The sequence below is a fragment of the Osmerus eperlanus genome, chromosome 8 (genome assembly GCF_963692335.1).
Source record: "Osmerus eperlanus chromosome 8, fOsmEpe2.1, whole genome shotgun sequence".
Classification (NCBI taxonomy): Eukaryota; Metazoa; Chordata; class Actinopteri; order Osmeriformes; family Osmeridae; genus Osmerus; species Osmerus eperlanus.
The window spans coordinates 16,877,999-17,022,177 of NC_085025.1; the positions used below are offsets into that span (position 1 = coordinate 16,877,999).

Consider the following 144,179-nt stretch of genomic DNA (forward strand, 5'->3'; position numbering starts at 1 on the left):
CAGGGAGCAAAGTGAAGGTGACATGGGGGGAGGGGCACAAAAATTTGAAACATTCTTCTCAAGTCACCCATAAACAGTTCAGAAGATGAGGAAGAGGGTGTGTGTCAAATATTTCCCATGAAATTAGTCATCAAATGGCGTTCAGAGTGTTCCCTGTCCAAGACCATTGTCCCTGACCGTTGTTGAGATGCCTTTGGTCCACCCCATGAGAAATATCCCCAGGCAGTTAGGAGAAACACAACAAGGGAATTACAGGCCTCAAAACCACTACCATATTAACTCTCCTTGCTAGTCTAGCCATTAACAAAGGCCCCCAAGGTGTCCTCACTTATGCCTGTATAAGACACACACACATTTGTATACAGTATACAGTATATTGTGTATTTCATTGTGTATTTGATGCAATATTTCACTTTCTATCATATACACATGCAAGGAATTCCTCTGGTTGGATGTTACAAAAGACAAGACACAGATAGTTGTTTATCTGCCTTTCTGTGGCTTTCGTCTTTATGTCAGTCTAAGAATGTCGAAACACAAACCTATGTTATGCAAATAGGATGCTGAACCACCCACCCACCCTGTCTCTCTCTCTCACACACACACACACACAGACACACACACATATTAGCATGTCTCACAAAAACACACATGTACACATTATTGTGTAATTAGAGCCTTAAACTGTTGCCTCACAGCAAGAAGGTCAATTCCACAAAGCTTCAATTCCTGCTTGGGGCAATGTTCAGTGCTCAGATGAGCTATCTCCAGGCCTTTTCTATGTGGAGTTTACATGTTCTCTTCATGCTCAAATGGGAGAAACACAAAATAGATTGCTCTCCTGCGGTGAGTACTTGGACTTGGCCCTCGGTCACCTCGGTTGATCACTGCTCTTGGATTCCCTTGGAGGAAGGACAGCAGGATGGATGAAAAGCAGAGAGGGATTTTCATCAATGGACACTCAAGCGTGTGTATTCGTGTGTGTGAATGTGTCTTGGTGTTGCCAATCCCTGCACGTGTGTGTGTCACATTGTGCAATCAATAAATGTTTTTTCTTCTATTTATGGGAAGTGTGCAGACAGCACCTTCCTGGACAATGACAAATATTTGTGGCTGTGGTAGATCTCACCCCATGGACAGAGAAATTACAGCTGTTCAGACTTAACCCTTAGTGTATATTGCTGTTCACTGTTGTGTGTGCGTGTGTGAGGCATGACAGGTCGATGACTGTCATGTTCTTGTGCAGAGTGAATGGCAATGGGGGGAGCTCAGCAGAATGTGATGAATGAGTCGTCTGGGGAGGAGAGAGGAAAAAAGTGGACACTAAATTATACAGCGCTTCTTGCTTGTCGACGGCCATAATTAGTACCCTGCTCACGTGTGGTGAGTAGAGCAGGATACGGGAAAGGAACAGCCAAGAGTTAAAAACAACAAATGAGAGAGAGTGTTGTCGATGGGTAGATATCATATAGTACTTGCTGGGCAGTGGTGAAAGTAAACATGGACACATTCTAAATGTAAAGGTAAAGTGTTGTTTTCACATGTGGGAAGCACGTGTAGCACTAGTCTTCTCATTTCATAGGTGCTGTCTAGCAGCGTTCCATGTTAAAAAGTGATTGGCCACACTCCTCACATGGGTGGGAGTGTGGCAAAGACTAACAAAACAGGTTAAAACATTTTACAGTGGGAATAAAATAATTTTAAAACTTGTTTAAGAATACATTTCATTCACATCTAATCATTGACTCAATAATAAAATAAAAACAACTAGAAGGGTACATTTTCTGGGGAAATTGTAGGGTGTGCTTGCTTGCAGATGGGTCCGTTTATTAACTGCTATTTTTACAACTGATATTTCTGTATATTTTATATAAAAATGCCTACTTATTATTTATGAAGATCGCATAGATTTAAAAGCATAGCCTACATTTGTTGCTGCTCATGTACAATTCAAAATACAAAAAGTGAAGTGTAGCATGTCCCTGTACTTACTGTAAGTCACTCTGGATACGGGCGTCTGCTAAAATGACTAAATGTACTGTAAATGTAGAATGAACTTAACCCATATGACTAAAATGACACCTTAAGTTTTTCCCTTCTACAGTAGTGATATTTTCAAGCATTTAGCCCACTCATATTGCATTCGTTCGTACACCACGGCACGATACGGTACTCGCTGTGCAACAGCACATCTATGCACGTTGTATTCTTGCGTCGTTGCTAACGTGTGCTGACGTTATGATGTAGGCTAGCACTGAGTACCCTTTGTTGACAAAAGGCACTTTTTGCCACAAAAACTTAATTTCAACTCAAACCATGCAACGGAACGTTCGCGCGAATACAAGCAACTCAATCGGGACCAAGACGAACATTTTGACACCGACGTTGTCTATTTAGTGCAAATATTCAAGTTTTTTTAGGGGTGGGAAAATAATAAAAATAATAAATATATATGTGAGAGAACAAAGGTTGTGCCCTTGCCGAAGGCAAAGCACACCCAATAAAATACATCTTTTTGCAAGTTGCAGTTGTCACATATCACATTTCTACAAATGAACAAAAAGTTATTTTATGCTGAAAACGGATCGTGCATTCGTTTCATGTACCAGATTTAAGGGTTATTAAATTGGGGGGGGGGGGATTTATTTGTTAAAAGTTACACTCATATTTAATTTTGCATACAGGTAACATCAAACTCCCATGGAGACAAATGCATAAACAAAACAAAAAAAACACACAGAAGAGTTTCAGAACCAAACCTCCAAACCCACAATGTTATCATTTCCTTTCTAACCATCCCCCACCCGTACCGTGGAAAAGAGACAAAGTTAACCCCCTGTCCCCATTCTTCATGAACTTTGACACACACACACGCACCTTAGATTTGCATTCACACCCAGGAAATATGGGGGGGGAGGGGCTGTCAGAGAAAATTGAGATACATTTGTCTGAACCGGACATATCTGTGTGACAGGGCGTAATGCCTCCTGGAGAAAGCTCTGTTTTTGTTCTTATCAGAGTCATTGCCCCTAGGGCACAGGACGGATGGGTGATGAACAGCTCACTGCTCTGAGGAGGAGTCACCAAGGGAGGGAGGGAGGACGAAAGGGCAGGCTTCCACACCCACGCTCCTCCTCTGTGACTGTGGAGAGAGAGACATTGATCTTCTTCACACATGTAGGTCTGTCATTCTTTTGCACCGGTACTCACAGAACAAACGGGTCATCTGTGTGTGTGTGTGAGAGTGTGTGTGTGAGAGTGTGTGTGTGAGAGTGTGTGTGTGTGAGAGAGAGAGAGAGAGAGAGAGAGAGAGAGAGAGAGAGAGAGAGAGAGAGAGAGAGAGAGAGAGAGAGAGAGAGAGAGAGAGAGAGAGAGAGAGAGAGAGAGAGAGAGAGAGAGAGAGAGAGAGAGAGAGAGAAAAAGTAAAAGAGGAAGAGAGACAAGGTCAGGTAGCACTAGTTGTGTGCAGGAACCCAGAAACTCGAGGAGAGCATAGCTAACCTCCCTTATGTGTGGTTCTTCTAAAGGCTTCACAGTAAGTTCTTCAACATTGCTTATATCAATAAGTGTTTGTAATAATAATAATAGATTTTATTTTTAACACACTTCACGTTTGAAACAAATCTCAAAGTTCTACAGTTAAGATTATAAAACAAGTTTGTAGTGATATTTCTTTCAAAGTTTCAGGCATTTCTACTTTGTGTTGGAGTGTGTTGTTGTGTGGTTTTCATAGTCTTTTTCAGTTGTGTCAGAGTTTCATGTTTTCAGAGTAACTTTTCTCCGTTGTGCTGTAACAGTCATTCAGAGCCACCGGCTGTGGTGACACACACGAAAGATGCCCTGTGAATGCTTGTGAATCTTAAATCTAGAAGCGAGTACTTTTCTACAGTTCTCAAGAGCATTGCCTCTATATTCTGGTGTATGACTAAGGCCACCGTTCAAATTTTGTTTTTATCCATACTTTCAATTCACATTGACAGTTTTAATTAAAGCCTACAGTTTGAGATAATTTGCTGAAAACAGAAAACATGTTTTCAGTCATTGGATTTCAGTGTGAAAAAATATGAAATGATTAGAATTTGTGCAAGGGGAAAGATATAAGGAGTAAGGTATTGCAGGACAGAGACCTCCGTTCTCAGAAGGGATGTGTCTTGAAACAAAGTCTCGCTGCTACCCAATGGTGATTTACAAAACCTGCACTAATACACTCACACGTTAACCACAATTGTACACAAGACCAGGCAATATTTTTGACAGCTCAGGTTCCAGGACCACAGAACAACTTAACCCTAATCTTCTAATCGTTTGTCTTCAGTCCAGGAAATGAAATTGGTGGCCAAGCTGCGAAGTGGCGAAGCCACCTTAAGTGTTTCTACCTTTTCTTCTTATTGGTGGCCAAGCCGCGAAGCGGTGAAGCCACCTTAAGTGTTTCTACGTATTATTCTTATTATTGGGTGTGCTTTGCCTTCGGCAAGGGCACAACCATTGTTCTGTCACATATATATTATTATTTCTTTTTGCCCCCTTAAGTGTTCGTCAATATTTGGCCTACATAGACATCGTCAATGTCAAAAGTTTCGTCTTGGATTGAGTTGCTTGTATTTGTATTTACGTTCCGTTGCACGGTTTAAGTAGAAATTACATTTTTGTGTCGAAAGGTGAAGCTAACGGTGGCTAACTTGCTAGCCACAGTCAATGACGCTACTTATGTCACTAATGTCACGAAAACTCGCGTGACTACCTCTAGCAGAACATTAGTTTAGCAGCTCGTTAACTTCTGGGTGATAGCTAAGCTAACTGCTTTACTGCAAGGCAGCTGCAGAAACGCCACAAGCAAAGAGGCCAGGTGATAACTATTTACTAATTTTACTTTGTGATATGACACACAATTGTGATGTGTAATGTACAATATAAGCTGATATTATTAAGGAAGTACATATACTTTCGGAAACAGTAGTCTACTATTTCACTGAAGTATTAGCATCATGACATTAGCCTCTGTTGCCCGGGAAACACATACTACATTGGTCTATGATGCATCTGTTTTCAATCGTTAAAATAAACATTCCTCACAAATACATTTTCGTTGTAGGATTTATTATGACATTAGATTACAAGTAAACGATTTGTGGGTGAAATTATCATTGCCTGTGGTTTCAAACCAGTGTAGCTCACTGCAACACTGTAGCCTACGCGAGACTATGGTGGCCCTGAAGTGCAAAACACAACGGCAAACAGGAAAACACAACAGCAAATAGGAAAACACAACGGCAAATAGGAAAACACAATGGCAAAAAGGAAAACACAACAACATTAGCTTCTAACGGAAAAGGTAGGGCCTATCTAGCAGAAGACGGACCCTCCTGATTGGACAGACGGACTGTCTGTCTTTTAACAGGAAGGAGCGGTGAAAAACACGAACAGCACCTGTTTGAATGGTTTTCGACGGGACAGACAGCAGCACCATCTCGATTTACTGACATTTTCGGTATACTAACACATGATATCAATTGGTTACTGGTGTGTTGCATCATGTATATGTCTCATTTAAGCAATATAGTACTCGTGTTGTTTGCCGTAGAACACCACCTGCTTTTATAAAACAATTTTATAGTCAACCAATTAACATTTAAACACGAAGTTATTGATTAAAAACATGTTTATTTCGCCATTGTTCCTCCGCAACGAAAAAAATAGTTCCATTGTCAACGTCAGCTGAGCTATTAGCCCGAAAGCTAATTGCTAGCAAGATTCAAAGGAAATAACATTGTGTACGGTTGACAAACAGTAAATATAATTTTACAGTATGTTTGACAAGAAGATTTGCTAGGTAACCAGCCATGTCACTGTTCCAAAATCAATATCTAGATTTTCAGGAACAAAGTATCGGCCATATAGTTAGCTAGGCTACTAGTACAGTACTAGGCTAGTACGGCTGCAACCTGTGGAGCGAGTTGAATACAGTACAGCAAATGGATGTGAGATGACCGCATCAAAGTTGTAATTATAATTTGACAGTATGTTTAACAACAAGACTAGCCAGCTATCGAGCCATGTCATTGTCCCCAAAGAGTTGCTGCTACTGTCGGGTTGTCCGCAGCCTGTCTGAAGTAGCTAGATTGACTTGCGAGGTGAATAGCGAATAGGATGTGAGATGAGCGGTTACGTGACACTGACACAGTACATTCTTAAAAGAAACATTTTTCAAATAGGTTAAAATAAATATTGAAGTCACTCATTGTTGTAAATACAAGTTAGCTTGTTAAAGTCTTTCAAAGTTTTGACTCGTCCCTGTTGTTATGGTTACTTATCTATATCAACGCGAATGTTTAATCGCGGAGTGATTTATTATTAGCTGTGAAAAGTCAGAGTTGGGATGTCCTGGGATATTTCAACTCATGGAACGTCTCTCGTCCAATCAGAAACAGCTAAATAAGTCTATAGAACCCAATAGTTTTATAAACTTTATTAACATTCATGTATTACATGATTAACCTATAACAATAGGCAGCCATATTGTGAAGCAGAGCTAGAAATGGCTATGCTAGCTGCGTAGGCTACTGTAGCCTAATGATTGAGGACTATTGTTCTACTGAACATTTAACTTTCGACTGTTGAAGTAAATGGGACTTGTTAAACACGTTTTTTTATTCATCAGCCCACTTACAATTTACCAGTTAACAACATGTGTTATGTTCTGTGTACTTGTATGTTATGCCAGGTTGCTTTGCTTCTTGTCCTAAGAATTTCCGTGCCCAGTCGGACCCTGTGTTGTTCTGTGCACCTGACAATAAAAGACTTGAACATTTATATTTGTAGTAGCCTGCAAATTGAATCTAATCTAGATAGCAATCACACCAGCAACTGCTCAATTTAAGACAAGAAAGGAGTTTGGTAAATAGAACAGAATATACAAGGCAACCAATTGCATTCATTAAAACATTTTATTATACAATATGTCCAGTGAGAGGGTCGTTGTTTTTAGTGAGTGGACCTGAAATTTCTGCCGAGCGTTGAGAGCTGGCTGGACGATAGGAACCCTTAATCTGCAATTCATTGTTGCTAGCTCTAATCACTAACTACGCTAATAAGAGAAGACTAACTTTGTATGCCAACGAACACCAATAACTAGAACTAATTTGACAAACGTGACTTCAAGTGCTTATACTCATCCTGATGTTGTGATTGGTTGACAACATATCAACTATCACGTCGTATGTATGCCTTGCATCAAAATCATTCTTAAAAATAGCGAAAGTATCTTCGAGGGATTCATGTTTTCAAAATAGGCGTTCTCCTTCCTGTTAAAAGACAGACAGTCCATCTGTCCAATCAGGAGGGTCCGTCCTCTGCTAGATAGGCCCTACCTTTTCCGTCAGAAGTCGTTGTGCTTTTTGATTTTGCGTTGTGTTTTCCTATTTGGCGTTGTGTTTTCGGATTTGGCGTTGTGTTTTCCTATTTGGCGTTGTGTTTTCCGATTTGGCGTTGTGTTTTCCGATTTGGCGTTGTGCTTTTGATTTGTTGTTGTGTTTTCCTATTTGGCGTTGTGTGTTCCTATTTGGCGTTGTGTTTTATGAATTGCTGTTGTGATTTGCACTTCAGGGCCACCGTACGAGACACTACAAAAACATCTACACAGCTGTTTAGGAAGTCAAACGGCGACAGAACATGTTCGGCACTCACCTTACTTAAATCAAAAGTCTATCTAACTACTAACCTGAACTTCATTGCCACAGCCTAAACTTTGTCAATCTGTTCATGAAAATTATTAATTTCAGCCTAAACCGTACAACGGAACGTTAAATCCAATTCAACCAACGCAATCGCTACCAAGACGAACACAGCAGTAGTCTAGTACTGTACCGTAGTAGTACAATTTACCGGGGCAGCTTCTCCACACAGGGCTATATCGCATTTTGCGTTGTTACTGACAATGATCGCTACCAGCGAGCTTTTTATGAATGAGCGATTTTCCACTAAATAAATGTCAAGCTTATTTACGTTTTGGGGGGCATATTTTCAGTTAGCAGATGGTACTGTTTGAATCGCGATTCCATCTTTTACCTGCCGGTAACGTCGTAGAATAATCTTCAAAGGGGGTTCTTTGTTAATGACTGAATGCAACGAGTAGGCTAAATGCTTGAAAATATCACGAGAAGGGAAAAACTTAAAAGGACGTTTAAGTCATAGAGATTAGGTCAATTTTTACACGCCAAATTTATTCGTTTTGATTCAACTATGAGGCTGCCTCTTGCAGGGGAAATGAGAATACATCTATTTCATTCTACACTTCACTCGTATTTTGAGTTGTAAACGAGCAGCAAAAAAAACATGCTTTTAAATCTATGTAATCTTTATAAATAATAAGTATGCATTTTTATGTAAAATATACAGAAATATCAGTTGTAAAAATGTCATTCAAAAACGGACCCCTGTGCAACCGACGCAAGCAAGCACACCCTACAATTTCCCCAGAAATTGTACCCTCTCTAGTTGGGTGTGCTTTGCCTTCGGCAAGGGCACAACCTTTGTTCTCTCACATATATATTTATTTATTGTTGGAATGCTGCTTCAGCATTCCAAGTATTGTTCTTTGAATCTTTATTGTTGGAATGCTGCTTCAGCATTCCAAGTATTGTTCTTTGAATCTTTATTCAACTTATTGTTGGAATGCTGCTTCAGCATTCCAAGTATTGTTCTTTGAATCTTTATTGTTGGAATGCTGCTTCAGCATTCCAAGTATTGTTCTTTGAATCTTTATTCAACTTATTATCTTTATTGTTGGAATGCTGAAGCAGCATTCCAAGTATTGTTCTTTGAATCTTTATTCAACTTATTGTTGGAATGCTGCTTCAGCATTCCAAGTATTGTTCTTTGAATCTTTATTCAACTTATTATTATTTATCTTCTATTTCTTCCATGGCACCTTTCAGCGCCTTCAAATCTTCAGCTATTAAAACCGTTCAGCTATCTAAAAATTCAGCAGTTTCAGGCCATGGGTGCTATGACTTTTCAGCTTTGTACCTCTTATGCTTGAATTAATATAAATCAATATTCATAATATTTTTAACATGGGTTTCCAATGGAGTTTTCTTTAAAATCCTCTCAAACTTCTTTAAACTTCTTCAACTTCCAAATCCTTCTTCTTCCTCAATCTTTCAGCTAGAGCCACCATTTAAACTTTAAAATGTTGACAAAACCCTAAACTATTTTTAAATAATTCAGCTTTTTGATATCTATTCAACCTTTTTCAATATCACTGATTATGTTTCATGACTTTTTCAAGCCGTTTCTGAGATTTACATGGGTGTGTACGTGAAACCGCTAGAGTGCAGACTGAAACGCTTACAGTGCGTTCACACTGCAGCGGAGCGGGCGGCGCGTGGCGTCGGCTTCCAATTCATTTTCAATGAAACCAGGCGTTGACGCTCGCGTAGGGCATTGTGGGAAGGCGAGCGGAGCGGAGCGGAGCGTTGCAAGTTGGATTTTCTCAACTTTATGTAAATGAGGAGCGTGAAAACGCTAGCGTTGGCCAATCGGATTGGTTTCTTGTTTCTTGTAACGTAGCAACTGTTCGTCATGGTAAACATTTCTAGGTTTGACAATTTCAAGATGGAGGAGAAACTTTTCGTATGTGTCTGCACACCCAGTTCTGTTCAGAACAAAGTTACAAATGTGACGAGCCTGAATTTAAAGATTACATTAAACTAATAATGCATGGTGCATGGTTGCCGATGTCGTCATTGTTCCTAGTGTGTTTTTATAGCCTACTTTTAAATGTAGTCGTCACATTACGTGACTGTTCTGTGCCACTGCTAGCTCGCTACTGAGCCCAGCCTACAAACGACTGGTTGAGTGACCGGTGGCGTAACATGTATTCTACTGTAATCTTGCACTAGTAAAATCTTGCACTTACATAAATGTTGTGTAAAAGTGGTATTTTGATCGATATTGTGAGTACATGAACCCAAATCTGCACGCTTGGCCATGACTACAACAGTGACCTTAGAGAACTACAACTCTGTATTAACTTGTCTAACACGCCCCCGAGCGTGGTGTACTGTGGGAAGGCAAGCGATGCAGAGCGTTATAAAACGCTGCAGTGTGAACGCACTGTTAGAGTGGAGGGCAGCTTCGGATGTCGTTGAAAAAATATTTCTAGTTTGCCAGCATTGCCACAATTTTCGCTCTTCATGCTTCATTTTTGGATCAATAGATAGCTAATTGTGTGCTGGTCGTAGACAGTTGTCTGTTGAATCCAACAGACGTACACATTTGTTCAGAGCCCCACGAAAGCGAGACAAAGTCCAACTCTCGCCCCATAGAGACCAATGCAAATCTGGTGACAAAATCGTCAGAGAAAGCAAAAAGATTTTGAAACTGCCGGTAGAGTCGTATTTCTGACCGCACAGAAATATAAAGGACATCTCTGGTTTCGGCAGAGTCTTGGGTCTCGGAAAATATCCTTATTTTTTGGATTGGACGTATAGTTTTGCGTCTAGGTCAACTTGTTTGAGGTGTGGATGCTAGGTAAATGTTCGTTTTTCTCTCTGCCTAGCTCGTTAGCCGTCACAGCTGCGCCATCACCGTGACAACCAAACAAACACGCACCAGGAAAGCAAAAGGGACACGTTTTCGAAACTGCAGGTAGAGTCGTATTTCTGACTGCACAGACATATAAAGAATATCTCTGGTTTAGGCAGAGTCTTGGGTCTCGGAAAATATCCTTATTTTTTGGATTGGACGTATAGTTTTGCGTCTAGGTTAACTTGTTTGAGGTGTGGATTCTAGCTACATTAGTTATTCTCTCTGCCCAGCTCGTTAGCCATCACAGCTGCGCCATCACCGTGGCACCCAAACAAACACGCACCAGGAAAGCAAAAGGAACACGTTTTCGAAACTGCAGGTAGAGTCGTATTTCTGACTGCACAGACATATAAAGAATATCTCTGGTTTCGGCAGAGTCTTGGGTCTCGGAAAATATCCTTAGATTTTGGATTGGACGTACAGTTTTGCGTCTAGGTTATCATGTTTGAGGTGTGGATTCTAGCTACATTTCTCTTATTCTCTGCCCTCAGCGCGTTAGCAATCATAGCTGCACCATCACTGTAACGACAGACACGCTCCACTCAGTCTCTCAAATAGGTGATTGGTACGTTTACTTGACCATGAGAAACCCGATTACTAGCAATTGTCGGTTAATGCCAATAATACGATTACTCCGTTTACATGTGTAATTAGTTATGCGGTTACTCAATAAACGCGTCTACATGATTCTTTTTTATTAATCGTTGTATGCTCCACAGACAAAACTTGCACCATCATCCTTCTGCAACAAAGTGTCGCCGTGTCTTCCTGTATCGGCCCTACTGCTGTATGTTTCATTCCATCAACACATTGAATCCTACTAAGAAAGCAGAGTAAACGCACTCAATGCACACATCTGCTACTGCTATTACTATCCCAACTATAATTTCAGCTGATAAGACAATAATATTCTTTTTATGACTAGCTAGCCTAGGCCTACTTCTTCTTCTGTTTAACAGTTCAGCTTTCAGCTTCTCCCGCATTGTATTTCAGCTCTTAGCGTTGTTAGATGATGCAGTTCAGTTTCCACACTGCCTCTTTTGTGTGACTCACACATTTCTTGACATTCATTTCAGCTTGCGGGTATTTTCTCATTTCTGTATTTTCAGCCATTTAAAAAAAATAATTTCAGATTTCAGCATTCCAACGCATTTTCAGCAGGAAATGCCTTTTCTAGTTATTGGAATGCTGCTTCAGCATTACAAGTATTGTTCTTTGAATCTTTATTCAACTTATTATTGTTGGAATGCTGCTTCAGCATTCCAAGTATTGTTCTTTGAATCTTTATTGTTGGAATGCTGCTTCAGCATTCCAAGTATTGTTCTTTGAATCTTTATTCAACTTATTATTATTTATCTTCTATTTCTTCCGTGGCACCTTTCAGCGCCTTCAAATCTTCAGCTATTAAAACCGTTCAGCTATCAAAAAATTCAGCAGTTTCAGGCCATGGGTGCTTTGACTTTTCAGCTTTGTACCTCTTATGCTTGAATTAATATAAATCAATATTCATAATATTTTTAACATGGGTTTCCAATGGAGTTTTCTTTCAAATCCTCTCAAACGTCTTTAAACTTCTTCAACTTCCAAATCCTTCTTCTTCCTCAATATTTCAGCTAGAGCCACCATTTAAACTTTAAAATGTTGACAAAACCCTAAACTATTTTTTAATAATTCAGCTTTTTGATATCTATTCAACTTTTTTCAATATCACTGATTATGTTTCATGACTTTTTCAAGCCGTTTCTGAGATTTACATGGGTTTCTATGTAGAGAGCTAGAGTGAGGCATTGGAATGTTGCGCGAATTCAGAGTGACAGCAGAGTCTGAAACTGTTTTTTTTTTAAATGGCACTTTTACCCTCACGGCCACAATATTAACTTTTCAAGCTTCATTTTGGAACAAAACGATGCCGTGCTTGTGCTGGTCGGACTCATATGGGTATGGAAACCCACAGTTATTTTCTTTTTGCGTGAGGAGCCCGAGAGTGAGACAAAGTCTGTCTCAAGCCCCATAGAGACTAATGCAAATGTTGGGACAAATTCGTCAGAGAAAGCAAAAAGAACAAGATATTGAAACTGCCGGTAGAGTCGTATTTCTGACCGCACAGACATATAAAATACATCTCTGGTTTCGGCAGAGTCTTTGGTCTCGGAAAATATCCTTTTTTGGATTGGACGTATAGTTTTGCGTCTAGGTTAACTTGTTTGAGGTGTGGATTCTAGCAACATTTCTGTTATTCTCTGCCCCCGTTAGCAATCATAGCTGCACCATCACCGTGGCAACGACAGACACGCACCACTCAGTCTCTCACACAGGTGATTTGTATTAGCTGATTAGTGGAGTCAAAAGACAGAGCTATTCAGTCACCTCGTCTCATTAATAGACTAAGAGAACTATAATTTCAGCTACTAAAACGAATATACTACTTCTACTACTTCTACAGTTTAACAGTTCAGCTTTCAGCTTCTCCCGCATTGTAGGCTATTTAAGCTCTTAGCTTTGTTAGATGATGCAGTTCAGCTTCCACACTGCCTCTTGAAATTCTACTATTTCTTCGATTGCTTCACAACGTTCAAACTTATTCTCCCGCATTGTATTTAATCACTTAGCTTTGTTAGATGATGCAGTTTAGCTTCCACACTGCCTCTTTTGTGTGACTCACACATTTTTGAAATTCATTTCAGCTTTCAGCTTGCGGGTATTTTCTAATTCTGTAGCCTATTTTCAGCAATCAGAAACAAATAATTCATATTTCAGCATTCCAACGCATTTTCTGCAAGAAATGCACTTTCTAGTTGTTTATTTTCGCCCCCCTAAGGATCAGTCAATATTTGGACTACATACACAACGGCGGTGTCAAAAGGTTCGTCTTGGTAGCAATTGCGTTGGTTGTATTTTTATTTACGTTCCGTTGCATGGTTTAAGTAGAAATTGCGTTTTTGTGGTGAAAAGTGAAGCTAACGGTGGCTAATTTGCTAGCCACAGTCACTGACGTTACTAACATCACTACGTCACTAACGTCACGAAAACACGCGTGACTACCTGTAGCAGAACATTCGTTTCGCATCTGTTAACTTGGGGGATAGCTAGGCTAACCATAGCTTTACTGCAAGGCAGCTGCAGAAACGCCACAAGCAAAGAGGCCAGGGTGATAACTATTTACTCATTTTACTTTGTGATGTGAAACACAATTGTGAAATGTAATGTACAATATTAGCTGATATTATTAAGGAAGTAGGCCCACATCTACTTTCGGAAACGGTAGTCTACTATTTCACTGAAGCATTAGCATGACATTAGCCTCTGTTGCCCGGGCAACACATAGCTACTACAGTGGTCTATGATGCATCTGTTTTCAATCGTTAAAATAAACATTCCTCACAAATACATTTTCGTTGTAGGATTTATTATGACATTACATTACAAGTAAACGATTTGTTGGTGAAATTATCATTACCTGTGGTTTCAAACCAGTGTTGCTCACTGCAACGCTGTAGCTTACGCGAGACACACTACAAAAACATCTACACAGCTGTTTAGGAAGTCAAACGGCGACAGAACATGTTCGGCACTCCCATTACTGAAATCAAAAGTCTTTCAATAGGTGAAACTATCTGACTACTAACCTGAACTTCATTGCCACAGCCTAAACTTTGTCAATCTGTTCATGAAAACAATTAATTTCAGCCTAAACCGTACAACGGAACGTTCAATCGAATTAAACCAACGCAATCGCTACCAAGACGAACACAGCAGTAGTCTAATACTGTACTGTAGTAGAATTTACCGGGGCAGCTTCTCCACACAGGGCTATATCGCATTTTGCGTTGTTACTGACAATGATCGCTACCAGTGAGCTTTTTATGAATGAGCGATTTTCCACTAAATAAATGTCAAGCTTATTTACGTTTTTGGGGGCATTTTTTCGGTTAGCAGATGGTAATGTTTGAATCGCGATTCCATCTTCTACTGCCGGTAACGTCGTAGAATAATCTTCAAAGGGGGTTCTTTATTAATGAATGAATGCAATGAGTAGGCTAAATGCCTGAAAATATCACGAGAAGGGAAAACTTAAAAGGATGTTTAACCCTTGTGTTATCTTCGGGTCATTCTGACCCATCAGTCATTGTGACCCACCGTCGTATTGCGACAACTTTACCGCATACAAAAACAAAGTGAAGCATTTTCTTTTAACCGTTGGGCTGTCTCAGACCCCCCACATTGCGAAGGTTAAAAGAAAATTATTTTTATTTGTTTTTGTATTGGGTAAAATTGGGTAAACACAACGATGGTTCGTTATGAACCTTTGGGTCATGTGACCCGAAGGCAGCACGAGGGTTAAGTCATAGAGATTAGGTCAATTTGTACACCGGTCTGCCAAATTTATTCGTTTTGATTCAGCTATGAGGCTGCCTCTTGCAGGGGAAATGAGAAGACATCATATTTCATTCTACACTTAACTCGTATTTTGAGTTGTAAATGAGCAGCAAAAAAAATATGCTTTTAAATCTATGTAATCTTTATAAATAATAAGTATGCATTTTTATATAAAATACAGAAATATCAGTTGTAAAAATGTCATAAAAAAACGGACCCGTGCAACCGACGCAAGCAAGCACACCCTACAAAGAAATTGTACCCTCTCTAGTTATTATTACACATCTTCTTCTGCCATGGGAGTCTATGGCAGCCCCTAGAACCGTATTGTCAGAAGTTGTGAAACTTGGCACACACTTTGGGACCAGTCCCCTCATCAATTTCACCAAGTTTCATGTCTCCCATTCCAACCATATAGCGCCACCAATGGGTCAAAGTTGAAGGTGTGTTTACACACGTTACTTTTGAACCATATGCCGCATTTTCCAAAATGAGGTATCATTGGATTCCCTGGATCAAGACAAGTTCAACGCACTCTATAACGTCATACCCAGTCATATAGATTCTCCGCCATTTTGAATGTTAAGGAGAAACGTTTTTTCGCTACTCCTCCTACAATTCTTGTCGAATCTTCTTCAAAATTGCCACAGATGATCTTCAGACCAAGCGTCACAAAATTTATCCCCTGGAGCTTTGATTTTCGCAACCGTTTGTTAGTTACAGCCAATCAAATTCAGCAACTGATCCGGAAAAAGGGAAGTGAGGTCATATCTTAGTGAATCTTTGATGCATTGACTCCAAACTTGGTGTATGGATTCATGACCCTGTTATTAAGAGGTCTGAAAAAGGTAGGGTCATTTGAGCTCTAGGGGGCGCTACAATAGGCAAAACTGTGTTTTGACCAATAACTGTTGATTTGTTTGTCGTATTTAAGTGATTCCTATGTCTCGTGATATCTTAGGAGATCCCGTGTCTGACGCATGTTAACGCATGATACCAGACCAATTGATGAGGCCGCCATTTTGAATGAATGAATGAAACTTTTTTCCCTACTCCTACACAATGTATCCAATATTCACCAGATTTGGCACAGATTATCTTCAGACCACAATCACCTTGACATGTCAAAATAGGACTGAATTACAGCTGTTGGGGCAACAATTTGGGCCAAATCTGACCACGCGTGCCACAGGAGAAACAGCTTACTTTTTGTATACAGTAACTGTACACAGCAATTCCCAGCGCTGAAAATGGCTCACTGGGATAAGACGGGCTCCTTTGAAGTGCAAGGTCGTAGGTTCGAATCCAGCCAAAGTCTCAAGCATGTCATGATACTGGTTTATCTGTTTAGTGATGCCAGGTATGCGACAGTAGCTGTCGAGCAGTATAATCATAATGGTCACGATAATGTTTCATTCTCAGGGGATTTATACTCAGAGTCAGATATATTGTGCTTTGTCGATATAGTGATGCTACATCTAGCCAGTGCATCGGATTTCTTGCATCATAACTTCTGAACAGATTTGTCATAAATCACAAGATTGGTCTCTTCTGATTCTAAGTGGCATACTAAGTCGAAATATATCACACTGTCCCGTGTCTGCCATTTTGGGCGTCGGCCATTTGGAATTTTCATAAAAACAAACTCCTCGTTCGCCGTTGCTCCTATTTTCATGGACATGTAATCAAATCATTTTCAGACCACAATCACCTTGACATGTCAAAATAGGACTGAATTACAGCTTTTTATACTTGGGTCAAATCTGACAACGCTTCCCACAGGAGAAACTGCTTACTTTTTTTTATACAGTAACTGAACACAGCATTTCCCTGCAGTGAGAATAGCTCACTGGGATAAGACGGGTTCCTCTGAAGTGCAAGGTCATCGGTTCGAACCCAGCCACAGTCATCAAGCATGTCATGATACTGGTTTATCTGTTTAGTGAAGCCAGGTATGCCACAGTAGCTGTCTAACAGTACAATGGTAATGATAATGTTTCATTCTTGGGATTTATACTTAAGAAGAGTCAGATTTATTGTGCTTTGTAGATATGTGTCCTCTAACCTCTAGGGGGTCGATCCCGTGTCTGACACATGTTAACTTGTGATACCAACCGAATTGATGCCGCCATTTTGAATGAATTAATAAAAAGTTTTTGTCCTACTCCTCCTACAAAATGTATCACCAAATTTGGGACAGATTATCTTCAGACCACAATCACCTTGATATGTCAAAATAGGACTGAATTACAGGTGTTTAAACTTGGGCCAAATCGGACAACCGCTTGCCACAGGAAAAAATGCTTATATTTTTACCCAGTAACTGAACTGTGATTTGCAGCACTGAGAATCGCTCACTAGGATAAGTTGGTGTCCTGGCAACAGCAACGTCAGAGGTTTGAATCCAGCCAAAGCCGACGAGCTTGTCATGTCTCTGATTCTCTGTTTAGCGAGACTGTAAGCCACTGCAAAGGAAGCCAGGTACACCGCAGTCGCTAGTTACCTGTAGTCAAGCTACAAGCTATAGTCAATGCAATCCTCACACAAACTATCAAAATGATTTTAGATTTTCGAAACCGTTTGTCCGGTACAGCCAATCGAAATCGTCAGCAGAGCCGCCAAACAGAAAGTTGTGTCGTATCTCAGCAAATCTTTGATGGATTCACGCCAAACTTGCTGCGTGTACTCGGAACACTCTTCTGAGGATGTCGAAAGTTTCTTCTGGGTCATCTGACCTGCTTGGCCATCCCATTGCTGCTTGCAGCTATATTTGTAATTGAATCTGTAAATGCATTTAAGTCCCTTGAAAATCCCTTGAACATAGTAAAGGTTAACCTTCTTGCTTATTACAAGGTTATTTTATCGACTGTTCGTTCGTTCATTATCTGCCGCTTGTCCGGGTCGCGGGGGCAGCAACCTAAGCAGGGAGGCCCAGACTTCCTTCTCCCTGGTCACTTCCACCAGCTCTTCCTGGGGGACCCCGAGGCGTTCCCAGGCCAGCCGAGAGACATAGTCCCTCCAGCATGTCCTGGGTCTTCCTCGGGGCCTCTTCCCAGTGGGACGTGCCCAGAACACCTCACCAGGGAGGCGTCCAGGAGGCATCCTTATCAGATGCCCGAGCCACCTCAACTGGCTCCTCTCGACGCGGAGGAGCAGCAGTTCTACTCTGAGCCCCTCCCGGATGACCAAGCTTCTCACCCTATCTCTAAGGGAGAGCCCGGACACCCTGCGGAGAAAGCTCATTTCGGCCGCTTGTATTTGCGATCTCGTTCTTTCGGTCACTACCCACAGTTTGTGACCATAGGTGAGGGTAGGAACGTAGATCGACTGGTAAATAGCTCCATTCTTCCCTCACTCGTGAACAAGACCCCGAGATACTTGAACTCCTCCGCTTGGGTCAAGATCTCCTCCCCGACCCGGAGATTGCACTCCACCCTTTTCCGGTTGACAACCATGGCCTCAGATTTGGAGGTGCTGATTCGCATCCCAGCCGCTTCGCATTCGGTTGCGAACCGCTCCAGTTAGAGCTCAATGTCGCGGCCCAATGAAGCCAACAGGACCACATCATCTGCAAAAAGCAGCGACCCAATCCTGAGGTCACCAAACCGGACCCCCTCAACGCCCTGGCTACGCCTAGAAATTCTGTACATATATATTACGAACAGAATCGGTGACAAAGGGCAGCCCTGGCGGAGTCCAACCCTCACCGGGAACAAGTTTGACTTACTACCGGCAATGCGGACCAAACTCTGGCACCGGTCGTACAGGGACCGGACAGCCTTTTCCAAATCCACAAAACATGTGTATACTGGTTGGGCGAACTCCCATGTACCCTCCAGGACTCTGCCGAGGGTATAGAGCTGGTCCACTGTTCCACGGCCAGGACGAAAACCACATTGCTCCTCCTAAATCCGAGGTTCGACAATCCGACGGACCCTCCTCTCCAGGACCCCTGAATAGACTTTCCCAGGGAGGCTGAGGAGTGTGATCCCCTAAAGTTGGAGCACACCCTCTGGTCCCCCTTTTTAAAGAGGGGAACCACCAACCCGGTCTGCCAGTCCAGAGGCACTGTCCCCGATGTCCACGCGATATTGCAGAGTCGTGTCAACCAAGACAGCCCTACAACATCCAGAGCCTTAAGGAACTCCGGGCAGACCTCATCCACCCCAGGGGCCCTGCCACCGCGGAGCTTTTCAACCACCTCGGCGACCTCAGCCCCAGAGATAAAAGGCCCCCCCCCGATGTCCCCAGACTCTGCCTCCACGTCGGAAAGCATGTTGGTGGAATTAAGGAGGTCTTCGAAGTATTCCTTCCACCGATCCAGGACGTCCCCCGTCGAGGACATCAGCGCACCATCCCCACCATATACAGTGTTGACAGTGCACTGCTTCCCCCTCCTGAGTCGCCGGATGGTGGTCCAGAACCTTTTCGAAGTCGTTCGGAAGTCATTCTCCATGGCCTCCCGAACTCCTCCCAATGCCCGGGTTTTTGCCTCCCAATAAAGTCCGATAGGCCTCCTTCTTCAGCTTGACGGCATCCCATGCAACGGAACGTAAATAAAAATACAAGCAACTCAATCGCTAGCAAGACGGAACTTTTGACATCAACGTTGTCTATGTAGTCTAAATATTGACAGATCCTTAGGGGTGGGAAAATAAATAATAATAATAATAATATATATGTGAGAGAACAATGGTTGTGCTCGCCGAAGGCGTGAGCACCCCCAATAAAGAACGAGAGATGGAGAAAGAGCAAGGGAGGGAGTAACAGAGAGGATGACTGGAACAGGGTGCCAGGTCCCAGTTCAGCTCAGAGGAAGTCTGGCTTCACTGGAAGCCCTAGTTTCCTTGTGAAAGTGCGACTGCTCCTGGTTGCGTGACAGGAACCTCCATCTCCAGACGGGGGTCGCCTCCTGGGCACCCTCAGGATGTTTGGGCCCCGTGAAATGGAAGTGGTGTGGGGGGTGGTTGTTTGAACGGGGAGAAGGGACGATGGGTCAGGGCGACTGGCTTTGAAGTTTGTTTGTCCGGTTGTGGGAAAGTTAGGAAGGACTCCCCCACCCCACCCTCCTCACCCCAAACCTCCCGCACCTTTCTTCAGTCTTACACCTGGCATTTCCATATTTAGCTCATTTTCAAGACAAAGCTTTCTCTCTTTGCTTCATCTGGTTATTTGTGATGCTTGAGGATTGTGTTTCTGTCTTTTCTGCTACAATGTTGATAAGGCATGGTGGGGAGGGGGTATTGGGGGTAGATATGAGATAAAGACAGGGGCCGAAATAGGTAATGAGACTAAATGGAACAGGAGAACTAAACTACAACAGAGACAACTACACGATGGTTTCTCTATGTTCCTCAGCCCTGATGCACACCTAAGTAATATTTTACATTCTTATCTTCCACTCTCTCTGTCTTTGCCTGTGTCTCTGTCTCTCTCTCTCTTTGCAGGCCTCTGCCTCCCAGCACGACACAGCCATGCTCATCTCAGAGGGGTCGCCCAGCACCCTAGGGGTCGTCCTCGCCACCGCGGCAACGACAGTCGAGTGGGACGTGGATATGACGGCATGGAGCGAGGCCAAGTTCGAGGAGAGGTGCACGTACACGGTGAAGGACCAGCTGTTGGACAGTGACCCCGAGGGGGACAAGGACAGGACCCAAGCAGAGAGGTCTCTACCGAGGAACTTGGCCTTCAAGCGATGTCCCGAGTCCACAGAAGTACGTATGACACAAACCACGCCCTATCCTGAAGATGGCTGTTCCTGTGACTAAAGTCCAGAGCATGTTTGTATTTGAGACTGTGTGGCTGTGTGTATGTTTATGTGAGAATGTGCATGTGTGTATTTTAATGTGGATCTGTGTGTATATGTGTGCATGCCTTATGTACAAGTGTGTGTGTTTGTGCCTTCTGTACTTGTGTGTGTGTGTTTGTGCCTTCTATACTGTAGGTGTGTGTGTTCATGCCTTACATACATGCGTCGTTGCACTCCCCAACACCGCGTACGTCTCTCTTCTTGTTTTCATGCCAGGATGGCAGGACATGCAGGAGGGGTGTTTGTGTCCAAATCAGCGTCCGTCATTCCCTCACTCCCCCCCCCCCCCCATCCTTCCTCTGGAGGAGGAAACGGTCGACAAGTTGTTGTCTAAACTCAGCCTTTCCTCTCCTCTCTCTGCTGAGCGCGTCTTGGAGACGGGCCGGACAATGGCCTGGGCCCTCAGAACACAGCCTGAGGTCACATGATTAGTAGCTGCCCAGGATTCCTGGCCCCCATTGTCCACAGCACGCCATTAAAACCGTGAAAACTGAGACACGTGGATGCACCTCAGGGTTTGTGGTCGTAAATAACCCTCCGTTTGTTACAGTAGGAGTGTAGGTCGGAGCAGGGCGGGGGGGGTCGACGTGAAAGTACTAGGTGGTTGATGTTTAACAGAGGAGGATGTGGGGGAGGGGGGAGGGCGGACTGAGATAGGGAAGTATCAAAGTATGTTTGGGTTGAGGGCCTTGGGAGACTCTTTGTTCCTGTCAATATAAGAAGACGATTGCCATTAGTTACAGTCGAAGACTGGGCCTTTGTGTGTGTGTGTGTGTGTGTGTGTGTGTGTGTGGGTGTGTGGGTGTGTGTGCGTTTGTTAATCTGTGTCTGAGTCTCTTAGTGCCGGCGCTTGTGTGATGTGTGTGATATTTTTTGCTCCTAAAGAAACAATAACAATGCATTTCATCACAGTCTAGCGACTAAAGTCTACGGCACAGGATGATACAAAGTGTTGCAAATACAGTCAAATGCTTGTTGCGCTCGCAAAGAATCTTTTCCAGTAGAAAGCACTGGAAAGCAAATCAAAACACAGAACTATTTTGACAACCTTTCGAGCAATGGATGTATTTACCCAGTTCTGTTGCAAATTGTAGCATACGGTATATCCCTACAGTACAGTACCAGGTCTGATATACACTCTACCATTTGGTTGCAGTACATCCCTACTGTACAGTATCGGCCATTTCAAAGGCGAGACAACATAGCATTACAATGACTTGGATTTCCTTTGACAGACCTGAAGGTGCTGTTGATGGCTCAGGGTGTGTCTGACACCGTATCCTCCCTCCTCCCCTGTTTCGGAAGCCTAAGACAGGGGCTAAGTTTCACGCCTGCAGGTGCGAGAACAAGAGTCACGGTAAAACTTTAATAGCGCTCTGTGCTTGAGGGACAACCCGTTGGATTAGTTTATGAAATATTCATTATGAGAGCAAGGCTACCTAGCTAAATCCGTTTTGGAGACATCGAAAGGTTGTCATGTGCCAGAGGTTTTTCCATACTTCTGATGCAACTACACCACTCTCTTATTCAGTTGTATGTGTCAAGATAAGGGTGATTGATCTATTTTCTTGAATTCCACTGACATACAGTATGGTTTCCCTGTGACCATGCAGTTGTTTTTTAATTAGTTTGTGGCTTGTTCACGTAAACCAATTTTGATCTTAATCTAACTCCTTGAAACGTACGACTGGTTACTACAGAATCACATCAATCTAATCTGAGGTTTGCACATGGCTGTCCTCATTTATGCCAGATTCTCTGAATGACTCCATGGTTTTGTGTCTGAGACATCTCTTTCTGTGTGTTGGACAGGTGCTTGGAGTGACCAGCATTGAGCTTATTCCAAAGGGGACACGATTCGGCCCCCTGGTTGGGCAGAGCTACACCAATGAAACGGTCCCCAAGAATGCAAACAGGAAGTACTTTTGGAGGGTAAGTCAATGGGAGCATGTAGCCACATTCTATCTTTAACTGGGTGTCGAGGGAGGGGCGGGCGGACAGTTGTGTTCTGACATCCTGTATGATGTCTGTGAGAGCAAAGGCATTTGTTGGTTAATTTTGGTTGGTGTACTTTCCATGTGTGTTGCCTTTATACCCACATACACACTCACACAAACACACGGATGTTTGGTTTCATTGTTGCGGCAGCTCCTTTTCTCTGCTTCTCCCGGTGGTGCCATTGTCTCGCTGCCGGTAAACACACACGGGCAAACAAACACACACACATCAACACATGCACACACATACACACACTCCCGTGTGCACTGTCTCTCATACTGACTAAGCAAGGAAGTGGCTTTGAGCCAGCAGGTGACAACTTGATCTTGCAAACATAAGTGATGACACGATATTGTAGAGAGTCTTTCATTGGTCATTTGCACAGATCAAACAAGGACACACTGGGCATTGAAATTCTTGTGGTAGGCGCTGATACATATAACATAACTTATAACATTGAAACAAAAATGGCATGGACCCAAGACCAGGGATTTGGTGGGGGCTAAAGGCACGTAAACGCCGTTTACGCACCTCCCGAAATTCGGAAATAGCGTTTATCCACCTCTAAATTGCAGAAATTGCGTTTATCCACCTCTAAATAGCGTTTATGCGCGTTTACGCACATCTAAGTTCCCTGCTCCTCGTATTCTGCCGTTGGAATAATCCGAAATAAATTTGGTGTAATTTTAAAACACCAAAGACTAAATTTCATATTGTTTAACATATAAACGCTGTAGTCTGAATCATTTCATCTGCGCTGTAGGGTCTGTGACCCTCCAATCAATGCGTTGCGGCTGCGGCGGCGACACCAATCAGGATCCACGAAGTAGGCTATGTACACACACGTTGTGGATTAGTTTACCTGTTCGGAATGGATTAATTAGCCATGGATATCAGGCGATTTTTGAAGAGACCATCGAGTGCTCCCACTCCCACAGTTGCCCGTAAAAGGCCTCAAGTACAGAGTGATCAATTCACGTTTGTAAACGTTGTTTTGGTTTGCACAACATCGCATTAAGACAGGGACAAACGGCTAGCCTACTATTATTAACGTTCTTTTAATTACGATGATGCAGATACAAGCCAACCTTACTGGTTCCATCCAAATAGGCCTAATGAAACGTAAAAATGAATAAATAAACAGGGTTGTCAAGCCTCTGTGAAGGGGCTGAAATGCGTGTGTCTCACGGTCCGGTCAATGCGTGGGGGGGGGGGCTTGACGACCCTGTAAATAAATAAATTATAAAATTCATAGTTTACCCACCTCAATTGTTACCACTACAGCACTGCCCAAGACCAAACTGTGACTAAAGGGCTTGAGTCATTGTGGCATCGCTCAAGTGCTGGCATGTGTCTAAACAACCTATGGCCCTTTAGTCATGACTGAACCTACTCATGATTACGATATCTCCAAGGGAGACAGGAAAGAATTTAAAAGAAAAACTAAATGATCTAAGGAAATACATTTATTATATGACCTATGAAAGGCTCTCATTAAGTTTATTGACATCAATTTAGTCAGTAGACATCAATTGAGCCTCTAGTTTGTTGTTCTAGAAGGTTAATTGTCACCACTCTGATTCATGTACCAACTACAGTAAGGCAATGAGGTGGATGTAGAAAGTTCTATCAGGAATCAGAGTGCTGTCAGCATGCTCAGTTGTGAATTATCACTGGGCAAGCTGCAATGTCCTCTTTCCAGGAGACAATCGCACCCAAAAAAACCTGCACCGTTTCAGGAAAATCACAAAAAACAAACATTGTGAATAGAAAAGTATGTCTTACGTTAAGAGTAAAAAGGGATGAACAGGGAGTGAGTGTAGTCATTGAAACTTCCTTTCCAATTCTCGCCCTCCAGGTTTTCTCCGAAGGCCGATTGCATCACATCCTGGACGGCTTGGATGAGGACAGGAGCAACTGGATGCGGTATGTCAACCCAGCGTGTCGTCCGGAAGAGCAGAACCTGGCAGCATGCCAGACTGGCATGGCCATCTACTTCTACACCGTACAGCCCGTGTGCCCAGGCCAGGAGCTGCTGGTGTGGTACTGCCCAGAGTTTGCACAACGCCTCAACTGCCTTCCACCCCCAGGACGGCTGGTGACGGAGAGGATGGGTAAGAAGAATGTGTGTGTGTGAGTGTATATGTTTGTGTGGGACGTTGTAGTTTGGATCCAGTCCGAACAAATCCAATCCCATATTTTTGAGTCAAACCCTCAATGAGTCTCTTCTGTATGGTGTCTGTATTACAGGGGAGAACCCAAGCAATCCAATTATGTGATACTCTTTACTGTTTTTTATATATCATAAATTCCACGCCCCTTTGATTTGATAATGATCCCAGGTGTGATCCCTCGGGTTTGTGTGGATCTGAGGAATGGAATATTTGGTCAAAGCGCATGCCGTCTGACACACTCTTTGCGTGGGAGTTTTACAAATAAAAAGTAATGCCCACAGGGTCTTGGCAGGGACAAAGAAAAAGCAAAGAATAGAAAAGAGAGGGGATCTACAGTACCAGTCAAAGCAAACATTTTGCTTTTTCTTCAGGTGTAGTGTTCATGTACAGTGAAACCAATTATAGTTGTTCTGTTTCTACTTTTCAGAAGCTATATTCATGCCAGTCCATCTTCATCAAATCAAATCAAATTTATTTGTATAGCCCTTTTTACACGCAAGCATGTCACAGAGGGCTTCACATACGCCCATAGAACTGCCCCTCAACCAACCTTAACCCTCAAGGAAGACAAGGAAAAACTCCCAGAAAAACTCTCAACAGGAGAAAAAATGAAAGAAACCTTGGGAGGAGCAATTCAGAGAGGGATGCCCTCCTCCAGAGACGGTTGGTGAGAGAGAGGAGAAGAACACAGGCTAAAAATAGTCATACAGTGTCGATGGGTTTTGAAACACCAAAATTCATTACAATACTTTGCATGGCTGTGAAAAATACATTTACATGAATGCTTACCTACAAACTATAAAAACACACTAAGGGCCCTACTCTAACGATCTTAAACGCAAGTATCAAACGCGAAACGCAAGTAACTTTGTGGGCGGAACTGGGGCGCTGTTGCTATTATACCGGCGGGTTGAATCTAAAAGGGGTTGTTTTGGAGTAGCTACATTACTCATAGGTGTGGTTTGGTTGTAACATGCAATAAACCAATCAGAGCATCATCTCACATTCCCTTTAAAATCAGGCGCGCTTGTTCCATGCTATTATAATGGAGGATTTGCCAGGCGCACGCCAGGAGCGGTTCACAGCCGAGGAGACCGACGTTCTCGTCAGGGCCGTAAAAGACAGAGAAGTGACAGTGTATGGGGAAGGGAGAAGAAACCCACCCAAATTAGCTTCGGTTAAACAGGTGTGGGAGGAAATTGCCACAATTGTTACAAATCAAGTTCACATACATAGAGATTTCTCATGAAAATCTTTTTAATCATTGACATGAAAGAAATGTAACACAGCCATACAATAAATCAAAACAATGTAACACAGCTTCGCAGGAAGAAGACCCTGGCCTTGCCAGCAGTGCGCACGGGCCAAGCATTCGCCCTTAAAATAGCATCTGAATAAAGCGCCACTGACTTTAAACTACATTTTTCCTGGTCTGTGGCGGATATCTTTTCTGAAACTGCAAAATAGCACCACGTTTGCGCCGGAACACGCCTCCTCTTTTCGCTGAACCGCCCCCGGGAGCGCAAGTCCATTCCCTAAATTACCAACGTGCGTCTGTGGAAGGAAAAGTCCGCTGTGCGTCGGGTGCAAAATAGGAATGAGACATGTGTCGGTGTAACTAGTCAATTGCGCTGGGTGCAAGATAGGGCCCTAAGAGTGAAGCAACTCAGCTTGGTTGACGTGATGACAGCTCTCTGGCACAACTCCTATATTTGTGTCTTGAAGAGGAAGAGGGGGAGGATGTGCTCCAGTGACTACTTGAACTTCCTGAAGAGACGACCCGCTGACAGATTAATATCTCTTTGAGTGTCGGCTGTTTGTTTGCCGAGAGCTCACTTCTTAGGATATCAGGATAGGGGGTAGTGGTGGGGTAGGGAGGCACATGTGGCACACACCACAAACAAGGGTGTGTCTGTATGTATATATTTATGTGTGTCTGTGTCTGTGTATATCTGTGCCCCAGTCCTACACGTATGCACAGTGCTTTTGACGGATGTCGCAAACCCCCATTAGCTTGCTGGTTGGTCTGCTTTCTGTAACTTGCAGGCCTCTCTTGCAGCCTCAGTCTTATCTTGTCTCTTGATCTGGACCCTATTGTTTTACCCGGAGTGTCAGCTTTCACAGGGCCCAGCCAGTGACTCTTTATGAGACCATCTGCAAATGTGGATGTGCACTGACACAGATATAGTAGACAGACATACATTCTTAGTTGTCCTTTTCATCTCACTGACACAATTACTGGTTATACTGGAGTTCTCCCTTGAGTGTGTGTGTGTGTGTGTGTGTCTGTATGTGTGGTGAAAGCCACAGGGGTAATGTCAGACTAACAGCAGTGCAGTGTATGTGTGTAGCAGTGTGTGATCGTAGACTGATATGAGTGTCTGATGTTTCTGTGGTACTAGATTGCACAGGAATGGCATATACCTATAAATGTGTCACTTGTACTGGTATGACACCGATGACTAAGCGAGAGTAGATACGACCAGGTAATCCTACACAGCAAGTTCAGTTGATACTCAGTTTGTGTATGAAGACCAGAATGTTTCCTTTCCCAGGAGAACTATTGACTTGAGAGTTGAATATACGTGTCTGTCTTGTGATTTGTTCTGCAGGGCAGAGTGGGAGTCAGGAAAAGACCTCAGAGAAGAGAGGATACAGTGTGTCGGAAATCCTCAGGAAGGAGCCCACCAAGCATCATCCCACCTCCAGCCCCCTAAGGCCCACCAGCCCCCCATCCCGGCACCCTGTCTTCCCTCTGTGTCCTCAGGTGGTCTACCCCATCCACCCCTGCGTCGACCTCCTCGATCATCCCAGCTACAAACCTGTCAGATACTGTGGCCCTTCAACCCCCAGTAGACCAGCAAGTGGTCCTGTAGCACCCCATATCCACTTCCCTGTCAAGCATAACCTGGGTTCTCTTGCCATGGGCAAACATTACCCAGAGTCCTCTCTGTCTGGTCAATCAAACACAGGTCTACGGCATGCACCCTACCTCATTCCTCCCTACCCACAAAGCCTCAACAACATCCTACCTCAACCATACTCCTTCTTCAGTGATAGACTTCAATCCCATCTTCCACATCCCTTACTTTCTTTTGAAGGTTATCTGCATTTCCCCCCTCCCCCAGCCAGTGAGCATACACCCCTGGCACTTCCTGTAGCATTGACCACTAGCAACAAAGGCAGCACTTGCACTCTGACAAATAGAGGCAAAGATTTCGAAGACTTCACAACTTCAACTAATATCTACCTCAGAAACCCACTTGTTAGGATAGAGGACAGCTACAGGGACCTGAAGCATTCCCCATCCTTCCCTTACGAGGATCTCTCTCCTCCAACTACCTCCGGTGCCTCATCCGTGGCCACCTCCCTCAGGGATGTATCGTCCCCTCTCACACCCAGCGGAGGTTCACCTGCGATGGGCTTGGCTGTCTCAGTCCGCCTGCCCTCCAAGTCCACCTCTGCTATTCTGAGGTCCGGCCATCTAGCTGGGGGGGCAGTAGATCTCCGCAAGGTCAAGCGAGGGCGGGTCATCGGATACAAGACCCTCCCCTATCCCCTCAGCAGGCAGAATGGAAAGATCCGGTACGAGTGCAACATCTGTGGCAAGATCTTCGGGCAGCTGTCAAACCTCAAGGTCAGCTCACCATATTCCCGGTGCCTTCCATCAGGGTTTCCGTACGACGACAACTTATGTTGATGGCAGATAGAAAACGCAACTAGGGGTAACCATGTCCCTCTTCATCTCTATTTCCCCTCATCTCTCTCCATCTTTTCCTTCTTGTTACCATCTCCAGGTGCACCTGCGCGTGCATAGTGGCGAGCGCCCCTTCCGATGTCAGACCTGCAGTAAGGACTTCACTCAGCTGGCTCACCTGCAGAAACATTTCCTGGTTCACACTGGAGAGAAGCCACATGAGTGCCAGGTAAAGGGACACTACTGATCCATGCTTTGCATGTCCATTAGCATATCCATTTACTGGACCAGTATCCTTTGTTGTTCCCTAAGAGATCACTTCAGTAGAGAAGTTGGTCTACTCTAATACTGCATCAGTGCATTAATGCATTTAGAATTTTTTCGCAAGGAGTGGGTGTTATGTAGCTTGGGTGCCAGCCAAACTTAGCCCACCCACAAAAAAATTTGGCCGGGAGGTTGGGTCTGGGGTCGCTCGGTTGGGAAAAAACTATGTCCGAACAAGAGCTGTTCCGACCAATCAAATTGTCAGGGCGGGCTTTATACGATGATGGACAGATGATCAACAGTAACGTAACCAACCAACATACTACGTTGCTCTGATTGGATGTAGGTCTATCCAATTGAGTGAAGAGGCATTTTTTTCCGGGTTCAGTTGAAACACGCCCCATACTCACAGCCCAACACAGTGGTATCAGACTCATATTCTGACTAGAATTATGAGTATGACAACGTCAGGCTAGGTGTTATGTGTGTAATGGGCCTAAAAAAAGGAATACATGTATTTGATCTGGCTAGGGTTAGTCTTGCTTTACCCTTGTAAACCCTCAACTCCTAAAAAGCAGCTCAAGATGCATATTTCTGACATAATCCGATTCGCGTTGAAGGGAGTTGCAACCAACCCTGACAGTCATTAGATTTTTATGTCCAAACCCAAATCGAACCTGATGCAGTTAATTGGGGCTGAAACACTGAGTTTGACACACAGACAGAAGGTCCAGAATTTTTACATAATTTTTACACAATATTTTCACTAAACACGTGACCAAACCATACAACATAAGTTCTCAATTTTATCCAAACCTGGCCCACACATTGCGTTCCAACAGGTCCCATTGCTCTTTAGGTCGGATAGCCACCAGCTCTACTGTACACCTCACCAATACCAAGAAAAAACACAATGGTGTTTTTTCGCCTCACCCTGAATCCCTCCATCTTCAGGTGTGCCACAAGCGTTTCAGCAGCACCAGCAATCTCAAGACCCACCAGCGACTCCACTCTGGGGAGAGGCCCTACCTGTGCAAGCTGTGTCCGGCACGCTTCACCCAGTTTGTCCATCTGAAGCTCCACAAACGCCTCCACAGTGGGGAGCGCCCTCACCACTGCCAGCACTGCTACCGCTCCTACCTCCACCGCTGCAGTCTCCAGGTACATCTCCAGGGCTTCTGTCCAGCCCCGGCCCCCTCCTCAAACCTTCCCCATGGCCTCTTGCAGGAAGAGCTCCACCGCGTCAATGCAGAGATCGACAGGTTCGACCTGAGCGAGGCCGCGGAGCGCCTGGAGACTATGGCGGTCGAAGCAGAGATTGAGAAGGGGAGCATCGGCACTCTGATTCGGGAAACGGAGCTGGTGACCTCCAGCCACCAGGGCTGCACTGGCGAGACGCTGTCTTTAGAACATAACGGCTACGAAGTAGCGAGGAAATCGTTGGTCCTCAGGCTGCATCACAGCGGCACTCTACCTCATGATCCGACCAACATCAAACAAGAGAAAGGCTGTAGCTCAGAGGTGTGAAATACTGCTCATGTCACCCATCATCTGTAATCTCTGGGAGTTAGCTGACCTATTTGAAGAACACCTCCTTTAGAGCCCTCTCATCTCTGGACAATGTTAAGGAGTGGGCCTTTGCAACAAGAACCCGAACCCAATAACATAAATGTGTCTATGCATATTAATCATACATATCCCTTACCCTAATTTATTATGCCATTTTGTTGTAATTTAAGGAATCCACAGCAGGTGAACTGTGGACTGGGAGGTCCAATATTTTGAACAGGGTTTACTAAGTTTCCTAATATCTATTTGTATTTAATTCCCATGTGGAGTAACTGGAGAGATGTGATTTTAGTGCATAAAAAATTATGTGCCTTACTTTATATTTATCTTTGCGAATGTGTTACAGTTTTTCTCCATTGCTTTGGCTCAATTCTTGAAACAGAAATGACATTCTCAAAGCTCTAAGTGCATCTGGTAAAATAGCCAATATGGTTCAGCACAAATACATAGATCACCTTCAAAAGGTCATATCTCACCCAAAACAGTTAACTCATGCTTCAAAACCAAATCATTTTCTCATATAAATAGTCAGTGCCCCCAAAATGAAAAGTTCCTTCTCGATTGCTTTGGCCCATCTCTCGAGAAAAAAGAGGACATTCTCAAAGCTTTAAATACATTTGCCAAAATAACCTAGATGGTTCAGCAAAACACCATGGCACACCTGCAAAGGGTCATCTTTCTCCTAAAACAGACAACTCATCAGTCAAAACTAAATCCTTTTCTCATAGAAATAGTCAGTGCCCCCAAAATGAAAAGTCCCTTTGGCATTGTGTAAACACTGCAGGTCAAAATGATTAGATGTTTTGTCAGTATGGCAGTGGACCTTAAAAATATCCCTCATGTGCACTGTGCTACAGTTACTGTAGTAGATGTTTTCTTTCCAGAATACTATGTGTCTTCAATCTACCCAGACGCTTCCATGTTACCCCGCTCCTCATCTCCCTCCACTGGCTTCCAATCACGGCCGGTATCAGATTCAAGACCCTGGTACTGACCTTCCGAGTGGTGAACGGGATTGCACCCGACTACATCAAGTCTCTCCTCCAGCCTTGCACCCCCACCCGCCACCTACGGTCTTTTTCTGACAACCGTCTGGTGGTCCCACCTCTCAAGAGCGCCCGCTCCCAACCCAAGCTCTTCTCCTGTCTGGCCGCCCAATGGTGGAATCACCTCCCCACCTCCACCTTCAAGAACTATGTTTCTTCCCATTGGCACATATTTGCTTTTCACAATGTATGCTTCATGTTTTGGCTACCCACAATGTTTTTGGGGCTACCTCATTGTTTATGATCATTGACCTTATGCACTTTTGTAAAGTTCTCTCTTGGAAGTCGCTTTGGATAAAAGCATCTGCTAAATGAATAAATATAAAATGTAAATGTGTATCAAACAGAAAAAATATTACAGTAATTCAAGAGTAGCCTACAAGGTTTCACATCACATATTGCACTCACACTGCTTTGGAAATTGTTACAGTAATTGCCATACATTGTGGTTACTGTAAAATGAAATGTTTACAGCACAATATAATGTCATACAATAAGCACATCAAAACTAACATTATGTATAACCTACACTACCAACACATACAGTAAGAAAGTAAAGCAAAGCTGGAGTTTCACTAGTTGTCGTCCTCACTTTCCTGCTCATCCTCACGCTCCTGTCTGTCTGGCCACAGATTTCATCGACATCACATCTGATGTTCTCCCTTGCGATGCAACAGGGGTAGAATCATTGTGCATGCCGCAACCATCCCCTACACTGATCTGCTGTGACATGATCACAAGCAGCATCCATTGCCTGGAGCAGGGACCTCTGGTTTTGAGCCCAATGCTCATAGACCCACCCACCTACATGAGGAATGGGGAGTAAGGTGATGAGCACCATAAGCATTCTTGGATGGGCAGTGAACCCTGATGAGTGGGCCACGGTGGAAGCTTACATTGTCCCACACAATGACAAATGAAAGCAAGTGAGGCCCTACCAAACCCCTCTCATGTAGAGGGATAAGATCGGAGTGCAGGTGGTCCAAGAACACCAGGTGCTTCTGGGTATTGTATGGGCCAAGACTGGGAATGTGGGTGACTACACTATTCTCTGAAATGGCAGCACACATGGTGATGTTGACCCCGAGCTGGCCTGGGACAAGCTCTATATATTTGATGGAAGCATTTATACTCCTGGATAGCTCCTGTCAGCAAACTAAACTTACTGTGTGATTGGTGATCGGATGTGTCCCCTTGTTTAGTAAAGTTCTAGTTGCACCTGACAATGACTGTAACCAGTTGATCCAAGAGATCCATATTACAGTATATACCATGATGTTTTTCATGGTATTATGTGCCTGAAAGATTTTGACAGTGGAGTGAACTATTGTGCAGGTGACGATGTACACAAGGATATTATGCCAATATGTTTTGCAGCGAATAACCACTTGACTGAGAAACAACAGTCAGTTTAGACCAGCAAGATATATTTAATTGGTAATTGGCCTAACTGAAGGCAATTGTACTTAACCATTTCAAAGATGTGCTAAATCATTTGAAATTTGTGCAAACTGTAGGCAATTACACTTGTCATTTACGAGGATGTGCTAATACAATTGCAATTTAATTAAAGGAATGAAAAATTCCAATCGTTTGTGAACAAGTGCCCAGTGGTTTGGAAGTTTGCACGTGTTGTTTTGAGAATGTCATTTCTGTTTCGTGAAATGAGCCAAAGCAATGGGGAAAAACTGTAATATAATGTTTTTGTGCTGATGTGAGACTGCGTTGTCCTGTGGTCTCCAGGGTTGTGTATCAGACTGCATTTGGCACTGTGGGAGCTTTCACCTTTTTGGGGAATGTCAACACACACACATGGACGCACACACCCACACACAGTATTATTATTAAAACATTCTAGGAAATTCACTTTTGATAAAGACTACTTAGCAATGTGAGTTATTTGTATTAATCATTATCCTGAGGATGTGCAGGGAAAAAAGTTTGGATGTCATTCATACTCACGTAACTATGTATTCAATAGTGGTGTGGGGCTTCCATGAAATGTGTCACCAACAAATGAATAGAATGACACACAATTATGAGGGTAATACACCCATTTTCATAAACAGACACACACATACACTCATAGACCAATAGAACAGAGTGCTGCATAACAATGGGCAACACAATTTCAATGTAACGAAGAGAAGGGCTTCTCAATAATAGGGAAGGCTAATCCTCCAATCCTACTCCTTCATCCTCCCTCCTTTCATCCCTCCATCTTTCAGAACAAAGGAAACAAGATAGGATTCAAAGCTGTGACCAAATACAGTAGTTGGGGTGATAAGTCTTTAGGTCACAGTACCTTCCATGTCATTATCCTCTCTCTTCATACACATGTGGACGCTGTAGTTTATTTTTTTCTGTTTAATAAGACAAAGACCTTTGGTCAGCAAAGGTCCCTCCTACAGGTTCAAGAAAGAAATACTATTTTTGTCAAAAGGTACCTGCAAAACTATGGGCTATGGTAAAACCAGTTTATTATTACATAGCCAACACAACATTAAAACAACAGAAGTGATATTCAGGAAAGTTTGGATCGTGATGAAGAAATCGATGGTGCGAAAGCCAAGGTGACCATCAGGATAGTACAGTACACTTTCAACTGGAACGCTACCGCTTTAAAACCGTACAGTGACGTCAGATATTTTGACAGGAGGCAGGCAGAAGCCAAAAGAAGGTAGCTAACGGATCTGCCAGGGTCAAGGATGGCAATAAAAATGATCCCGGTTGAATTTGACTTACACATCAGCGTATCTTGATAGCCGCTGGGCCGCTCGCCCGTACGATGCCCTCGGCAGCTCGGACCGGGTGTTGGATAGCGTGGTGCCAGGCAATCCTCTTTGGTGCGTCGGCGCTGGTTATCGTTGCCGAAAGAAGCGCGCGTAAGTGGATCTGAATGAATGCTAGGCTAGCTAACGTTAACGTAGTGAGATTACATTAACTCATTCCACCCAACACTGAATTGCACAGTATTGCTTTTGTGTCCGATTGTAATGCATCTACTTTCGGGTTTGGCGAGCTAGCTAGACTGGCTTCTGTGACAGATCGTGGTGCGCTTCTATCATCTACTCTAGTACTAACCTTGTGCATCCCTTATGCCATACTTTGATGTATATTGCCTGCAAATGATCCAGACATAGAGCCAAATACGGTTATGTGATATATTGTGGACATACACTGTTACTGTAGATATTAGAAGTAGCTAGGATGTAAATGACACTCCAAACAGTCCTCCAAAACTGTTTGTCATATGGTCTACCCAAGCATTGTCTTGAGCATCTGTCATTCAGCGCTCGATGGGGCACCCATCCCTCTGCCGTTGTCCTGGAAACGGACGTGCAGTGCGTTCAGGGGTGCTCGTGAGATTCATGAGTAAGCAGATCAATGACACGGGCAGGACACGAGAGACGAGGTGAATGGGTGCGGGTGAAGCCACTTTTGTCCTCGACACGGATGCCTTTCAACAGGATAAAAATACCCTACCGCAAAGGCTCCACTGATGGAGTCGGTAATAGGGATCACGACAAAGGAAACGAACCAGTATGTCCAATAGCTAGTGTAGGCTACTCTCCTGTGAATGTTCTCCACAAACCATATAAATGTTGTCAATTCTTAAATACAAAATCCAATTAAAATAATAATGTATTTCCTATTTTAGAAATTACTACAACACACCATTGCCTACTTTTTTCAAATGATGCAAAGAATTTTCAGATATGAGGATAATGAAAGTGTGTGTGTTTGTGCATGTGTGTGGGTTACCACAGTGATGTACTGTATAGGCTTTTACCTATGGAACGAGGACATGCAGTGGGCAGGCCTCACCCTAGGACTGCTGTTGCCAGGGACCGCCGCCCAGTTGCTAAGCTTGAAGTGGTACCACGACGACGGTGATGAGAGGACATGCTTCCTGTCAGTCATGCATATACTGCACTTGGGAATCTTCAAAAGGTGACACCCGGATGGATCTCAACCGGCCAGACTTTATGTGTTGTTAAAGGGGTGATTGACTGTTTTTTGGGGGTATTTCACACTGTTCCTTAAGGTCTCCAAATAGGGTATGTAACATTGGTTGGGCTGAAAATGGCCCGGGTGCTGTTCTATGCCCCCTGATACATCCAGTGAAATTTTCCCATTTGAATGAAACACAGTCAGGAACATGAAATAACGTTAGCCCCATTGCCAATAAACTAGGCTAAATCATCACACATTCTACCTATGCTCTTGCGTTAGCAAACTAAACTAGTTTACATGCCTACAATCTAGGTGTTTTCGCTATATAGCTGTTCTTGAATTCCTTGCAAATCAAAACATCTAGTGTCTTGTTCTTTGGGAAGATGGTGAAAAGTGTCAGGATTCCCGATACAGCCTACACCATATCTTGAAAACGTATTAACTTTCTTATTTGTAATTCCTGTGGAAGTACAGAGCAGGCGCAGCTAGCTAAAAAAGTGTCTGAGATCTATGCGACCTCCGTTTATGTTCCTGGACCAGAAAACCAGAGTGCGGGTAAATGTAAATTTTGGGGTGTGACAAAGTTGATGCTGCAACTTGTGACGTCACAAGTTGCACTGTTTCAAAAGCTAGCGTTTGCAAGTTGCAGTTTCAAAATAGTAGTGAGAAGTGAAATTTTGATATGAAAGAGGTTTAAATGGACTTTGAGGTTCACTGTATGTCTATTTTACACACCAATTATAATTTTTCAACTATGACAAGGTAAAATCGGTTTTGCAATCAATCATCCCTTTAAAGCTTTATATCTCAGTCTTCTGGTGTTTGTCTCTCTCTTGTGGCAGGTTATGGGACTGTATGTTGTCAGTGTGGTACATGCAGGGCTCGGCTGGGGAACTTGGCGCCGCAGTGATGCAGCAGGCTGATGTTTCTGCCCTCCGCTTGTTGGAGGCGCTCTTGCTCACCCTCCCGCAGACCCTGCTACAGATGTATATCCTGGTGGCCACAGATGTTGGCTTCATGTCTCCAGGTAAGACAGCCGCTAGGTAAGGCTGGGGAGGGTGGGAGAAAGTTTGGACTATATATGATCATATGGAACTCAATAGAATAGAATGGAAATATGACTAGGGTTGGGTCCATACTCTTTAAAGGGGTTTTCTTTCTATGGTCTCTCCCACTCTCTCTCTTTCTCTCCTGCTCTGTCTCTCCCTCTCTTTATATCCCTCTCTCTATCTATCTATCGCTCTCTCTCCGTCTCTCTCTTCTTCCTCCCCTCAGTGGCCATGTGCTGTGGACTGTGCCTGCTGTCTCTGTCCTGGGCCGTGGTGCTGTACAGCCGGGCGTGCTGTCTGATCCGACCGGGCCACCTGGCCATGCCCCCTGCCGCCCTGCTGTGCCAGCTGCTGTGGAGGGGCGGCATGCTCGGCGCCAGGGTGGCCAGCCTCATGTTCTTTGCCCGGGTCTTCAACTGGTGGGTCCTTGGCGTGGCAGGTGAGAGAGAGCTTCCAATTATGCCAAGTTTGGGAGGATTAAGTAAAAAATCATTGGAATTTGAGCAACAGTCCTAGTCAATTGGGTCTAATGAGCAGTGCCGGTCATAGCACATTTGGCGCCCTAGGCAAGGTTTGTCTCGACACACTCGTTTGAAAATTGTATGCACTCGGGAAGCCGCCCCCTTTTTCATGCCGCCCTATGCTGCCTATGTCATTTACATTTACATTTAGTCATTTAGCAGACGCTCTTATCCAGAGCGACTTACAGTAAGTACAGGGACATTCCCCCCGAGGCAAGTAGGGTGAAGTGCCTTGCCCAAGGACACAACGTCATTTGGCACGGCCAGGAATCGAACCAGCAACCTTCGGATTACTAGCCCAATTCCCTAACGGCTCAGCCACCTGACTCCACCTATGTCGCCTGTAGGAAGGACCGGCACTGCTAATGAGGCAATGGGTTTTTCCAGGCAGCTTCTCTTGGCATAGATAAATAGATGTTCTTTATCGTCCACAAAGGAACATTTGTTTTGCTCAGGTCAGTACCATAAACACAAACAATAAATAAATTAAATAAACACAGCAGTACAAAACAGTGTGTGGCATGTTCATCACAATTAACTCTACAAGGAGACAGCTGTCTTCTCCTTCATGTCCCACAAACTGATGTAACTCAGATCTCTAATCTGTCCTTCAGGCTTCCACTGGCTCACCGCCTCCTTCTGGCTGGTCTCCCAGCAACCAGACATCTGTACAGGCCCTTGGTGCTGGCGTCTGTTCAACAGTGCCCTGGGGTTGGTCCACATCTTCCTCTTTCTCAACGTCAAAGACGGACCCTCGCGGTTCCGCATGGCCGGATTCTATGTGGTGCGTTTGTGGTCCGCTGGAACAAGGCCCACAAGAGCTTGTTTTAGCGTGATTAATGTCTCCGTGTCCATCATTATCCCATTTTTTCCCCCTCTGTGTTTGTTGCTGCATTTTTCTGTGACCTACAATTCACGTACACAGCAGTGTCCCCCAGTTGTCTCCTGACTCTGCAGTCGCTGACTTCATCCACTGTGTCAGTCCCTGTTCTGTGTACGTAATGCTGTGACCTCTGTCCCTCCTAGGTCATGCTGCTGGAGAACGCCACTCTTCTGCTGGCTGCCTCTGACTTCCTCAGTGAGGCATCGTGGGATAGCTTGACCCTCCCCACAGCTGTGCTGTGCAGCTTCCTGTTGGGTAAGTGTGAGTCACAGTGCATCTGGGCTCTGTGATACTACCAGCCAAAAGCCCCAGGTTATGCTGAAGCAGTGTTTCCCACAGATTAGAAAGCAATTTGTGGGGGTCGGTCGGCCCGTGTCTGGCAGGGGGGGTCAAAATCATTCCTTTGTTAATAATTTGTTACACAAAACTTTATTATATTAAATATTAATCAAAAATGATTCACACCTTCACAAAATTCCCACGCCCAACCCAAAATCCATACATTTAACATCCTATACAAAATTCACACCCCATTCAAGTCCTATCTGCCAGAAAGCAAAGAATAGAAATGAGTTCCCTTGTCCTGAGACCTGCTTCCTTACCTGTCTGTTTCTTCATATGTTTGTCCACCTCCCCTGTTGCTTCAGCTGGCTCTTTCACAGCAGCATGTTGGATGCTGTCCTCCTCTCCTACTCTTTCTTCAATGCCTAATGAATCTATCTCTTTCTCTCTCTGACCCTGTCTTTCTGCTTGAGCAGCACTGGTTGAAGTCTGAAAATATTGTAAACAATTTCTGCATATATGCAGGTTGCAACGCTAGTGCTAAATAACTATTTAGCTGGTCGGCTCCATGACGCCGGGTAAGTAGGGCTTGTGAGACTGCTCACCAAAAGAAGGAAGGGAAACCCACTTGTCTAGCAGATTAAGACATGTTCGTAGATAGGCTACCTAGTGAAAAGTAGCCTCAACTTTCCTAGACCTTTAGCTACGGTACTAATACTGAAGGCTCGCTGTTATCGCTGTCTGTCTAGAACGGCGGATCTGTGCGTTGTTGCTAACGTGTGCTGACGTTGTGTGTGTGTGTGTGTGTGAGAGACGCGTGAGTGACAGAGAGACGGAGGGAGAGCAGGGAAAGGAAATGTAGCTGAACGAATATGCTGCATGTTTTAAATGGCATTTAAGAAAAAAAAAGATTTATAACAAAACGCAATATGTGGCGGCCGGTGTTGATTCTGTGGCGCACCGCTACAAATTAGTCTGTGTGGGAAACACTGGCTGGAGGCTTGGTAATAGATTACAGAAGAGGAAGATCAAAGAGTGTACTCAGAGCTATTAGAGAGCCAAAAGAAATAGGCTGTTGCCTTTGTATGCATTTTGTGAACTGTTCATGATCAGTTCATGGCTGTGGAATAACTGCTTTGTGGCCCCTAAGGCATTTCTTCTCTTGCACCCAACACGCTACTCTGTATAACAAGCTCTCTGTATGTGCTATGCTTTGTGAATGTACTTAGTCTGCATTTGTATTGGCTGCATACCGTACGATATCTGCGCATCTTTTGTCCAAATTCACTAAGATAAAGCTCACTTTTCACTGTCACCCATATTTATCTTCTGAAACCGTAGTCAGTTAGATATGCAAGTCTCACTTCCTTTTATGCCTTCGTTCCAGGCACCACTTCTCTGGTACTGTACTACCGCTTCCTCCACCCGAAGTCCACCGAGATCTCCCAGGGCCTCGACCACAGCCACATGGGCAGCACCTGTCTGGAGAGGGACGAGTCCTCGCTATCCCTAGGGGACAAGAGTCTCCCCGCCGCCTCCCTGCACAACCACGGCAGCTTCTCCCTGTCCGGGGTGGCCGGCTCGCTGGTGGAGCACCCTGGGAGTTGCGGTGCCAGGCCCAATGACTCGTGCCCGTGCTACCACCACCACTGGCTCCTGATCCGGCTGGCGCTGAAAACAGGAGACGTGGGGAAGATCAACCGGGTGTACGGTGCTGGCGGGGTGGATGCCATGTTGGACATAGAGGAGTATAACCCAGAGCTGAAGAGCAAAGATGGGGGGGCAACCACTGTGGCCGGGGGCAGTTGCGACGGGGTTTCCACCTCCGAGTCGATGGGGAAGGGCCTGGCACCCATCTCCGACTGCAAGGAGGAATTCCAGAGCATCAGCGAGCCCACGTCCAATGAGGCCCAGGAGGAAGAGGATGACAGCCTGGAGATGGAAAGCCCACTGGAGTCGCCCGTGTCCGACTTCAAACGCAGCTCTCCCGAGGGGAAGTCGGTGTTTGGAGACAGCCCAGAGCCCTACTTCTGCCCCACCGAGTCCAGCTCCACGTTATACTTCAGTGCCGACCCCCAGTCCCCAAGCAGCGCCAGTAACCCCCGCCTGGACAGAGAGCCAGGCGGCCTGGGGGAGCATTCCTCCTCAGGCCTCAACTCTGTCCCCAGCGACCCTGCATTGCACAGGAATGTCCGGGGGTTGATGGGGAGGGTGGGGCCTCGCTACACCTCCACCCCCAAACTGGACTCTGGAACGCAGGATTCCAGCGTGCCCCACCTCACAGGCCCCAGGAGGCAGCTGATACTGTCACGCCGTAATGAAGAAGACAATTTTTAGTCATCCATGACTAGATTAATTGTGGTCCACATCTTAAATGGAGGATGAGCAAGGAAGGGGGACTACAGCTGCAATCCATCTGCATTGACATTTAAGCTCAAGCCAGAGTTTGTTGGCTTCTTAAAAGCACAAGTATCTAATGTAACATTTCCTAGTGTGTTTTTTTTTATTCTCATTTAAGAATACCTCCCTAACCCCAAAGAAGAACATTCTCACTGGCAGGCATTGCTTTGAAACAGGGCTGCTGGTTCAAGCTGACAAAACTGTTTGATGTTGAAGTGTTACTGGTGTCTCATTTTATATGACACATTTTGCCTTTGGGAAGTTGATTATATGACTCAGTAAATATTCAACACTAAGAGCTAATTCATTTTTTTTAAGTTACTTATGTTGCAAAAAAATGTTTTTTATTCTTTGTCGGAACATTTACAAAAAATACTGTTTTTCATTATAATTCTGTAAAAAAGAAGAAACATCTCAGGCACTTGTTTTGTCTTCAAATATGTTCACATGTGAGTGTGAGTTAAATTAACCCTTGTGTTATCTTCGGGTCATTCTGACCCATCAGTCATTGTGACCCACCGTCGTATTGCGACAACTTTACCGCATACCAAAACAAAGTGAAGCATTTTCTTTTAACCGTTGGGCTGTCTCAGACCCCCCACATTGCGATGGTTAAAAGAAAATTATTTTTATTTGTTTTTGTATTGGGTAAAATTGGGTAAACACAACGATGGTTCGTTATGAACCTTTGGGTCATGTGACCCGAAGGCAGCACAAGGGTTAAGGAGTTGGTTCTCTAACATTTGGTGACAATGTTATGTGTTTTTATCTCTGTTCAGGGTCCTGTTACATTTGATTGAGAAAATGTGTGAACGACAATAACATCCACACAAAGAAAACATTGAAATGATGCTGGTTTTCATAGTTTCCCCTCAGGTGCTTGCCTATTTTACCATGTATCTGTAGGTAATAGCCACGGGTGGCTTAATGAGCAATAAATGTCTTATTGGTGTGTTTTAAATCAAACATATTTTCTAGTTTAATTAACTATAAATGTATCCTCAATGTGAAACAGGTGAACTAAACTTTTGTCTCTTACTCAGTAAACACACACATTTTGTCAAAATATAATTCTTTGCTTAACCCTTGTGTTATCTTCGGGTCATTCTGACCCATCAGTCATTGTGACCCACCGTCGTATTGCGACAACTTTACCGCATACAAAAACAAAGTGAGGAATTTTCTTTTAACTGTCGGGCTGTCTCCCCCCACATTGCGAAGGTTAAAAGAAAATTCTATTTATTTGTTTTTGTATTGGGTAAAATTGGGTAAACACAACGATGGTTCCTTGAACCTTTGGGTCATGTGGCCCGAAGGCAGCACAAAGGTTAAATGCTATCTCATTGTTCGTTCAAACTGAGATACAGTAATTGCCTCAAACTGCCGCAGAATTGCCTCAAACTGCCGGAGAATAAGGACAAAATATAGGCCTAGTCTTAAGGTGATGCTTAGAAGACAACATAATGAACAATAAATAATGAATAATGTGAGAGACTTAAAAGATTAATCGTTTTAAAAATAGGCTACGGATAGAAGCAAAATTAAAGGAATATTAATTGGCCAAAATACTGAATTAAAAAACGGAACGAGCTTGTAAATATAATCACAATAATAATAATAATAATAAGACTTTATTTATATAGCATATTTCATACAAGAATTGCAGCTCAAGGTGCTTTACATAAAATCAATAAAACCAATAATACAAGTAATAAAACCCTTCTGAACACAGGCCGCAGTCTTTGCGGTATCTCGAGCCACAGTCTTTGTGGTTTCCCAATATAAATAAGAATGTAACTCAACAAAACACAAGCCGCAGTCTTTGCGAGAATCCAAAGCACACAAGCCGCAGTCTTTGCGGTATCTCGAGCCACAGTCTTCGCGGTATCTCGAGCCAGTCTTTGTGGTTTCCCAATATAAATAAAAATGTAACTCAACAAAACACAAGCCGCAGTCTTTGCGGGAATCCAAAATACACAAGCCGCAGTCTTTGCGGTATCTCGAGCCACAGTCTTTGTGGTTTCCCAATATAAATACAAATTTAACTCAACAAAACACAAGCCGCAGTCTTTGCGGGAATGAAAATCAATAGAAACAATAATGTTAATAGTGTTTAGCAGCTGGTCAATGGTGAAGAAAAGAACTCTGGAATTTCTGGCATTTTCTGTAATAATGTTGGAAAAATATTCTTTCCTTGCTCGACGGATGGTTTTGTTATAGGTGGTTATTGCATCTTTATAGATATTGTAGTATGTAGTGGATAGTGATTTTTGTTTTAATATATTAAATATTATTAATATATTAAATGTATTAAATCAAAATGAAGGAATACGTTTATAAATTGAAACATACACAATGAAATATTTAGGCTGTACATAAAACTAGCTGTATTTTTTTCAGTATTTTCTCGCTGATACTTTTTTTAAGTGTATTTAAGTGAACCGTCTCGGATAGTGGAATTTGTGAAACGCTCCCTTTAAGAGATTGCACATGCGCAGATCTATGAGAAAGTTAACTCAGTGAGAACATTTTCGGATTTCGAAAAAAGTAGGAAAAACTCATTCTGCTGAAATGGCATTTCGAAGAAGAAACAAGAGTTATCCTTTCTTCAGCCAGGAATTCCTCATTCAGAACCATGCCGACATCGTCTTTAGTTTGGTGATTTTTATCTTGATCGGATTGATGTTTGAGGTGAGATTAATTTTGGAATCTCAGTTTTTCCTCGTCTCACTCAGCTGTTTTTTTTTACTGGCAGGTCCGCCACTGATCCAAATTTAGATGAGCCTTGGGTACACGTTACATTGCCCAAAACGAAACAGTTGGGAACAGTCTAGCTTGAATGATACTCCTGGTTATATTCTTTAGGCTATCATCATATTGTCATTTGCAGACATATAAAAAGTTGTCCGATTAATAGGCTACATGTGAAGAGATCCACTGTTTCCTACGGTTCAGTGTGTATAGGCTAGTCGTTGTTGTATCATGGAGAGATAGACACTTTTACTGTAGCCTTCAACTTCCTCAAGTATTCTTCGTCTCAGTACGATTAGCTCATTTATCTTCACGTTTTCTCAATGATCGTAATGGGACACTAACTACAGCGGCTTTTAAATTTGCAATAGAGATGGTTTGTGGTTAGATCATAGCCCATCAACAAAATAGCCCGCTGTAGTCATTGTGTGGTAGAAATGTGCATTAAGCCTATTTAAAGAAGACTAAGCTTAAGTTATTGAGCCAACGTCTGATGGCATGGAAAATTTGAATGTCTTAGCTGAACTCTCCCCAAATACTTATTGTAAATGTTTTCGTATCTCTTCATAAAAGAGATTTGTGCATCTGAGGCAGTCTGCTGCCCCAATTTGATCTCCGGGTTACTGCCACGTCTCAATCTTTGAGCGGGGCAGTAGCGGTCGCAAGCTGTTTCAACATGAAAGAGTTGACTGAATTCGTGTTCGATGATTCGATTAATCGTGTTATTAACTCCCAACAGTAGGCTGTAAATAATTTACGATGTCACTGAAACATTTGACTTGGCCGTCTGTAAGATTTTCAATTCAATAGACAAAGGTGTCCCTTACTGTCGCATAATTGTGAAATCCACTAAAACGAGATGCTTTCATTGCGTCTAGTATGGGAAACCATTGCAGCTTTTAGCCTACTTTTATTCTAGGTTTCTATCCGGAATCGGATATTCGTTTAGGGCTCTGTTGTGCTATTAGGGAATGAGTCAAGGGGGTTTTCGAGTTTCTGAAAGAAAGTGTAGTGCACTGTCAGGACAAACTTTTGTGAACAACAGATATTCAAAGGAGTTTGTGGCTTTGCCTTTGACAGGGCACCTGTGGCTGGGCGCGCATGGAATTCTGGTGATTTACGGGTGCACCCCAGTGCGAGATGAGGGGTTATCCTGGTCAATTCAAGCCTTGTCATGCCGATCAGTTTTTTTTAAACCGCACCGTCATCCCATGGAATTTACTTCCGAAGTACAACGTCAAATTACCCGAAGTGGGAGGTGTTAAAATTCACTTGGGCTGTCTGTAGGCTAATGCATAAATGAGAGAGACATTTACTTTGGCCAGTTCAAGGCTGTCCACGAGACATTTTATATCTAACAAGTTACTAAATGCACTTATTTTTCCAGGCAACAGCAAAGACTGCCATTCAGTTTATTCAACCTCAGTACAACATCAGCACTCTATCACCAGGTTTGTCCCGAAGTGGCCTAATCCCAGCTCAAGCTGTGTGTGTGCTTTTAATTAAACACTTTTACAAACAACACAATCACTTACTGCGGCACATGAATAGCATTCCACGAAAAGGTTTTTGTACATTTAAATCATAGTGAAGTACAGTAGTCAGCCTAGTTTATCCAATACAAAAATAATATACACACTATAAACACATTGTTTTGTATACACAAATTTACACTGTGTATGTTTACTCACTCTGCTGTGTGTGCTTGCGCGTGCACGTGTTTGTGTGTGTGTAGAGAGCGAGGTGACACTCTATCAGTATGGGTGGAGAGATTGCGCCACCATCCTCTTCTACTTCTTTATCACCATCATCCTACACGCTGTGGTGCAGGAGTACATCCTGGATGTGAGTATAAGTCCACCCCCCCTTCCACTGCATCGTGGGAGTTTGTCTTTTGAAACCTAAATGACATATGGCTGCATTCTAAATTGTCCATCCTGCACCCTTCAACGTACAAGTACTTTGTTATGCAAGTGTTAAATCTTTTAATTGGTGTCAATGGGCCTAAGTTTAAACCATTTATGTGTTTTTCATATTGCTGAAGGAGAGTTAGGACAAATGGTTGACCTTAGTGTAAAATGTTACTGACCATGACCGTGTCTGCTCAAGATCCCTGTAAGTTAGCCAACCTAAGACTCACATATGCGTTGGACAGTATCTTTTCAGGGTAAACACTGACACGGATAATCATTCTCAGAAGTACATAAGACATATATGTAGATGGCACAAATGTTTGGCCAAGGTATTTTGTTTCAGTACACTTCTTTCTGTATGATGACAGTTTTTTTTTTTTTTTTTTTTGGGGGGGGGGGGGGGTTAACCAGGACGCACAACCGGAACTTGGTGTTAACTCTTGCCTGAAAAAATATTGTAGGCCACCTACGTTGGAGAAAACCCATGCTAATTACACATTCTGTGATGATTCTTCCAGAAAGTTAACAGGCGACTACACCTCTCAAAGAGCAAGAACACCAAGTTTAACGAGTCAGGCCAGCTGTGTGTGTTTCACCTGGTGTCCAGTGTGTGGAGTCTTTATATCCTCATAACAGTAAGACACTCACACACAGGTTGCAGAATGTGTACATTTCATTATTTTTTAAGTAAATGCAAAATAATAAAGTTCTTAAATAATGTACATGTTTGGTTTATGTTTTGGAATCAGTTGATTGAGCTTTTTAACTAGTGTTTATTCTAAATAATCCCCACTCTTATGCACCTTTTCTTCCTCCCACAACAGGAAGGATACCTCCTGCATCCCAGCAGCCTTTGGGAGAACTATCCTCATGTTCACCTCAGGTAGGCCTCAGCTCGGGTCTGAGAACACTGATGAAACACTGAAAGTCTTATAAAACAAACCACTAATCCACTACTGTCGCATGTGTGTATGTGTGTGTGCGCCTGCACGTCTGCACTGCAGGTTTCAGGTGAAGCTCTTCTACCTCACTCAGCTAGCCTACTGGCTCCATGCCCTGCCAGAGCTCTATTTCCAGAAAGTGCGCAAGGTCAGTTTGGAGGACTATGGGAACCAGGAAGAATGTCATGGGAGAATGTGTGTGTGTGTGGAAGAAAGCAAATGATAGACAGAGAATGTGTGTAGGGAAGTCAGATGGCTGAGCGGTTAGGGAATCGGGCTATTAATCAGATGGTTGTTGGTTCGATTCCTGGCCGCGTAAAATGACGTTGTGTCCTTGGGCAAGGCACTTCACCCTATTTTCCTCGGGGGGAATGTCCCTGTACTTACTGTAAGTCGCTCTGGATAAGAGGGTCTGCTAAATGACTAAATGTAAATGTGTGCTTTTTTGTTGAAAGATTGGTGTGTACTGTAACTTTAAGCGTGTGTTTTGCTCTCTACAGGAGGAAATTCCACGTCAGCTTCAGTACATCTCTTTGTATCTGCTGCACATCTCAGCAGCCTATCTGTTAAAGTAAGAACTTTTCTGGTGAAACTGTGTTCTCCACCCTTCCTGAATGGCCTTTTCAGATTTTGTAACACATTCCCACAAAATGTTAGGTTTATATTTAAGTTTATATATTCAGCACCAAAACTGAGTTCAAATGGTGGAAGCCAGCAGATAGTCAAGGACTAGAAGTGCATAGTTTTAACCTGAACTGTGTATTTTACAAGATGTTGAATACCGAAAGGTGACTCAGGAGCATCTACTAAATTAATACATGAAAATGTAAATAGAAAGTAAGATGCACCTGAAGTGTAGAGCTCCTTCCTGGGTTGCATAATGAACTATTACACAATTTAGGATGGCTAAATAAAGTGGCTTCATCTATCTTGTTACGCCTGGGACACAGTGGCTGCGAAGCACCTGGACGCGCCGCGCAGCGCCACGATCGGATACGACTGAGCAAAAGCTGTTCACACCAGACGCGCATTTCTCCGCACCAAGCCTTTCTGCTACTCTGAGCTTTCCTTTACGCTGACATGGTACATAAACATGGCATTGGCTATATCCCAGCATTGATCCATATCTACGTTGTCCTTGTAAAATTGTTGCAGGGGGTCATTCAGCTCCCTGTGCTTTGCAACTTCGAGAATTCATTTGATGCTGATTTTAGAAATCGACTTGGGGGTTCTCTCTCGATAGGCTATATGTGTGCACACGTGTGTGTTGTGTGCAACGTGTGACAACTCGTTTCTCTCAAGCAAACAAAACAACTACGGGCATGCTAGCTCAACAGATCAATCAGGTTATTTTCATTCGTTTTCATCAGGGTAACCACATGTAAAGGCCGTTCGTTACCAACATTGTGTAATTATAAAGTCTACAACTTTACAAATGTGCACCGTAGTCTACAATTAATGGAGTAAAATCTTAATAACATGTTTTTTTATTCAAATACATCAACTAATATGGTGTATTTCATCATCCTGCAGCCGATTGCGCAAGCGTCTCGCGAAACGATCGCTGCAGATCGCAGGCGATAGCAGGCAGTCGCGGCGCTTCGCAGCCAGTGTGGTCGGTCCCATTTGATAACATGGGTGCCGAATGAAAAAAGGCGGTGCTTCCAGGCGCGTCGCAGCAGCTCGCAGGCAGTGTGTCGCAGGCAGTGTGTCGCAGGCAGTGTGTCGCAGGCAGTGTGTCGCAGGCAGTGTGTCGCAGGCAGTGTGTCGCAGGCAGTGTGTCGCAGGCAGTGTGTCGCAGGTGTTACCCTCTGATTTTGAACAGGGACATCGTTTTACCCTTTTTTAACCTCAATGTAGGGAAAGTCAAAGAGTAAGGTAAAAGAGAGTATTGGGGAACAATTGATAAGCCCGTGTGTAGATTTAATAAGTTACAGCACTGTGCAAAAGTCTTAGGCACAATTACAATTTTCTAAAAATTAAAACAAAAATACTTTAAGAAATAATTCAATGAAAGGACTAAACACCTTTTTATACTGCCGCACAAATACAGAACACAAAAAATAAATATATAAGACAATATTCATTCATGACTAAGACTTCTGCACAGTACTGTGTATTTGAATTCCCACACGTCCATGTTGTGTGTGTTGTTGCAGTTTAAGCCGTGTGGGACTGGTGCTCCTGTTCTTGCAGTACTTGTCCGAACTGGGCTTCCACATCGCCAGGCTCTTCTACTTCACAGACGAGAGCCACCACAAGATGTGAGTCCGGCACCCAATTTAACACTTTCCTTCAGGACATTACAAAATACAGAATCACACTTCTTACATTTACATTACATTCATGCATTTAGCAGATGCTTTTATTCAAAGCGACTTCCAAGAGAGAGCTTTACAAAAGAGCATAGGTCACTGATCATAACAACGAAATAGCCCCAAACATTGCGAGCAGCCCAAACATGAAGCATACATTGTGAAAAACCAAATAAGTGCCAAAGGGAAGAACCATAAGAGCATGCAGTTCAACAAGTTACGATTAAACGACATGAAACTCAAAAAGTGCAAGAGTGTACCTATAGAAAAACATCTACAGTCAACAGTAAAATATTTCACAGCGAGTACAAGAAATTAAAACCATTACAACTAACCAACAAGAGCAACAAGTCTCTCAATACGAGTCATTGGGATCCTGGAGGAAACTAACATCAGGTCCAGCCAAGCATTCTTGTCTTTGAGATTTTTAGAGGCATTACTGGCACCCACAGAATTGCATTTCTGACACAGCTTCAGGCTCAGAATGATTACAAATGACAAATACTGTTATTTGGTTTAGTTTACACAGCACAATTAACTCAATGGCTGGTCTTAGAAAGACAGACAGAAACACAAATCAAATGCACCTTGAAATGGGTTTTGAGTCGAGGCACTTGATCAATCTCATTGAAAATGAGTCACCTGGGTGCTCATTGTGTGCTGTGTGTAGGTTTGACCTGTGGGCGGTGAGTTTTGCATTGACGAGGATGGTGACCCTGACCGTCATGTTCCTGGCTGTGGGCTTCGGGTTGGCTCGGGCAGAGAACCAGGGGCTGGACTGGGAGACGGGCAACTTCAACACAGCGCTGTTAAGGTATTACAAGACCTGAAACTGTCGGTAGATGGGTTTTTGTATACTCTTGTACACACACACTAATAATACATCAGTTGAAAACTCATTTGTGGTATTCTTTCCACAACACACTTTACACTAACATTGACAATGTATTGTCAATAAAACCCAGCCTTCCCTGATGTGTGTGCATACGTGTGTTTGCACGTGTGTGTGCACATGTGTTTGCACGTGTGTGTGTGTGCGTGCGTGGTGTACCTGTAGGATGACTGTACTGCTGCTGGTGTGTCTGACCCAGTCCTGGCTGCTGTGGAAGTTCATCCGTTTCCAGCTGCGACGGTGGCGAGAGTTCAGACACGAACAGGCGGCACGCAAGAGGGCTGCCACCAAACAACCCGCTCGGCCGCTGAAGAGAGACTCCCGTAAGCACACACACACACAGGGTTTATGACACCTCTTTTTAAATTGGGTCGCTTAAAATCTCCTCTCTTTCTGTATCCCTTTTTCCAGTTGGACACCATGAAAACGGCGTAATCAAAGCTGAAAACGGAGCATCACCCCGGACCAAGAAAATCAAGGCCCCCTAAGTTTCACCCAATATGTCCGTTGTTTAAACGGCGGCCCTGGCTATGGCTTATTTACCGGAACAGAAAAATGGGGGCCGTTGGTCACCCACATCTTGTAAGCGTCTCTGGAGCTGACACAGGGTCTCTGTCGCCAGGGACACAGGCTTTAATGCTGGAAAAGAAAAATCCAAAACAATCCCTTGAGTCCAAACAGACATTTACTCTTTTTCATATCAGTATTTTTTTATTTTTTTTATACACCCTCACTGCCTGCATTTTTTTTTATTTTTTTTAGCTCCTTTGTATTCTAAAGTGACTTCTATGTATATGTGTGATGCACGGTGTACCTAAGCATCATATTGAATGTTTCTCTTTATGCATATGTACTGTACCAGTCTAGCATTTGTCCTTAGTTTCCTGCTGTGCTGTGTTCTGTTGATGAGCTGGCTTTGCTTTCACGGTCATTTTGCACAGGAAGGATGTAGCTGATGCTACAGTTGCCTGGAGGGACATAATGACAGGGCTGGCTTTGACAATATACTGTTTATTTTGAGGGTAATACCTGGTTGAGATTGGACCAATCTTAAGGAATGTCAAGTCTTTGGAATCTGCCCTGGGTAGTGTCAGTGTAAAATAATGCATTTATGCCATGGTCACTTAGAGAGAAGCATCATGTATGTTGATAATACCGCATGCTATTTCATGTTTTTTGTTTGTTAAATTGTTTATTACTTTATTAAATATAGCAGTTTTCTGAAATGGTGAGGACAGATGTGTATGTACATTGCACAATGTTACTGTAGAAAGAAACAACAGGAAACAAGAGCTGAAATGATTTAAATATGCCATTTATTAACACTAGATAGATACTGCATGGGTATGATGATGCCATGGATTGTAGGATCTGTTGAAGGGGTCAAAGATGAGGAAGGGAAAGACACTTGTTTAGAATGGAAGGAAGCTTCTGGCATCATGAAGACTGCTCTGCTTCTTTTATCTCATCTGAGGAAGTAGAACAAAGGGGATAAACAGGCAATTTATTAGAAGTGGTAGATTCCCATACAAAATAATCTAGACAATCAGCAATCTCATGATGCAAAAGCCCTGATGAGGTGGCAGTTTTAGACCGTTCTGTGATCATGCTCTTCATAAGATTTTATATTTTGAATGTTATAGACCATAACAATCAGATTTAAAAACAGTTCTATCTCGAACCAGAAGCCAGAAAAAAGGCTGTGTTACCTGAGCTGTGACCCAACCCAGGAGAGGTGCTGGTTTGGTCGTCTCCCTGTTCCAGGCCCCGGCCAAGCCCTAGCTTCTGCCTAAGGGACACCAGTGTCTGAGTGGGGATCTGGTCCGAGATGGACTCCAGGTATTTGAGCACATAGTGGTCAGCATCGGTCAATATGAATCTGTGTCTGAAAACTAAGGGAGAGACAACAGGTTGAAGAACATTAGATACTAAATAAATTAATCGAGAAGAGTATATTTACATAGACAAGATTTCCATCTTTGGTAGGAGGGGGAGTTGCATCACTGATGCCTCACCCTCTAAGGTAGCTCCAATGGCAAAGTCGGCAGGCCCATAGAATTCGGGGTTGTCCACGCAGCAGCCTGGCTTTGGAATGCGAGTCTTCTCCAGGAACTTGCCGCCGATTATCCCAGAATTGCGTGTGGACGTCTCGAAAATACTGATCATGTCGTCGGACAGGAAGTAGGAGAGGATGAAGCGCCGGCCCTCATCATGAGCATTCTGAGAGTCCTGTGATTGTCATAAAGGATTGATGGAATTTATATTGTATAAATACATATGTATACCCATTTTCATGATTTACTCTCATATTGTTTCATTTTCAAATTTTTCTCACATATTGTAGTACCTCGGCGACCCCATTTGAGAAACACTGGATTAGACCAAAAAATATGACATTGGGATATGACAACCCCCAGTTTACTTCATACAGTTATACTGTATGAAGCCCTAGGTATGTCATCCCCCTACACCTTCTCTCTGTCTCTCCCTCTTTTTCTCCCTATCTCTCTCCCTCTCTTTGGTCTCTCACCATCCTAGCAGCATAGCGCAGCTCTTTGTGGTCGTTCTCCAGCATCTTCATCAGGTCCTTCTTGGGGGGCTCAGGCACCAGAGAGAAGCAGTTCTGGAGTGAATCCTCCAAGGATCCGTAACCGTTGTAAGGTGGAAAGCTCTGAAGGTGTGCATTCAAAGCATCAGACACAATGCACAAGACCACAGTACACAAGACACACAGTAGAAGCATGTACACATACACATGAGCATGCATGCACTCACACTCTCCGCACACCTACTTTTTTCTGGTCCTGTTCCATCTTCCTGGCCACTTCCCTGGGCTTAATGTCGATGTCGGGGTGGTTCTGCTTGTAGAAGTTCTTGGTGAACTCATCACAGTCATACAGCAGAAAACGTCTCCCCATCAGCATGAGCGTCTCCCCTACCCGGAAGTCCTTCGGGGTGTAGTACTGTTGCACTTCCTGTGATGACACCTCCAGCACACATCTGGGAAAGGGCTCTGATGAAAACATTAGAATGAAAACGTTAAAGAAACAAAGTACGACCTAAAGTCATTCAGATTTATTGGCAGCCCTATACCTTCGGTATCAAAGAGAATAATATCTCAATAAACATGTAATAAATTGCACCTGTTGATATGTTTCCATTGGAACATAAAGTTGTATTGTAGCGTCTTACCACAGGTTGGCTTGGTGGTCTTGGGCAGCCTCTGTCTGCGAAGCAGCACTGGGAAGGGGTCTCGCCCACTGTTGGGCTTGTGGACCTCTCGGATCTCCACAGAGTCATCCACCAGGTAGTACTGGATGGTGACGGGTCGGGTCTCACCGTACAGGGAGTCAGTGTGGTCCCACAGCGCATAGAATCGCAGCACCTGCATACAAGAGCGACACAAAGCTAGAGATCAGGAGTCTGGGCGATAAGGACATAAGAGCCAGGTACTATAATAAAGTTCATCACCAAGTCGTCCACGTCCCCCCGCCCTACACACAAAAACACAGATTATTTGGATGTAGAGGCGAGACAGATTTGGACACCTTGCGGTCCATGGTCACAAACTGCTTCAGACGGTCAAAGTCATAGGGGGTGACGTAAGAGCGCTGGGCCGGGGTACGCCGTGTGAGGTAGGGGTCGACCGGGGTCGGCTCCGGGTCGTTCAGGACCAGGCCCTCACTCTCCATGAAGTCCTGAGAGATCCAAAAGAGAGATGTTTGTTTACTTCTTTGTCAGGCTCACACACAGCACTTTGAATAGCCTCAATGAATTACCTGGTGGAAACTGAGCCAACAAAAACGACCAAGCTACCTGTTTGCTGCTTGCTTTCATTGGTTGTTTCAACCAGGAGGTTTGGGGCTCACAATGCATGTGTTTGGTTTTTTACCATATGTCAGCAAATGGTGGCAACTCTCATAACCTACACAAATATGTGTTTGTGTTCCTGTGAGACTGCATCCTATGTGTATGCAGTCTTATGAGAGTTGCCACCATTTGCTGACATATGGTAAAGAACCAAACACCCGCCCTCTTCAGAGGATTCAGAACGCAGCAGCCCGACTGGTCTACAATCTACCCAGACGCTCCCATGTTACCCCGCTCCTCATCTCTCTCCACTGGCTACCTGTCATGGCCCGTATCAGATTCAAGACCCTGGTACTGAACTTCCGAGCAGTGAACGGGGCTGCACCCGTCTACATCAAGTCTCTCCTGCAGCCTTACACCCCCACCCGTCACCTACGGTCTTCTTCAGACAACTGCCTGGTGGTCCCACCGCTCAAGACCGCCCGGTCCCAACACAAGCTCTTCTCCTGTCTGGCCCCCCAGTGGTGGAATCAACTCCCCACCTCCATCAGAGACACTGACTGTCTCTCCACCTTCAAGAAAAGGTTCAAGACGCACTTGTTCCGGGAGTACAACGGTACTTAGGAATGGTTCGCTTGACCCGATGTTAGTTTCCTCAAGGATCACAATGACTCTTGCTTAGAGACTTGTTGCTCTTGTGGTTAGTGGTAGTGATTTTAAAAAAAATTACTCGCTGTGATATATTGTTTTTATTATTGTTGCTTGTTTTTTCCACAGGTACACTTGCACTTATAGCGGTTCATGTTGTTTAATTGTAACTTGTTTAACTACATGCTCTTATGGTTCTTCCCTTTGGCACTTACTTTGGTTGTTCACAATGTGTGTTTCATGTTTTGGCTACTCGCAATGTTTTTGTGGCTATCTTGTTGTTATGATCAGTGACCTATGCACTTTGTAAAGCTCTCTCTTGGAAGTCGCTTTGGATAAAAGCGTCTGCTAAATGAATAAATGTAAATGTAATGTATGCATCGAAATCCACGGGGTGTGTGTTTCCTCACATACAGCATCCCAGAGTGTCATGGGCTCGCTTACCTGTGTGAAGGCATCACAGTGTGTGATGCGATAGCATGTACCGTACACACACAGGTCCATGCCTTGGTTCAGGTCCTTCCAGTGGTAGGGGTCACCGCGGTCGTTCTTGGGCAAACGATGGCGCTTGATCAGCTTGCCCTGGGGTATCCCAGAATTTTCCACCGTAGGCTCAGAGATGAGCATGCTGTCGTCCTCCAGGTAGTAGTAGATGACCACAGGACGAACGCGGTACTCCTCATCCGGAGAGTGCTGCACTTTCTGTTGAAAGTATGCATAGAAATGCAGCACCTAGAGCAGACAAGAGACATGAGAGGATGAAAAAGAATTAAACTCACTGTATGCTATAACGTTTAGCAATTTATCTAATGCATTTACTGAACTTTTGTGTTTGGATAATGGTGCCTGGATGAGGATATTTATCAAAACCCCTCAAAAAAAGTTCGGAAACGTTATTTCGGTCGATTATTCCTCCCCTTCAATAATACCAATTGGTATGGTATTTTAAATTGTTGGAAAGCCTGATTAGTCACCTTTACAACGAGGTACAACTTTTAAGGATCGTGCATTCATGGAATGAACAACACAACTAACTGTGTGGGTAGCGGCCCCCTAAAAATTGCCAAAATCCCTTGCAATATTCTTCTGTTGGTATTCACTCTCGTTTTGAGTTGCTTGGTGGATTGGATAATTGCACTCTCCCACAGTAATAAGGCAAAAACAATACATATTGGCCATTTTTACACTTTATTCATTTTACACTGTCAGGGACCTCAGTAGCGTGTGGAATATCCATACGCACACTGTAAAAAAAAAAAAAAACATTGTAAAAAAACAGGAACAATCTGGCAGCTGTGACGCCAGATTAAACCCATTAAATTACAGTAAAAAAAAAATTTCAATAACATTAATCAACCGTAAAATAATTTTAATTTTCCTGTACCAAATTTACGAATTTTATAAGATATATCTGTAATATTACATTACAGGCTGTTCTTTGCTGGTAAATATGACTTTTATTAATTGAACTTCTTTGTAAAAAACTGAATTTTCAATAAAAAAAAATATTCAATAAACCAAAACAAGATATAACTATTTAACATGTTCATTCAAAACAAGTCACGTGCACGACATACAGCATCCAGATACTACAGATGTTGCCGATGCTTCAGATATTAACTGTAGCGCTGGCTAGCTGTGCGAATTGGAGAGGAATATTGCTAGTCACACATAAGGCTTATTCAATAGGTTAGATCGCCATCAAACTGGACAACATTGACACTCAGGGTGTACACTTAATGTATCCAAACTACAGACCATCACATTACACATATCAAAACAGAACGAACACAACAACAAAACTCCAAACAATGCTTATCTAACTAAACTTAAACCTTTAACTCTGTAGCTTTTCAGCTTGCTGCGGGGCATTCTGGGTTACAGGAGCGTTGCCACTACACAACTATCTAATCAACTTTCCTTCGTCCTACTCTGGAGTCTTTACATTTATTCATTTAGCAGCCGCTTTTATCCAAAGCGACTTCCAAGAGAGAGCTTTACTAAAAGTGCATTGGTCAATGATAAACATAAACAATCATAAACAACCAGTGGCCCGTTCTCCGTACGTCGCTTATTATCAAATGACACATCCAAGATGACATCATCTTGCTTATCATGATCTGGCTAATTCGGTTCTTCGAACACACTTGTTGTTTATGATTAGTATAGCTGGATTGAGTTATACGTTGGTCTAAAAGGGGGTATGTATAGATAGTAGAAACCTTGATCAGCAACGCTGCTATTGGCTGCTCACATAAGTCTATGGCTGCTCACCGTGGCCAAAATGAGCGCCCTTTTTTTTCCGCAACAGAGCCAACAGAGCAACAGCTTGCTCGAAGGTTACTCCGAATTTGAAGATTTTATCAGAACGCCAGGGAACACCTCAAAGTCTGCAAAATCCAAGAAAGAGGGCTGGCAAAAAGTAGCAGACCAAATTAAATGTAGAGGAGTGACGCGTTTTATCGCTTATTACAGTAAGCTATAGGCCTATGTTTTTTTTATTTTCATACTTTCATATTTTCATTTATCATCTTTAATGTCATATGATGTGGTTTCAACAAATGTATTATATAAATGACACCCTCACAAAAAAAAGATAGGCTATCCTCTCAAAAAGTATAGGCTAGCATATCGCGCTGTGCTTAAGGAGCCTCACGTAATGAGCAATTAATTCGGTTTCATGTTAAATTCTGCTAATTATTCTTGCACCTTCTGCAACAGGTTCCTGTAGTAAAAACGGACAAGACATGTCTGTGACAGACTTCCTGTATCACCTCTGCTTGTAAAGCCTCAATCTAATCGTGTTTACATAAAATAAACCTGCTCCCGAGCAGGTTTAATCTTAACGAACGGGCCCCGTTCGTCGTAAGGGTTGAAGCTAAGTTAATCAATAAAAAATAAATACATAAATATATATATATGAAATAACACTTTAGCAACTCTTAAGGATGGCGATGAACACATAAGAGCCAGCCTACCATCCTTTGTAGAAAGTAATAGAAAGGAGAGTAGTAGACTATAATAGTAGATATAATAATAGACTGCAGTCTATGTAGGTAGGCCTAGACCATGTAGTCTGCTGGAATCACACACAAGGAAGCAAACTCACTGTAGCCAAGCCTTGACACTGTTCAGTTTGTCTGCATCTCTGTGTGTCTTTGCATGTGGGACATTCTTGAATGGGCAACTATGCCAGGAAATATGAAGGTTATACCTTGCTCCAAAGCAGTACCTGAATATTATCATCGGTTTTGTCAGGTCATCTTTAAACACAAAGAATCAAGGAGACTTTTTATTCAATTGTAAAGTATTTTCATTGTTTAAAGTAGCCTATATGTTGACAAGCCTCTATATTACCTCTCCTTCTGGCTTCCCCAATATTTTAGGTGCAATATACTGTCCCCATGGGTGTATCCAGGCCCACTGGAAGACTCAGGGGGTGACTGCCTGGTGCCCCCATGGTTGAAAAAGTGTTTCTAAAATGCCCTCTAGAGTTGCAAAAATTAGACCAAGTGCCCTACTGTCTGCCATTCACATTGTGAAATATGCTTGAGTGCACAGGATGCCCCATGCAATAAATGACAGTGTGCCCTCTATAAATGTAAAAACATGTCTTCATGAGTTCCTTTATAGTAGTGAAAATGTGATGCAGTACCCTATAAGGTGCCGTGTTTTTTTCTGTATTTCTTAATGACAGGAAATACAGATTGAAAGACAATGGCAAACTGTACATTTATAATTTTACATAAACATTACAGCCAAATGTTGTTACTTAAAAACACACTAAAATGTCTGTTTTTTTAAACAAATATTAATAACATTTTCACCAAAATGTTCTGTTAAAACACTTAATTTCACTTTATACGTTATTTTTTGGTCCCATGGACAACGTTGCCGCGACGTTGTACATTGGTCGGCTAATTACCTTATTTTTAGACCCGTGGACAACGTTGCCGCGACGTCGTACCTTGGTCGGCTGGTTACGTTATTTTTTGGTCCCGTGGACAACGTTGCCGAGACGTTGTACCTTGGTCGGCTGGATACATTAATTTTGGTACCATGGGTTAAGTTGCGGCTAAGTCGCTCTTTGGTCGCAGGACAACGGATCTCGAGTGCATATAGTGGTTTATCCAGAGATGGAGAGATCACACTGGACTGCTCTCAGTTCTGACACTTTTGCAATGTACCCATAGTCTACATGAATTTCAATCACACACAATATTAAATGTTGCACCCAGCACGTATAAATGTAGACAATGCATGTAATTCATGTGCAGCTCAGCCCCAGCATGTCATTGGTCATCAATTTTCTCATATGCAGAAACATAGCTTTAATAAATAAGACTGAATCTGGAATATAATTTAGTCCTTCATTCTTTACTATAAACATGTACAAAAGCAATCAATGTGTGATGTGTAACATGATTAAGCAAACATTCTTGGTGTAGCACACCAAAGCTGTATGACACACAATGCAAATTTGTGCTCCAATAATTTTTGTGATACAAAATTGTTAAATGTGACCAAAAGGTAAGCGACTCTTAAGAGTTTCATTTCCAAAGACAAGTCATCACAGAATATTACAATTCTTCCTTAGCAAACCTGCCCCTCAGTCTGCCCCTGAGCAACAACTTTGCGCATGCCCATTTCAACGCATCGCTCAAATTGGGGTTTCAGAAAAGATTTTGCAGGGGTTCAACACCGTCTTGTACGCAATGGATTTCAACTGGAAATTAGCTACTTCAAAGGTGAGTTTCTTTACAGAAATATATAAACATATTTTAAGAAATTTGATGGGGCATACTTATACGTATATGTTTGAAATGTAGGCCATTTAGCCTGTTTATGTGCTATCAGATTCACATTGTTTACGTTAGGATTTCGATAGCTACAGTACAGTAGAGGTTAAACCCTCCATAAAGTTATGTTGAAATACTGAAAATGCATAGGCCTACATGTTTTCAAAGTTTAGCTTCTCACAAATCACCCACAAAAGAATCAGTGAAAATAAACGTTCAGAACTGTTAAAAAACCTTGTCCCAATATAGTTTATTTAGCCCGGAATTTTCAAAGACTGTGGAGCTAGCGTGGCTGATCACGTTTTAATCACAGCAATGGCGTCTATAAAAGTATCATGTCACTAATTTTTCCAATTTGTACATGACATCTTTTTTTGGATAAGTTTATTCGTTTTAACCTTTTAGATGCGTGAGTTTTAAATATTTCCGACGCTTCCACCAGTTATTTTTCCAAAACGGCAGCTAGGTTGCTTTAATTAGCTTCCGTTACCTAGCAACCTAGCATAATACTCGTAGCAATGCTACTACCTGCTAGTGTTACTTGTTAGCCTACTAATTGTAAATTTTGAAGCCATACTATAGCGTTTGTCATATAGTTTTTGTCTATCGGAAAACAGTCGGTTGGAATGTTCAGAATCACACATGTGCGACGCTACGATGTGGGGCCCTGCTTTCGAACGATCACATATGTGCAATGCTACTCCTTTTATATCAATATGCTATAACTATGTACATAAACTACATTCCATTTTCATTTCTGTACAGATTATCCTACCACCGTCACACGGCCTAGCACTGTGTCCCTGGGAAATGATGGTAAAGTAATGAATGACCGTTTAAAACAGTGACAATAATTGTATGAGCCATGGCAACCTAAAGGCTATGTTTTGAAGCAAAAGCATGACTTAAAACTTTTGCATCACCAGATTCCATACCCCTAGATGTCAACTCTGGTCTGGTGGAGGTGAACCAATTGGGGGCCCAGGAAAACAGCTGGCAGCCAGGCAAGTGCAAATATAAGACACTCAAAAAAATATATGCTTTGTATACAACCATTCAAGGTAACATTTGTTATTTACATACATGTTACAGCTAATCTAGAAGAACCACAGTGTATGCCAATCATGCTAACTCTTGTAAACTTGTTTTACTTGTCTTTAATGACAGACACATTACAGGTTATGCTCCGGAAGATGGAGACATTGGAGGAGAACCAGCGAGAGGCTCTCCTATTCAGGCGACTACAGGGCAGACACACTGCCAGTGCCAGTGATGGACCTACAGGTGGCCCAAACACAGGCTGAACTCCAAGACGCCTTAAGCGAGGAGCGCCTTAAGGTGCTGGAGTTGCGAAAGAGAGTGGTAAGTGTTTGGAGATGCCATGAACTATGGCTTACACGCAGCGTTCAACGTTCACATTGGTGCTGACAATAAGTTCATGACTTCTAATTCCAGACGCTGTGATGAAGTGGAAGACGGGACTGGGAGAGAAAGCTGTGGAGCTCCTCATAGAGGAGACACTCAAACACAACCCGGCAGCCCGTTCAAAACAAGCCAGGTGAATGAATCATGATTGCAGCTTCCATATCCAACCTTTCACATGGCTATGTGACACAAATCTAGAATCACATGTTTTTTTGATGATGTATATTATTTTAGATGTGATTTTTTTATGACTTGTATAGCGCCTTTTTACACGTGCAATTATGTTGATAGAACACTAACTTATTTTGTGCTTCATTGTCAGGGCCAACAGACAGGACCTGTAGCGGGGGCTGGCAGAAGATTTTAATTCACTGTTTGGCACTTTGTTTGAAATAAAATGACAATGTTACATGGAAATGCTGCCTTGTTTATGATTAGCTGGAGTTAGGCTACACATCACACAAACCTCCTAAAGTTGGCTACCATGTAGCCTATTATACAAGAACAAGTAGCATTTTGGCCAAATGAGGTCTGCATATGAACCGCCCCAATATAAGCAGTAGAATTGAGAAATATAGGTTACTTAGTTAACGTTGCAGTTACGGACTGGCAACGTCACAAAATTACGTTGCTAGGAGGTCGCGGTTACGGACTGGCAACGTCGGAAAATGACGTTGCTAGGAGGTCGCGGTTACAGACTGGCAACGTCGGAAAATGACGTTGCTAGGAGGTCGCGGTTACAGACTGGCAACGTCGGAAAATGACGTTGCTAGGAGGTCGCGGTTACGGACTGGCAACGTCGGAAAATGACGTTGCTAGGAGGTCGCGGTTACGGACTGGCAACGTCAGAAAATTACGTTGCTAGGAGGTCGCGGTTACAGACTGGCAACGTCGGAAAAATAACGTTGCCACGACGTCGCGGTTACGGACTGGCAACGTCACAAGATTACGTTGCGGTTACGTTCTGGCGTCCCACAGATGCACGGTCCCGCAACGTCGCCAAAGACGTTGCGGCAACGTATGTTTGGTCATCGAGTGACGTTGCGGCAACGTAAGGGCAACGTAACTGTGTTAGCTGGGGAAGAGGAAGTGATGTAGCTTGTTTCATGACAAGATGGAGGAGAATCAGAGTGTAAGTAGCTAATTTGAATCATGTGTGGTTATGTATAAAACAATTCTGGTGTATTGAATTGGACAATAAAGTTAACGTTAGCTAGCTAACTTCAACTTTGCTGTCGAAATCATTTCAAGACACCGGAGTGGTTTCATACATAACCACACGTGATTCACATGAGCTACTTTTACCTATGAGCTACACTGATTGCCAAACATACAACTGTTAACAACCAAGTTGAAGACAGAAATTACTGTTTGTGGGGAATACTGCTTTGGTCGCACGCTTTTTGGTATTTTGGTGGTCGCGAAAATCTAGAAATCCTTCAAAATGTTGCTAGTTGATGGGGTGGAGGGAATTATGAAGAGTTGGATGGAGCGATGCAGGTGTATGGGGTGGATGTGATACTTCGATTGTTATTGTTTATTATTGTATATATATTTTAAATATATCCATATCTGAATAATTAATCAAATTCCCCAGTTTTCCTTGTTTCTTGCCTCTCTCAAACCATTCAAATAGCCTATCTTGTTGTCAGGGATGTAGTGGGGGCTAAACGCACGTAAACGCCGTTTACGCACCTCCCGAAATTCGGAAATAGCGTTTATCCACCTCTAAATTGCAGAAATTGCGTTTATCCATCTCTAAATAGCGTTTGTGCGCGTTTACGCACATCTAAGTCCCTGCGCCTCGTATTCTGCCTTTGGAATAATCCGAAATAAATTTGGTGTAATTTTGGTGTAAACACCAAAGAATAAATTTCATATTGTTTAACATATAAACGCTGTAGTCTGAATCATTTCATCTGCGCTGTAGGGTCTGTGACCCTCCAATCAATGCGTTGCGACACCAATCAGGATCCACGAAGTAGGCTATGTACACACACGTTGTGGATTAGTTTACCTGTTCGGAATGGATTAATTAGCCATGGATATCAGGCGATTTTTGAAGAGACCATCGAGTGCTCCCACTCCCACAGATGCCCGCAAAAGGCCTCAAGTACAGAGAGATCATTTCACGTTTGTAAACGTTGTTTTGGTTTGCACAACATCGCATTAAGACAGGGACAAACGGCTAGCCTACTATTATTAACGTTCTTAACGTTCGAATGATGCAGATACAAGCCAACCTTACCGGTTCCATCCATAAACTAGGGTTGTCAAGCCTCTGTGAAGGGGCTGAAATGCGTGTGTCTCACGGTCCGGTCAATGCGTGTGGGGGGGGGGAGGGGGGGTGTTGAAACAGACGTGAAAGCTCGGGGGGGGGGTTGCCTTAACGACCCTGTAAATAAATAAATAATAAAATTCATAGTTTACCCACCTCAATTTTTACCACTACACCACTGCTTGTTGTGATCTAGTGACACATACTCAACAGTATATTTCGTCATCCAATTCGCTAGGTGGCGCTGTCAGTTAAAACGAGGGTCCTAGAACTGCGGTCCTGAAACTACAGCTCTCCGGGTCTCCGGCTCTGCAGGTTCATACTATTGCATTCCACGAATGCACCGCACCTTACAAGATCCTTACAAGTTGTACCTCGTTGTAAAGGTGACTAATCAGGCTTTCCAATGATATAAAATACAATACCAATTGGTATTATTGAAGGGGATGAATAATCGACCGAAATAACGTTTCCGAACTTTTTTTGAAGAGTTTATATCATTACATTTATCTGCATGCTAGCTGTCACTGCAAGCTTTCCCTGTCTGTCTCATATGTGCATAATGTCTCCTACCTTCTTGTCATAGGCCACATGAGCAGGGATGAAGTCCAGTGCAGGTTTACGGTGGGTGGTGCCGTACGTCAAAAGAGAGGTCTCTTCGGACAGCTTGTTGAACTCATTCTGGGTCAGCTGCTCTGATAAGAGGGGGGTTTGTCCGATGCCCACCGTAGGCCGACGTGGAAGGGCATACCCATTCTTGTATGCCAATGTTTGGGACAGGTTGAAAGCTGACTTCTACATTATAAATATTTACAAATTTCAAGAAAGCGGAAATTACATTCTTATTTGGTCACAACGTTGATGTGTTGAACTGTATGCTATGCTTGGTTTAAATTAAAACAGTCAGGAAAACTTTTTTCAATAAATCCTTCTATTATCTCGGATTCCATAATAACATTATTACACTACACTACTGTATCCGAAACATAATCCTGTGTGAGTCTGTTGCGCATAGGATTACGCTTCTAGCATTGTTAAATCTAATTAAAGGTTACTGCTGTACTGAAACTGCCAATTTTACTAGCATGGAGGTTTTACAGATCTACAAAAATAAGGACAGCGCCAATTTGTTTGAATAAAACTAGGACTAACTTAAGGCACTATACATGTCGTAAATTAAGCAATTTATATCGTAAAAACAATTACAATTATAAACCGACTAGCCTACCGTAATGTCCCGAAAAGAATTTCCTGGCAAAAAAGGTAAACCACGGCCAGTGTTTACAGACATTCTCTAACCCTCCGGCTGAATCTTCCACGAAAAAGGTGCCTTTAATGTATTTAGAGTTGATTACGTTAGTGCGGTGTTATACAATGTTTGCTGTAACGTGCTACTATTCACAATAGTAGCTCTAGCACTACCACCACCTCTACAATGAATAATTTACGCCGGTGTGTTAGGAAACCATACACTGGCAGCAGTTGCTATGGCAAATCAAAACAAACCAAAATATATAATCGAGCGACGAGATCGAGGGATAGCCTATGAAAAATAATCATTATACAATTAATAAATTGATTATCAGTAGCTTATAATACATATCACTTTTATAAACTTATAACACAGCTAAGATCTTAAAGTTATTGACAATTTATTTTAAAATGTGGATTTTTATATATACCTACTGTAGGCTAGATGTAGGTTACTAAAACCATAGATATGTCTTACGGCGGAGTCTAGAACGTCCGCACATGGCGGCCATCTTGCTACAGTCGACTCGCTCACCCATAACATTGTGTTGATGCTACATGTACTTTCTATAATACTTCTATTGCATACTTTTATTCTATGTAAAAAAAAACAATTAGTAGGCCTATGCAGTGGCATAACAACATCTCTGACGTTGATAACAAACCAAACCGTTTAAAAATCGGTTGAAAATTGAGCAGATCTACGTTCTGTGTCCACAGTTGATGATGAGTAAAGTGAGATAAATGATATTAATAATAAATGATCATTTGGCTACAATTTCATGTCGATGGTACATATTTGTTTTGTCAAACATTCTCACTGTACTCACCCTTACAAAAAAAGTATATTAAAGTATACTATAAGTGTACCAAAAAATGGATAGTACACTTTTAGTTCACTTTTGATATACTTTTAAGAAGTATGCTTAGAAAATAGTTCACTTTTGATATACTTTTAAGAAGTATGCTTAGAAAATAGTTCACTTTTGATATACTTTTAAGTATGCTTTGAAAATAGTTCACTTTTGATATACTTATAAGAAGTATACTTAAGTTAAATGTGCCTAAAAACGCCTAAACAGCATACCCAAAGTAAATTGAAAGCTGTTCTTGAACCATTTGGAGTACATGCATGTAAATGGTCTCTTTTGAAAGCTGACCCTCTGAAGTTATTTGCCCTGTTGTCAGGGCCCCTGTCAGTCCTACTGTTGTTGAGTAATAGAAGCTTGAACACAAGGAAAGTGAAAGTTTCTGTTTCCGCCTAGATTTTGTTTTGAAAACAGAGGCCTGAAGTCATACATAATACCACAATATATTCATATTTGACACATGTTTTATAAGAGTACATCCAGGCGTTTTCTAAAAGGGCCTTTTGGAGACTCCAAAATGACCCTTTGTAACCAAGGTCAAATGCTTAGGATAAAAAGGTATTATTTTTCATAATTGTTATCTCTAATGAAAGGTGGTACTTAGAACTATCATATATAATAGCTAAATCCCTAATTAGTATTACCGAAACACAAAAACTGAAGCATGAACACATTGGAGTGCTTTATCTGATTCCCAGGATTGGCACACAAAGAACACTGATTCTGTCAACCATATTGCGCAATCGACTTTTATTTTGAAGGCTCCACAGATACATAGCATATGAGGTATTAGCATTTACAGCTAGCTCTCAGCTACAAGGCTAACAAGATAATTTCAGAGCCCGTCAAAGCCAGTTAGAGAAAATTTGTTAGAACGAGTGGTCTTTAAAAAGACCACTTTTATATATATATATTTTTTTTTAACAAGTTGTTTCTTCCATCGGCTAACTTGTATAATGAAACAAAGGATAATGCTATTTATGAATCTAAAACATTGTATTTGGACAAACTACTTTACATGGTTAGATACTTTGGACCCTTGGGAATGTATGCAGATCAAGTTTTGATGGGTTGTTTGCATACTGTACCTGGACGACACTGAACCTTTGAGGGTAAGTAGAGACGTTTGGCTTCGGCGTTGTTTACAAAGTGGTGACAAAGACGTTGACTATACTTGTTGTTGTCACTCGATCTTGAAATGGTTTACATATCTACAAGCACAAGAATCGTAGTGGGCAAGTTTTCCAATGACAGGGTATCTGCGGGGTCTTAAAAAGTATTAAAAGTTGATAAATCCATTTTGGGAAATTTAAGGCCCTTGAAAGGTATTAAAAAATGTCTTAACCCTTGTGTTATCTTCGGGTCATTCTGATCCATCAGTCATTGTGACCCACCGTCGTATTGCGACAAATTTACCGCATACAAAAACAAAGTGAAGCATTTTCTTTTAACCGTTGGGCTGTCTCAGACCCCCCACATTGCAAAGGTTAAAAGAAAATTATTTTTATTTGTTTTTGTATTGGGTAAAATTGGGTAAACACATTAATGGTTTGTTATGAACCTTTGGGTCATGTGACCCGAAGGCAGCACAAGGGTTAAAAAAAAAGACTTTTTGACCTTGACATCAAATGATCAACCTCCCCCTCCCAATTTGACCTACTTGACCTGGTCCTTGTGTACAATCCAGTGTGTAATCTAGGGGAACAACATTCCACTGCTACATTCACCCCCACTGTTTTACACTAGATTACAGACACAAAACACATAAATTACTACTACATAAAAAAAATAAAAAATTCCAAAGAGAGAAAAGGTAGGCAACGCCCTACCATTACCGAGAAACCAAGAACCGTTTTATTTCCTGTGTTGACATAGTTTGGATTAGTCTATTCACTGGCTTAATAATTCTACCTAGTCTAGTCACCCTATTCTAGTCTAGTCACTCTATTCACACCTTCACCCAAAAACCTAGCAGAAATGTCACGGACAGCACTAACTGTACTCAAAGGTCCAACCCTAGGATGATCAGTACTACAGATCGGCAACTCCGGAGCCAGCATCCTTTCAGGTATAGACACAACACTTGTATTGTCAGATGACTGATCAAAATCCTGGTATATTGTCACAGACCCCACTGACAAAGCATCCCCAACCAGATCAACATCATCTGACACAGCCTCATCCACATCGAACAAAGCTTCACTAGCAGAACTCTCGTAGGCTTCGTGGCCATCTCTCTGGTCCACTTCTGCTGAGCACACCTCTCCCAAGGGGACTACACACGGCTGTTCCACTACACTTCCATCAGATGGAACTACACCCTCCTCTGGGAGTACTCTCCCAGAGGACTCAGGGAGGCCTGCTACCCAGTGGACAGTCCTGGCATCACTCCCCTCACCATGGCTAGACTAGATAGAGATCCGTGACCCCCAGGTTCCTCCCAAGAAGGCAAAGGCAGAAAGTTGACTGGCATAATCAAGTTCCTATGCACAGTTTTGATGCGCCCAGTGGCAGGGTGTTGGATACGATATGTGTTCAATGAGCTGTTCTTTGCAACAACTATGTACACCACACTGTCCCAGCGATCGGCCAGTTTCTTCTTGCCCCTCTCTCCCTTATTAGCAAGTAGAACCCTGTCACCCTTCCCTACCGAGTGACCCTTAGCCCGTCTGTTATAGACCTCAGCTTGCCTCTTTTGTTGCTTACTGGCATGCTGCTGGGCCAAGGTCATGGCCTCTCTCAGATCCTCACCCAGAGCCTGGACATACTTATCCACATCTACAGTGTTCCCATCCAACAGCACACTTTCAAACATGACATCCACTGGCAACCTAGGGGTGCGTCCAAACATCTAGAAGAAGCGTGGAAACCCAGTAGTCTCATGAACAGTACAGTTATAGGAGAATGTCAAGGTGTTCAACATCAGAGGCCATTTAGCCTTGGACCTAGCAGGCAGAGCTCTAATCATCCCACCCAGTGTGCGATTCAGACGTTCCGCTTGACCGTTACCCATGGGATGATACGGTGTGGTATGGGACTTTTCAACACCAGATAACTGAAGCAACTCTGCAATAAGTGCACTCTCAAAGTTAGCACCCCTGTCAGAATGGATACAGTCGGCGAACCCATAAATACAGAAGAAGTTATTCCAGAGAACACAAACAACAGTCTTAGCAGACTGGTTTGGGCATGGATACGCACAGGCCAGCTTAGTAAAGTGATCAGTCACCACTAATACATCAATAGACTTGTTGTTTGAATCTTCTGCGGACCAGAAATCAATACACACAAGCTCCAAAGGTGCCGTTGTCACAATGGAGACAAGTGGAGCTCTAGCTTCAGGCTCAGGTGCTTTACTCAACACACATCTCTTACAGTGGGCCACGTATTCCTTGACATCCTTATCCATCGAGTCCCAGTAAAACCGCTGCCTCGTGAGCCACAATGTGCGCTGCTGACCCTGGTGACCAGCATCATCATGAACTCCCTTCAACACAAGGCCTCTCAAAGACACAGGTACGACATACTGATATACTTTCTTCTTACTCGCAGGGTGTTTCGAGACACGATACAGGATCCCTAACCGCTTGGTGAGTTTCCCCCACTGTCTTAGAGTACACACTGTTTCTCTAGCCTCAAAGGCTTGTTCTCTAGCCTCAAAGGCTTGTTCCCTCCTAGATGGGCGTTGGCCTCTATCTACAAAGAAGCTAACTCTGCTGATGACAGAGTCCCGCAACTGGTTATCATACTGCTGCTTGTGCGTCAAGACAGATAATGGGCTCTGACCCGTGGACATCAGCTTCTCAAGATGCTGCACATGTGAAACAGCCCTCGCTGTAGCACCATCATCCCACCGACTGTGGGCATGAAGGACAGCAGACACCTCTTCACCGGAGATCAACCCATTGACATTGTCTCCGTCTCTACTCAACTCACTCCCAGGAGCCATGAATGTTCTATAGCCAGCCTCAGGCTGCTCACAGGAGAGGCGGAACATGTCCTGCACATCATCCACTCGAAGACCTCTGGCTTCTTCCAGCAGAACATCATATGGAACTCTTGTCAGTCTGTGCAGAACTCTGGAGCGGACAAATGGCTCTCTACTCAACGCATCAGCGACGACATTCTTGGGCCCTGGTATGTACTAGATGTCAAAATCAAAGGGTGCCAGCTTCGCAACCCATCTCTGCTCACATGCATCGAGTCTCGGCTTTGTAAGGATATACTTGAGGGGATTGTTGTCAGTCCACACAGTAAACCTATGCCCTCGCAGCCGATGGCTGAACTTATCATGAATGGCCCATTTCATGGCCAGAAACTCCAGCCTGTGAGCAGGATACTTTGTGCATGATTGAGTGATTTACTGGCAAAAGCTATTGGCCTGGCTATGGCCCCCCCAGTTTGCACTTGGGATAGTACAGCTCCCAAACCACTAGTAGAGGCATCAACAGAAAGCAAAAACGTCTGAGAAAAGTCTGGATGAGCCAGCAGTGCCTGGTCAACTAGTGCTGCCTTCAAAGCTTCAAATGCGAGTTGACTTTCAGCAGACCAGTCTGCAGCAGTGAGCTTGCGAAAGGGACCAGGCCTCTTCCTGCCCTTGCCTGTCCTAGGCTTCTTCTGACCTGTAGTCAGCTGAAACAATGGCCTAGCAACCAGGGAACAATTCTCGATGTAATGTTGATAGTATATGACCATACCGAGGAAAGAACGGATTTTGCTAGGAGATGGAGTGACACCATCAGCTTCCATCATCTCACTTTCAGTCACATTCAAAATGGTTTGAACCTTAGCAGGGTCAGTGGCTACACCTTCCTGAGAAATGATGTGGCCCAAAAACTTAACAGACCTCCTCAAAAACGTACACTTAGAAGGAGACAGTTTAAGATTGTGCTCCTGCAACCGTTTAAAAAACATCTGAAGTCTCTGCAGACTCTCCTCCTCCGTCTTAGCAAAAACCATCAGATCATCCAAATAACAAAGGAGACTGAGAAAGTTTTGGTCACCACCAACACATCAGCCTGGTGAGGCAGGGGATGAGCGTCCTTCACTGTGCGGGCATTAAGCCACCTGAAGTCAGTACATAGATGCAAGTCCCCGTTCTTTTTCCATACCAGCACCAACGGTGAGGCATACTCACTGCTGGATTTTCTTACAATTTCCTTTTCCTCCATATCATCCAGTGTTTCCCTGAGTTTTTGGTAATGAGCTGGAGAAAGCCTACGATAAGGTAACCAAAATGGGCGATCATCAGTCAGCCGTATGCGATGGCAGAACTCTTTTGCCTCGCCACAATCTAGACTATGTCTAGAGAACACTGTGTCATACCTCTCAATTAAACTGACAAGTTTATCTTTCCAGAACTGAGAAACTGGACACTCCTCAACAGACAGGCCTTGAAGTCCAAGATTGCTCAGTGCTGTTGCCATTAACCACACTGCCACTAACGCAACTCTTAGCTGTCAGACTGCCATGTGAGCTGTCACATTGTACTTCTGCCACGTTCTGGTAAGCTGCTTGCTGCTTGACATCATCAAAATCCTCCAATGCAATGCAAGGGTACACATCTGCGACTTTAGCATTTCGTCTCAGGATCACTGGCGAAGTTGTTGGATTGACAATCTTCACAGGGAGCCATCCATCCCCCCACAGAGGCGTAACTACTCTCCCCACCAAAATGTGTCGATTCACACAACGAGACGTGCTGGGCTCGACAACAACAGTACTACCTACAGAGAGCTTTGTCTTTGGGGGTAGGCGCCCCCTCACCAGATGTTTACTCATGGGTTGGAGTCTTACTCCTCTCTTTAACTTAATGGTGCCCACTTTATCTGTAATGGAGTCTCCTCTCCATCTCTCCAGATTTGACAAGAGACGCAGGAACTGGCTGTCATCACACTGGCCAGAAGGACCTGGTGTACCCACCACCCGCCAGTAGCCATCATTGGATTTGAACTGCCTAATCAGAGACTTTAACACATTAGTGCCCACAATGAGTTCATCAACCTGCCCATCTACAATAAGCACTGGGACAACATAACTGAAACCATAAAGCTGAATTTGTAAGTCACACATGCCCACTGGACTAGTTTGAGTCCCACCACAACCCACCAGGATGACATCTGAAGGAGCCAGAAAGTTCCCCTCTACCACCCCCGCCTCCCTCAAACGAAGTATAATATCTGCACGCAGAGTAGTAGCCATGGACCCACTATCTAACATCCCCTTCAAACAATTTATCCTGTACTAGCACAGTGGTGTAAAACAAACTGTCATTCTGAGTAGTTCTCATTGTGTTCTGAAAAATTACTGTGTTATCCTTGGGTACTGACTCACAAAAATATGAATAAATCGATTGGATATCATCATCAGCGGAGGAAAAGCTAGACTGCCCCGCATTGCCCTCCTCAGAATGGAGGCTTTCTAGTTTTCCTGCGACTTGCTAGTCTGTCCACATCCAGGGACCTGACGCTGCCCAGTCCCACTACATTCAAAGCTCATGTGGTCAGGAGAGAAACACTTGAAACACAGATGGTGCATCTGACAGTGGGCTTTGGTCCAGTGATTAGTGCTTCCACAGACAGCGCACTCACGCTGACGTTTGGGGAGCTGTCCACGGGGCCCTCTGTTCACAGACTGAATGTTGCTAACAAGCGTCTTCTCTAACATACTCAAAACTTTCTCTAAGGTCCCACCCCCTGACACAGATTGGGCCTGTTCCATATTACAACCACATTGAGAAAATGATGACACATTAGGTTTTTTCACAAGATCCACTTCCTCTCTGGGAGATTCAAGGACAACAGCCATCTGCTGTGAAAGTTGTGTCTTACATGTTTTACGCTCTCTTAAGAATTCATCCAACCGATCCTGTACCTCACTGACTGTCCAGTCACGAAAGGGTTTGCTCTTGAACACTTGGGCCAACTCTTTATCAGGACAGTTGCGTACAAACATGACTGCCAACTCTGAGCACTGATTGGGCAAGGTCCTACCCTCACCTACTAGGTACTGTTCAGCTACCGCCGCAGCTTTGCTAAGCCTAATCCAGAAATCCAGTGAACCCTCATTAGTATATGGTTTGATTGAATAAAAATCAGCTAATGGCATACCTGAGCAGACAGTATCCCCAAAGTGTTGCTTGAGAACACTGAACACCGTCTTAACATCTGTGACAACAGGGTTGTTACGCATCCAGACTTTGGTCACATCCCGTGCCCTCCCCATGAGCCTAGACATCACCTCCTCAACACTTCCAGACCCAGTGTAACCCCTCTTCTCTAGGTATACACCCATTAGCTCCTCCCACTCCAGAACAGAGTACTTATCTGAACCATCACCCCTAAAGATGGGCGGAGCACTGACATCTGACTTCACAACCAGATTCAGCTTGGACGCGTCAATGAAAGTTGACCCACATTGCTCCATTATGGGAAACTGCTGGAATTGGTGAGGGGGATGGGCAGGAGAAGGACTCGAAGCCCCAGGCTGCAGTAAACTTGCTCTGATAGAGTCCCCTATCTCTGAACCAATCTGTCTAATAAGGTCATTAAGCTGACTCGGAGATGTTCCATTACTACTGAAGACTGGGGATGATGGTACGTCAAAAGACAGAGGTGGGATACTCTGGACAGGTGGAGTGAAAAACCTACCCCTCCCCGTGCTTGTAAACTCAGGCTAGCAAGCATTCCATTTCCAGGAGCTGACGGTACAATAGGTGTAAATGCAAGAACACCCCTCCCTGCACCCACACTTAAACTCCCAGCATAACTAGGGATGGGTATCGAGAACCGGTTCTTGTTTAGAACCGGTTCCCAGTGAATCGATTCCTTGGAATCGTTAGCAAAATTCCTTAACGATTCTGTTAACGATTCTCTGTGCCGTTAAACAATTAAAATGCTAAGTTTAATAATGGATTAAAAATCGATATGTTCAGTTTAATAATGGGACACGCGAACGTCTGTCTGAATAAACTATAAAAGTTCACGCATAGACAGACTGCAGCAAACATGGCAACTAGGAAGAAGCGTTCTAAAGTTTGGTTGTATTTCACACGACAAAATGACAACAACGCCACTTGTAACGCGTGTAAAAAGTCTATTTCGTCGAAGGGAGGAAATACTACAAACATGAAGAAGCATTTGAACACACAGCATGGAATGAAGTTACTGGAACGTCATGTGTTCGATGCATGCATCAGCGCAGCTAACGTTCGCGCTTCATCTCTAACTATCTAAGGTAGAGCTAAACTGCTCAAAAGTGATCACAACCACTTGTTACTGTGTGAAGCAATTTGCCTTTATTGTGTTGTAGCGGGGTTTGCTCATTTAAAGATAGAAATACTTAATTTATCATAAAGTCTGGGGCACCACCCTAATATTGGTTTAGGACATTAGGGAATCCTATGTTTAATATGTAATAATCAGTCTCATCTTTAGGAATGAATTCGTTCTAAGAGTAGAGCCAATCGTAACATCAGTGAACACGCACATCAAAATATCTTTACAATGAATTTATTCAAGAAAGGTAAACAGATCTTATGAAAAGTTGGATTATGGGTTTGATATGAGAGATTGGTTTCAATGAACAGAATGAAATGGTCTAACTTAAAGAAAGGCAGAAATTGTACAGTCAGTGATTACATCCTTACAAATCATAAACAGAGCTCACGCCAATGCCATGTCGAGGAGGAAAGAGCGTTAGCCATAGTTACGTTTGATCAGGGGTTGATCAATGATGTTGAGGGCGGTTTGCGCCAAAGGTCCATTTGAAGAATCTGAAGTCACAGCGCGGCTGCGCTGGGTCATGTGACTGAGTCTGCGGGATCTCAGTGAAGTCGCATTTGGAATTGCGTTTTTGGTTCTTCTGTTGAAACATCCCGATAGTGACGCGTTCACTATGAAGTTGAATCTCAGGAGAAGCTTGGCGACGTCCTTTGGAACGCCAATCCTGATGGCGTTCATGCCATGGTCGGTTTCGCTGGAGTCCGAGATTGATGGTCATCTTAGGGCTTTATACAGTTCGAGAGAGGACCCGTCTGGGGTCAGATGTGGATTGGGGGAAGCTGGGTTCTCAACTCCCCCCTCCTTCCTTCACACCTACCAAAGGTGTGATCTGATCTCTGGCTGGTTCATTCGATGGTTCAAATATTGTTCTGGACATCTTGGTACAGTTACAAAATATAGTTGAATGATTGTTTTATTATGATAGCTTCGTGTAGATAGCAAGAATGACGTGGTTATCTTTCAGGAAGAAGGAGTTGTTACTAGAATCAAGATTTCAGTGAACACAACATTAAAACAAAGTAACAAACATAACACAAATATCCCTCTCATAATTCTCCACCTTGTACTCTTGTGGTAAAGGTGAAGTCTCAAGAACTTTCCTCAAAAGTTCTGATCAAGGTATGTTCTTTGTTCAAATCGCCGCCGAAACGGATAGCAAATGGTCGCTGGAGACGTGTTGTCTAAATCAGGCCCTTTGAAGCTTGCAAGCTAGCAGGAGGGCTGATTAGGTAGATTGGGGAGGTCCCCCCCCATTCTATGGTTCCTTTGCATCGGCGTTTGGTGGGTAATCAGCATACTGAGGGTGTCACAAGGGCTGATTAGGTTTGTCTGATGTGATTGAATCACTCTTCAGGTGTGGCAAGATGTTGGCTCCGTGTGGTCTTGTGGACCTCACTACATCCCCCCGGATGTCAACTTTCATAGACCGTTGTCGATGAAACTGTTGACATGAAGACAAGAGAAGAAAGACCACAGCAGCGTAACATTATGTCACCCCCCCTCCCCAGACATTGGCATGGTTATGAGTGATTAAGCTATGACATGACATAGGAAAAAGGTTGAGAGGAAATTATTGAAACAAAAAGAGGCACTTGAAGTGGCTTACAATGGCCGTAGCAATTGAAGCTTTGTGACTAGGGGTCTAGATGAGGGAAAAGTTGTCGGCTTTCCAATCTTTTTAAATCAAACTAGTTTCAATAAACTCATTTAGGTTATGGTTACAATTGAGTGCCAAAGACGTATACAAATAACAAATAAAGGTACAAGGTAATTATAGTACATACTTTACACAATTATAGTTACTAAGTAGCTTCTTGAAGTCAACGTAACTACACCACATTGATGAACTGCATCTAATAATGTAACTTTAGTTTGGCAACCACTGTTATTTTAAAACACAGTTAGCTGCGGGAATAGTCAATGCTTTTTTCGACAAGCTATATCGTGGCGGCATAATAGGTTACGTGTAGAAACTGCATTGTTTAGTTGCTTCTAAACAAAAGTCCTTCAGGACTAATCACTACTGTCTGTTTCCTTGAACTAGACATGTGCACCAACGTATTAGTCGGTTGGTTAATTCACTTAACCAAATAGCTACACTATTAAAATAGAGGCTATAATAAAGGCTCTTATGCTACTTTCCGTGAAGAGCTGGCCGAGGCAGATTACAACGTAAATGTCGGGGCAGCGGTGTTTCTGAGCACGCGCGTACCTCCGGTCAAACCTAGCCACTTCCTTTGAGCTAGCTGGTCCCACACACACACTAGCAGCTATTTCACGAAAAACAATTGAATACGCACACAGCCACTGTAGCCCAGGCACAGTAGTATTAAATACATGGTGCTACATACAGTTAGAGCTCGCTCTATTTTAACAGTTCGTTTCACAAAAGTTACGATTGCTCATTTCAATCTATCTTAGCCTCACACGGGGCACCATTATGTAGCGGGGTTTGCTCGTTTAAAGATAGAAATACTTAATTTATCATAAAGTCTGGGGCACCACCCTAATATTGGTTTAGGACATTAGGGAATCCTATGTTTAATATGTAATAATCAGTCTCATCTTTAGGAATGAATTCGTTCTAAGAGTAGAGCCAATCGTAACATCAGTGAACACGCACGTCAAAATATCTTTACAATGAATTTATTCAAGCAAGGTAAACAGATCTTATGAAAAGTTGGATTATGGGTTTGATATGAGAGATTGGTTTCAATGAACAGAATGAAATGGTCTAACTTAAAGAAAGGCAGAAATTGTACAGTCAGTGATTACATCCTTACAAATCATAAACAGAGCTCACGCCAATGCCATGTCGAGGAGGAAAGAGCGTTAGCCATAGTTACGTTTGATCAGGGGTTGATCAATGATGTTGAGGGCGGTTTGCGCCAAAGGTCCATTTGAAGAATCTGAAGTCACAGCGCGGCTGCGCTGGGTCATGTGACTGAGTCTGCGGGATCTCAGTGAAGTCGCATTTGGAATTGCGTTTTTGGTTCTTCTGTTGAAACATCCCGATAGTGACGCGTTCACTATGAAGTTGAATCTCAGGAGAAGCTTGGCGACGTCCTTTGGAATGCCAATCCTGATGGCGTTCATGCCATGGTCGGTTTCGCTGGAGTCCGAGATTGATGGTCATTTTAGGGCTTTATACAGTTCGAGAGAGGACCCGTCTGGGGTCAGATGTGGATTGGGGGAAGCTGGGTTCTCAACTCCCCCCTCCTTCCTTCACACCTACCAAAGGTGTGATCTGATCTCTGGCTGGTTCATTCGATGGTTCAAATATTGTTCTGGACATCTTGGTACAGTTACAAAATATAGTTGAATGATTGTTTTATTATGATAGCTTCGTGTAGATAGCAAGAATGACGTGGTTATCTTTCAGGAAGAAGGAGTTGTTACTAGAATCAAGATTTCAGTGAACACAACATTAAAACAAAGTAACAAACATAACACAAATATCCCTCTCATAATTCTCCACCTTGTACTCTTGTGGTAAAGGTGAAGTCTCAAGAACTTTCCTCAAAAGTTCTGATCAAGGTATGTTCTTTGTTCAAATCGCCGCCGAAACGGATAGCAAATGGTCGCTGGAGACGTGTTGTCTAAATCAGGCCCTTTGAAGCTTGCAAGCTAGCAGGAGGGCTGATTAGGTAGATTGGGGAGGTCCCCCCCCATTCTATGGTTCCTTTGCATCGGCGTTTGGTGGGTAATCAGCATACTGAGGGTGTCACAAGGGCTGATTAGGTTTGTCTGATGTGATTGAATCACTCTTCAGGTGTGGCAAGATGTTGGCTCCGTGTGGTCTTGTGGACCTCACTACATCCCCCCGGATGTCAACTTTCATAGACCGTTGTCGATGAAACTGTTGACATGAAGACAAGAGAAGAAAGACCACAGCAGCGTAACATTATGTCACCCCCCCTCCCCAGACATTGGCATGGTTATGAGTGATTAAGCTATGACATGACATAGGAAAAAGGTTGAGAGGAAATTATTGAAACAAAAAGAGGCACTTGAAGTGGCTTACAATGGCCGTAGCAATTGAAGCTTTGTGACTAGGGGTCTAGATGAGGGAAAAGTTGTCGGCTTTCCAATCTTTTTAAATCAAACTAGTTTCAATAAACTCATTTAGGTTATGGTTACAATTGAGTGCCAAAGACGTATACAAATAACAAATAAAGGTACAAGGTAATTATAGTACATACTTTACACAATTATAGTTACTAAGTAGCTTCTTGAAGTCAACGTAACTACACCACATTGATGAACTGCATCTAATAATGTAACTTTAGTTTGGCAACCACTGTTATTTTAAAACACAGTTAGCTGCGGGAATAGTCAATGCTTTTTTCGACAAGCTATATCGTGGCGGCATAATAGGTTACGTGTAGAAACTGCATTGTTTAGTTGCTTCTAAACAAAAGTCCTTCAGGACTAATCACTACTGTCTGTTTCCTTGAACTAGACATGTGCACCAACGTATTAGTCGGTTGGTTAATTCACTTAACCAAATAGCTACACTATTAAAATAGAGGCTATAATAAAGGCTCTTATGCTACTTTCCGTGAAGAGCTGGCCGAGGCAGATTACAACGTAAATGTCGGGGCAGCGGTGTTTCTGAGCACGCGCGTACCTCCGGTCAAACCTAGCCACTTCCTTTGAGCTAGCTGGTCCCACACACACACTAGCAGCTATTTCACGAAAAACAATTGAATACGCACACAGCCACTGTAGCCCAGGCACAGTAGTATTAAATACATGGTGCTACATACAGTTAGAGCTCGCTCTATTTTAACAGTTCGTTTCACAAAAGTTACGATTGCTCATTTCAATCTATCTTAGCCTCACACGGGGCACCATTATGTAGCGGGGTTTGCTCGTTTAAAGATAGAAATACTTAATTTATCATAAAGTCTGGGGCACCACCCTAATATTGGTTTAGGACATTAGGGAATCCTATGTTTAATATGTAATAATCAGTCTCATCTTTAGGAATGAATTCGTTCTAAGAGTAGAGCCAATCGTAACATCAGTGAACACGCACGTCAAAATATCTTTACAATGAATTTATTCAAGCAAGGTAAACAGATCTTATGAAAAGTTGGATTATGGGTTTGATATGAGAGATTGGTTTCAATGAACAGAATGAAATGGTCTAACTTAAAGAAAGGCAGAAATTGTACAGTCAGTGATTACATCCTTACAAATCATAAACAGAGCTCACGCCAATGCCATGTCGAGGAGGAAAGAGCGTTAGCCATAGTTACGTTTGATCAGGGGTTGATCAATGATGTTGAGGGCGGTTTGCGCCAAAGGTCCATTTGAAGAATCTGAAGTCACAGCGCGGCTGCGCTGGGTCATGTGACTGAGTCTGCGGGATCTCAGTGAAGTCGCATTTGGAATTGCGTTTTTGGTTCTTCTGTTGAAACATCCCGATAGTGACGCGTTCACTATGAAGTTGAATCTCAGGAGAAGCTTGGCGACGTCCTTTGGAATGCCAATCCTGATGGCGTTCATGCCATGGTCGGTTTCGCTGGAGTCCGAGATTGATGGTCATTTTAGGGCTTTATACAGTTCGAGAGAGGACCCGTCTGGGGTCAGATGTGGATTGGGGGAAGCTGGGTTCTCAACTCCCCCCTCCTTCCTTCACACCTACCAAAGGTGTGATCTGATCTCTGGCTGGTTCATTCGATGGTTCAAATATTGTTCTGGACATCTTGGTACAGTTACAAAATATAGTTGAATGATTGTTTTATTATGATAGCTTCGTGTAGATAGCAAGAATGACGTGGTTATCTTTCAGGAAGAAGGAGTTGTTACTAGAATCAAGATTTCAGTGAACACAACATTAAAACAAAGTAACAAACATAACACAAATATCCCTCTCATAATTCTCCACCTTGTACTCTTGTGGTAAAGGTGAAGTCTCAAGAACTTTCCTCAAAAGTTCTGATCAAGGTATGTTCTTTGTTCAAATCGCCGCCGAAACGGATAGCAAATGGTCGCTGGAGACGTGTTGTCTAAATCAGGCCCTTTGAAGCTTGCAAGCTAGCAGGAGGGCTGATTAGGTAGATTGGGGAGGTCCCCCCCCATTCTATGGTTCCTTTGCATCGGCGTTTGGTGGGTAATCAGCATACTGAGGGTGTCACAAGGGCTGATTAGGTTTGTCTGATGTGATTGAATCACTCTTCAGGTGTGGCAAGATGTTGGCTCCGTGTGGTCTTGTGGACCTCACTACAGTGTGTAGTCGATCTAGTTATCTTCTGTCCCGTCGTTTGAAGCATACATTTTAGCTCCGGCATTCGTCTCCCATTAGTATTGATCTTATTGATCATTTCACGTTATCGGGGCGGCGTGTGTTATCAGCAAACGTTCGCGTGTCGCATTATTAAACTGAGCATATCGATTTTTAATCCATTATTAAACTTAGCATTTTAATTGTTTAACCTTTTAATAGTCCTGTTAAATGTGCCAGAAAACGCCTAAACAACATACCCAAAGTACATTGAAAGCTGTTGAACCATTTGGAGTACATGCATGTAAATGGTCTCTTTTGAAAGGTGACACTAAAGTTATTTCCCCTGTTGTTAGGACCCCTGTAAGTCCTACTGGTGTTGAGTAATAGAAGCTTGAACACAAGGAAACTGAAAGTTTCTATCTCCGACTAGATTTTGTTTTGAAAACAGAGGCCTGAAGAGGCCTAGAGGTGGTAGGTATTAGCTCATTTCAGAGCCAGTCAAAGCCAGTTTGAGAAATTTGTTTAGAACGTGTGTGTGTGTGTGGAGGGGGGGGGGGTGCAGGACGCACAGACCTATGGCTGTAGAGGGGAACATCGATAAGGAATCGAATCGATAAGCAGGAATTAATAAGGAGTCGGAATCGTTAAAATCTTATCAGTACGCATCCCTAAGCATAACTCATTTTATCAGCATGAGGGTCTACCATGGTTCAATAGAGCACTAAAACAATGTCATTTACCGCTCTTAAAAACAAGCAAAAAAAATAAATACAAAAATAAAAACGTTATCTTTTGCAATAACCAAATTCCCTTCTAAACATATAAACACAGATAGTCCGATTTAGTGAGCATACCACATCCACCTTCACTAATCACAAAATATCGTTGCTTACAGCAAACCACCAACAAATGTTCATGCGCAGATCCGGCGGTCGGCTCGAGCTGACCAGTCGGCAGGTCACGGCACCAGTTTGTAACGTGCTTCACTCTGCGTTGTGTACTTCCACACTTGTGAATCTGCTGGAGACGGTTTATTTTCCCTGTACACGAAGAGACAGTACAGTTAGCTCTTGCGTGTACCTCGCTCCTAGCTCTCGGCCACCTCGCTAGCTGGAGGTCAGGTCGAAAAGAAAAAAAATGAAAAAGTCTAACAGACAAATGCATCAAAAACGACAGGTGCTGTGCACACACATTCACCGCACAACAGCACACCACGCGATCCAAGAAAACACAATTTGGACAAAAACAAAAGACATACCTCTACACGAAGAGACAGTACAGTTAGCTCTTGCGTTTAGTCGCTCCTAGCTCTCGGCCACCTGAGTGAGCACATGGGAACCTCATCAACTGCCGTCCCCACAAGTCACAACAGGCACGCTAGTTAACGAGGTCTAATATTTACACTAATTATTACATATTACTATACATTTTACAATATCGACTTGGTTACAAAACATGAATATGAACCCGACATTTCACCACAGTTCTGTAACAATTTTCAGACCCGAGGACAACGCACCTCACTAGCTGGAGGTCAGGTCGAAAAGAACAATCTAACTGCGAGAACACAGATAACCCGCGAGGGGTCAAACCAAAACACGCATAGCTTTTTGACAAACATACATTTTTACAAAGACGTAAACATAAATGTGTCAAAATGTCTGTACACCAACAATTGGATTTACATCTGTAATGCACTTAAAAAAAAGAGACTTTTTGACCTTGACATCAAATGATCAACCTCCCCCTCCCAATTTGACATACTTTACCTGGTCCTTGTGTACAATCCAGTGTGTAATCTAGGGGAACAACATTCCACTGCTACACAAACAGCGCTTGATCGGCCATGACTGACGTCTACGCAGCAAACCACAAGAAGCTGGAATGTCCGACTTCACAGAGCCGTTTTCAACTCCTCCCCGACTGTAAGCGGCTACTCTCGCCGGTCGTTTCATGCAGCCGCAGTCCATGTCGAACGCACCTAATGTTAAGTCACATGCAAGGTGCTAGCCAGTATGGAGTTAGATTAGTTTCATAATTCACAAAACAAACGTAACACGATTCACAAATGTATTTCATGATGCACAAATAAATGTAACGCGATTCACAAATGTATTTCGTGATTCACAAATGTAACGCAATTCACAAATAAATGACCCCATTACATAAGGTGCGTTCGACATGGACTGCGGCTGCATGAAACGACCGGCGAGAGTAGCCGCTTGCAGTCGGGGATTATTATTGTACTACTAGCAATGATTAGCAGTTACTGTATGTAGTTTAAAAAATACATTTATTTATTATATATTTTATTTATCAAGTTCAATGAGAGGGCGATAACCTTTCTTAAAAAACTATATCTTACTCTCTATACCATTACAGTGTGTGTTTACATTTGATGTTTTACTTGTCAGGCACTTCAGACTGAGCCAGGAGGCAGGGTAGGGGAGCTTTCTGTGCTCATCTTCAGGAGAGAGTGTAGGCAGGGCCTGGTTAGCACGGTTAAGAAGCTACAAGAGAAAAGTCCCTTGAAGTTTCCAGTGGTCAGGGCCATAGCATGTTTGGACCCCACAAGCATGCACAGGGATCCAGAGTGGTGCCTTACAAATATGAAGACTACAGTGCAGAAATTCCTGCAGGATAGTCAGTTGGCAGGAGGCGTCTCAGCTGGTTAGGAAAAATATATATTAAAATATATATATTTATAAATAAAATATATATGTCCTCTAATATTGGCATATTACGAAATTCAACACAATAGTGATTACTTATTTAATTCTCTCATTGCAGGTGATGTGATCGTCCAACAGTTTGAGAGCTTTCTCACTGTTGAGGCTAGAGATGAGCATTTCCTCTCCTTTCAGCCACTGCAGCAGCGGATTGACGTGTTCTTGCAGTCAGCACTCAGAGAATCTTACCCTGAGTTGTCAAAGTTCTGTCAGAGCCTTCTAATTCTCTCCCATGCACAAGCCACAATCGAGAGAGTATTCTCAGTCAACAAGCAGGTTGAAACCTGCAACATCCTTGAAGAGTCGATGGTGGCTCTGAGGTTGATTTGCGACAAGGTCAGTGCCTGTGGGGGCGTTCTAAAGGTACCTCTGACCAAGGAGCTCCTGGCTTCTGTAGCCTCTGCAAGGTCAAAGTACAGGATTCACTTGGAACAAGAAAGGAAGAAGAAAGAGACTTCCAGACAGAGCCTCAAGAGGAAAGAAGCTGAAGACGAGTTAGAAGTGCTGAAAAAGAAGAGAAAAGTCTTAAGAGAGGTGTGCGACTCACTGCAAAAAGATGCAGATCAGCTAGCAGAGAAGTAAAGAATATATTGTGCTTATTAAAGTTATCCATTGTGCTTATTAAAGTTATGAACTTAGAAGTGTGCTCAGGCTTAAACATTGGGTCTCACACTGGGTGTGGGAAGCAGGCTGTTCTTTGTGTCTCTATCTCTTCATTTTCAGAAACAACCTTGAAACCGGGTGGAGACGGCACCCGAGCAGGTGGGACGCGCGTAGGCAAGAACAACTCCCCGATGCACGAGAGAACAAGCTCAACCCTTTTTTGATACTTGTGTTTTCAATTGCATTGTATATGATATGCTGGGGCAGGGAAAGATAGCCAGTTGGACTTCGGGAACCAGCCCAAAACTCTGTTGCGGGTAGGGAAACTTAGACAACCCCAGAGCTCTGTACTTGTTGATTTCCAACTGCTGCATTAAAGCTGATATTATCGGACCTCTGCGACTCCAGACCACTCTTTCTAGAACACAGATTTGTGTCATTGAATACCATCATTACATATTGGAATAGACACATAGATTTTGAATCCTTCAGAAGGCAGAGGGGAAATCTGGGTCATTAATGGCCCAACTGATCACAAAATCCAACACCTTGAGGAGAAGACACAAAGAAAAACTCAATGATCTGGAGCTAACTAAAAAGTGTATTGAAAGCAAATCAAATGAACTGAGGCACATGTCAGGAGTTTGAATCGGTATAGTATTCACCAAGTTGGTGAGCAAGTTGCTCTTTGTTAATTAACGTATATTTTAATAAACCTTGCCTTTGCTTTAATTTATTCTTTCGAGCTTTGTTTCTTCCGAGCTTATCTGAGTTCTGTTGTATGGTTGTGCTCTATACATTTATTTGCAAACTACAACTGTTTATTAAGTTAAAGGTTTGTTGCAGCTTAGAACTTGAAGTGCCGATGAGGTCTTAAAATATTTTGAGAAGGTCTTCAAAAAGTCTTAAAAAGGTATTGAAATTAACTTCAGGATTCCTGCATATACCCTGAATGATGTACAATATGTGTAGCAGTCAAAAAAATATATTTATTAACATTTAGTGTGTAGTAACTGGGGGAGGAGGGGGCAGCGTTTGTAGTCAGGTTAAAAAATAGTTCAATTTTGATATACTTATAAGAAGTATACTTAGAAACAATGGTATACATTTTTTCTGGAGTAGGATGTAAGCCATATTTTCTTTTATTATACAGCATAAACTGTCAAAATACTTTTAAAGTACATTACAAGTTACATTTTTTAGATCCATCTTGTATATTCTAATTATTCATGTCTAGGAAAATATATTATGCATTGCACATTGAATCTTTTTTGTTACTGAAGCTGTAACGTTAATTACGGCCAAAACATTTTGAAGCCCTATACTCTTATAATACTAATAATTATCAATTGGAGTATTAATGGAAAAAACTAAAAAACTACTTGAGAAAGAAGCAGACAGAAGGGTTGCATTATGCATTTGAAGGTTATACTGTCAAACTGACTGAAGAACGACGTATAACACGACGAATAACAACGTGAAAAAATGACGTGGCTCATTGGCTGGTCAATTCCCATGATGCAAGGCGGTAAATCGTGTTAAAATTTGCTGATAAATTTGCTGTTTGTTCGAAATACAAATGTAACTTCATGAATTTAGTTTTTTTATCGTGTCTGCTTAGAATGTAGTGTTTTGTTGCGTGGTAATTGGGTGTGCTCAAGCCTTCGGCGAGAGCACAACCTTTGTTCTCTCACATATATATTTATTATTATTTATTTTCGCCCCCCTAAAACTCAGTCAATATTTGGCCTACATACACAACGGCGGTGTCAAAAGGTTCGTCTTGGTAGCGATTGCGTTGCTTCTATTGGAATTTACGTTCCGTTGCATGGTTTGGGCTTAAGTTAAGTTTTTGTGGCGAAAAGTGAAGCTAACGGTGGCTAATTTGTTAGCCACAGTCACTGACGTTACTAACGTCACTACGTCACTAACGTCATGAAAACACGCGTGACTACCTGTAGCAGAACATTCGTTTCGCATCTGTTAACTTGGGGGATAGCTAGGCTAACTATAGCTTTACTGCAAGGCAGCTGCAGGAACGCCACAAGCAAAGAGGCCAGGGTGATAACTATTTACTCATTTTACTTTGTGATATGACACACAATTGTGATGTGTAATGTACAATATTAGCTGATATTATTAAGGAAGTAAGCCCACATCTACTTTCGGAAACGGTAGTCTACTATTTCACTGAAATATTAGCATCATGACATTAGCCTCTGTTGCCCGGGCAACACATACTACAGTGGTCTATGATGTATCTGTTTTCAATCGTTAAAATAAACATTCCTCACATACATTTTCGTTGTAGGATTTATTATGACATTAGATTACAAGTAAACGATTTGTGGGTGAAATTATCATTACCTGTGGTTTCAATCCAGTGTATCACTGCAACGCTGTAGCCTACGCGAGACACACGACAAAACATCTAACATACACAGCTGTTTAGGAAGTCAAACGGTGACAGAACATGTTCGGCACTCCCCTTACTTAAATCAAAAGTCTATCTAACTACTAACCTGAACTTCATTGCCACAGCCTAAACTTTGTCAATCTGTTCATGAAAATAATTAATTTCAGCCTAAACCGTACAACGGAACGTTTAATCGAATTCAACCAACGCAATCGCTACCGAGACGAACACAGCAGTAGTCTAGTACTGTACCGTAGTAGTACAATTTACCGGGGCAGCTTCTCCACACAGGGCTATATCGCATTTTGCGTTGTTACTGACAATGATCGCTACCAGTGAGCTTTTTATGAATGAGCGATTTTCCACTAAATAAATGTCAAGCTTATTTACGTTTTGGGGGGCATATTTTCAGTTAGCAGATGGTACTGTTTGAATCGCGATTCCATCTTCTACTGCCGGGTAACGTCGTAGAATAATCTTCAAAGGGGGTTCTTTATTAATGAATGAATGCAATGAGTAGGCTAAATGCATGAAAATATCACGAGAAGGGAAAAACTTAAAAGGACGTTTAAGTCATAGAGATTAGGTCAATTTGTACACTGGTCTGCCAAATTTATTCGTTTTGATTCAACGATGAGGCTGCCTCTTGCAGGGGAAATGAGAAGACATCCATTTCATTCTACACTTCACTCGTATTTTCAGTTGTAAATGAGCAGCAAAAAAAAAATGCTTTTAAATCTATGTAATCTTTATAAATAATAAGTATGCATTTTTATATAAAATAAAGAAATATCAGTTGTAAAAATGTCATTAAAAAACGGACCCCTGTCCAACCGACGCAAGCAAGCACACCCTACAATTTCCCCAGAAATTGTACCCTCTCTAGTTGTCATTGTTGTGCTGGTTTACCATTGTAACCATGAGTTAAATGACTGTTACGTTTGATAAGAAGAGCTGGATTAAAACAATTTGAGACCATATGCAGGAATTAGCTTCTTTCAGCTAATAATAAGTGTCACTTTGCGAGGGCCCCCATTCTTGTCAAGTGATGCAAGATCGGTGGCATTGGAGGGGCCCCTAAACATATAAATATTATAGTAAATCATAGTAATTGGACATTTATTAAGTTTACTTCTTTAAGTACTTACATTAATTGAAAATGCACTTGAAAGTATTCCAAAGTATATTTTGAAGTACTTTAAATGGTAAATGGACTGCATTTATATAGCGCTTTTCTACCTTAGCGGCACTCAAAGCGCTTTACAATGTTTGCCTCTCATTCACCCATTCATACTCTCACTCACACATACCGACGGCAGCGAGCTACCATGCAAGGCGCCGGCCTGCCCATCGGGAGCAACTTGGGGTTCAGAGTCTTGCTCAAGGATACTTCGGCACATGGCCTGGGAGGAGTCGGGGGTCGAACCGCCAACCTTGCGATTAACAGACAACCCTCTCTACCCCCTGAGCCACAGCCGCATGAAGTATACTTCATGAAGTATACTTCCCCGGGGGAAGTATACTTTCATGAACTGAAAGTGCACTACACAGGTTACTTTAGAATATTCAAAGGTATACTTTGAAGTACTTTAGGAAGTATACTTCATAAACTAAAAGTGCTACACAGGCTACTTTACAGTATTCATAAGTAAACTTCAAATACACTATAAGTGTACTTTAAAGTGTACTAAATGACCTAAAAAGTGGGACAATTCAGTTTACTTAGTACAAAAATAGTATATAAATAACTACACTGCTAGTATACTTTAGGTACCATGATAATAGTATACTTTTTATACTTAAGTATACTTACAAATTAAACTTGAAGTATACTTCTTTTTTGTAAGGGTGGGCACGCTCCATTGACAAGTGTTGACTTCCTTGTAGGCGGGTACTCTGTTGAAGTTTAAAACTATTGGATCTGCCTACAGCCACTCTGATCTGCCATAACCAATCGCTAGCTTTCGCCTTAGCCAATTCCTTACATTTACATTTTTACATTTTAGTCATTTAGCAGACGCTCTTATCCAGAGCGACTTACAGTAAGTACAGGGACATTCCCCCGAGGCAAGTAGGGTGAAGTGCCTTGCCCAAGGATACAACGTCATTTTGCATGGCCAGGAATCGAACTGGCAACCTTCAGATTACTAGCCCGATTCCCTAACCGCTCAGCCACCTGACTACCATACATTCCTTCACCACTACTGTAACAGAGCTAGCTGCCGTAGCTGGAAAATCTAACTGTTCCCGAACCCTGTGGGGAGGAGGGCCACAACATCATGGCCATCAACAAAACTCAGCAAAACTTGTTCTTGCTCCGGCTTTAGCTTATGGATATTCGGCAGTGTTGCCACAACGGACCGAATGTGGCTTCGCTCGCATCTTCCTCCGCCGCCATTACGGAACTACAACACAAACTAGCTCACGACATCAACGTCATCGTTCTCAGCCACTCCCTCTGTTCGCTGATTGGACCGGTAGAAAGTTAACCTGAGACATCTGACTTACGTACCTCATGCCCAGACGCAGTACAGAAGCAAAATCAAAATTGAGCAGAAGTACGTAGGAGGGCAGAGCCAGGCTACCTTTAAATAGCCTGTCCTAGTAAAATTGGCAAAACTAGCCTGGCTAACGTAGGTCGCTTTCTCAGGGCATATGACGAATGAAACAGGCTCGCCTTGAAAAATCCGATACTGGCTATCTTTAGCAGGCTCTTGTCTAAAAAAAGAAAACCTCCCTGAGGTTTTTGGAGTAGAATTGAGTGAAATACAAAATTGTTTACACACTGCCAGTGAGCGAGCCGAGTCTGACTCTGAGGATAACCGTTAGCCTCAGAGTCAGACTCGGTACATTGTTTTGACGTTAGCCTCAAAACAATGTAACCCCGGGACGCAGTCTCACCCCACTTGCAAGTATTCAACAAATCACAACAATAATCGGAGCATCTGGCTAAAAGCACAATCCCCACATCTCCTAAAGGCTGCCCTCCTCAACATTTTCGGGCGTAGACCGAACTGTAACATGGTGAACTTATGAATATGACACGACCAAAACATGGCTGCCGCCTAAGCCTATGCGGTCTCCCTGGCGTCCGAACTCACTCCAATTACAAAGACTTTCACGACCCAAATCAAAATTCTGAGCCGACAGGTCTGTGGGGAATCGCTTTTTCTCCTAAAGGCTGCCCTCCTCTGGCATGATATGTAATAAATGAGTCACCTATTGCCACCCGGAAGCATAAATGTAATGTTGGGGCTACGGGGGCGGGACCAGCAGAAGATAAAACTACATGGCTGAAACTAAGATCATGTCTCGTATCTTTTCCATACAACACATGAAACCATGGTGTCAGAAGTAAAGTACTAAAGTAAAAAGCGCCAATAAGTTTGACAAAAATGGAAGGGTTAAAGCCACCTGCAGGACTTGATCTGCTGCACGGTAATTTGTCAGAAACCTGGAGGAGATTTCGGCAAAGATTTGAGCTGTATCTAGACGCAACTGGAAGTGCTAGCAAGCCAGCCAAGGTAAAGTCCTCACTATTCCTTCATGTAGCCGGCGAATAAGCGGATGAAGTGTATAATACCTTCACGTTCGAAGGAAACGATGATGAAGCATAGTCTGACGAACATAATGGAGAAATTTGAAGAGTACTGTAACCTAAAGAATGTATTGTGCTTATTAAAGTTATGCCTTGTGCTTATTAAAGTTATGTCTTATGAACTTATAAGAGTGCTCAGGCTTAAACATTGTGTCTCACACAGGGCGGGGGGAGTCATGGGTGCGGGCGGAGAAAGAGGAACAATCCAGACGAGTTTCGACCACAGTGTGGGAAAAAGGCTGTATTTTGTATCCCAATCTCTCCATTTCAGAAACAACCTTGAAATCGGGTGTAGACGGCACCCGAGCAGGTGGGACGCGTCGGCAAGAACAACTCCCTGCTGCACAGGAGAACAAGCTCAACCCTCTTCTTGTGTTTTTTGTTTTACTGCACTGTATAATATATGCTGGGGCAGGAACAGATAGCCAGTTGGACTTTGTGAACCAACCCAAACTCTGTTGCGGGTAAGGAAACGTAGACAACCCCAGAGCTCTGTACTTGTTGATTTCCAACTGCTGCATTAAAGCTGATATTATCGGACCTCTGCGACTCCAGATCACTCTTTCTAGAACACAGACTTGTGTCATTGAATACCATCATTACATATTGGAATAGACACAACGATTATTATAATCCTTCAAACCCGAAAAAAAACATAACCTATCAGAATCAAAATTGGTGTTTATTCGCCATGAAAGTTTGCACAAACAAGGAATTTACTTTGGCAGGAGAGCCTACCTAGGCAGCCATTTTCGGCGCCAACTAGAAAGTTACAGCATAACATGAGGAGAGAGGAGGAGAGAAAAAGGCAACCCCCAGACAATGCTCCTAGAGGAGTACAGTGTGGGAACAGGCAAAAACCTCAGCCCATAAGCCCAACAACATTTACAAAAACACGTGACTTGCAACGGGGAGTGGGGGGGGGGGTAGACAAGCAGCATCTGGACCTGCAGCCATGGTAGGCGCTGGACACAGACCCGCCAGCCACCCTGGGGAAACAAGCAGGTGAAGGCGTTGGATGGGGGTGGGGGGGTGGTGATATCTGTAGTAGGTGAAAGTTAATGTGTGAGTAGGTCTGGGTTGGCGCCCTCGACCTAGGCCACAATCAGTCCGATTCTCCCTATGCAGATTGTGTTGGCAAGGAGACATCCTTGGTCATAACCCGGGCAGAGACCAAACCACAGATGTCGGTGGGGGGGGGGGGGGGGGGGGAGGGAAGAGCATGATAGTCTCGCTTCAGCGCTCTCCAGGGGAGTTGTTTTCCAGCAACGGCCTTGGCCAAGGCCTGTGCTGGTTACGGGGCCGAAAGTGGATAAGATTGGGGTAGTTGTTTTGGCGAGTAGCCGCGACTCAATTTTCACGTCCACCCTTCAGGAAGGTCTCCATCTCCTCCATCTTCCTTTGCAGAGCCGCAAACTTATCCCTGTTGTAATCCATACTGTGTTGTAAGTTCACAGTCTGAGCTCCAACAGCTCTGCCCAGCGCATCAATCATGTCGGGCAGCCTAACGGGGCTTTTGATGGCCGCAGCCGTTTCCTTGATTTTCCGATATACAAAGCCTATTCCAAACAGCAGAAAGCCTGTGAGCCTATGAGAGACCACTGCCAAGGACAAGAGCAGACTGCAGCGTATCATCCGCACTGCTGAGAAGATGATCAACTGCAATCTGCCTACCCTCGAGGACCTGCACACCTCGAGGACTCTGAGGCGTGCGAGGAAGATTGTGGCTGACCCCTCCCACCCTGGTCACTCCCTGTTCAAGCTACTCCCTTCTGGCAGAAGGCTGCGGTCCATCAGGACCAAAACCTCACGCCATAAGAACAGTTTCTTTCCATCTGCTACTGACCTCTACAACAAGGCCAAGGACTCCCATTGACATTAATTCACTTACTTAACTATCATAAGTCCATCTAATGGCAATTACAGTATGCACAAGCCACCTTACCTCAGTATCTGATTGAACTATGTTGACCACTCACGCTGCTCATTCTTATTCTTATATATATTTAATTTTATATTTAAATTGTTGTATTCTTAGATTCTTATATGTGTAGGGGGCTAAATATTGGCCAAACAACCAAAATGAATTCCCCTATGGTTTAAAGGAAGATGGGAAACTGAATAGTGTATTAGCATGAACCAAATCATGCCAATACAAATAGAATTCCAGGTATTTGACTCTAAGGGTTAAATCAGAGCAAGAATGGTCAAAGTACGGTTAAATGAAATACGCATTTAATAACATTGCAAATGAGTGAAATCAATTAAAAGGCAAACATGTTACAAAATGACAGCTTTAAATCTTACCTACTCTACCATGATCATTGTAAATCAGAGAGAGAGAAAGAGGTGAGCAAGGAGTAGGACAGTAGGACAAGGGAGAACTGAGGTAGAAGGTCTCAGGAGAATCTACAGAACAATGCATTACAATTCCCTTTATACACAAGACCAACCAATCAGACCAAATCTTGAATGGGGTGTGAGGGCCATCAAGTTGAGACCGTCCAGAAACTCCAGACTTTAGCATGAGAGGTGGGGGCAGGTTTGACACCCAGCCTTACATATGTTTAGTGTTTTGCACCTCCCTGCCACAGTAAATTCCGTGTTTGTATAACGTACATGGCGAATAAACCTGATTCTGATTCTGAAAAAAGTTGTTCACGTGTGTGCAAGGGGACGTGCCCATTAGCCAATACATCACAGAACTAAAGTTAAAGGCGAAGTGATGCGAGTTTGGACTGTTGCAAGAATCTCTTATAAGAGATCGAGTTGTCTGTGGAATCACGTCAGATGCAATGAGAGACTTTTTAGAGAAGTTGACATTAGTCTCGAAAAAAACACAGAGCTGTGTATCGCGTCGGAAATGACAAAAGCTCAGATGAAGCAAATGCATGACGAGGATCACAACGCACAAGCATCTGCACGAGAAAGCAAGCACGTTGATGCAGTGAAACATTAACAGACACGCATAAACGAGCTACAAAATAAATACAAAGGAAAAAGGCAAAGCAAGTACTTTTAATTGCACAAGATGTGGAGCGGAGCATGCATCACGCAATTGCCCCGCATATGCCAAACAGTGCAAGAACTGTGATAAAATGAACCACTTTGCAAAGATGTGTAAATCGAAGAAAATGCATGCGGTTGAGGATGATGACGTCACAGATCAGAGACCTAGGGCCAATACTCCCCCTTACCCCTAGCCCTTACTTTGGCGCGTCCACGTGAGAACTAGTGGTGTCCCAATACTCTTTTTGAGCTAGGGGTAGGGCTAAGACGAAGGGGTATACACCCCTTAAAACCAAGTAAGATCGGAAGCTTACTTGAAACCTAGGGCTATGTGAATACTGGCAACCGGCAACAATGGCAGCCAGATCATACAGAGTCCGATAAATGTAATATTTTCGGCTTAATTAATTGATAAAAAAATTATGACAGTCTTGTTTTGTTGTATACACAGTCCTGTACATATATATTTGCAACCATTTTCCTAATTGAAACGTTTCTAGAAATTGCTAGTTTGCACAACAGTCGCGCATTTCTCTCACTAGCATGTCTACAGTTTTAAGTAAACTCTATTAACAGCGAATTTCGTTTGATGTCAGTGCATAACACTACTTTCTTTGGAGATATCAATACGTGCTAGACGACGTACCCGTAACCAAGTGGCGTCCCATTTCTTAGGGATATGTAACCCTTACCCCTCAGTTTCGAGGGCCAAGAGCTAGGGGTAAACTAAGGGCTAGGGGTAAAGGGAAGGGGGAGTATTGGGATTGGCCCTTAGTCTGCTCGTTAGTGCAAACGCTGACAGGGACAGATGAATGGACAGTTGACTTGAGGTTGGAGCACAAACATGTGAAATTTAAACTAGATACTGGTGCGCAAGCCAATGTAATCCCGTACAGCCTGTTGCAAAGACTGGGGGAAAAGGACATACTAAGACCCACAAATGTGAAACTGTCAACTTACACCGGAGACAAAATAACTGTGAAAGGAAAGTGTAACTGGACAGTGAAATACAAAAAGAAAACACATGTACTGGAATTCATTGTTTTGAAATCAGATGCTAAACCAATATTAGGAATTAATGCATGTGAACAAATGGGGCTCATTCGGGGAGTGATGGAATTGAGCAAAAGTGACAAAATGGATATCTTCACGGAGTATGCTGATGTGTTTGAGGGCAAAGGTTGTCTAGAGGGTGAGCACACAGTCCGAATAGATGAAAATGTGGTTCCGAGAGTTCATCCACCGAGGAAAATTCCAGTGACCCTGAGAGAGAACCTGAAAACAGAACTGAACAGAAAAAATGAAAGTAATAGCAAGAATAGAAGAGCCCACTCAGTGGGTCAATCCCATTGTGATTGTGGAAAAGTCTCATGGGAAATTAAGAATATGTTTAGACCCCAGAGATCTCAACACAGCGGTAATGAGAGAACACTACCAGCTACCAACGGTAGAGGAAATAACTAGCAGACCCTCAAAAGCCAAATACTTTACAGTGTTAGATGCGAGTTCAGGTTATTGGCAACTAAAATTGGATGAAGCCAGCTCTTGCCTTTGTACATTCAACACTCCTTTTGCTCGCTTCAGATTCCTCCGACTCCCATTTGGGGTCAACTCCGTTTCAAGAAGTTTTCCACAGGACAGTGAATCAACTTTTTGAAGGAATTGAAGGCATTGAGACATACATTGATGATCTTTTGATCTGGGGCGATACAATAACGCAGCATGATTACAGACTGAGGCAAGTGTTAGAGAGAGCAAGGGTCAAGAACTTCAAGCTGAACAAAGATAAATGCAAGATAGGCCTAGAGGAAATTAAATATCTTGTCACAATATCTGGTCACCTACCTCGCAAAGTTCATTCCAAACATGTCACAACATACTGAGCCATTGTGTGTACTTACCAGAGATGATGTGGCCTGGCAGTGGGAAGAGGAACATCAGCGCGCATTCGACAAATTGAAAACAATGTTAACTGAGGCCCCCTTGCTCAGATACTATGATGTCAGGTTCACAGTAACACTTTCTGTCGATGCATCTAAAGGATGGATGCTGTCTTACTTCAAGAAGACAAACCAGTGGCTTATGCGTTGCGTGCATTGACTGAAAAAGAACAGCGTTACGCGCAAATAGAGAAAGAAATGTTGGCGATTGTGTTTGGAGCAGAGCGTTTTCACCAGTATGTTTATGGAAGGGAGGTAGACGTACAATCCGACCACAAACCGCTTGAAGTAATAATGGAGAAGCCGTTGAGCAGTTCTCCAGCTAGAATACAGAGACTGTTAATGAGCTTACAAACATATCAAGTGAACGTGAAGGTTTTGGGTACGTTGTTGAGAAGCCTTATTGCACGAAGATAGAAGCTCTTTGCCATTCTGGAGGTGCGCGTTTTTGTCGATCTGAACCTTTTCCCTGACGGGAGTAGCGGGAACACATAATGGGCAGGGTGGGAAGGGTCCGTGAGGATGTGATTTGAACGCTGCAGGCATCGGGAGGAGGAGATGGAACAGATGTCGGGCAGCTCTGCCCCGATGATACTTCCCGCTGTTTTAATCAGCCTCTGGATGGATGCCTGCTCCGCCTTTGTGCAGCTGGAGAACCATACGTTCAGGCAGTATGTCAGCACGCTCTCTATAGCGCAGTGGTAGAAGTTGCTCAGTAGTCTCTGAGGAAGGTGTTCTTTCCACAACTTCCGGAGGGCAACTATTATAACAAAATCCTTTAGCCTGGAGAGCTGTGTATGCGTCGCCATGCAACCCAACTAAACAATTTCACTAAAGCTAAATTAAAACTATAACTAAACAATTACTAACGAAAACCTATAAGTCTGAAGAGCCCCGAGCCGCTGCGTGTGTACGCGCCGCCACGACATTCCAAGGATACATACATTCCAAGTACAAGGATATTGGAACTTCAGAGAGGAAATCTCAGTTGTGGATGGAGTTTTGTTCAAAGGAGAACGGCTCATAGTTCCAGCATCAATGAGAGCAGAAATGCTAAAGCGAATTCATGAAAGTCACCTAGGCATAGAAAGCTGCAGACGGAGAGCAAGAGAGGTGCTCTTTTGGCCTGGGGGGTATTCGTCATAGCTCGCTAAGCGGTTTAGCGAGCTAATTTTCAGGCTAAGATAAAAAACGCCCCTCTTTTTGGTTCGTGGAAGCAACTTTCGATAAATCACCATAGTAACAGATCAATTAGCACTAACCTGCTCCAGAGCAGGCTAACGTAAGTGTAGCTGGATAAGCTTGCCACACCCCCGGAAAATAACATGGCAGCTCCCTTTTTGAGAGACCCAGTTGACCAAGGAGCTATATTCTAGTTCGATTACCTTTCCATACCAATAGAGTTCTTTGCGATCGCCAAGATCCTTTATTTCACACGGAGGAGTTCTTGTTTGAGCGATATCGATTCAGCCGACAAGGACTCATTTATTTGCAAGACCGTCTCGGCAAAACATTGCAAATATCACACGCCGCAGCAAGCTTTATGCTTTATTATGAGCTTATGCTGCTGTATGTGAATATGTAACGCTATGTTTTAGGAAATGTCTTGTCTTATCTGTTGTGCCTGTGCTTTTTATATGTTTCACTGTGGGAGAGTGGTAAACATATCGATTCCTTTTTATGTCACGTGAAGAAATTGACAATAAAGCTACTTGAAACTTTAACTGTGCTTCAGACTCTGCATAGCCTTGAGGTTTTTTGCGTCAGGTATAGGCTACATTTTTATACAGTATAGGCGATGCAGAAAACATTGGCAAAGCCGCAGCATGCGTTGCTGTAAGAAAAGTGTACTTGGCGCTTAACCAGCTGATGAATTCATCATATTCCCTGGCCATGTCCCAGTCAATGAAATCAAAGAGGGATTTACACATAGGCCTACATGCATATACACATATATAGTACATGATATAAGCGCAGTAGCCTACATATATCCTCATAAGTGTCTATGAATTCGTATCAATTAGATACTCTTTGGCCTTGTTTTTATCTAGCCTACTTATTCTGAAAGAGTTGAGATCATTATTTTCGCTAGCAAGATCTCATTCGATTATTAATTTCCATTAAGCCTACTGCCAGCAGTCACATTTAAAGAAATGTGATCTGATTGGGGTAATGAGGCACTTAAGATGAGCCTATACATTTCCCCAAAACTTTCGCATTTATAGCTTATCGGCAATTTTTTGCCAAGCTGCTTGTCTTGCTCTGGCAGCGGCGGTGTTTGACATAGCCATGATAATATGCTTATTGTCTTCGTAGAGACTCATTATAATAGTTTGCTCGGATGGCGAGAATAGCCTATCACCGCTCTCTCTTTCGTATTTTCCGCCATCATACCGTTAGAAAATCACGGTTTTGGTGATCGACCTTTCCTGCCTTTTGAAGTAGGACGTGCACGTGCAATTTCCCTGATAAGTTTAGCCTGATTAACCACATGATTTGGATGCGGATCAGCCGTTGACAAACCGATATTTGCTGTTCTCACTCATCTCGCTAATGTTAACGGGCTAAAGGGACAATTGATTAACTTAGCTTCAACCCTTACGACGATTGGGGCCCTGGAATGTCACAAAGCATAACGAAGATGGTAAACAATTGTGATGTGTGCAGCACACACCAAAAACGCCAAACCAAAGAGCTATAACATCCACACAGTGTTCCTGAAAGACCCTGGCAGAAAATAGGTGTTGACTTGTTTACTTTTGACCAACAAGAGTATCTACTCTTAGTGGATTACCACTCCATCCTTACTTGTCTCTGCTGAATCTGAGAAGCACACCCATGGAGGATATTGGAGCATCTCCAGCCCAACTGTTGATGGGTCGAAGACTGAGAACAAGACTTCCAATTACGTCATAATTGTTGGAGCCTCGCATGATAACTAACCCAGTACAGCAGTTGTTAGAAACTAGATAAAAGAAGCAGAAGGAATACTTCGACCAAAGATCCAGACCTCTTCAGAAACTTGGCGACAATGTAAGAATATGGCAAGATGGCACATGGAATCCAGCTGAAGTTCCTGGACTTTCTGAGCAGCCAAGATCTTATGTCGTTCGGACACCAGAGGGGAAGGTGTACAGAAGGAACAGAAAGTTGTTACTTAAATAAAAAGAACAATGTGACACACCAAGGAAGGACGCGGACAATCAGGATTTGACTAAACAAAATGGGTGTGACAACACAGAGAAAAAACATGAAATGGACACTCAAATGTGTGTAACAGACTCTAACCAGTCCATTAAAACAATATAAATGTCAATGTCTTTTTTGGTGGTCAGCTGAGCAAAGAGTAGTGATGTGAAGTCGTGGACTTTTGCTGTCATCAGATTTATTTTTTCTGTAACACACAGGAAAAGTGAAACGATCACGTAGGCGCACACACACAGTAGAACACGCTGTCTATCATCCCATGTTACAACTTCCACAAGCGGGCAAGCTTGCGTAGGCAACTATAAGCTAACACATTACAGCCTACTAGCTACACAATTTGATCGTATAGTGTAAAACATGACAGAATTGAAAGAAAGTATATAGCAATTAGCTCTACAGTATTTTAACAAACAGGAAAAACATACCTGTAACACGCAGGAATAGTGAAGCGATCACGTAGGTCCACAAACACAGTAGAACACGCTGTCAATCATCCTACCACAATGTAATTAGCCAGATAGCTCCCTACTTGACGGCTAACAGACATTCAACAACACGCATATCTTAAGCTAATTTGTACATTTAACACAATACAAATTATCGGAAGTAATAAACGTCAATCTTAGATCACAAAAGAATACATGTTACTGAAAACTTGGCAAAATATGCAATATAAATTAATTTTGTTCACAGAGGATGATGAAAATGCAGCTTACCCATTTTACAACTTCCACAAGCGGGAAAGCTTGAATGTGTGCAACCTCAATTATCGCCCCACCCGGAACAATACTGAACCCCATATTGGAACCAAACTAAATATTAAATAGATTAGAATAGCAATTTTGGAGAAAGTTCACTAAAGAAACTTCATTTTTACCTTGTTACACGTGGAACAGACATGCGAGTCCCACCGAGCTCTCAAGTCTGCCTGTGAAAACTGCAAGTGGACGAGTAGTCTCAAAACCAAGAAGGCTTATTGAGGAGTAGTTCGATGATTTTTTCCTTATGTTTAAACATTGTTACAGTTCAGAGGACAAGGTTATGTTACATGAAAGCCTGACAGATGTAAAAAAATGTAAATAAAAAATAAAAAATGTCATGATATGTAATAAATGAGTCACCTATTGCCACCCAGAAGCATAAATGTAATGTTGGGGCTACGGGGACGGGACCAGCAGAAAATAAAACTACATGGCTGAAACTAAGATCATGTCTCGTGTCTTCTCCATACATTTACATTTACATTTATTCATTTAGCAGACGCTTTTCTCCAAAGCGACTTCCAAGAGAGAGCTTTACAAAGTGCATAGGTCACTGATCATAACGAGATAGCCACAAAACATTGCGAGTAGCCAAAACATGAAGCACACATTGTGAACAACCAAAATAAGTGCCAAAGGGAAGAACCATAAGAGCATGTAGTTAAACAAGTTACAATTAAACAACATGAACTGCTATAAGTGCAAGTGTACCTGTGGAAAAAAGCAAGCAACAATAATAAAAACAATATATCACAGCGAGTACAAAAATTTAAGTCAGTTACCACTAACCACAAGAGCAACAAGTCTCTAAGCAAGAGTCATTGTGATCCTTGAGGAAACTAACATCGGGTCAAGCGAACCATTCCTAAGTACCGTTGTACTCCCGGAACAAGTGCGTCTTGAGCCTTTTCTTGAAGGTGGAGAGACAGTCAGTGTCTCTGATGGAGGTGGGGAGTTGATTCCACCACTGGGGGGCCAGACAGGAGAAGAGCTTGTGTTGGGACCGGGCGGTCTTGAGCGGTGGGACCACCAGGCGGTTGTCTGAAGAAGACCGTAGGTGACGGGTGGGGGTGTAAGGCTGCAGGAGAGACTTGATGTAGACGGGTGCAGTCCCGTTCACTGCTCGGAAGGTCAATACCAGGGTCTTGAATCTGATACGGGCCATGATAGGTAGCCAGTGGAGAGAGATGAGGAGCGGGGTAACATGGGAGCGTCTGGGTAGATTGTAGACCAGGCGGGCCACTGCGTTCTGAATCCTCTGAAGAGGGCGGGTTGCACATGCTGGGAGACCAGCGAGCAGCGAGTTGCAATAGTCCAACTTGGAGTGCTCAGACAGGTATCTCCTGATCTTCCGGATGTTGTAGAGGGTGAATCTACACGACCGGGAGACCGCAGCAATGTGGGCCGTGAGGGAGAGCTCGCCGTCCATGGTAACCCCAAGGTTCCTGGCAGAGGATGAAGGGGTCACCGTTGCAAATCCCAGGGTGATTGAGAGATCGTGGGAGATGGAGGGTTTAGCCGGGATGATGAGAAGTTCTGTTTTGGCGAGGTTCAGCTGGAGGTGGTGCTCGGTCATCCAGGCGGAGATGTCTGTGAGGCAGGCCTCAATCCTAGCTGAGATCCCCGGATCGGTCAGGGGGAACGACAGGTACAGCTGCGTGTCGTCAGCGTAGCAGTGGTAGGAGAAGCCATGGGAGGTGATGAGGAGGGGTCCAAGGACGGAGCCCTGTGGGACACCAGTGGAGAGCTGGCGAGGGCCTGACAGTTTGCCTCCCCAGGAAACCTGGTAGGATCTTCCCGACAGGTAGGATGAGATCCACTGGAGTGCAGTGCCAGTGATGCCCATCTCAGAAAGTCTGGCGAGCAGGATCTGGTGGTTAACCTTATCAAACGCTGCAGAAAGGTCCAGCAGAATGATGACGGATGACCTGGAAGCCGCTCTGGCAGACTGGAGGGCAGTTGATGTGACAACACATCAAAACATCCTCAAGCTTTTTGGTGAAGAATTCGCCGAGATGCAAAATGATTCACTAATTATAAAAACAGAGGGAAAAAGCTAGCTACTTTTTGAGTTTAGTTTTCCGTCACTTCAGACTCACGATCTACAGGTCTAAAAATAATCGGAGCATCTGGCTAAAAGCACAATTCCCACATCTCCTAAAGGCTGCCCTCCTCAACCTTTTTCGTGTAGACCTAACTGTAAAATAGTGAACCTATGAACATGACGCGACCAAAACATGGCTGCCGCCTAAGCCTATGCGGTCTCCCTGGCACATAGGCTTATTAAAAAAGCTTTCACGCTCCAAATCAAAATTCTGAGCCGACAGGTCTGTGGGGAATTGCTTTTTTTCCTAAAGGCTGCCCTCCTCGACCTTTTTGATGAACAATTCGCCGAGATGCAAAATGACTCACGAATTAAAAACACAGAGGAAAAAAGCTAGAGCTACAGTAGCTACTTTTCGAGTTCGGTTTTCCGTCACTTCAGATTCACGATCTAAAGGTCTAAAAGTGCTAAAACCTTCACCATAATTCAAGAGTAGTGTACTTTCACGAAACCAATCATTGATTCTAGCTTAAAATGTGTAAAAATAGGACTTACCGAACGTGGCTGCCTCCAACACTATCAGGCGATTCCAGTTGAAAACAACAATGGCAAAAATAATTTATATTCGTAACAGCGAGCTGCGATTGGAAGCGAAATGAAACAGGAGCTAAAAACAGAGGGTGGGGGCTTGGTCAGCACACAATTTCCAGAAAGGATGTGTGCGCGTCTTGCCAAACTTGTGCGTGTGTCAAGTAGGGTACCACCTGTCCCGCTCTGCTGTATCGCACAGCATTTTCAATATGGGACGTACGGGCCAAGGGGTGAAAATGCTGTGCGACACAACGCAAAGCGCGACAGGTCACCCTAGTGTCAAGGGGCAGGATGAGTCTGAGAATTTGGAGCACGCGCGCTGTGGAGCAATTCAATTGAATTCAATCATATATTGACATATCAAGGTGAAATTGCGTATGGTACTTCAGAATGATGTCATCTTGAAGGCACAAAGGTTTGAAAAACCATCAGTCAAAATTTGATTTGATTTATTAACACAAAGATATTGTGGCAATGTGTACATTTACATAAATACACTTCTTTCAGCCATTTTGTATTGCATTCCTTATTAAATTTCACCCTATAGAAAGACATGTATTCTACAAATCTGTAACAATTTTCAAGTCGATTCGATCTATGGTTCATGAAGAGAAGGGTTTTGAAGGTTGTACCAAATTTGAAAAGTACAGCAAAATCTATCATGACGGACCTTATGGGTTCTTGTGGCTTTTTTGTTCCCCATGAGAAATAAGGCATGTATACCAATTATCAGGCATTTTGGAATAATGGGGCGCTGGGGAAATCACGTAGACTTTGGGCGTGGCTCATAGCGCCACCTATGGTCGTACATGGGCCATTAGCGGTCTGGGAGTAGTAAGTGACCTGGTGTATCATTGGGCCAAATTTGAAAAAATCGGGTCAAGGACTTTTTGAGCTATTGAGCCATTTAGCGGAGAAGAGGAAAAATAATAATAATAATAGGAATACTAACAAAAACAATAGGTTCCCTCCTACCGGAGGAACCCTAATAATAAGAATACTAACAAAAACAATAGGTTCCCTCCTACCGGAGGAACCCTAATAATAATAATAATAAGAATACTAACAAAAACAATAGGTTCCCTCCTACCGGAGGAACCCTAATAATAAGAATACTAACAAAAACAATAGGTTCCCTCCTACCGGAGGAACCCTAATAATAGGAATACTAACAAAAAAATAGGTACCCTCCTACCGGAGGAACCCTAGATATAGCTGCAAGCAGCGATGCAGGTTCCTCCGCAAAATAGCAAAATATTACAAAAATGTACACTGTAGAAGGTCAAGAGTTGGACAACAAGAGAGCAAAACTACTTCATGTTTGGCCAACAACAATAGGCTGAATGGGGATTTGAACTCATGAGCGTAAGGTTACAAGGTCTCTCTATCCTCTCTGCTACACACCAACTGTTGAGATTTTATGAATAGAAAGGGTAGAGTACTAGCTTTGGTCAGCTTTGGGACAAAGGTTAAGAAACGGTTGACATTTCAAGGTAAAATTTCATTAAATTGCATATTGTACTGCTTCCGAATGATGTCATGCGCATGGTACATCAGAATGATGTCACCTTGAAGCCAATAAGGTTTGAAAAACCATCAGTCAAAATGATATTTGATGTATTGACACAAAGATATTGAGGCAATGCGGACATTTACATAAATACACCCCTTTCAGACATTTGTATTTCTCATTCCATTTCACCCTATATAAAGACACATCTGCCCGGCCCGCACACTATCCCCATCCATGCTGTTTCCCTCTCTCCCAGCGCAGGTCACGCCAAAGGAGAAATGCTGCAGCAGCTGCATGAGGTTTAGTACAGTCCAAAAATTGCCTCCCACAATCAAAACATATTAACCCCAACTCTGTTTTCAAAATTTTTCAAAGAACGCTTGATAACAACAGCTATTAGCCGGGTTTCCCAGATTCGATCGTTCTTAAGGACTTAAGAAGGCTCTTAAGAAGGGTTCGGCTAAGAAGGAGCGCTAAGATAGGGGTGTTTCCCAGACGCGTTCTTAACTGCCTTCTTAAGATCCCGCCAAAGAAGCTTCTTAAGAAGCTCTTAGAGGGAGCTGCCCACCGCCGTGGTGCTGAAACTAAGTCAATCGATACCAGGCAAATCGATCACCCACCACTTTATCAGCGCATAAATCACACACAACACCCTGTTTCTCTTCTTTTTTTTAAATAAACTTCTTTTCCTTTTCAACCATGTGTTCTGTGGATCATTTTGCGTCATTTCCTAGTGTTCAAGCCCTATAGCCTACATGATAGTTGGTATGGGTTGTGTGATGGTAGTGGGTTTAATGTTGGGAGTAGGGGGGTGGCACCCTATGTTGAAGGCAGCGTAATGTTTCCTCCCAATCCAGCACGGATCCACCAGGGAGGGATTGTGGATTGGGATCAGTGTGCCATCCACGACACCAATCACCCGGGGGATCCCAGCCATGGCATGAAATCCACGGTGGACCTGGCGGACCTCGTCCCGTATGGTGGGCATTCTGATGTGTGTCCGGGCATGGCGCAGGAGGATCGGTGTCACCGCTGCCACACTCCGTGAAACCGATGCCTTGCTGAGGCCGGTGCCGTCCCCAACCACCTCCAGGAAGTACCCCACTGGGTAAAAACGCAGCGCGGCCAGGAGCTGCACCTCTCGGCTGAGGGCAAAATTGCATCGGGTTGCCCTCTGACGAGGCGTTGGATCTCCACACGGGGAAGCCGGTACTTGGACTGGACAGCCCGGTCCGACAGCACATTCAGTGGGGAGAAGTGCTGACGCACATAGGTATTTATATAAACTGTCTGGCTTCACGCACGGCGACGCTGTTGATTAGCAGCGAGAATATGCTGTATTGCAGCCATGGTGTCTCACACGCGTGGACTTCAGCAACGCCTTTATAAAGACTAGCAGGTGGAGCCTCTCTTGATGAGGTTCCAGCCGAGTTCAATTACACCTGTCAGTTTCCCTGATATCTGTGAAATACCACAGGGTTGTTGATGTTTTTATAGCCAATGTAAACTCATATGCATATGCCGAATGTGTGTGAAAACGTAATGAGTGATAGTAATGATGATTCATTTTATTTATGTGCTACAGGAACACATGGGCAATTATTTATTTTTATATCTTTATTTTTCTTATGCTATTATTTTTCTTGTTCAGCAGCTGTGGGCGCACATTTATCATCACGCATGGTTTTAGTATTCCTTTGAGTGTCAGATATAACTTTCCCTGATGCAGCTGCAGTGAGCGTTTGGTCGCTAAGAAGGCTGTTAAGAGTGGGTCAGGCTGATCTTACATTTCCTTCTTAGTGAAAGATCTTCTTAAGCTAAGAACGACTCTGGGAAACACGTCCTTCTTTCACAGCGCTCTTAGAACGCTCCTAAGAAGCTCTTAGCGCTTACGAGCTTCTTAACGCTTGGTTGAAAGTTGTGAAATTTGGCACACTCATTGGGGACAGTCCCCTGGTCCAATTCACAAAGTTTCATGTCCCATACTTTGGCACTCTAGCGCCACCAATGGGTCAAAGTTGGAGTTGTGTTTACACACGCAACTTTTGAACCGTATGACCCATTTTCAAAAATGAGGTACCATTGGATTCCCTGGATCAAGCCGAGTTCAACGCACCCTATGTCGTCAATTTCCGGTTATATAGATTTTCCGCTATTTCCGGTTGTATCAAAAACCTTTGAAAGCCTACTCCTCCTAGACATTTTGTCAAATCTACTTCAAAATTACCAGATATGATCTTCAGACCAAGCCTCACAAAAGTTATCGAAAAGAATTTTGATCCTCACAACCGTTTTTCCGGTACAGCCAATCAAATGCAGAAAAGCCGCCAAACAGGAAGTGAAACCATATCTCAGCAGTTCTTTGAGGCAGTGACACCAAAGTTGGTACGCCTACTCGGAACTTTATTCTAAGGATGTCCTCCAAGAATTGTGTCATGTGACTAAAAGGGGGTGTGGCCGGAAGCATAAACGTGTTTTGGCTAATAACGGTTGAAGAGTTTACGTTAATAAAGTAATTTATTTGTCTGTTGATGTCTTGTGAGATATCAAGCCTGACTATTAATAACTTTTCATAAAATTCGAACGGACGTGGCCGCCATTTTGGATTTCATGGAAAAGTGTAAAAACCTTTTGCACGCCCCAATTTTTGTCCAATGTTTACCAAATTTGGCAAAGATGATCTTTAGACCCAGTTTCACAAAAGCAATCAGATGAATTTTCAATTTTCAAAAACGTTTGTTCGGTAGAGACGATCAAAAGCGGTGGCGAAGCCGCCAAACGAGGCGCAAGAGCATATCTCAGCAACCATTTGCGCGATTGTCACCAAACTTGGGTTCCATCGTTCCCATGAGGAGCAGAGGAGGCCTGCAGTGTTATACCAGAAAAATAACTTTGAACTATCAGTACTCTTGAACGCAAACATATATTTCAACCAAACTTGGTGTGTTGCATGAGTGCAACAGGTTGTTGTGACTTAATTGTTGCACAAGTGCTATGGAGGCCATGTCCTGCTCTGGCCTGCTTGGCCCCTCCATTGCTGCTTGCAGCTATATTTAGGGGCCAAGCAGCGAAGCTGCGAGGCACCTATTGTTATTGTTAGGATTATTGGTGGCCAAGCCGCGAAGCGGCGAAGCCACTTAAGTGTTTCTACCTTTTCTTATTGGTGGCCAAGCCGCGAAGCGGCGAAGCCACTTAAGTGTTTCTACCTTTTCTTATTAGGGGCCAAGCAGCGACGCTGCGAGGCACCTATTGTTATTGTTAGTATTATTAGGGGCCAAGCAGCGAAGCTGCGAGGCACCTATTGTTATTGTTAGTATTATTATTATTATTATTAGGGGCCAAGCAGCGAAGCTGCGAGGCACCTATTGTTATTGTTAGTATTATTATTATTATTATTAGGGGCCAAGCAGCGAAGCTGCGAGGCACCTATTGTTATTTTTAGTATTATTATTATTATTATTATACTTCTTAAGACTGGGTGTCTATGGCAGGCCCTAGAAGCGCTTGGTCGAAAGTTGTGAAATTTGGCACACTCATTAGGGACAGTCCCCTGGTCCAATTCACAAAGTTTCATGTCCCATACTTTGGCACTCTAGCGCCACCAATGGGTCAAAGTTGGAGTTGTGTTTACACACGCAACTTTTGAACCGTATGACCCATTTTCAAAAATGAGGTACCATTGGATTTCCTGGACCAAGACGAGTTCAACCCACCCTATGGGGTCAATTTCCGGTTATATAGATTTTCCGCTATTTCCGGTTTTATCAAAAACCTTTGAAAGCCTACTCCTCCTACAATCTTTGTCAAATATTCTTCAAAATTACCAGATATGCTCTTCAGACCAAGCCGCACAAAAGTTATGGTAGAGCATTTTGATACCCACAAACGTTTGTCCGTGACAGCCAATCAAAATCAGCAGAAAAGCCACCAAACAGGAAGTGAAGTCATATCTCAGCAGTTGTTTGAGGCAGTGAAACTAAATTTGGTAGGCCGCCTCTGAAACTTATTCTGAGGATGTCCTCGAAAGATTGTGTCATGTGACTAAAAGGGGGCGTGGCCGGAAGCATAAACGTGTTTTGGCTAATAACTGTTGAAGTGTTTACCTTAATAAAGTAATTTCTTTGTCTGTTGATGTCTTGTGAGATATCAAGCCTGACTATTAATAACTTTTCATAAAATTCGAACGGACGTGGCCGCCATTTTGGATTTCATGGAAAAGTGTAAAAACCTTTTGCACGCCCCAATTTTTGTCCAATGTTTACCAAATTTGGCAAAGATGATCTTTAGACCCAGTTTCACAAAAGCAATCAGATGAATTTTCAATTTTCAAAAACGTTTGTTCGGTAGAGATGATCAAAAGCGGTGGCGAAGCCGCCAAACGAGGCGCAAGAGCATATCTCAGCAACCATTTGCGCGATTGTCACCAAACTTGGGTTTCATCGTTCCCATGAGGAGCAGAGGAGGCCTGCAGTGTTATACCAGAAAAATAACTTTGAACTCTCAGTACTCTTGAACACAAACATATATTTCAACCAAACTTGGTGTGTTGCATGACTGCAACAGGTTGTTGTGACTTAATGTTGCACAAGTGCTATGGAGGCCATGTCCTGCTCTGGACTGCTTGGCCCCTCCATTGCTGCTTGCAGCTATATTTATTATTATACTTCTTAAGACTGGGTGTCTATGGCAGGCCCTAGAAGCGCTTGGTCGAAAGTTGTGAAATTTGGCACACTCATTGGGGACAGTCCCCTGGTCCAATTCACAAAGTTTCATGTCCCATACTCGGGCACTCTAGCGCCACCAATGGGTCAAAGTTGGAGTTGTGTTTACACACGCAACTTTTAAACCGTATGACCCATTTTCAAAAATGAGGTACCATTGGATTCCCTGGATCAAGCCGAATTCAATGCACACCATGGCGTCAATTTCCGGTTTATAGATTTTCCGCTATTTCCGGTTTTATCAAAAACCTTTGAAAGCCTACTCCTCCTACAATCTTTGTCAAATCTTCTTCAAAATTACCAGATATGCTCTTCAGACCAAGCCGCACAAAAGTTATGGTAGAGCATTTTGATACCTACAACCGTTTGTCCGTGACAGCCAATCAAAATCAGCAGAAAAGAAACCAAACAGGAAGTGAAGTCATATCTCAGCAGTTGTTTGAGGCAGTGAAACTAAATTTGGTAGGCCGCCTCGGAAACTTATTCTGAGGATGTCCTCGAAAGATTGTGTCATGTGACTAAAAGGGGGCGTGGCCGGAAGCATAAACGTGTTTTGGCTAATAACTGTTGAAGTGTTTACCTTAATAAAGTAATTTCTTTGTCTGTTGATGTCTTGTGAGATATCAAGCCTGACTATTAATAACTTTTCATAAAATTCGAACGGACGTGGCCGCCATTTTGGATTTCATGGAAAAGTGTAAAAACCTTTTGCACGCCCCAATTTTTGTCCAATGTTTACCAAATTTGGCAAAGATGATCTTTAGACCCAGTTTCACAAAAGCAATCAGATGAATTTTCAATTTTCAAAAACGTTTGTTCGGTAGAGACGATCAAAAGCGGTGGCGAAGCCGCCAAACGAGGCGCAAGAGCATATCTCAGCAACCATTTGCGCGATTGTCACCAAACTTGGGTTTTATCGTTCCCATGAGGAGCAGAGGAGGCCTGCAGTGTTATACCAGAAAAATAACTTTGAACTCTCAGTACTCTTGAACACAAACATATATTTCAACCAAACTTGGTGTGTTGCATGACTGCAACAGGTTGTTGTGACTTAATGTTGCACAAGTGCTATGGAGGCCATGTCCTGCTCTGGACTGCTTGGCCCCTCCATTGCTGCTTGCAGCTATATTTATTATTATACTTCTTAAGACTGGGTGTCTATGGCAGGCCCTAGAAGCGCTTGGTCGAAAGTTGTGAAATTTGGCACACTCATTGGGGACAGTCCCCTGGTCCAATTCACAAAGTTTCATGTCCCATACTCGGGCACTCTAGCGCCACCAATGGGTCAAAGTTGGAGTTGTGTTTACACACGCAACTTTTAAACCGTATGACCCATTTTCAAAAATGAGGTACCATTGGATTCCCTGGATCAAGCCGAATTCAATGCACACCATGGCGTCAATTTCCGGTTTATAGATTTTCCGCTATTTCCGGTTTTATCAAAAACCTTTGAAAGCCTACTCCTCCTACAATCTTTGTCAAATCTTCTTCAAAATTACCAGATATGCTCTTCAGACCAAGCCGCACAAAAGTTATGGTAGAGCATTTTGATACCCACAACCGTTTGTCCGTGACAGCCAATCAAAATCAGCAGAAAAGCCACCAAACAGGAAGTGAAGTCATATCTCAGCAGTTGTTTGAGGCAGTGAAACTAAATTTGGTAGGCCGCCTCTGAAACTTATTCTGAGGATGTCCTCGAAAGATTGTGTCATGTGACTAAAAGGGGGCGTGGCCGGAAGCATAAACGTGTTTTGGCTAATAACTGTTGAAGTGTTTACCTTAATAAAGTAATTTCTTTGTCTGTTGATGTCTTGTGAGATATCAAGCCTGACTATTAATAACTTTTCATAAAATTCGAACGGACGTGGCCGCCATTTTGGATTTCATGGAAAAGTATAAAAACCTTTTGCACGCCCCAATTTTTGTCCAATGTTTACCAAATTTGGCAAAGATGATCTTTAGACCCAGTTTCACAAAAGCAATCAGAAGAATTTTCAATTTTCAAAAACGTTTGTTCGGTAGAGACGATCAAAAGTGGTGGCGAAGCCGCCAAACGAGGCGCAAGAGCATATCTCAGCAACCATTTGCGCGATTGTCACCAAACTTGGGTTCCATCGTTCCCATGAGGAGCAGAGGAGGCCTGCAGTGTTATACCAGAAAAATAACTTTGAACTATTAGTACTCTTGAACGCAAACATATATTTCAACCAAACTTGGTGTGTTGCATGAGTGCAACAGGTTGTTGTGACTTAATTGTTGCACAAGTGCTATGGAGGCCATGTCCTGCTCTGGACTGCTTGGCCCCTCCATTGCTGCTTGCAGCTATATTTATTATTATTATTATTATTATTATACTTCTTAAGACTGGGTGTCTATGGCAGGCCCTAGAAGTGCTTGGTCAAAAGTTGTGAAATTTGGCACACTCATTGGGGACAGTCCCCTGGTCCAATTCACAAAGTTTCATGTCCCATACTCGGGAACTCTAGCGCCACCAATGGGTCAAAGTTGGACTTGTGTTTACACACGCAACTTTTGAACCGTATGACCAATTTTAAAAAATGAGGTACCATTGGATTCCCTGGACCAAGACGAGTTCAACACACCCTATGGGGTCAATTTCCGGTTATATAGATTTTCCGCTATTTCCGGTTTTATCAAAAACCTTTAAAAGCCTACTCCTCCTACAATCTTTGTCAAATCTTCTTCAAAATTACCAGATATGCTCTTCAGACCAAGCCGCACAAAATTTATGGTAGAGCATTTTGATACCCACAACCGTTTGTCCGTGACAGCCAATCAAAATCAGCAGAAAAGCCACCAAACAGGAAGTGAAGTCATATCTCAGCAGTTGTTTGAGGCAGTGAAACTTAATTTGGTACGCCGCCTCGGAACCTTATTCTGAGGATGTCCTCCAAAAATTGTGTCATGTGACTAAAAGGGGGCGTGGCCGGAAGCATAAACGCGTTTTGGCTAATAACGGTTGAAGTGTTTACCTTAATAAAGTAATTTCTTTGTCTGTTGATGTCTTGTGAGATATATAGCCTGACTATTAATAACTTTTCATAAAATTCGAATGGACGTGGCCGCCATTTTGGATTTCATGGAAAAGTGTAAAAACCTTTTGCACGCCCCAATTTTTGTCCAATGTTTACCAAATTTGGCAAAGATGATCTTTAGACCCAGTTTCACAAAAGCAATCATATGAATTTTCAATTTTCAAAAACGTTTGTTCGGTAGAGATGATCAAAAGCGGTGGCGAAGCCGCCAAACGAGGCGCAAGAGCATATCTCAGCAACCATTTGCGCGATTGTCACCAAACTTGGGTTCCATCGTTCCCATGAGGAGCAGAGGAGGCCTGCAGTGTTATACCAGAAAAATAACTTTGAACTATCAGTACTCTTGAACGCAAACATATATTTCAACCAAACTTGGTGTGTTGCATGAGTGCAACAGGTTGTTGTGACTTAATTGTTGCACAAGTGCTATGGAGGCCATGTCCTGCTCTGGACTGCTTGGCCCCTCCATTGCTGCTTGCAGCTATATTTATTATTACACTTCTTCTGCCATTGGAGTCTATGGCAGCCCCTAGAACCATATGGTAAAAAGTTGTGAATTTTGGCACACTCATTAAGCACAGTCCCCTCTTTATATTCACCAAGTTTCATGTCTTTCATTGGAGCACTCTACCGCCACCAACTGGTCAAAGTTGGACTTGTGTTTACACACGTAACTTTTGAACCGTATGACCGATTTTCAAAAATGAGGTACCGTTGGATTCCCTGGATCGAGACGAGTTCAACACACCCTATGACGTCAATTTCCGGTTATATAGATTTTCCGCCATTTCCGGTTTTAGCAAAAACCTTTGAAAGCCTACTCCTCCTACAATTTTTCTTCAATCTTCCCCAGAATTGGAACACATCATCGTCAGAGCAACCCTCACAGAAGTTATCCAAAGATTTTTGATTTTCAAAACCGTTTGTCCGGTAAAGCCAATCAAAATCGGCAGCAAAGACACCAAACAGGAAGTTGGGTCATATCTCAGCCAATCCTTGAGAAATCAACACCAACTTGGTATGATGACTCGGAACCCTCATCTGAGGATGTCCAAACAATTTGGTGTCATGTGATCACTGGGCGTGGCCGCAGGATGCAAAAATGTGTTTTGGCCAATAACTGTTGATTCGTTTGCCTTTATTAAGTGATTCCTTTGTCTCATGATATCTTGGGACATCCCGTGTGTGACACATGATAACTTGTGATAACAGCCGAATTCATGCGGCCGCCATTTTGAATGACTGAAAAAAACTTTTTTCTGTACTCCTCCTACAAATGTTTTCCAATCTTCACCAAATTTGGCAGAGATCATCTTCAGACCAAGCCTCACAAAAGCCATCATATGTTTTTTGGATTTTCAAAACCGTTTGCCCGGTACGGCCAATCAAAATGTGCCGTTAAGCCAGCAAACAGGAAGTTGGGTCGTATCTCAGAAAATCTTTGATGGATTCGCACCAAACTTGTTGCGTGTACTCGTAACCCTCTTCTGAGGATGTACAACATGTTTTATGGGTCATTCGATTGCTTGGCCACCTCATTGCTGCTTGCAGCTATATTTGGTGGCGAAGCCGCGAAGCGGCGAAGCCACTTAAGTGTTTCTACCTTTTCTTATTAGGGTTCCTCCGGTAGGAGAACCCTATTGTTATTGGTGGTATTATTATTATGTTTTACCCATGGGAGTCAATGGCAGCCCCTAGACCAGTACCGTAAAAAGTTGTGAAATTTGGCATGTTGAAACTGCAGACCATTAGTAACTACCATACCAAACATGGGCCATGTGAGACAATAGGTGGCGCTACAGGCCACGCCCCAATATGTCAATTTTCAAATTGATGCCATTTGCAGGCCATAAGTCCCAAAATTCTGAAATTCATTACATATGCCTTATTTCTCATGAGGAATAAAAAAGCCTCAAGAAGCTATAACGGCCGCCATATTGAATTTGTCTGTACAATAAAGATTAAGGAAACACGTTTTTTCCCTACTCCTCCTACATTTTTGGTCGAATTTTCTTCAAAATTGCCATAGATGATATCCAGACTGAGCCTCACAAAAGTAATCGTAGGGATTTCTGATTTTCAAAACCGTTTGTCCGGTAGAGCCAATCAAAATCTGCAACAAAGCAACCAAACAGGACGTTTGGTCAAATCTCAGCAAATCTTTGAGATATCAACACCAAACTTGGTATGTCACGTGGAAGACACTACAACATGTTACCATGTGCAAAGGCAACTTCATACCTCTAAAAATGATTGATATAAAGCAAATTGAATTTATTGCTAATGCTAAAATAATGCTTTACACATCCGCCGGCCAAAAACGGATACTCTGATTCAATCACTAGTTCATATGAAGACTCTTGAGAATGTTGAGTACACAAATCTGAGAAAAAGTTGACTGTAACATGAAAACTCGATTTTTAGTGAATATTTGAAACATGCATGCTTGGCTAATTTCTAGGGCTGTTTCCCCAAATCCTCTCTCCCTTTGCTCCTGTGCGCGCGTGCTCCATATTCTCACACACACAAGGGGCCAGAGCCCCTTGACACACGCGCGAGCTTGGTACACGCACAAGAAGACGACCATTTTATTTTATCGTTGGAGAACTCCTGCAGCCCTCAGAGATTTTCATTGTTACATTTGATAGTGAGTAATAAGATCCTACAATGGCAGTACAAAACATGTATTTTAGCGTTTGTATTCGTATGATAACTTGAAGACTTTTATACTGTCGTAAACAGGATAGCAGCTAATCTATCTAGGCTAGCTGAGCTAAGGATATCTCTTTGTACAGACAGTATTACAGGCTAGCAAGTCGTAAAATCTTTAACATTATACTTGCTTCTGTGAGACGCGTTTGAAATTTGTATACTGTGCGTAACTATGCGGTTGGGTTGTTCTATTTTTACATGTCATTGTTGATGTAATTTAAATTAGTACGGTGAGTTCCAAATGTGTCTTTCGATTAAACACTGCAGCGTGTATTACACAATGATCATTTGTGGTGCGGCGTTTATTCGAAGGCAACGTTTAATTAGTAAGACAGATTCAGTGAATTGTAGTTGCAGTGCGGCCATACACAAACAAATAGACAAGGAGGTCAAACAAATGCCGAGCAAGCTATAACCCTTAAGGCTAGTTTTTGCTTTTGTGGACGGCGTTTCAAATTTATGTACTGTACGTACCTACGGTTGGGTTATTCTATCTTTAGCTACATGTCATTGTTGATGTAATTTTGTTTGTTCGTTCCAAGTTTTTCTGACGGTCTTCACATCGTAAGTTATTCTTTTCCAAACTGTAGCTAGGTAGCCTAGTTTGCTGCACAGATAGAGCTACCTAGCATTAAACAAGTAGCAATGGTACCATGGTTGTTTTGCTTGCTAGCTTTGTTTGGGTTCATGGTTTGATCGTTTAGGAGTTCCATTGAAAGCCTATAGAGCTACTATACGTTTGTAATCGGCATGTTGTACTATGCTGCACGATTTCCCATCTCTTGATAACATTTTATATTTGTATCAATTTTATACACTAAATTGCCAAAGTGTTCGCTCGGTTGCCTTTACACGCTCATGAACGTGAGTGACATCTCATTCTTAAACCATAGGATATGATGTCGGACCACCCTTTGTAGCTATAATAGTTTCAACTCGTCTAGGAAGGCTTTCCACAAGGTTTAAGAGGTTTATGGAAATGTTTTACCATTCTTCCAGAAGTGCATTTGTGAGGTCCAACATTGATGTGGAACAAGAAGGTTTGGCTCGCAGTCCCTGCTCTAATTCATCCCAAAGGTGTTGTATTGGGTTGAGGTCAGGACTGTGTGCAGGCCACTCAATTTCGTCCACACCAATCTCGCTCATCCATGTGTTTATGGGCCTTGCTTTGTGCACTGTTGCACAGTCATGTTAGAACAGGAAGGGGCCATCTCCAAACTGTTCCCACAAAGTTTGGAGCATGAAATTGTCAAAATGTTGGTGAATTATTGCATTTCAGGAAATTAACTTATGGGTAGGAAATATTTAATGGATTGGGCTCGGCGGGGTATTTTGTCATCCATCCATTCCTACTCCATGCTCTTGATTATGTAATTGACCTACAGGTACATCTTCTAGGCTATGTTTATTTGTTTTAATTTTCTAATGTGAGTCAGTGGCTTGGCAGTATTTTAACAGTAAGGTTTGGTTATTTGTGTTAAACTGTGATGATTCTTTTGGTGAAACATGAATTTAAAGTAAAAACCATTTGCAAGATAAATTGTTCTCAATTGGTCTTAATTTGTATTTATAGTCGAGTCCGTTTCTCTATGTTTACATTTTACAGACTTAAATTTGAATGTAGACAGTGTAAATTGAATAAAGGTAAATAATGGATGTCTAAATATTTTTTTTAAGTACAGAGATTGGTGTTTTGAGAATCCTAACCATTTCAATATTTTCTTAAAGGTCTGTATACTAGAACTGTTGAGTATGAAGTTATGATAATGTAAGACTATGAAATTGTTAAGCAGTAGTGTGGTATGTTACATTTCATAGTTTTTGATGGTTTTTCTATGTGTTTTTTAGATGCCATGTTCCAGCAAGAGATCCAGGGACCAAGGATCCACTGTTGAGGTTAGACTTCCTTGTGGGAAAAAATGCTAAACCAGTGTGTTTAAGTGATAAGATTAATTGAGAAAAATGAATGTGAATGAGCATTTTTAACAACGTCTTTGTTACGGACCCATGTTTAAAATGTCCTAATTCAGTCTGTATAGTTGTGGTTGTGTGTTTTTTATTTTCTCCCCTCTTTCTTTCTATTCGCTGCATGCAGGTATGGTCTAGTCAGCGTTTGTTGGCGGTTGGCTATCAGTCTCCCTATCTCGTGATTGGCAATCAGCCGCGCACTTCCAATCAGCGGTTTAGTTGTCAACATAAAATTACCACACTGGTCAGCTGTTTCAGAGATTGCTTTGGAAAGTTGCTTGTTTAGAGAGTTGTCAAGTCAGAGAGACTTCTTGTTGAAATCATTGTAAATGTTGTTATTATTTTGTTAGAATGGTTTGCTTCATAGTGAACCCTTTTAATAGAGCAGTTAGTGGTGCAGCGTTTATTCGAGGGTGGCGTTCATTCAAGGGCAACGTTTAATTGGTAAGAGAGATTCAGTGAATTGTAGCTGCAGTGCAGCCATAGACAAACACAGAATAGACAAGGAAGTCAAACAAAAGCCCAGTGTAAAATGTATGCCGCGCGTGTCTCTACTTTGTGTACAAATCTGACGCAGCATGCCGTAACATTCTTACACTTTAGCTTTCAAACAGAAACCTGTGCAGAAAGCACTCACCACCAGCAACAGATCTATAGCACGCAAACTTGGTGTTGATGAAAAGCACATTCAGGAATGGTTAAGTCAGCTACCTCGCCATATTGTATACAATATGTATAACTATCTATAGGCCTGAATGCAATTGTCGCAATTGCATTATAATAATGTATAATTTTTTTTCAAGCAATGTCTTAATTTAGAATTATATAATTGTATTCAGAATTATTACGTGACTTTATTTTGAAGGCCTTTTGGGACGCTCATGAGTGAGAGAGTCGACAACCTAACAGCAAGCGAAGCACAGACAATTTAAAGCTCTGATAAAAGTTTCAAGTTCAAGTTTATTATCATATACTCATAAACAGCATTTATAAGTAATAAAATTCTTTGTGCTCAATATCCGTTCAACTTGCAGAATAAAAAAATTAAATACTAAAGAATGGGGAAAAAGGGTAGAAAAAATAAGAAAAATTGTAGTGCAAAAAGATATTTCAAGGACAGTTCAGCATCCTGATGGCATGTGTGAGAAAACTATCCCTGTATCTGCTGGTACAGGACCTTATACTCTTGTATCGCCTTCCAGAAGGCAGGAGGGAGAAAAGACTGTGGCAGGGATGACTAGGGTCAGAAATGATCCACTTGGCCTTTCTCCTGCACCGCTGGCTGTAAAGGTCCTGAATGGATGGTAATGCAGTCCTTGTAATACGCTGTGCAGATTTGACCACTCTTTGTAGTGTCTTCCTGTCCTGGGCAGTGCTGTTGCCAAACCATGTTGTAATGCCACCAGTCAGTATGCTCTCAATGGTGCACCGGTAAAAATTGGTCAGTATAGTGCAGTCCATGCCAAATTTCCACAGTCGCCGCTGAAAAAAGAGCCTCTGTTTCGCTGTCCTTGTAACCACACCAATATGGTGGTCCAGCTCAGATCCTCACTGATGTTGATACCAAAAAATCTGAAACTTTTGACTCTCCACAGCTGTGCCCGCGATGTGAATGGGTGCATGTTCTCCCTGCAGCCGCCTGTAGTCCACTATCAACTCCTTGGTTTTTGCTACATTAAGCAACAGGCTGTTATGCTGACACCAGGATGTCATTGTTGCCACCTCTGCTCTGTAGGCAGACTCATCACCATTCTTGATGCAGCCGATAATGGTGGTGTCATCAGCAAACATAATGATAGTGTTGGACCTTTTTGTGGCTGCACAACCATAGGTGAACAGAGAGTACAACAGTGGGCTTAACACACAACTCTGTGGGGCACCAGTGCTGAGTGTTAGACTGGTGGGGTGATGTTACCTAGCCGTACTGCCTGTGTCCTGTCCAGCTGCACATGGAATGACTGATGTTCCGGTCCTGTAGTTTTATGATGAGCCTGGATGGTACTATGGTGTTGAAAACGGAGCTGAAGTCGATGAAGAGCATCCACACGTATATGTTGTTCTGATCCAAGTGAAAGAGAGCAGTGTTCAAGGCCAAAGCTACAACATCATCTGTAGACCTGTTCGGCCTATATGCAAACTGGAGTGGGTCTAATGCAGGTGACAGGCAGGATGTAATGTGGTCTTTGACTAACGTCTCAAAACATTTCATCACAACAGGGCGGTAATCATTGAGACAGCTCACTGATGGTTTCTTAGAGACTGGGATGATGGTGGCCCCCTTGAACCTATTGGGGACGACAGACTGCGACAGGGAGAGGTTAAAGATGTCAGTGAACACCTCTGCCAGTTCAGGAGCACAGGCCTTGAGAACACAGCCAGGGATGTTGTCAGGTCCTGGAGCTTTATGCACATTCACTCTAAGTGATAAGTTTAAGGTTGTTATAGAGGTTGTTAGCAATCTAAGGAAACCTCTATTCCCTTGTGTAGGCTACAGCATGCAGCCAACAAAGTATGTTGTTTTGTGTCTGTATTTGACTTTGGTGAATGTTATTTACATGCTGCGCATGTCATTGCATGTTCATATTAAGCTAATGTGGTCTTTATTTTCTCATTACAGCGTGAGTTTAGTTTTAACGGTGGATTTGGAGAAAAAGCTTCAAATAAATCTGTAGCAATAAAGACACTTGTGCCTGCCAGTGTTTCATGGGATAATAGTATGCTACACTTGTAAATTACTTGTGTAATAAATACTGTGTTTTAATTTAACCAATTAAATAACCGTTTTCTGATTTTTTGGGGGAGGCGTTTAATCGAAGGTGCCATTTATTACACAATGTTCATTTTTGGTGCAGCGTTTATTCAAGGTCAACGTTTAATCAAAGAAAAACTGTAGTTTTCTTCCCAGCATGGGAAGGCCAAAGGATGTTTACAATTGTAGTAGGCCATTGATATGTTTTAAAAGTTCAGGGATGTACTTTGTTGGATAAGAAGCCCCCATCCCCCACTCCAGAGACAATTGATGACAGAGAGGTGCTGACATTAAGTTAAACATAGTCATGCGTTAAAGAGTAGAGTAAAAAATAGAGACAAAATGTGTACATGGATGTTGAAACTCAGTGCTCTGAGTTTGTGCATGTCAGTTTAGACAAACGTAGCCTTTTCAACCTCTAGGTTTAATTCTCTCTTTTATACATTTAAAGTTGGATTTGACATTTAACAGACATTTAATCATTTAGCAAGTTGTTTGAATCAAAAACCATAACGAAGTACATATGGTGTAAAAAATCTGCAATCAAATTTGGCGAAATTGCTAGCTTGGATGTTATCTTTACATATAGATGGGTTGGTGGTTACAAACAATGAGGATGCGCACGCAGCTTCAAGGCAGAACAATGCCTACCATTTCACCTCTAGTGTATATGTTCCCACCCACCCCCTTCTGAATAAAGTTAGATGGATCTGATTTGTTGATATCTGTTGCTATGAAAACCATTTTAGCCAAGCTAACTAACATTGTTTTTAGCTAGCTGACATTACCATTCAATCACTAACAAAACACGAATAGAAATACTTTGCTAACAGTCCTCACGTGTAATCAAAAGCTTGTAGTGAGATCACATGCATGACCCCCCGAGACAAGCTTTCATGTTTGCATCGCTAGCATCTCGTCATATTACACAGCAGGAAGACAGCTAGATAATAAATATTGTAGCGTCAGCGCCCTTGGGTACCCAGCATGCAGTGCACACCAAAAACGCAAATAGTTGTGGAAAATAGTTTGGTTACAACAGCTGTGCAAGGGATTTCAGTTGTTGTGTTCGTTCACTTAAATGTGTGTAATGTTATTGTTTTTTACTTAAGATAATACTCTTGGTCACCCTACACCATGTTGTGTAGTTTAATGGGATCAGAGAGTCTGACCATGACAAAGTATTGTTAAGCTGCTGTACCATCACAAGGTACACTTGCTAACAGCTGGACATTAGCTATACCTTGGTCCAGTTCCCTACATGACTCTTGACAGTTGTTTGACTGAGACTCTAGAGAGAGCTCAATTCAGGTAGAGTTCTAATAGCCATGGTCTTCTAACCAGTTTCAGTTTTGAAAACAGTGTGACTGTGTATGGTATGTTTTTTGGGCTACTTCTAATACTCATACGGCTGCCGCATTTATGCCTTGGCATGACCTGCGCTGGGAAAGAGGGAAACAGCATGGATGGGGAAAGTGTGTGGGCAGAGCAAGCAGTAGTAGTACATAACCTACACACTTCCTTTAGTGAAGTGTATCCTCACTTTCATAAAGTTAATGTTGTAATCAAAGCTTTTAAAGAATGGATCTCTGCATGATGGGCCTGACCAGAGCACAGGTGGCCTGACAGAACACGCTTCAAAGTTGTCACTTTCAAAAGGGTGGCATTTTAACCCTGTCAGTCCAAAATGTCTAAAAGTTGGTACGCATGCCTTATTGCCAATGGGGAACAAAGAAGTCTCAAGAACCCATAATTTCGGCAGCATGGATATTTCTCTACAGTGACAATTTGTGAAGAATTTCAAAAAATGACTTCAAATCAGCCATTGATCCAATTGTCTTGAAATGTTGTGTACATGTATGAAATACATGTCTGTGTCATGTAAATTTTGTAATGGTTTGCAATGCTGAGGAGGAACCCGCCATTGCTGCCTGCAGCTATATTTAGGGTTCCTCCGGTAGGAGAACCCTATTGTTATTGGTGGTATTATTATTATTTTTTACCCATGGGAGTCAATGGCAGCCCCTAGACCAGTACCGTAAAAAGTTGTGAAATTTGGCATGTTGAAACTGCAGACCATTAGTAACTACCATACCAAACATGGGCCATGTGAGACAATAGGTGGCGCTACAGGCCACGCCCCAATATGTCAATTTTCAAATTGATGCCATTTGCAGGCCATAAGTCCCAAAATTCTGAAATTCATTACATATGCCTTATTTCTCATGAGGAATAAAAAAGCCTCAAGAAGCTATAACGGCCGCCATATTGGATTTTTCTGTACAATAAAGATTAAGGAAACGCGTTTTTTCCCTACTCCTCCTACATTTTTGGTCGAATTTTCTTCAAAATTGCCATAGATGATATCCAGACTGAGCCTCACAAAAGTTATCGTAGGGATTTCTGATTTTCAAAACCGTTTGTCCGGTAGAGCCAATCAAAATCTGCAACAAAGCAACCAAACAGGACGTTTGGTCAAATCTCAGCAAATCTTTGAGATATCAACACCAAACTTGGTATGTCACGTGGAAGACACTACAACATGTTACCATGTGCAAAGGCAACTTCATACCTCTAAAAATGATTGATATAAAGCAAATTGAATTTATTGCTAATGCTAAAATAATGCTTTACACATCCGCCGGCCAAAAACTGATACTCTGATTCAATCACTAGTTCATATGAAGACTCTTGAGAATGTTGAGTACACAAATCTGAGAAAAAGTTGACTAACATGAAAACTCGATTTTTAGTGAATATTTGAAACATGCATGCTTGGCTAATTTCTAGGGCTGTTTCCCCAAATCCTCTCTCCCTTTGCTCCTGTGCGCGCGTGCTCCACATTCTCACACACACAAGGGGCCAGAGCCCCTTGACACACGCATGCTTTCTTGAAAATGTGTGCTGACCAAGCCCCCACCCTCGTTTTTTAGCCCCTGTTTCATTTCGCTTCCAATCGCAGCTCGCTGTTACGAATATAAATTCTTTTTTGGTGGCCATTGTTGTTTCCCGTGTCCCGTGAAAGTCGTGTCCCGTGAAAGCCGTGTTGGAAGCAGCCACTTTCGGTAAGTCCTGGTTTTACACATTTTAAGCTAGAATTAATGATTGGGTTTGTGAAAGTACACTACTCTTGAATTATGGTGAAGGTTTAGCACTTTTAGACCTTTTAGATTATGATTCTGAAGTGACGGAAAAACGAACTCGAAAAGTAGCTACTGTAGCTCTAGCTTTTTTCCTCTGTGTTTTTAATTAGTGAGTCATTTTGCATCTCGGCGAATTGTTCATCAAAAAGGTCGAGGAGAGCAGCCTTTAGGAGAAAAAGCAATTCCCCACAGACCTGTCGGCTCATAATGGTGATTTTTGGCCTGAAAGTCTTTGTAATAAGCCTATGCGGCAGGGAGACCGCATAGGCGCTTAGGCGGCAGCCATGGTTTCGTTGCGTCATGTTCATAAGTTCACCATTTTACAGTTACGTGTACACGTAAAAGGTCGAGGAGGGAAGCCGTTAGGAGATGTGGGAATTGTGCTTTTAGCCAGATGCTCCGATTATTTTTGTGATTTGTGGACTTGCAATTGGAGTTATACTGCGTCCCGGGGGTACATTGTTTTGACGTTAGCCTCAGAGTCAGGATCGGCTCGCCCACTGGCAGTGTGTAAACAATTTTGTATTTCACTCAATTCTACTCCAAAAACCTCAGGGAGGACATCTTTTTGTAGACGAGGGCCTGCTAAAGATAGCCAGTACATCTGATTTTTCAAGGCGAGCCTGTTTCATTCGTCATATGTCCTGAGAAAGCGACCTACGTTAGCCAGGCTAGTTTTGGCAATTTCAGTAAGTCAGGCTATTTAAAGGTCTCTGACAGTCAGAATCACTGTTTACAGGCAAAGGTCGAGCTGGTCTTTTGTCAGATGTGTATATATTGACCAGTTTAGAGGTAAAAACTCTTGCCAGAGCCTGGAATCGAACCCGTGTTTTGAGTGACTTTGCATGGGACATTTGACAACCTCAAGAAAAGGCTCTTGTCTTCATTTGCAATGCACCTAGACCATAAGAGGCAATGCTGGGGCCACTTGTAACGTTAGAAAGGCCAGTTAAATTAAACATTATTGCTGTCATATACCATGTTCCTTTGATTAAACGCTGCAGCGTTTATTACACAATTATCATTTGTGGTGCAGCGTTTGATAATAAAAAAATAAGAAAAATTGTAGTGCAAAAAGATATTTCAAGGACAGTTCAGCATCCAGATGGCATGTGGGTAAAAACGATCCCTGTATCTGCTGGTACAAGTCCTTATGCTCTTCTATCGCCATCCAGAAGGCAGGATGGAGAAAAGACTGTGGCAGGGATGACTAGGGTCAAAAAATGATTCACTTGGCCTTTCTCCTGCAGTGCTGGCTGTAAAGGTCCTGAATGCAGTCCTTGTAATACGCTGTGCAGATTTGACCACTCTTGTAGTGTCTTCCTGTCCTAGGCAGTGCTGTTGCCAAACCATGTTGTAATGCCACCAGTCAGTATGCTCTCAATGGTCCAGTGGTAAAAATTGGTCAGTATAGTGCAATCCGTGCCAAGTTTCCGCTGTCACCGCAGAAAAAAGAGCCTCTGTTTCGCTGTCCTTGTAACCACACCAATATGGTGGTCCAACTCAAGTCCTCGCTGAAGTTGATACCAAAAAATCAGAAACTTTTGACTCTCTCCACAGCTGTGCCCTCGATGTGAATGGGTGCATGTTCTCCCTGCAGCCGCCTGTAGTCCACTATCAACTCCTTGGTTTTTGCTACATTGAGCAACAGGCTGTTATGCTGACACCAGGATGTCATTGTTGCCACCTCTGCTCTGTAGGCAGACTCATCACCATTCTTGATGCAGCCGATAATGGTGGTGTTATCAGCAAACTTAATGATGGTGTTGGAGCTGTTAGTGGCTGCACAATCATAGGTGAACAGAAAGTACAACAGTGGGCTTAACACACAACCCTGTGGGGCACCAGTGCTGAGTGTTAGACTGGTTGAGGTGATGTTACCTAGCCGTACTGCCTGTGGCCTGTCTGTCAGGAAGTTCAATATCCAGCTGCACATGGAAGGACTGATGTTCAGGTCCTGTAGTTTCACGATGAGCCTGGATGGTACTATGGTGTTGAAGGCGGAGCTGAAGTCAATGAAGAGCATCCGCACGTATATGTTGTTCTGATCCAGGTGAAAGAGAGCAGTGTTCAAGGCCAAAGCTACAGCATCATCTGTAGACCTGTTCGGCCTATATGCAAACTGGAGTAGGTCTAATGCAGGTGACAGGCAGGATGTAATGTGGTTTTTGACTAACCTCTCAAAGCATTGACAACAGAAGTGAGTACAACAGGGCGGTAATCATTGAGACAGCTCACTGATGGTTTCTTAGGGACTGGGATGATGGTGGCCCCCTTGAAGCTATTGGGGACGACATACTGCGACAGGGAGAGGTTAAAGATGTCAGTGAACACCCCTGCCAGATCAGGAGCACAGGCCTTGAGAACACAGCCAGGGATGTTGTCAGGTCCTGGAGCTTTATGCACATTCACTGTAAGTGATAAGTTTAAGGTTGTTATAGAGGTTGTTAGCAATCTAAGGAAACCTCTATTCCCTTGTGTACACTACAGCATCCAGCAAACAAAGTATGTTGTTTTGTGTCTGTATTTTAGTTTGGTGAACATTATTTACATGCTGCACATGTCATTGTATGTTCATATTAAGCTAATGTGGTCTTTATTTTCTCATTACAGCGTGAGTTTAGTTTTAACGTTGGATTTGGAGAAGAAGCTTCAAATAAACCTGTAGCAAGTAAGACACTTGTGCCTGCCAGTGCTTCATGGGAATTATAGTACACTACACTTGTGAATTACTTGTGTAATAAATACTGTGTTTTAATTTAAACCAATTAAATAACCGTTTTCTGATTTTTGGGGGGAGGCGTTTAATCGAGGGTGCCATTTATTACATAATGTTCATTTTTGGTGCAGCGTTTATTCCAGGGCAACGTATAATCAAATAAAAACTGTAGTTTTCTTCCCAGCATTGCAAACACTAGCAGGCAAAAGCAGTGGTGCCCAGATATGTTTCATAGGACTGGCAAAAAAGAGAAGCACAAAGGTACAACATCCTCCCACTACCATTATCTCAAATTCACTCTCCTGAGTTTCCTCTATGTATATCCGTAACTGCTATAGTATGGGCCTATATGAAAGTTTCAAAGAAAAAGTGTAATAATGCAGAATACAGGAAAGGAACAGTGTGCTGGTGTGGAAAGTCCCCACAAACTGCAGTGGCCAGAAAATATTAGATTTTACATTAGATAGTATCGAGGCCCAATTGCAAAAGAGGTCCAAAGGATATTTACAATTGTAGTAGGCCATTAATATGTTCAGGGGTGTAATTTGTTGGATAAGAAGCCCCATCCCCAACTCCAGAGTTGATGTTATCTTTACATATAGATAGACATTAGCTCTACTGTGGTCCAGTTGCCCGCATGACTCTTGTCAGTTATCGAAGCCCATTACATGTTTTTTTAATTTTCAAAACCGTTTGCCCGGTACAGACAATCAAAATGTGCCGTTAAGCCAGCAAACAGGAAGTTGGGTCGTATCTCAGCAAATCTTTGATGGATTCACACCAAACTTGCTGCGTGTACTCGTTGCTCTCTTCTGAGGATGTCTAAAATGTTTTCTGGGTCATTTGACTGCTTGGCCACCTCATTGCTGCTTGCAGCTATATTTGGATTTGGTCAGATTTGGTATCCCATTGGTAAGTCTGCAGCATGGATTTTTCTATACAGTGACAATTTGTGAAGAATATACATTTTTCAATGGTTCGCAATGTTTTGGAGGAATCCGCCATTGCTGCTTGCAGCTATATTTAGGGGCCAAGCAGCGAAGCTGCGAGGCACCTATTGTTATTGTTAGTATTATTATTATTATTAGGGGCCAAGCAGCGAAGCTGCGAGGCACCTATTGTTATTGTTAGTATTATTATTATTATTAGGGTTCCTCCGGTAGGAGAACCCTATTGTTATTGGTGGTATTATTATTATGTTTTACCCATGGGAGTCAATGGCAGCCCCTAGACCAGTACCGTAAAAAGTTGTGAAATTTGGCATGTTGAAACTGCAGACCATTAGTAACTACCATACCAAACATGGGCCATGTGAGACAATAGGTGGCGCTACAGGCCACGCCCCAATATGTCAATTTTCAAATTGATGCCATTTGCAGGCCATAAGTCCCAAAATTCTGAAATTCATTACATATGCCTTATTTCTCATGAGGAATAAAAAAGCCTCAAGAAGCTATAACGGCCGCCATATTGAATTTGTCTGTACAATAAAGATTAAGGAAACACGTTTTTTCCCTACTCCTCCTACATTTTTGGTCGAATTTTCTTCAAAATTGCCATAGATGATATCCAGACTGAGCTTCACAAAAGTTATCGTAGGGATTTCTGATTTTCAAAACCGTTTGTCCGGTAGAGCCAATCAAAATCTGCAACAAAGCAACCAAACAGGACGTTTGGTCAAATCTCAGCAAATCTTTGAGATATCAACACCAAACTTGGTATGTCACGTGGAAGACACTACAACATGTTACCATGTGCAAAGGCAACTTCATACCTCTAAAAATGATTGATATAAAGCAAATTGAATTTATTGCTAATGCTAAAATAATGCTTTACACATCCGCCGGCCAAAAAACTATACTCTGATTCAATCACTAGTTCATATGAAGACTCTTGAGAATGTTGAGTACACAAATCTGAGAAAAAGTTGACTGTAACATGAAAACTCGATTTTTAGTGAATATTTGAAACATGCATGCTTGGCTAATTTCTAGGGCTGTTTCCCCAAATCCTCTCTCCCTTTGCTCCTGTGCGCGCGTGCTCCACATTCTCACACACACAAGGGGCTAGAGCCCCTTGACACACGCGCGAGCTTGGTACACGCACAAGAAGACGACCATTTTATTTTATCGTTGGAGAACTCCTGCAGCCCTCAGAGATTTTCATTGTTACATTTGACAGTGAGTAATAAGATCCTACAATGGCAGTACAAAACATGTATTTTAGCGTTTGTATTCGTATGATAACTTGAAGACTTTTATACTGTCGTAAACAGGATAGCAGCTAATCTATCTAGGCTAGCTGAGCTAAGGATATCTCTTTGTACAGACAGTATTACAGGCTAGCAAGTCGTAAAATCTTTAACATTATACTTGCTTCTGTGAGACGCGTTTGAAATTTGTATACTGTGCGTAACTATGCGGTTGGGTTGTTCTATTTTTACATGTCATTGTTGATGTAATTTAAATTAGTACGGTGAGTTCCAAATGTGTCTTTCGATTAAACACTGCAGCGTTTATTACACAATGATCATTTGTGGTGCGGCGTCTATTCGAAGGCAACGTTTAATTAGTAAGACAGATTCAGTGAATTGTAGTTGCAGTGCGGCCATACACAAACAAATAGACAAGGAGGTCAAACAAATGCCGAGCAAGCTATAACCCTTAAGGCTAGTTTTTGCTTTTGTGGACGGCGTTTCAAATTTATGTACTGTACGTACCTACGGTTGGGATATTCTATCTTTAGCTACATGTCATTGTTGATGTAATTTTGTTTGTTCGTTCCAAGTTTTTCTGACGGTCTTCACATCGTAAGTTATTCTTTTTGAAACTGTAGCTAGGTAGCCTAGTTTGCTGCACAGTTAGAGCTACCTAGCATAAGCAAGTAGCAATGGTACCATGGTTGTTTTGCTTGCTAGCTTTGTTTGGGTTCATGGTTTGATCGTTTAGGAGTTCCATTGAAAGCCTATAGACCTACAATACGTTTGTAATCGGCATTTTGTACCATGCTGCACGATTTCCTATCTCTTGATAACATTTTATATTTGTATCAATTTTATACACTAAATTGCCAAAGTATTCGCTCGGTTGCCTTTACACGCTCATGAACGTGAGTGACATCTCATTCTTAAACCATAGGATATGATGTCGGACCACCCTTTGTAGCTATAATAGTTTCAACTCGTCTAGGAAGGCTTTCCACAAGGTTTAAGAGGTTTATGGAAATGTTTTACCATTCTTCTAGAAGTGCATTTGTGAGGTCCAACATTGATGTGGAACAAGAAGGTTTGGCTCGCAGTCCCTGCTCTAATTCATCCCAAAGGTGTTGTATTGGGTTGAGGTCAGGACTGTGTGCAGGCCACTCAAGTTCGTCCACACCAATCTCGCTCATCCATGTGTTTATGGGCCTTGCTTTGTGCACTGTTGCACAGTCATGTTAGAACAGGAAGGGGCCATCTCCAAACTGTTCCCACAAAGTTTGGAGCATGAAATTGTCAAAATGTTGGTGAATTATTGCATTTCAGGAAATTAACTTATGGGTAGGAAATATTTAATGGATTGGGCTCGGCGGGGTATTTTGTCATCCATCCATTCCTACTCCATGCTCTTGATTATGTAATTGACCTACAGGTACATCTTCTAGGCTATGTTTATTTGTTTTAATTTTCTAATGTGAGTCAGTGGCTTGGCAGTATTTTAACAGTAAGGTTTGGTTATTTGTGTTAAACTGTGATGATTCTTTTGGTGAAACATGAATTTAAAGTAAAAACCATTTGCAAGATAAATTGTTCTCAATTGGTCTTAATTTGTATTTATAGTCGAGTCCGTTTCTCTATGTTTACATTTTCCAGACTTAAATTTGAATGTAGACAGTGTAAATTGAATAAAGGTAAATAATGGATGTCTAAATATTTTTTTAAAGTAGAGATTGGTGTTTTGAGAATCCTAACCATTTCAATATTTTCTTAAAGGTCTGTATACTAGAACTGTTGAGTATGAAGTTATGATAATGTAAGACTATGAAATTGTTAAGCAGTAGTGTGGTATGTTACATTTCATAGTTTTTGATGGTTTTTCTATGTGTTTTTTAGATGCCATGTTCCAGCAAGAGATCCAGGGACCAAGGATCCACTGTTGAGGTTAGACTTCCTTGTGGGAAAAAATGCTAAACCAGTGTGTTTAAGTGATAAGATTAATTGAGAAAAATGAATGTGAATGAGCATTTTTAACAACGTCTTTGTTACGGACCCATGTTTAAAATGTCCTAATTCAGTCTGTATAGTTGTGGTTGTGTGTTTTTTATTTTCTCCCCTCTTTCTTTCTATTCGCTGCATGCAGGTATGGTCTAGTCAGCGTTTGTTGGCGGTTGGCTATCAGTCTCCCTATCTCGTGATTGGCAATCAGCCGCGCACTTCCAATCAGCGGTTTAGTTGTCAACATAAAATTACCACACTGGTCAGCTGTTTCAGAGATTGCTTTGGAAAGTTGCTTGTTTAGAGAGTTGTCAAGTCAGAGAGACTTCTTGTTGAAATCATTGTAAATGTTGTTATTATTTTGTTAGAATGGTTTGCTTCATAGTGAACCCTTTTAATAGAGCAGTTAGTGGTGCAGCGTTTATTCGAGGGTGGCGTTCATTCAAGGGCAACGTTTAATTGGTAAGAGAGATTCAGTGAATTGTAGCTGCAGTGCAGCCATAGACAAACACAGAATAGACAAGGAAGTCAAACAAAAGCCCAGTGTAAAATGTATGCCGCGCGTGTCTCTACTTTGTGTACAAATCTGACGCAGCATGCCGTAACATTCTTACACTTTAGCTTTCAAACAGAAACCTGTGCAGAAAGCACTCACCACCAGCAACAGATCTATAGCACGCAAACTTGGTGTTGATGAATTGCACATTCAGGAATGGTTAAGTCAGCTACCTCCCCATATTGTATACAATATGTATAACTATCTATAGGCCTGAATGCAATTGTCGCAATTGCATTATAATAATGTATAATTTTTTTTCAAGCAATGTCTTAATTTAGAATTATATAATTGTATTCAGAATTATTACGTGACTTTATTTTGAAGGCCTTTTGGGACGCTCATGAGTGAGAGAGTCGACAACCTAACAGCAAGCGAAGCACAGACAATTTAAAGCTCTGATAAAAGTTTCAAGTTCAAGTTTATTATCATATACTCATAAACAGCATTTATAAGTAATGAAATTCTTTGTGCTCAATGTCCGTTCAACTTGCAGAATAAAAAAATTCAATACTAAAGGATGGAGAAAAAGGGTAGAAAAAATAAGAAAAATTGTAGTGCAAAAAGATATTTCAAGGACAGTTCAGCATCCTTATGGCATGTGTGAGAAAACTATCCCTGTATCTGATGGTACAGGACCTTATACTCTTGTATCGCCTTCCAGAAGGCAGGAGGGAGAAAAGACTGTGGCAGGGATGACTAGGGTCAGAAATGATCCACTTGGCCTTTCTCCTGCACCGCTGGCTGTAAAGGTCCTGAATGGATGGTAATGCAGTCCTTGTAATACGCTGTGCAGATTTGACCACTCTTTGTAGTGTCTTCCTGTCGTGGGCAGTGCTGTTGCCAAACCATATTGTAATGCCACCAGTCAGTATGCTCTCAATGGTGCACCGGTAAAAATTGGTCAGTATAGTGCAGTCCATGCCAAATTTCCACAGTCACCGCTGAAAAAAGAGCCTCTGTTTCGCTGTCCTTGTAACCACACCAATATGGTGGTCCAGCTCAGATCCTCACTGATGTTGATAACAAAAAATCTGAAACTTTTGACTCTCCACAGCTGTGCCCTCGATGTGAATGGGTGCATGTTCTCCCTGCAGCCGCCTGTAGTCCACTATCAACTCCTTGGTTTTTGCTACATTAAGCAACAGGCTGTTATGCTGACACCAGGATGTCATTGTTGCCACCTCTGCTCTGTAGGCAGACTCATCACCATTCTTGATGCAGCCGATAATGGTGGTGTCATCAGCAAACATAATGATAGTGTTGGAGCTGTTTGTGGCTGTTTGAGAGTACAACAGTGGGCTTAACACACAACTCTGTGGGGCACAAGTGCTGAGTGTTAGACTGGTGGGGTGATGTTACCTAGCCGTACTGCCTGTGTCCTGTCCAGCTGCACATGGAAGGACTGATGTTCCGGTCCTGTAGTTTTATGATGAGCCTGGATGGTACTATGGTGTTGAAAACGGAGCTGAAGTCGATGAAGAGCATCCGCACGTATATGTTGTTCTCATCCAAGTGAAAGAGAGCAGTGTTCAAGGCCAAAGCTACAACATCATCTGTAGACCTGTTCGGCCTATATGCAAACTGGAGTGGGTCTAATGCAGGTGACAGGCAGGATGTAATGTGGTCTTTGACTAACGTCTCAAAGCATTTCATCACAACAGGGCGGTAATCATTGAGACAGCTCACTGATGGTTTCTTAGAGACTGGGATGATGGTGGCCCCCTTGAACCTATTGGGGACGACAGACTGCGACAGGGAGAGGTTAAAGATGTCAATGAACACCTCTGCCAGTTCAGGAGCACAGGCCTTGAGAACACAGCCAGGGATGTTGTCAGGTCCTGGAGCTTTATGCACATTCACTCTAAGTGATAAGTTTAAGGTTGTTATAGAGGTTGTTAGCAATCTAAGGAAACCTCTATTCCCTTGTGTAGGCTACAGCATGCAGCCAACAAAGTATGTTGTTTTGTGTCTGTATTTGACTTTGGTGAATGTTATTTACATGCTGCGCATGTCATTGCATGTTCATATTAAGCTAATGTGGTCTTTATTTTCTCATTACAGCGTGAGTTTAGTTTTAACGGTGGATTTGGAGAAAAAGCTTCAAATAAATCTGTAGCAAGAAAGACACTTGTGCCTGCCAGTGTTTCATGGGATAATAGTATGCTACACTTGTAAATTACTTGTGTAATAAATACTGTGTTTTAATTTAACCAATTAAATAACCGTTTTCTGATTTTTTGGGGGAGGCGTTTAATCGAAGGTGCCATTTATTACACAATGTTCATTTTTGGTGCAGCGTTTATTCAAGGTCAACGTTTAATCAAAGAAAAACTGTAGTTTTCTTCCCAGCATGGGAAGGCCAAAGGATGTTTACAATTGTAGTAGGCCATTGATATGTTTTAAAAGTTCAGGGATGTAATTTGTTGGATAAGAAGCCCCCATCCCCCACTCCAGAGACAATTGATGACAGAGAGGTGCTGACATTAAGTTAAACATAGTCATGCTTTAAAGAGTAGAGTAAAAAATAGAGACAAAATGTGTACATGGATGTTGAAACTCAGTGCTCTGAGTTTGTGCATGTCAGTTTAGACAAACGTAGCCTTTTAAACCTCTAGGTTTAATTCTCTCTTTTATACATTTAAAGTTGGATTTGACATTTAACAGACATTTAATCATTTAGCAAGTTGTTTGACTCAAAAACCATAACGAAGTACATATGGTGTAAAAAATCTGCAGTCAAATTTGGCGAAATTGCTAGCTTGGATGTTATCTTTACATATAGATGGGTTGGTGGTTACAAACAATGAGGATGCGCACGCAGCTTCAAGGCAGAACAATGCCTACCATTTCACCTCTAGTTTATATGTTCCCCCCCCCCCCCCCCCCTCTGAATAAAGTTAGATTGATCTGATTTGTTGATATCTGTTGCTATGAAAACCATTTTAGCCAAGCTAACTAACATTGTTTTTAGCTAGCTGACATTACCATTCAATCACTAACAAAACACAAATAGAAATACTTTGCTAACAGTCCTCACGTGTAATCAAAAGCTTGTAGTGAGATCACATGCATGACCCCCCGAGACAAGCTTTCATGTTTGCATCGCTAGCATCTCATCATATTACACAGCCGGAAGACAGCTAGATAATAAATATTGTAGCGTCAGCGCCTTTGGGTACCCAGCATGCAGTGCACACCAAAAACGCAAATAGCTGTGGAAAATAGTTTGGTTACAACAGCTGTGCAAGGGATTTCAGTTGTTGTGTTCGTTCACTTAAATGTGTGTAATGTTATTGTTTTTTACTTAAGATAATACTGTTGGTCACCCTGATTGTGCATGTTGTGTAGTTTAATGGGATCAGAGAGTCTGACCATGACAAAGTATTGTTAAGCTGCTGTACCATCACAAGGTACACTTGCTAACAGCTGGACATTAGCTATACCTTGGTCCAGTTCCCTACATGACTCTTGACAGTTGTTTGACTGAGACTCTAGAGAGAGCTCAATTCAGGTAGAGTTCTAATAGCCATGGTCTTCTAACCAGTTTCAGTTTTGAAAACAGTGTGACTGTGTATGGTATGTTTTTTGGGCTACTTCTAATGGCATGACCTGCGCTGGGATAGAGGGAAACAGCATGGATGGGGAAAGTGTGTGGGCAGAGCAAGCAGTAGTAGTACATAACCTACACACTTCCTTTAGTGAAGTGTATCCTCACTTTCATAAAGTTATTGTTGTAATCAAAGCTTTTAAAGAATGGATCTCTGCATGATGGGCCTGACCAGAGCACAGGTGGCCTGACACAACACGCTTCAAAGTTGTCTCTTTCAAAAGGGTGGAAATTTAACCCTGTCAGTCCAACATGTCTAAAAGTTGGTACGCATGCCTTATTGCCAATGGGGAACAAATAAGTCTCAAGAACCCATAATGTCGGCAGCATGGATATTTCTCTACAGTGACAATTTGTGAAGAATTTCAAAAAATGACTTCAAATCAGCCATTGATCCAATTGTCTTGAAATGTTGTGTACATGTATGAAATACATGTCTGTGTCATGTCAATTTTGTAATGGTTTGCAATGCTGAGGAGGAACCCGCCATTGCTGCCTGCAGCTATATTTATTATTATTATTATACTTCTTAAGACTGGGTGTCTATGGCAGGCCCTAGAAGCGCTTGGTCGAAAGTTGTGAAATTTGGCACACTCATTGGGGACAGTCCCCTGGTCCAATTCACAAAGTTTCATGTCCCATACTCGGGCACTCTAGCGCCACCAATGGGTCAAAGTTGGAGTTGTGTTTACACACGCAACTTTTAAACCGTATGACCCATTTTCAAAAATGAGGTACCATTGGATTCCCTGGATCAAGCCGAATTCAATGCACACTATGGCGTCAATTTCCGGTTTATAGATTTTCCGCTATTTCCGGTTTTATTAAAAACCTTTGAAAGCCTACTCCTCCTACAATCTTTGTCAAATCTTCTTTAAAATTACCATATATGCTCTTCAGACCAAGCCGCACAAAAGTTATGGTAGAGCATTTTGATACCCACAACCGTTTGTCCGTGACAGCCAATCAAAATCAGCAGAAAAGCCACCAAACAGGAAGTGAAGTCATATCTCAGCAGTTGTTTGATGCGGTGAAACTAAATTTGGTAGGCCGCCTCGGAAACTTATTCTGAGGATGTCCTCCAAAGATTGTGTCATGTGACTAAAAGGGGGCGTGGCCGGAAGCATAAACGTGTTTTGGCTAATAACTGTTGAAGTGTTTACCTTAATAAAGTAATTTCTTTGTCTGTTGATGTCTTGTGAGATATCAAGCCTGACTATTAATAACTTTTCATAAAATTCGAACGGACGTGGCCGCCATTTTGGATTTCATGGAAAAGTATAAAAACCTTTTGCACGCCCCAATTTTTGTCCAATGTTTACCAAATTTGGCAAAGATGATCTTTAGACCCAGTTTCACAAAAGCAATCAGAAGAATTTTCAATTTTCAAAAACGTTTGTTCGGTAGAGACGATCAAAAGCGGTGGCGAAGCCGCCAAACGAGGCGCAAGAGCATATCTCAGCAACCATTTGCGTGATTGTCACCAAACTTGGGTTCCATCGTTCCCATGAGGAGCAGAGGAGGCCTGCAGTGTTATACCAGAAAAATAACTTTGAACTATCAGTACTCTTGAACGCAAACATATATTTCAACCAAACTTGGTGTGTTGCATGAGTGCAACAGGTTGTTGTGACTTAATTGTTGCACAAGTGCTATGGAGGCCATGTCCTGCTCTGGACTGCTTGGCCCCTCCATTGCTGCTTGCAGCTATATTTATTATTATACTTCTGCCATGGGAGTCTATGGCAGCCCCTAGAACCACATGGTCAGAAGTTGTGAAATTTGACACACTCTTTGGGACCTGTCCCCTCATCCCTTTCACCAAGTTTCATGTCTCCCATTTTAACCCTCTAGCGCCACCAATGGGTCAAAGTTGAAGGTGTGTTTACACACGTTACCTTTGAACCATATGCCGCATTTTCCAAAATGAGGTATCATTGGATTCCCTGGATCAAGAAAAGTTCAACGCGCTCTATGACGTCATACCCAGTCATATAGATTCTCCGCCATTTTGAATGTTAAGGAGAAACGTTTTTTCGCTACTCCTCCTACAATTCTTGTCGAATCTTCTTCAAAATTGCCACAGATGATCTTCAGACCAAGCCTCACAAAAGTTATTCCCTGGGGCTTTGATTTTCGTAACCGTTTGTTAGTTACAGCCAATCAAATTCAGCAACTGATCCGGAAAAAGGGAAGTGAGGTCATATCTTAGTGAATCTTTGATGCATTGACTCCAAACTTGGTGTATTGATTCATGACCCTGTTATTAAGAGGTCCGAAAAAGGTAGGGTCATTTGAGCTCTAGGGGGCGCTACAATAGGCAAAACTGTGTTTTGACCAATAACTGTTGATTTGTTTGTCGTATTTAAGTGATTCCTATGTCTCGTGATATCTTAGGAGATGCCGTGTCTGACGCATGTTAACGTATGATACCAGACGAATTGATGAGGCCGCCATTTTGAATGAATGAAACTTTTTTCCCTACATCTACACAATGTATCCAATATTCACCAGATTTGGCACAGATTATCTTACATTTACATTTATTCATTTAGCAGACGCTTTTATCCAAAGCGACTTCCAAGAGAGAGCTTTACAAAGTGCATAGGTCACTGATCATAACAACAAGATAGCCACAAAACATTGCGAGTAGCCAAAACATGAAGCACACATTGTGAACAACCAAAGTAAGTGCCAAAGGGAAGAACCATAAGAGAATGTAGTTAAACAAGTTACAATTAAACAACATGAACTGCTATAAGTGCAAGTGTATCTGTGGAAAAAAACAAGCAATAACTAGAGAGGGTACAATTTCTGGGGAAATTGTAGGGTGTGCTTGCTTGCGTCGGTTGCACAGGGGTCCGTTTTTGAATGACATTTTTACAACTGATTTCTGTATATTTTATATGAAAATGCATAGTTATTATTTATAAAGATTAAATAGATAAAAAAAAAACAGACAAAAATGCTGCTCATTTACAACTGAAAATACGAGTGGAGTGTAGAATGAAATAGATGTCTTCTCATTTCCCCTGCAAGAGGCAGCCTCATCGTTGAATCAAAACGAATACATTTGGCAGACCGGTGTAAAAATTGACCTAATCTCTATGACTTAAACGTCATTTTAAGTTTTTCCCTTCTCGTGATATTTTCAGGCATGTAGCCTACTCATTGCATTCATTCATTAATAAAGAACCCCCTTTGAAGATTATTCTACGACGTTACCCGGCAGTAGAAGATGGAATCGCGATTCAAACAGTACCATCTGCTAACTGAAAATATGCCCCCCAAAACGTAAATAAGCTTGACATTTATTTAGTGGAAAATCGCTTATTCATAAAAAGCTCACTGGTAGCGACCATTGTCAGTAACAACGCAAAATGCGATATAGCCCTGTGTGGAGAAGCTGCCCCGGTAAATTGTACTACTACGGTACAGTACTAGTAGACTACTGCTGTGTTTGTCTTGGTAGCGATTGCGTTGGTTGAATTGGATTTAACGTTCCGTTGTATGGTTTAGGCTGAAATTAATTATTTTCATGAACAGATTGACAACTTTTAGGCTGTGGCAATGAAGTTCAGGTTAGTAGTTAGATAGACTTTTGATTTAAGTAAGGAGAGTGCCGAACATGTTCTGTCGCCGTTTGACTTCCTAAACAGCTGTGTACTGTAGATGTTTTTGTAGTGTGTCTCGCGTAAGCTACAGCGTTGCAGTTAGCTACACTGGTTTGAAACCACAGGTAATGGTAATTTCACCAACAAATCGTTTACTAATGTCAGAATAAATCCTACAATGAAAATGTATATGTGAGGAATGTTTATTTTAACGATTGAAAACAGATACATCATAGACCACTGTAGTATGTGTTGCCCGGGCAACACAGGCTATAATGTCATGATGCTAATACTTCAGTGAAATAGTAGACTACTGTTTCCGAAAGTAGATGTACTTCCTTAATAATATCAGCTTATATTGTAGTTACATTACACATCACAATTGTGTGTCATATCACAAAGTAAAATGAGTAAATAGTTATCACCCTGGCCTCTTTGCTTGTGGCGTTTCTGCAGCTGCCTTGCAGTAAAGCTATAGTTAGCCTAGCTATCCCTTAACAGATGCGAAACGAATGTTCTGCCAAAGGTAGTCACGCGTGTTTTCGTGACATTAGTGACGTAGTGACGTTAGTAACGTCAGTGACTGTGGCTAGCAAATTAGCTGCCTTGCAGTAAAGCTATAGTTAGCCTAGCTATCCCCCAAGTTAACAGATACGAAACGAATGTTCTGCCAAAGGTAGTCACGTGTGTTTTCGTGACGTAGTGACGTTAGTAACGTCAGTGACTGTGGCTAGCAAATTAGCCACCGTTAGCTTCACTTTTCGCCACAAAAACTTAACTTGAGCCTAAACCATGCAACGGAACGTAAATCCCAATAGAAGCAACTCAATCGCTACCAAGACAAAACTTTTGACACCTAGGTTGTCTTAGGTAGGCCAAATATTGACTGAGTTTTAGGGGGGCAAAAAGAAATAAAAATAATAATAATAATAACTAGAGAGGGTACAATTTCTGGGGAAATTGTAGGGTGTGCTTGCTTGCGTCGGTTGCACAGGGGTCCGTTTTTGAATGACATTTTTACAACTGATATTTCTGTATATGTTATATAAAAATGCATACTTATTATTTATAAAGATTACATAGATTTGAAAAGCATTTTTTTTTTGCTGCTCATTTACAAATGAAAATACGAGTGAAGTGTAGAATGAAATAGATGTCTTCTCATTTCCCCTGCAAGAGGCAGCCTCATCGTTGAATTAAAACTAATAAATTTGGCAGACCGGTGTAAAAATTGACCTAATCTCTATGATTTAAACGTCATTTTAAGTTTTTCCCTTCTCATGATATTTTCAGGCATTTAGCCTACTCATTGCATTCATTCATTAATAAAGAACCCCCTTTGAAGATTATTCTACGACGTTACCCGGCAGTAGAAGATGGAATCGCGATTCAAACAGTACCATCTGCTAACTGAAAATATGCCCCCAAAACGTAAATAAGCTTGACATTTATTTAGTGAAAAATCGCTCATTTATAAAAAGCTCACTGGTAGCGATCATTGTCAGTAACAACGCAAAATGCGATATAGCCCTGTGTGGAGAAGCTGCCCCGGTAAATTGTACTACTACGGTACAGTACTAGACTACTGCTGTGTTCGTCTTGGTACTGTAGCGATTGCGTTGGTTGAATTGGATTTAACGTTCCGTTGTACGGTTTAAGCTGAAATTCATTATTTTCATGAACAGATTGACAATGTTTAGGCTGTGGCAATGAAGTTCAGGTTAGTAGTTAGATAGACTTTTGATTTAAGTAAGGGGAGTGCCGAACATGTTCTGTCGCCGTTTGACTTCCTAAACAGCTGTGTAAGTTAGATGTTTTTGTCGTGTGTCTCGCATAAGCTACAGCGTTGCAGTGAGCTACACTGGTTTGAAACCACAGGTAATGGTAATTTCACCAACAAATCGTTTACTAATGTCAGAATAAATCCTACAATGAAAATGTATATGTGAGGAATGTTTATTTTAACGATTGAAAACAGATAACGCTACATCATAGACCACTGTAGTATGTGTTGCCCGGGCAACACAGGCTAATGTCATGATGCTAATACTTCAGTGAAATAGTAGACTACTGTTTCCGAAAGTAGATGTACTTCCTTAATAATATCAGCTTATACTGTACATTACACATCACAATTGTGTGTCATATCACAAAGTAAAATGAGTAAATAGTTATCACCCTGGCCTCTTTGCTTGTGGCGTTGCAGTAAAGCTATAGTTAGCCTAGCTATCCCCCAAGTTAACAGATGCGAAACGAATGTTCTGCCAAAGGTAGTCATGCGTGTTTTCGTGACGTTAGTGACGTAGTGACGTTAGTAACGTCAGTGACTGTGGCTAGCAAATTAGCCACCGTTAGCTTCACTTTTCGCCACAAAAACGTAACTTCAGCCTAAACCATGCAACGGAACGTAAATTCCAATACAAGCAACTCAATCGCTACCAAGACAAAACTTTTGACACCTACGTTGTCTATGTAGGCCAAATATTGACTGAGTTTTAGGGGGGAAAAAAGAAATAAAAATAATAATAATAATATATGTGAGAGAACAAAGGTTGTGCTCTCGCCGAAGGCTTGAGCACACCCAATAATATATATGTGAGAGAACAAAGGTTGTGCTCTCGCCGAAGGCTTGAGCACACCCAATAATAAAAAACAATATATCACAGCGAGTACAAAAAATTTCAATCAGTTACCACTAACCACAAGAGCAACAAGTCTCTGAGCAAGAGTCATTGTGATCCTTGAGGAAACTAACATCGGGTCAAGCGAACCATTCCTAAGTACCGTTGTACTCCCGGAACAAGTGCGTCTTGAGCCTTTTCTTGAAGGTGGAGAGACAGTCAGTGTCTCTGATGGAGGTGGGGAGTTGATTCCACCACTGGGGGGCCAGACAGGAGAAGAGCTTGTGTTGGGACCGGGCGGTCTTGAGCGGTGGGACCACCAGGCGGTTGTCTGAAGAAGACCGTAGGTGACGGGTGGGGGTGTAAGGCTGCAGGAGAGACTTGATGTAGACGGGTGCAGTCCCATTCACTGCTCGGAAGGTCAATACCAGGGTCTTGAATCTGATACGGGCCATGATAGGTAGCCAGTGGAGAGAGATGAGGAGCGGGGTAACATGGGAGCGTCTGGGTAGATTGTAGACCAGGCGGGCCGCTGCGTTCTGAATCCTCTGAAGAGGGCGGGTTGCACATGCTGAGCGAGTTGCAATAGTCCAACTTGGAGAGGACAAGTGCTTGGACTAGCAGCTGGGTGGAGTGCTCAGACAGGTATCTCCTGATCTTCCGGATGTTGTAGAGGGTGAATCTACACGACCGGGAGACCGCAGCAATGTGGGCCGTGAGGGAGTGCTCGTCGTCCATGGTAACCCCAAGGTTCCTGACAGAGGATGAAGGGGTCACCGTCGCAGATCCCAGGGTGATTGAGAGATCGTGGGAGATGGAGGGTTTAGCCGGGATGATGAGAAGTTCTGTTTTGGCGAGGTTCAGCTGGAGGTGGTGCTCGGTCATCCAGGCGGAGATGTCTGTGAGGCAGGCCTCAATCCTAGCTGAGATCCCCGGATCGGTCGGGGTGAACGACAGGTACAGCTGCGTGTCGTCAGCGTAGCAGTGGTAGGAGAAGCCATGGGAGGTGATGATTGGTCCAAGTGAGGTGGTGTACAGAGAGAAGAGGAGGGGTCCAAGGACGGAGCCCTGTGTACGATCTTCAGACCACAATCACCTTGACATGTCTAAATAGGAATTACAGCTGTTGGGGCAACAATTTGGGCCAAATCTGACCACACGTGCCACAGGAGAAACGGCTTACTTTTTGTATACAGTAACTGTACACAGCAATTCCCAGCGCTGAAAATGGCTCACTGGGCTAAGACGGCCTCCTTTGAAGTGCAAGGTCGTAGGTTCGAATCCAGCCAAAGTCTCAAGCATGTCATGATACTGGTTTATCTGCTTAGTGATGCCAGGTATGCGACAGTAGCTGTTGAGCAGTATAATCATAGTGGTCACGATAATGTTTCATTCTCAGGTGATTTTTACTCATGAAGAGTCAGATTTATTGTGCTTTGTCGATATAGTGATGCTACATCTAGCCAGTGCATCGGATTTCTTGCATCATAACTTCTGAACAGATTTGTCATAAATCACAAGATTGGTCTCTTCTGATTCTAAGTGGCATACTAAGTCGAAATATATCACACTGTCCCGTGTCTGCCATTTTGGGCGTCGGCCATTTGGAATTTTCATAAAAACAAACTCCTTGTTCGCCGTTGCTCCTATTTTCATGGACATGTAATCAAATCATTTTCAGACCACAATCACCTTGACATGTCAAAATAGGACTGAATTACAGCTTTTTATACTTGGGTCAAATCTGACAACGCTCCCCACAGGAGAAACTGCTTACTTTTTTTTATACGGTAACTGAACACAGCATTTCCCTGCAGTGAGAATAGCTCACTGGGATAAGACGGGTTCCTCTGAAGTGCAAGGTCATAGGTTCGAACCGACACAGTCATGAAGCATGTCGTGATACTGGTTTGTCTGTTTAGTGAAGCCAGGTATGCCACAGTAGCTGTCTAACAGTATAATGGTAATGATCATGTTTCATTCTCAGGGGATCTATACTCAAGAAGAGTCAGATTTATTGTGCTTTGTAGATATGTGTCCTCTAACCTCTAGGGGGTCGATCCCGTGTCTGACACATGTTAACTTGTGATACCAACCGAATTGATGCCGCCATTTCGAATTAATAAAACGTTTTTGTCCTACTCCTCCAACAAAATTTATCAAATATTCACCAAATTTGGGACAGATTCACCTTGACATGTCAAAATAGGACTGAATTACAGCTGTTTAAACTTGGGCCAAATCGGACAACCGCTTGCCACATGAAAAACTGCTTATATTTTTACCCAGTAACTGAACTGTGATTTGCAGCACTGAGAATCGCTCACTAGGATAAGTTGGTTTCCTGGCAACGTCAGAGGTTCGAATCCAGCCAAAGCCGACGAGCTTGTCATGTCTCTGATTCTCTGTTTAGCGAGACTGTAAGCCACTGCAAAGGAAGCCAGGTACACCGCAGTCGCTTGTTACCTGTAGTCAAGCTACAAGCTATAGTCAATGCAATCCTCACACAAACTATCAAAATGATTTTTGATTTTCAAAACCGTTTGTCCGGTACAGCCAATCGAAATCGGCAGCAGAGCCGCCAAACAGAAAGTTGTGTCGTATCTCAGCAAATCTTTGATGGATTCACGCCAAACTTGCTGCGTGTACTTGGAACACTCTTCTGAGGATGTCGAAAGTTTCTTCTGGGTCATCTGACCTGCTTGGCCACCCCATTTCTGCTTGCAGCTATATTTTTACTAATATTTTGTTAGCGATTGAATGGTAATGCAAGCTAGCTAAAAACAATGTTAGTTAGCTTGGCTAAACTGGTTTTCATAGCATCAGAAATCAACAAATCATATCAGTCGAACTTTATTCAGAAAGGGGGGGATGGCGCGAACATTAAAAGTGTAGGGTACAGTAAAAGTGAAATGGAACGTGTCTTTCTGCCTTGAAGCTGCATGCGCATCATCATCAAGACCCCATCTATATGTAAAGATAACATCCAGGCTAACAAATTCGCCAAATCTGACTGCAGCTTTGTATGCCATATGTACTGTGTTATGGTTGTTTGAGTTAAACAACTTGCTAAATGAATTACATGTCTGTTAAATGTAAAATCCAACTATAAATGTATAAAAGAGAATTTCAATCAAATCTAAATTCTTTTTAAACCTAGACGTTTACATTTAGCAGACGCTCTTATCCAGAGCGACTTACAGTAAGTACAGGGACATTCTCCCGGAGGCAAGTAGGGTGAAGTACCTTGCCAAGGACACAACGTCATGTGGCATAGCCAGGAATCGAACCAGCAACCTTTGGATTACTAGCCCAATTCCCTAACCACTCAGCCACCTGACTCTCTAGGGTTAAAAGGCTTTGCGTAAACTGACATGCACCAACTCGGTGCACTGAGTTTCAACATCCATTTACACATTTAGTCTCTATTTTTTACTCTACTCTTAAGGCATGACTATGTTTAACTTAATGTCTGCACCTCTCTGTCACCAACTGTCTCTGGAGTAGGGGTGGGGGCTTCACAGGGTGTCTGCGGGTATAAACACGTTAAATGTAAGACTTTTTAAGACCTTTTAATACCACTTCCAAATGAATTTAAAGACCAAACTTATGATGGAAATACAATTCAACATTAAAGGTGTAGGTACAGTAAAAGTGAAATGGAACGCGTCTTTCTGCCTTGAAGCTGCGTGCGCATCAACAAGACCCCATCTATATGTAAAGAACATCCAAGCTAACAATTTCGCCAAATCTGACTGCAGCATTGTATACCATATGTACCGTGTTATGGTTGTTTGAGTTAAACAACTTGCTAAATGAATTAAATGTCAAATCCAACTATAAATGTATAAAAGAGAGTTCCAATCAAATCTGAATTTGTTTTAAACCTAGAGGTTTAAAAGGTTACCTTTGCCTAAACTGACATGCACCAACTCAGAGAACTGAGTTTCAACAGCCATTTACACATTTAGTCTCTATTTGTTACTCTATTCTTAAGGCATGTTTAACTTAATGTCTGCACCTCTCTGTCACCAACTGTCTCTGCAGTGGGGGCTTCACAGGGTGTCTACAGGTATAAACAAGTTAAATGTAAGACCTTTTAATACCACTTCCAAATGAAATTAAAGACCAAACTTACGATGGAAATACAAATCAAAAGTGGAAATATACAGTAATCTTTCCAAGTAAACACTGATGTCTGTTCAATATGAACAGTATGGTAAAATGACAATAATCGGTTGAGTTTAAGAACATTGACTAAATGTGTGTAATGGGAAAGTATAACACAAAAATGTAATTGCTGTCCTAAATTATATTTATTATTACACTACGGTGGAAATGGTGGAGCAGAAACTAGCAATTCCATGAATCCCATGGAAACAAAGGCAAATGTGTGAGATGTACTGATGTGGAGCACAAATCATCCAAGAAGCAGTAATTCTCTTGAGTGTTTTTTATTCAGATGAATAATCAATGAGCAGCAAAAAATATGCTTTTAAATCTATGTAATCTTTATAAATAATAAGTATGCATTTTTATAGAAAATATACAGAAATATCAGTTGTAAAAATGTCATTTAAAAACGGACCCCTGTGCAACCGACGCAAGCAAGCACCCCTTACAATTTCCCCAGAAATTGTACCCTCTCTAGTTATTTGTGTGTTTGCTGCAAGCAAAAACACATGTTATTCTGCATACTTATTATTAGTGTTATTGTTATTCTGCATACTTATTGTTGGAATGCTGCTTCAGCATTCCAAGTATTGTTCTTTGAATCTTTATTGTTGGAATGCTTTTTCAGCATTCCAACAATACAATTTACAAGAGGTGACTCTGCAGGGGCCGAGTGCACCAGCTGGGCGTACGCCTGGGTGCAACGCTACGTCCGACGTAGAACTGAAAGTTACGACTAACTTAAAGTTACGACTAGTGCACCAGTTAGATTTAAGCCCTTTATGTGCTGCACCTGGGTGTACATTTTACGCCTAGTGGGGAGCAGGCGTAAGTTGGAAAATCAGACTAATATCCATGGTAATTATAATGTACAACAGTTTGATCGCACATGCAGCGCGTCTTGTTTATAGGCAACATATGGAAAGGACATTAAGGCGAGAAAAAGTTGTCCGTGATCGTACAAATCCACTGTTAATTTTATTGGTGATCGATTTCCAAGCTTTCTGTTTGTTTGTGTTGATATTATTACATTTCCCCGTGAGCACGCTTCTATTCTGAGTAAACAACTCTAGAAGTTTTCTAATTTCTCTATCAGTAAAATGTATTTTCCTTTTCTTTCTTTTTTAAATCCATGGCTTGTTTTGACGGGAGATAGGCTAGCTAAGTGCGCTTTGGATAGGCTCTTAAATGTGTTGCTTGGCAACGATCGACGCTTTCGTATTTTCACAAGGCCGCGCATCTTAAAACCAGGCGTAGCTACGACCGTGGCCTGTCAAGCTTGGTGCACTCGGTGTAAATTCAAATCACAAAGTCGGACGTAACTAAGACCGACGTAGGAGTTAAGACCAACTTTTTTACGCCCAGCTGGTGTACTCGGCTGGTAACATCTCGTGCTGCTAATATCTCTTTTACTACTATTGCTAATGGAACTGTTTTATTCTACTACGCCACTGAGTGCGTTTACTTGACCATGAGAAACCAGATTACTAGCAATTGTCGGTTTATGCCATACGATTACTCCGTTTACATGTGTAATTAGTTATGCGATTACTCAATAAGCGCGTCTACATGATTCTCTTTATTAATCGTTGTATGCTCCACGGACAAAACTTGCACCATCATCCTTCAGCAACAAAGTGTCGCCGTGTCTTCCTGTATCGGCCCTACTGCTGTATGTTTCATTCAATCAACACATTGAATCCTACTAAGAAAACCGAGTAAACGCACTCAATGCACACATCTGCTACTGCTATTACTATCCCAACTATAATTTCAGCTGTTAAGACTATAGTATTCTTTTTATGACTAGCTAGCCTAGGCCTACTTCTTCTTCTGTTTAACAGTTCAGCTTTCAGCTTCTCCCGCATTGTATTTCAGCTCTTAGCGTTGTTAGATGATGCAGTTCAGTTTCCACACTGCCTCTTTTGTGTGACTCACACATTTTTGACATTCATTTCAGATTGTGGGTATTTTCTCATTTCTGTATTTTCTGCAATTTAAGAAAAATAATTTCATCTTTCAGCATTCCAACACATTTTCAGCAGGAAATGCCTTTCTAGTTCAAGCATCTTCTTCTATTTCTTGCAAGACACCTTTCAGCGCCTTCAAATCTTCAGCTATTAAAACCGTTCAGCTATCATAAAATTCAGCAGTTTCAGGCCATGACTTTTCAGCTTTGTACCTCTTATGCTTGAATTAATATAAATCAATATTCATAATATTTTTAACATGGTTTTCCAATGGAGTTTTCTTTCAAATCCTCTCAAACTTCTTAAAACTTCTTCAACTTCCAAATCCTTCTTCTTCCTCAATCTTTCAGCTGGAGCCACCATTTAAACTTTAAAATGTTGACAAAATCCTAAACTATTTTTAAAAAATTCTTCTTTTTGATATCTATTCAACTTTTTTCTATATCACTGATTATGTTTCATGAGTTTTTCAAACCGTTTCTGAGATTTACATGGGTTTCTATGTAGAGAGCTAGAGTGAGGCATTGGAATGTTGCGCAAATTCAGAGTAACAGCAGAGTCCGAAACCGTTTTTTTTTTAAATGGCACTTTTGCCCTCACGGCCACAATATTAACTTTTCAAGCTTCATTTTGGAGCAAAACGATGCCGTGCTTGTGCTGGTCGGACTCATATGGGTATGGAAACCCAGTTATTTACTTTTTGCGTGAGGAGCCCGAGAGTGAGACAAAGTCTGTCTCAAGCACCATAGAGACTAATGCAAATGTTGGGACAAATTCGTCAGAGAAAGCAGAAAGTAGACGCTTTTAAAACTGCCGGTAGAGTCGTATTTCTGACCGCACAGACATATAAAGGACATCTCTGGTTTCGGCAGAGTCTTGGGTCTCGGAAAATATCCTTATTTTTTGGATTGGACGTATAGTTTTGCGTCTAGGTTAACTTGT

The 144,179-nt window shown here is 42.5% G+C and overlaps 4 protein-coding genes and 1 long non-coding RNA gene across 5 annotated transcripts; 4 read left to right on the top strand and 1 right to left on the bottom strand.

The window, feature by feature from the left end:
* Nucleotides 1-19,955: 19,955 nt before the first annotated feature.
* prdm1c (PR domain containing 1c, with ZNF domain) lies at nt 19,956-32,152 on the top strand. Its single transcript, XM_062468148.1, has 7 exons — nt 19,956-19,959; nt 20,341-20,678; nt 22,586-22,705; nt 24,630-24,885; nt 27,558-28,582; nt 28,743-28,871; nt 29,861-32,152. The coding sequence occupies exons 1-7, from the start codon at nt 19,956-19,958 to the stop codon at nt 30,431-30,433; spliced, it is 2,445 nt and encodes an 814-aa protein (XP_062324132.1). The 3' UTR covers nt 30,434-32,152.
* Nucleotides 32,153-34,170: 2,018 nt separating this feature from the next.
* On the top strand, nt 34,171-41,573 carry xkr5a (XK related 5a). The gene is made up of 7 exons (XM_062468360.1): nt 34,171-34,406; nt 35,292-35,475; nt 36,321-36,505; nt 36,754-36,966; nt 37,663-37,832; nt 38,075-38,186; nt 39,601-41,573. The coding sequence occupies exons 1-7, from the start codon at nt 34,310-34,312 to the stop codon at nt 40,548-40,550; spliced, it is 1,911 nt and encodes a 636-aa protein (XP_062324344.1). The 5' UTR covers nt 34,171-34,309; the 3' UTR covers nt 40,551-41,573.
* Nucleotides 41,574-43,112: 1,539 nt separating this feature from the next.
* On the top strand, nt 43,113-50,651 carry tram2 (translocation associated membrane protein 2). The gene is made up of 11 exons (XM_062468231.1): nt 43,113-43,304; nt 44,752-44,815; nt 45,100-45,209; nt 45,796-45,912; nt 46,102-46,160; nt 46,282-46,366; nt 46,719-46,789; nt 48,378-48,482; nt 49,204-49,347; nt 49,591-49,748; nt 49,837-50,651. The coding sequence occupies exons 1-11, from the start codon at nt 43,185-43,187 to the stop codon at nt 49,911-49,913; spliced, it is 1,110 nt and encodes a 369-aa protein (XP_062324215.1). The 5' UTR covers nt 43,113-43,184; the 3' UTR covers nt 49,914-50,651.
* Nucleotides 50,650-63,907, bottom strand: efhc1 (EF-hand domain (C-terminal) containing 1). Its single transcript, XM_062468230.1, has 10 exons — nt 63,614-63,907; nt 62,959-63,180; nt 54,328-54,615; nt 52,974-53,123; nt 52,618-52,810; nt 52,218-52,438; nt 51,956-52,096; nt 51,441-51,654; nt 51,135-51,317; nt 50,650-50,894 (listed from the first exon to the last, which is right to left on the bottom strand). The coding sequence occupies exons 1-10, from the start codon at nt 63,674-63,676 to the stop codon at nt 50,863-50,865; spliced, it is 1,707 nt and encodes a 568-aa protein (XP_062324214.1). The 5' UTR covers nt 63,677-63,907; the 3' UTR covers nt 50,650-50,862.
* On the top strand, nt 59,676-60,524 carry LOC134025506 (uncharacterized). The gene is made up of 3 exons (XR_009931033.1): nt 59,676-60,044; nt 60,138-60,240; nt 60,430-60,524. It is a non-coding gene; the product is annotated as an uncharacterized LOC134025506 (long non-coding RNA).
* Nucleotides 63,908-144,179: the final 80,272 nt, after the last annotated feature.

What these genes read in the sequence shown, in the direction of transcription:
- prdm1c (XM_062468148.1), top strand. An exon ending in GCTGGTGACGGAGAGGATGG is followed by an intron (nt 24,886 to 27,557) that starts GTAAGAAGAATG and finishes TTTGTTCTGCAG; the next exon opens with GGCAGAGTGGGAGTCAGGAA. An exon ending in GGCAGCTGTCAAACCTCAAG is followed by an intron (nt 28,583 to 28,742) that starts GTCAGCTCACCA and finishes TACCATCTCCAG; the next exon opens with GTGCACCTGCGCGTGCATAG.
- xkr5a (XM_062468360.1), top strand. Translation starts at nt 34,310, where the DNA reads ATGCCCTCGGCAGCTCGGACCGGGTGTTGGATAGCGTGGTGCCAGGCA. An exon ending in CACTTGGGAATCTTCAAAAG is followed by an intron (nt 35,476 to 36,320) that starts GTGACACCCGGA and finishes CTCTTGTGGCAG; the next exon opens with GTTATGGGACTGTATGTTGT. An exon ending in GTGGGTCCTTGGCGTGGCAG is followed by an intron (nt 36,967 to 37,662) that starts GTGAGAGAGAGC and finishes TCTGTCCTTCAG; the next exon opens with GCTTCCACTGGCTCACCGCC.
- tram2 (XM_062468231.1), top strand. Translation starts at nt 43,185, where the DNA reads ATGGCATTTCGAAGAAGAAACAAGAGTTATCCTTTCTTCAGCCAGGAA. An exon ending in TATCCTCATGTTCACCTCAG is followed by an intron (nt 46,161 to 46,281) that starts GTAGGCCTCAGC and finishes TCTGCACTGCAG; the next exon opens with GTTTCAGGTGAAGCTCTTCT. An exon ending in TCAGCAGCCTATCTGTTAAA is followed by an intron (nt 46,790 to 48,377) that starts GTAAGAACTTTT and finishes GTGTTGTTGCAG; the next exon opens with TTTAAGCCGTGTGGGACTGG.
- efhc1 (XM_062468230.1), bottom strand. Translation starts at nt 63,676, where the DNA reads ATGTCTGTAAACACTGGCCGTGGTTTACCTTTTTTGCCAGGAAATTCT. An exon ending in TTGTGACCATGGACCGCAAG is followed by an intron (nt 52,811 to 52,973) that starts GTGTCCAAATCT and finishes TCTTGTATGCAG; the next exon opens with GTGCTGCGATTCTATGCGCT. An exon ending in TGGGTTGGGTCACAGCTCAG is followed by an intron (nt 50,895 to 51,134) that starts GTAACACAGCCT and finishes CTACTTCCTCAG; the next exon opens with ATGAGATAAAAGAAGCAGAG.